Genomic DNA, 104,972 nt, shown 5'->3' with positions numbered 1-104,972 from the left:
AAATCCAAACTGAGAATTGATGTTGACCTTGTGTAAGGGCAAACTGAAGACAAGCAATGCCTATCATCGCTGATGCTGGAGAATAGACCGATGGTGCAGTTTCTCCAGGGGTTGATCCTCCTGCTTTTTGCTGACAGCAGAAACCTGGACAATCTTACTCATTGTTGGGAAGAAATTCCCAAATGTTCCCAAATGTAGTACATATATAATGTATAAGTATGCAAAAAAACTTCATAGTCTGTTGTACATTTGAGTCCCATAACTGAAAACATGTCTAATGAACTTTGGCAGTTAATTTGCTTTTGGGTTTTGGTTTCATTTCATTTGTTATGGTGTTGCCATGACACCACATGCTTATGATAAATGTGGTAATGCACGCTAAAGAAATGGGAAACACTTCTGAAGATTTTAATGCTCTGTGTGCTTTATTATGTCGATGTGATTGTATTTTAAGTGGACTGGGATATAAAATGAAGAAATTGCGCTTGATCTTTAGTCAAATCTCAGCCTGGAGGATTGAGTTCAGATTTCCACACTTTGGAAAGGCTGTACTGAAGAGAAAAACTTCTGCTTTCATGGCCTCAGGTGTCTCAAAATATTTTAAAGTTGAATACATTTTGAAATATGGTTACCATTGTTACAATTCTCACATAAGACAGTTCACCTCTGCCCAATATCACCATGTGAAAATGCCAGGCTGAATAGTAGGTAACCACTGGACAGGAGAGTGGAAATAGCCCTTTGCAGTAATTTGAAGGGATCCATTACATCTAAGGGAAGACAAGTCACTATTTAATGTCTCACCCATCCATTTGCTTAGGACTCCCTCCCTGACCTTTTAAACAAGATTTTATCTCTCTGAGTGGGAGTCAAACTCTCAATCGATTAGAAATTGGAGTCCTTCCAATTAAGTCACAACCGGAAGTCCTAGATGTTGAATATTCTGCACATGTTCACCTGTATGAAACCAGAACTTAATTGGATAAGGGTATGAAAGCAGGTTCCATTGTTAAGTAGCCAGTAATCTGGAGCTTCAGTCTCCCAAAATCTGTGGATGATGAGTGAACTGAAATATTCAAGACTGATATTTACAAGTATGTGTAGCAAAGAATATGGGACAAAGGTAGACAAATAGAGGAAAAGTGTGAGAGAGCCTTGATTATAGAATGGTGGATAAAGCCTGAGAGTTTGTGACCTCGGGACCTAAAGATGTGATCAATTTTAATTTAATTTTTTTTGTCAAATTAATATTGATGCTGCATTCTAAAGACTTAATTAATTATGCCTTATGTATCCATACTGCTGGTTGAATTTACCCAGTCTGCATCAGAATTATTTGAAGTTGTATATAATCTGACTATGCACCAGTTCGGTAGTTATTCTGTGTCAGAGGAAGTTTACTTTAATCATCGATTTCATTGTACTACAAGTAGGAGAGGTCCGATTGTTTTTTTTATAAACATCCATCCCATTGGGACAGCCTCCTATATGTCATAGACATCCTGTCACACTTTGAGATTTCCAGGTTGTCTCCTTCCCATTAGCCATGCCTTTTTCAATTAAATATGTAAAACCCAAACTTTGCCTTCTTCTTTTCCATTATGTTCACAAACAAACTCTTGTAGAACCTCAGAAAATCAGCAGGCAAATCTGGTCCCTCATGAGTGTGTATGGGCCGGGACTGTGGAGTTACTGGCCTTCCAGGTGTATAAGTGCAATCTTTATAGTTAGAATCGGGTTCAATATCACCAGCAGAAGTCAGGAAATTTGTTGTTTTTGTGGCAGCAGTTCAATGCAATGCATAATAATAGAAAAACAAGATGAAGTACAGTAAGTAATTACTTAAAATGTTAAATTAAGTAAGTAGTGAAAAAAATAAAAATAGAAAGTAGTGAGGTAGTGTTCATGGGTTCAATGTTCATTCAGAAATCTGATGGCAGAGGGGAAGAAGCTGTTCTTGAATCATTGAGTGTGTGCCTTCAGACTTCTGTACCTCCTTCCCGATGGTAACAATGAGAACAAGGGATGTCCTGGGTGATGGGGGTTCTTAATGATTGATGCTGCCTTTTTGCGGCAACACTCCTTGAAGGTGTCCTGGATACAAATGTTAAGCTCAGATCTTGTTTTTGTTTTGTTTCACAGTAAGCAAGAAGATCGTGCCTCCTTATTTATTCCGATTTTTACCTAAAACTCACTATCGGTTGTTGTTCTGACTTCCTGCTCTTCAGCACTCTGTAAACCCACTCACTCTTGGAGGATCCAAATTTATTGGGCTATGATTTTCACTGTTTTTACAAACTTTGAATATCATGAATGTGAGATGCCCTTGACATCAATGAAGTATTTTTGAAACCCTGTTAAAATGGCAGCCAGTTATCACAAGACAGCTCCCATAGGCAGTAACTAAATACATTGCAAGGTTCTCCATTAGAGCATTGTGTTGAGGGAAGTATGAACAATAGGACAAACCCCTTGCAATTTTTGAAAAATATCACCATGTTTTTACATCTCCTGAAGCAGAAGCTTTAATACCTCATCACAAACACCGCACACACTGTAGCATGTGTTCACATTGCCGATGCACAGTCGTCTGAGGTGAGCAGTATAGCAATGGAGCCACAGCTATTGGGCATTGTGCAATAAATAACAGCAGAGACAATGAGGGGTAGCTCAGCTGAGTGGCAGTTCTACGGGTGTGAGTACTTTTTTAATGAGAGAGGGCAGCGTGGTAGCATAGTGGTTAGCACAACACTTTACAATACAGGCAACCCAGGTTCAGTTCCCACCGCTGCCTGTAAGGAGTTTGTAAGTTCTCCTCGTGACCGTGTGGGTTTCCTCCGGGTGCTCCGGTTTCCTCCCACAGTCCAATGATGTATCAGTTGGTAAGTTAATTGGGCATTGCAAATTGTCCTGTGATTACGCTAGGATTAAATCAGAGAGTTGCTGGGTGGCACAACTGGAGGGCCTGGAAAGGTCTGTTCCATATTGTATCTCAATCAAATAAAATAATGAGAGGAATCTCAGCTGATTAAGACCCTGTTCTCAGCTACACCCACCTTTATTTCAAGGTTCTGAAGGAGTACTTACAAGAATAAAAAAAAGTGTTCTTAAATCTAGCTTCTAAAATAGTTTAAAAAATAAAAAGTTCCCAGAGTAGGAGAAATATTGGGAGTGATGACCAAGGGCAATTTAGAAGTTGAATTAGAGTTTAATTTAATTGCTGAGAAACAGACACATTGTGGAGGGGTTTAGAGAGGAAGTTCTACAGTGATGGCAAATGAATGGCAAATTATTGACGTTGGGGCAAATGAATCAGTGGAAAATAAATCAGTGCTGAGGGGTTTTAGAGGATGAGGGCTGGGTACAAGGTGTAGGTTTAAGAGGAAACATTTGTAAGTAAGATTGAACATTGGTTGAGTTGGTATTTTGGAAGATTTTGAGACTAGTGATAAATTAAGCAGCCAGCAGTGAGAAGACCTAGCTTCAGTAAGACTGAATCAGTCGATTTTGGCAAGCGTAGTATTATGAACGGGTGAAAAGGCTTTAGAAGGTAACGAATGGCCAGGAGTATGTGATCATGAGGATAAATAGGAAGAGGTACAAGTGATTGCTGAAGTGCAAATAGACACCAAGGTTATGTATAGGACCTTAGTTTAAGTAACAATATGGAATTTCAGTGATACTGGGGAAAATAAAGCAGGATACTTTTAACCTCATAAGTATTGAGATGGAGGAAGTTCTGGCTGAACCATAATATCTGATTGGAGAGAAACATGGTCCTCATAGGTCACCTTTTATTTCCAAATGGAGCAGAGGGCCCATGTAGAGAGGCCATCCAAAACCTTGGCTAATACAATTGAAAGTGCAAATAAAGCTTTCTTTTTTCGCTGATTAAACCAACGAGGAAGATTGAAACATTGGGGTGAATGTGGAAGGCGAGTGAGTGTTCAGCACCAGCTACCCGCCTTGCGAGTCCTCTGCTGCTGGAGGAGCCTGTGTGGCTCGGAGGGTAGGCCTGTGCACTCGAGCTGTGTCTCTCTCTTTTGATGATGTTGGAGGATGTTACCAACGTTCTGTGTTTATGGATCTGGACTATGGACCTTTTCATTCTTATGGTTTTATATTCTGTGTTTTCGCCTGTTCTTTCTCTTTTTTTTGTACAAGGGGAGGGGAGTTTGAGGGTCGATGTTCTTATTGTGTTTTGAGTGGGGTAGGGGAGTTTGGGAGTCAATGTCTTTGTTGCGCTTTTTGTTATTTTTTGTGTGAGGAAAGGGGGATTTGGGGGCCGATATTCTTGTTGCATTTCTTACAGGAGAGGGGAGTTTGGGGGCTAATATTCTTGTTGCAGTTTTATGTGGGGGAGAAGGATTTGGAGGGTTGATGACCATGTTGATCTTTTTTATGCATGGGGTGGTGGGTTTGCTGTTTCTCTTTGACCTGATTTCCATGGTTTTTCTTTGTTTCATGGCTATCTGGAGAAGGAGAATCTCAGAGTTGCTGTCTAACACCTAGCAATGGAACAGGTCACTAGTTGACCTCTTCAGCATGAGGACAATTCAAAATAAGGATCATTCAGTAGAGAGGTAGAATAAGAAACAATTTTTCTAAATAAAAGTCATGAATCTGTGCAACTTACAGCAACAATCTGAGTCATCTGAGCTCAGCCTAGTAATACAATAATGAATTTGAATGTTTGGACGTTTACTATGGACCTGTTAGTACACAGATCATGTTTCCTTTTTTGATTTTGTTCCTCTGGCCTTTAGAAAGTACATTATTTTCCACTAACATCAATTTGAGTAGTTTTAATATTAGAGTAGTCATCCCCTCTGAGGTGAAGGAGGTTTCTGCATAAGGCTTCTAAAACAACATGGAAAGTTACACTCTTCCTGCATTGCTTCTAATATCTGCTACCTTCACAACAAAATATTTGTTCAACAATCCTTTCTATTGAACAATCCTCTCTATTAAACAGTGCAAATTTCATGGTTCAAAAGACCACAACCCAAGTATCGAAGGGCCATACGAAGAAATAGGCCATGTAAATCAATGAGTTCATTCTGATATTCAAGCACTCTTTTACATTAATTCCATGTTATTTTCCCCATATTTGTTCAGCACTTCCAGCTTCTATCAGTCTTTTACACAGGATAATTCATCATGCCCAAATAACCTATCAACCTGCTCGTCTTTGAGATGCGAGGGAAACAAGAGCACCCAGAAGAAATCCATGCTGTCACAGAAAGAACTTGCAGGCTCCACACAAATAGCCCTGGAGGTCAGGATTCACCCAAGTACTGGAACAGGAAGGTGTTCTGAATAAAGTCCATGAGTCATGGAACTCATTGGAATTCCATGTACATCATGGAAACGGGCACTTTGACCCAAAGAAGTACCCATTTGCACTGATCCTAAATTAATTCCTGGGCACATTCTCATCAACTGCCCCCAATCCACATTCTAGGGAAAATTCATCGTGGTTTATTAATCAAAGTCAAGTCAAATTAGAGTTTATTATCATGTGTACTGTACACGTACACATAGTGTACACACAGGTGCAATGTAAACCTTACAGCAGCACCACTGGCACCTAGCATCATATAAACAGCATTCACAAGAGAAACACAAGTTCATATTAAAGTTTTACAAGAAAACACAATTAGAACAAAATAGCTAGTTCACAATAGTGGTCAGAGTGTTGGTAAACTGCAGTGACGAGGTGTCCGCTGGTTGTTTCAGGAACCAAATGGTTGAAGCGTAGTAGCCGGTCGTGAACCTGGTGGTGTGGGACCTCGGGCTTCCGCAGCTCCTGCCCAAATAAAGCTGTGGAGAGATTCATGGCCCGAATGGAGGGGGTGTTTGATGGTACATGTTGCCTTCTTCAGGTGGGATTTGGATGGAATCCGGAGCTCGCAGAGGAATCCCACATGTTCACAAGAGAACGTAGAAGCTCCACGAACAAAACTGGAGGTCAGGCTCCAAGCTGGGCCAGTGGAGCTGTGAGAGAGCAGCTCTCGTAGCTGCTCCATAATCTGTATCCGGTTCCTTTATGCAGATGACCACTGAAATTAGTGTGGCCAGTTTAGCTTATTGATCACCAGTTCAAGGTGGCACAGCTGAAGCACAGTGACTACTTACGGGCGGCAAACAAAATAACAAAATGCAACAAAATACTTTATTAATTAGACTTTTCCTGTAAAAGTTATGGCAAATGATCACCGCAGACAATGGAGAGGCAAGCGAAGGCGAGGCTGAGTTGGAGGTCAAGGCATATTCAAAGCAAAGTCAGAGCAGAGGAGAGACAGCATTGAGGCCCATCCACCTGAACCAAGAGTGAAGTTTGATTGATCCAAGCACCTGGCCGATTTGGAAAGGTCAATTATGGGCCAAAACGTGGCAGCAGAGTCCAGGCCCACAGCTTATCGATGCTACAGGGCCCAGGTCCTTGTATGAAGAACAACCCAATGTTTGGATGACTTAAATGCCTAGCCAGATGGATTAAAAAGGCAGGGTGTCGAGACAAGTGGCAAGGATCAGGCTGCTTCTACTCGCTGCTCCGTTATGTTTACTCAGCTCTGCGCTGAACTGAGCCTGAGGCGGTGGTCTGTTCTGGGCTCTGTCTCTGAGGGCTCTGGAGTGTTTACTCAGCTCTGCGCTGAACTGAGCCTGAGGCGGTGGTCTGTTCTGGGCTCTGTCTCTGAGGGCTCTGGAGTGTTTACTCAGCTCTGTGCTGAACTGAGCCTGAGGCGGCGGTCTGCTCTGGGCTCTGTCTCTGAGGGCTCTGGAGTGTTTACTCAGCTCTGTGCTGAACTGAGCCTGAGGCGGTGGTCTGCTTTGACTGCTCTGGGTTTCATGTCTATGGACTCACCTCTGTTCTGAATGCTATTTGCTTACTTTTATTGTTTGCACAATTTTTTTTTTTCTCAATTTATTTATTTTTTTAATGGGTACTTTGGGTTTCTTTGTTTTGTGGTTTGCCTGTAAGGAGACAAATCCTAAGGTTGCATAATGTATAAGTACTTTAATAATAAGTGTACATTGAACTTTTGAACTTTGAACATGATCATGATGGTAAATTGAAGGAACCTTGGTTACAGGCTTGGGTTCAATATGGTTCACTTTGATGACAGCAGAAGTAGCAGATAACTTGAAAAAGCCATTGCGTTTTATGGTTTGGGTACAGAATGATGTCTACCTAAAGGGGATTAACCAGATCACACTAGGTTTTCTCAACAGAATAGGGATCTCCAAAGAGTACCTTACATAACGTAATCGAGTAGTACAGAGCAAATATACAACAGAAACCTGGGGGTGTGATGATGACACTTTAAATATCTCATCAAGGGAATAATCAGGCTACAAGTGTGATGAGGGGTGGTGACATTAAAATAGAAGGGGGACATACCTACTTAATTCCCACCTGAGCTGGCAGAACCCCTCTACGTTGAATGTGTCACATTAATTCTGCTAAACTTGGAGCACTTAAACCCCCGAATGGAAAGATTGTGGGTGGATCTCGCTCTGCAGACATGAACACAAAATCCCAGCTTGCCCTCTGAAAAACAGCTGTTGGAGATCAATGCTCAAAGTCCGATCTTTCCGATGAAATGTTAAACTGAGCTCTCGCATATGGATGTGAACTATCCCACGGGATTATTGCAAAGCGGAGCAATGGAGTTCTCTCCTGCAGCTCTCATCAATATTTAGACTTTAAATATTTTGTGATGTTGTTTATCACATCTTTGTTTATGAAGAATAACTCCGAGGAAACTGTCTGCTGCGTATCCTTCTGACCTCGAAGTATACCGTACATCATTGTCTAAGAAGTACTTTGGGACATTCTGAAAGGGATGTGAATGGAGCTGCATTTTATAGATAAAATTACAATCACTTATGAGAGCTAAAGATTCAAATCTAATGAAGAAGCTGTGGTTAAATTGTAAACCTCAGGGTCCTGAAATTGAACTATAGGTGAATGGGGCAGTTTGTTGTAAAATATTTTCATCCAAACTGGGCACCGCATAAGCTTCTGCAGTCAAACACAAATCACTGTGAAAACGACTACACGCCCAGTGACCACTTTATTGGATACACGTGTACACCTGCTCATTAATGCAAATATCTAATCAGTCAAACATGTGGCTGCAATTCAATGCATAAAAGCATGCAGACATGGTCAAGAGGTTCAGTTCAAACATCAGAATGGAGAAGAAATGTGATCGAAGTGACTTGGACTGTGAATGATTGTTGGTGCCAGACAGGGTGACTTGAGTAGCTCAGAAGCTACTGATCTCCTGGGCTTTTCATGCACAACAGCCTCTAGTCTAAAGCAGATGCCTTTACTGTCCAGATGCTCCAGGGATGAGAGTAGGGCCAGGGAGATGGTGTCTGCCGGAGACCCGTTTCCGCAGTAGGAGAACTGCAGCGGGTCGAGGTTATCTGTGCAGCCGAGTTAATGTATGCCATAAGCAGCTTCTCAAAGCACTATATGATGACACCACAGCCACTGCTGCTGTATTTGTTGGGGCTTTTGCATTTATATCTTTTCTTAGGTACAGTCATGAGACCAAAGCTGAGCACAATACAACAGTGTTTTCTCACTAAAGCCCTGTATAATTGCAATAATACATCCCTGCTATTGTGCTTACAACTGTAGCACCCTGGGAAAGGTTTCACTGCTAACATCTTTATGTAGAAGCAGTATTCGGGTTATGGTTAGAGATAACGGGTGCTTTGGAATATGGGCTGTCTAATGACAGGAGGGTGTTTTCATGCCGTGTGCCTGACACCAGGGTGAGCTGGGTCTTTTGTTCAGTGGGAGATAAAGAGAGAAGGTGCCGGAGTGGAGCCATGATCCGATGAAGGCTGGGGAGGTCGAAGGAGGATCGGCAAAGGGGAAACCGTGAGCTCCAACTTGTGCACATTAGATTATTTCATAAAAATGGGCCCTTTTGATTTTTTGCTTTTTCTTCACTAAGCCTGTAGTCAAATTAAGAAGTATGAAGCAAAATTGTTTAACTGTATATGGTGTACTGTTGTTATTTCATGGTACTGATTTGTAGCAGGGTAATGAATCACCCAGCATCCACACAAATGGGGGGTGGGGGAGGGTTGGTTTCGGGGTGGACTCACATCTCAATCTCGCCCATTGAGCAGGACCAGGGATTGTCTTCCCTAGACTTACACAGCACACAGAATCCGAGGGTTACACAACTTTCTGCAAAGAGCTCCATTTGCCTACTGAACCACTTGCTGCATTTGTACGCAAACACGAGGAATTCTGCAGATGCTGGAAATTCAAGCAACACACATCAAAGTTGCTGGTGGAATGCAGCAGGCCAGGCAGCATCTCTAGGAAGAGGTACAGTCGACGTTTCAGGCCGAGACCCTTCGTCAGGACTAACTAAAGAAAGAGCTAGTAAGAGATTTGAAAGTTGGAGGGGGAGGGGGAGATCCAAAATGATAGGAGAAGACAGGAGGGGGAGGGATGCAGCCAAGAGCTGGACAGGTGATAGGCAAAAGGGATATGAGAGGATCATGGGACAGGAGGCCTAGGGAGAAAGAAAAGGGGGAGGGGAGGAAAAACCCAGAGGATGGGCAAGGGGTATAGTCAGAGGGACAGAGGGAGAAAAAGGAGAGAAAGAAAAAGAAAAAGAATGTGTATATATAAATAAATAATGGATGGGGTACGAGTGGGAGGTGGGCATTAGCGGAAGTTTGAGAAGTCAATGTTCATGCCATCAGGCTGGAGGCTACCCAGACGGAATATAAGGTGTTGTTCCTCCAACCTGAGTGTGGCTTCATCTTTACAGTAGAGGAGGCCGTGGATAGACATGTCAGAATGGGAATGGGATGTGTGGCCACTGGGAGATCCTGCTTTCTCTGGTGGACAGAGCGTAGGTGTTCAGCAAAGCGGTCTCCCAGATCTGCGTCGGGTCTCGCCAATATATAGAAGGCCACATCGGGAGCACTGGACGCAGTATATCACCCCAGCCGACTCACAGGTGAAGTGTCGCCTCACCTGGAAGGACTGTCTGGGGCCCTGAATGGTGGTAAGGGAGGAAGAGTAAGGGCATGTGTAGCACTTGTTCCGCTTACACGGATAAGTGCCAGGAGGGAGATCAGTGGGAGGGATGGGGGAGACGAATGGACAAGGGAGTTGCGTAGGGAGCGATCCCTGCGGAAAGCAGAGGTGGGGGGAGGGAAAGATGTGCTTAGTGGTGGGATCCCGTTGGAGGTGGTGGAAGTTACGGAGAATAATATGTTGGACCCAGAGGCTGGTGGGGTGGCGGATGAGGACAAGGGGAAAAGGTTAAGTTCCCTGGATCCCACTGCTTTATTTTCACCATGGATGTCCAGTCCCTATATACTTCCATCCCCCATCAGGAAGGTCTCAAAGCTCTCTGCTTCTTTTTGGATTCCAGACCTAACCAGTTCCCCTCTACCACCACTCTGCTCCGTCTAGTGGAATTAGTCCTTACTCTTAATAATTTCTCCTTTGGCTCCTCTCACTTCCTCCAAACTAAAGGTGTAGCTATGGGCACCCGTATGGGTCCTAGCTATGCCTGCCTTTTTGTTGGCTTTGTGGAACAATCTATGTTCCAAGCCTATTCTGGTATCTGTCCCCCACTTTTCCTTTGCTACATCGACGACTGCATTGGTGCTGCTTCCTGCACGCATGTTGAGCTCGTTGACTTCATTAACTTTGCCTCCAACTTTCACCCTGCCCTCAAGTTTACCTGGTCCATTTCCGACACCTCCCTCCCCTTTCTAGATCTTTCTGTCTCTATCTCTGGAGACAGCTTATCTACTGATGTCTACTATAAGCCTACTGACTCTCACAGCTATCTGGACTATTCCTCTTCTCGCCCTGTCTCTTGCAAAAATGCCATCCCCGTCTCGCAATTCCTCCGTCTCCGCCGCATCTGCTCTCAGGATGAGGCTTTTCATTCCAGGACGAGAGAGATGTCCTCCTTTTTTAAAGAAAGAGGCTTCCTTTCCTCCACCATCAACTCTGCTGTCAAATGCATCTCCCCCACTTCACGCACATCTGCTCTCACTCCATCCTCTCGCCACCTTACTAGAAATAGGGTTCCCCTTGTCCTCACCTACCACCCCACCAGCCTCCAGGTCCAACATATTATTCTCCGTAACTCCGGACAGTCCTTCCAGGTGAGGCGATACTTCACCTGTGAGTCGGCTGGGGTGATATACTGCGTCCAGTGCTCCCGATGTGGTCTTCTATATATTGGCGAGACCCGACGCGACTGGAAGATCGTTTCGCTGAGCACCTATGCTCTGTCTGCCAGAGAAAGCAGGATCTCCCAGTAGCCACACATTTTAATTCCACGTCCCATTCCCATTTTGATATGTCTATCCACGGCCTCCTCTACTGTAGAAATGAAGCCACACTCAGGTTGGAGGAACAACACTTTATATTCCCTCTGGGTAGCTTCCAACCTCATGGCATGAACATTGACTTCTCAAACTTCCGTTAATGCCCCTCCTCCCTCTCCTACCCTATCCGTTATTTATTTATTTATATACACACATTCTTTTTCTTTTTCTTTCTCTCCTTTTTCTCCCTCTGTCCCTCTGACTATACCCCTTGCCCATCCTCTGGGTTTCCCCCCTCCCCCTTTTCTTTCTCCCTAGACCTCCTGTCCCATGATCCTCTCATATCCCTTTTGCCAATCACCTGTCCAGCTCTTGGTTCCATCCCTCCCCCTCCAGTCTTCTCCTATCATTTCGGATCCCCCCCCCAACTTTCAAATCTCTTACTAGCTCTTCCTTCAGTTAGTCCTGATGAAGGGTCTCGGTCCGAAACGTCGACTGTACCTCTTCCTAGAGATGCTGCCTGGCCTGCTGCGTTCACCAGCAACTTTGATGTGTGTTGCTGCATTTGTACATTGGCTGTCAGTGCTTAGCGTAAAAGGATACCTAAATCCCTTTCTACGTCAACATTTCCCAATTCCTCACATTTAAATAAAGCGCAAACGGATCCCTGCGCCCTTGCAGGAGTAGGGACCTTCACCTTTCACTTGCACATCGCTTCGTTAGGAGCAATTCTCTTGCTGTTTTTGTTCATTCACTCAACAGCTGTCAGCTGAGCCAGCGTTTATTTGTCCATCACTATTTCCTGTGAGAAGGTGCTGGTGAACTACTGCAATCCCTGAGGTGTGGGTGTCCCAGGGGAGAAGAGTGAGGTCAGCAGAGGCTAGACGTCCGTGTAGTGAGCACTGTCAGCTGGTGTTGCTCCAGGATGAGCAGTGGATACAAAGGTGGAGTGCTTAGAGGTCATCGAGTTATACCATTGCCCATCCAGTCCTCTGAGACGTCCACCCCTCAACTAAGAGCAAAGTCACCGTGGCCTAGTGTGTTGCACACTTACCACTGCTCACGACCAGCAGTCCCCTCTGCTGCTGGTATTTGTTTTGGACTCACTGATAAATAACTAGGGAAAACCTTTCAACATATGGTTTGCAGTCTCACAGGAAAGTCTGCAAAATTATGCCACTGATTGTAAAAGCACAGATAAGACTATCATCTTCACTATCAGCAACAGCACCAAGTTTTGGGTCATATGCATACTTACCAATCATAGTTCCCACGTACATATCAAGATCACTAAGAGCCCTTGCTCTTTCCCATGTTACCCCCTTACTCTTACCACACCTGTGAAGTGCCTCAGTATTTTCCTTTATCCTATCTGCCAGTTTGTATCCCCTCTTTAGCCTCCTAGTTTCTTTCATGAGTACTCCACGCTAGTTTAATCACATCCTTTCCATAGCATGATGACCAGAACTTGCACACTACGCTCCAAGTGCAGGCTCACCAGTAGCTTATACAAGTGTAACTTGAGGGCTTAATTCCTTTACTGGATGCCCCTGTGTTTGCTCTGTGAGTGCCTCATCATAGTCTGATACTTGGAAAGTCTAGAATAAGCATTCATCGTTATGTTTCGAAACAATGGTATCTTAAAATATTCATCTTACAACAGTTTTTTTTTAGAGTGGACAACAATTTCTCCCCGCAACACAATTGAGTTTCTGAGATGACATCCAATCAGCTGATTGCAAAGTATATAAAGACCAAGCATTTGGAGGACACATCACAATCAACAGCGCGCTGGCAACGTCTCCTCACATGGTGACAAAATATTTGCAAATTACCCAGATTGGAGAACAACTTAACCTGACCATCAGCCACCTGAGCTACACATCTTCCGAATTATTCTGAAAACCATCATTCTAATGAAGTGCTTTCAATCTGAAGCATTAGTTCTCTCTTTCACAGATGCAGCCTGACCTGCTGAATATTTCTAGCAATTGTAACTTGTATTTTAGATTTACACAACATTTTCATATGATGTAATTTGACCTTTCCGAATCCCTCTTATTAACTTAAAATACATGAATAGAGGAGCGGAGTTGACGATGTAATTGAACGTATTCGATTTAAGATAATGATCTAGCCTTGTTTTGTTCCGTTTGCTTTTTTTTTTGGGTTTAGTATTCAGTTTTTTTGTTTCTTTTTGGGGTTTTTCTTTGTATTTTTTTTCTTTTTATTTCTTTTTTCTCTATGATTAATTATATCAAGAGTTTGGAAGTCTATTACACTTGTATTATTTGAAATCTTTTTTGTATATGCTTATCAACAATAAGATTATTCCAATCTCTCTGTATCAACATTGTTATTCTGTTTATAATTTTGGAAAGTTAATAAAAAGATTTACAGCATATGCAGTTAATTTTTTTTCATATCAACAATTATTCTATGTTGTGAGAAGATAGTGAGATGTGCCTCTGAAGCTGTGACTTTATATTTTTGTACACCCAGAAACAACATCTACAAGGCTCCTACAAAAATGTCAAACAGTCTATCACCGGAGATATACTCTAGGATGAGAGAATCTATGCAATGTAATCTATTTAGCAGTATTGATCAATCTTAGCAGCCTTTATTGGATAAAGTACTTATTTTGGGAACAAATTTGGGTAATCCACATTGCATTGATTCTAGGGCATAAGGTTAATCAGGACTGCATGCAATAATCCAGATGAGGTCTCATCAAACCCCTTACGATCTCAGTTCAATTTGCTTAATTTGATATTCTAACCCCACCTTGCAACAAAATACAACAGCGCATTCACCATCCCACCTGCTTGCTCTGCCTCTGTGTTTATTCATGAATCACCCAGAAGGTCTCTCTTCGTAGTCTCTCTCAGTGCTTTATTAGATTGTCACCAGTTAAATTGGTAAATAGGTTTCCTATTGTCACATGAGCTGAGCTACAGCCATAAACTCTGTTTTGCATGCCATCCATACAGATGATTTCATTACAATGGTGCATTGAGACAGTATGAGAGAAAACAATAACAGGATGCAGGATAAAATGTTAAGAGTTACAGGTAAAGTGCAATACAGACAGACAATAACATATAAGACCATGAGGTATATAGTCAAGTCTAAACTCCTCCTTAATGCACTAGAGGACCATTCAACGGTCTTATAACAGTGGAGTAGAATCTGTCCTTCAGCCTGGTAGAATGTGCTTTAAAAAAAATAAAATATATGAATTTTAAAATATCCATTGAAAAGTATTCTGTTTATTTCTTGTTATTTATCTTACATTTTCTATACTTATTCCTGTTCTTTCTGTTCCCTATTCCTCCTTCAGATCTCTTTTCTTAACATTTCAATTCTTCTGATCCTCACTGCTCTTTGCTGCTCACACTATTCCGATCTTCGCCCAGACTCTGCTGATAGCTCATCAAATGATCTTGCTCTCATAATCTCTACAAACTCCTAACTGCTCAATCCCTCCCTTTCCACCTCACTTCCTGGCTGCAACCTGCTATCTCCTATTCTTACTCACTGTGGCTTAAAGAGGTAGATAACATTTTAATTAGGCCCTAGTTTTTAGTTTTTAGTTGTTATTTGAGGAGAGGGGCAGTATGAGTGTGAGGGCAGTTTGCTGTTCTCAGTGTCGGATGTGGGAGGCCCTGGAGTCTCCAAGCCTCCCGGACGTCTACATCTGCGCCAAGTGCATCAAGATGCAGCTCCTAAGGGACCGCGTTACGGAACTGGAGCTGCAGCTCGATGACCTTCGTCTGGTCAGGGAAAGTGAGGAGGTGATAGAGAGGAGTTGCAGGCAGGTGGTCACGCCAGGGCCACGGGAGGCAGACAAGTGGGTCACGGTTAGGAGGGGGAAGGGGAAAAGTCAGGTAATAGGGAGTACCCCGGTGGCTGTGCCCCTTAACAACAGGTACTCCTGTTTGAGTACTGTTGGGGGGGACAGCTTACCCGGGGGAAGCGACAGTGGCCGTGCCTCCGGCACAGAGTCCGGCCCTGTAGCTCAGAAGGGTAGGGCAAGGAAGAGGAGGGCAGTTGTGATAGGGGACTCGATAGTAAGGGGGTCAGATAGGCGATTCTGTGGACGCAGTCCAGAGACCCGGATGGTAGTTTGCCTCCCTGGTGCCAGGGTCCAGGATATTTCTGATCGTGTCCAAGATATCCTGAAGTGGGAGGGTGAGGAGCCAGAGGTCGTGGTACATATAGGTACCAATGACATAGGTAGGAAAAGAGATGAGGTCCTGAAAAGAGAATATAGGGAGCTAGGAAGGGAGTTGAGAAGAAGGACCACAAAGGTAGTAATCTCGGAATTACTGCCTGTGCCACGCGACAGTGAGAGTAGGAATGCGATGAGGTGGAGGATAAATGCGTGGCTGAGGGATTGGAGCAGGGGGCAGGGATTCAAGTTTTTGGATTATTGGGACCTCTTTTGGCGCAGGCGTGACCTGTACAAAAAGGATGGGTTACACTTGAATCCTAGGGGGACCAATATTCTGGCAGGGAGATTAGCGAGGGCTACTGAGGTGACTTTAAACTAGAATGGTTGGGGGGTGGGAATCAAATTAAAGAGGCTAGGCGAGAGGAGATTAGTTCACAACAGGGGGATGGGAACCAGTGCAGAGAGACAGAGGGGTGTAAAGTGAGGGTAGAAACAAAAAGTACTATGGAGAAAAGTAAAAGTGGCTGGCCGACAAATCCAGGGCAAGCATTAAAGAGGGCCACTTTTCAGCATAATTGTAAAAGGACTAAGAGAGTTGTAAAAGAGCGCCTGAAGGCTTTGTGTGTCAATGCAAGGAGCATTCGTAATAAGGTGGATGAATTGAAAGTGCAGATTGTTATTAATGATTATGATATAGTTGGGATCACAGAGACATGGCTCCAGGGTGACCAGGGATGGGAGCTCAACGTTCAGGGATATTCAATATTCAGGAGGGATAGACATGAAGGAAGGGGAGGTGGGGTGGCGTTGCTGGTTAAAGAAGAGATTAACGCAATAGAAAGGAAGGACATAAGCCGGGAAGATGTGGAATCGATATGGGTAGAGCTGCGTAACACTAAGGGGCAGAAGACGCTGGTGGGAGTTGTGTACAGGCCACCTAACAGTAGTAGTGAGGTCGGAGATGGTATTAAACAGGAAATTAGAAATGTGTGCAATAAAGGAACAGCAGTTATAATGGGTGACTTCAATCTACATGTAGATTGGGTGAACCAAATTGGTAAAGGTGCTGAGGAAGAGGATTTCTTGGAATGTATGCGGGATGGTTTTTTGAACCAACATGTCGAGGAACCAACTAGAGAGCAGGCTATTCTGGACTGGGTTTTGAGCAATGAGGAAGGGTTAATTAGCAATCTTGTCGTGAGAGGCCTCTTGGGTAAGAGTGACCATAATATGGTGGAATTCTTCATTAAGATGGAGAGTGACATAGTTAATTCAGAAACAAAGGTTCTGAACTTAAAGAGGGGTAACTTTGAAGGTATGAGACGTGAATTAGCTAAGATAGACTGGCAAATGACACTTAAAGGATTGACGGTGGATATGCAATGGCAAGCATTTAAAGGTTGCATGGATCAACTACAACAATTGTTCATCCCAGTTTGGCAAAAGAATAAATCAAGGAAGGTAGTGCACCCATGGCTGACAAGAGAAATTAGGGATAGTATCAATTCCAAAGAAGAAGCATACAAATTAGCCAGAGAAGGTGGATCACCTGAGGACTGGGAGAAATTCAGAGTTCAGCAGAGGAGGACAAAGGGCTTAATTAGGAAGGGGAAAAAAGATTATGAGAGAAAACTGGCAGGAAACATAAAAACGGACTGTAAAAGCTTTTATAGATATGTGAAAAGGAAAAGACTGGTAAAGACAAATGTAGGTCCCCTGCAGACAGAAACAGGTGAATTGATTATGGGGAGCAAGGACATGGCAGACCAATTGAATAATTACTTTTGTTCTGTCTTCACTAAGGAGGACATAAATAATCTTCCAGAAATAGTAGGGGACAGAGGGTCCAGTGAGATGGAGGAACTGAGCGAAATACATGTTAGTAGGGAAGTGGTGTTAGGTAAATTGAAGGGATTGAAGGCAGATAAATCCCCAGGGCCAGATGGTCTGCATCCCAGGGTGCTTAAGGAAGTAGCCCAAGAAATAGTGGATGCATTAGTGATAATTTTTCAAAACTCGTTAGATTCTGGACTAGTTCCTGAGGATTGGAGGGTGGCTAATGTAACTCCACTTTTTAAAAAAGGAGGGAGAGAGAAACCGGGGAATTATAGACCGGTTAGCCTAACGTCGGTGGTGGGGAAACTGCTGGAGTCAGTTATCAAGGATGTGATAACAGCACATTTGGAAAGCGGTGAAATGATCGGACAAAGTCAGCATGGATTTGTGAAAGGAAAATCATGTCTGACGAATCTCATAGAATTTTTTGAGGATGTAACTAGTAGAGTGGATAGGGGAGAACCAGTGGATGTGGTATATTTGGATTTTCAGAAGGCTTTTGACAAGGTCCCACACAGGAGATTAGTGTGCACACTTAAAGCACACGGTATTGGGGGTAAGGTATTGGTGTGGGTGGAGAGTTGTTTAGCAGACAGGAAGCAAAGAGTAGGAATAAACGGGACCTTTTCAGAATGGCAGGCGGTGACTAGTGGGGTACCGCAAGGCTCAGTGCTGGGACCCCAGTTGTTTACAATATATATTAATGACTTGGATGAGGGAATTAAATGCAGCATCTCCAAGTTTGCGGATGACAAGAAGCTGGGTGGCAGTGTTAGCTGTGAGGAGGATGCTAAGAGGATGCAGGGTGACTTGGATAGGTTGGGTGAGTGGGCAAATTCATGGCAGATGCAATTTAATGTGGATAAATGTGAAGTTATCCACTTTGGTGGCAAAAATAGGAAAACAGATTATTATCTGAATGGTGGCCGATTAGGAAAAGGGGAGGTGCAACGAGACCTGGGTGTCATTATACACCAGTCATTGAAAGTGGGCATGCAGGTACAGCAGGCGGTGAAAAAGGCGAATGGTATGCTGGCATTTATAGCGAGAGGATTCGAGTACAGGAGCAGGGAGGTACTACTGCAGTTGTACAAGGCCTTGGTGAGACCACACCTGGAGTATTGTGTGCAGTTTTGGTCCCCTAATCTGAGGAAAGACATCCTTGCCATAGAGGGAGTACAAAGAAGGTTCACGAGATTGATTCCTGGGATGGCAGGACTTTCATATGAAGAAAGACTGGATGAATCGGGCTTGTACTCGTTGGAATTTAGAAGATTCAGGGAGGATCTGATTGAAACGTATAAGATCCTAGAGAGATTGGACAGGCTAGATGCAGGAAGATTGTTCCCGATGTTGGGGAAGTCCAGAACGAGGGGCCACAGTTTGAGGATAGAGGGGAAGCCTTTTAGGACTGAGATTAGGAAAAACTTCTTCACACAGAGAGTGGTGAATCTGTGGAGTTCACTGCCACAGGAAACAGTTGAGGCCAGTTCATTGGCTATATTTAAGAGGGAGTTAGATATGGCCCTTGTGGCTACGGAGGTCAGGGGGTATGGAGGGAAGGCTGGGGCAGGGTTCTGAGTTGGATGATCAGCCATGATCATAATAAATGGCGGTGCAGGCTCGAAGGGCCAAATGGCCTACTCCTGCACCTATTTTCTGTGTATGTTTCTAAACTTAGGAACTCTGACCTAGTGAATTTTCAAGCCAAAAAGCAGCCTCCATTTTAATGTGGAAGCCGGCATCGCTCTGTTCGTTTAAAGTGTAATATGATTTTTAATTTGTTCATCAACATTCAAGGATCGTGATTAGTTTGAAATAACTGTTTGTGCACTTGAAAATTAATAAGTATTTTGCTGTGCTTGAGGGTGTTGGGGAGATTTACAAATGTGAACAATTGTTTTATTATGCTTTGTTGGAGGGAAGTGATTAGTGTATTACAGAGGTTAACAAAGATCACATTAGCTTGTCTATCAATTGAAAGACTTTATACAGCCAAATCTCCTGGTATTGCCAAGAACCTCACCAAACTAGTCTGAACTCTTTTACTCCGTGCTGTTTCACATATTTGCAGTCTGATGGATGTGAGTAATAGATTTACAGTATTGCAAAATAGCTTGTTATGTTATGCCGGTGAAAGATTTACCAGTGAAAATGCATGGAAAGGGCTGCAGCTAATTGCCTTTGATCCCGGGGAGAAGCATCTGTTCCAACTACAAAACCATCCTGCCTTCAATGCACTGCTGGCAGATTTTAGTTGGAATAGAAGGTACACGTACTTGTTCGTTACTCTCAGCAGGATGTCTTGATGGATCAAACTGTCAATGACTGATATAAGAACATCTGCTCATGTATAAATTATCAACCAAGTGTGTTTTAAATTTTATAATGACATACAGGCAAGAGAAATAAAAGAAATATATTATCTAAATGATGAGAGATTACAGAGCTTGGAGATGTAGAGGTAAAAGATATTGCTATGATTAGAGTTGGTGCATGGATTGTCTTTTCCAAATTTATTTATAGTGATACAGCGCTGAATCAGCCCTTCCAGCCCTTCGAGCCATGCTCTCCAGCAATCCCCAATTTAATCCTAGCCTAATCATGGGACAATTTACAACAACCAATTAGCCTCCACCTGCTCTTACCAGGTTCGGATATGGCCCAGGTGCGGAGTGAGAGACACTGAAGCAGGTCGATAGTTCACAGACTTTTATGCGAACAGTGTTAAAGGGAAAAATAAACAATAAACGTTAAGCCAAACAGGGCCGTTAACTAAAACTCTTAAACGGGAAACAAAGCCTACACTGCGCTGAAAAGAACATCTAAACATTAAACGAATACCGCTAGTCTTCAGAGTCAGTTGACTCACCAGTCCAGTTTCTCAGGGAAGGCCAAAGCAAACAGGCAGCGAAGGGTTGCTGTGCTCTGTCCGAGTCTCGACAAGCATTATGACAAGTTAAATATGATCACGATTACATAATAATTAGCTGACATGTGCAAATTCACAAACACAATTGCCGTATCTACTGCACTGCCGAATCCGTGGTTGTGACATTACCTTCATCAACCATGACGTAGAATATAAGAGCTTGGACGTCATGTTACAGATTTGTAAAACATTGGTTACTCCTCAGCTGGAGTAATTGTGTTCAGCTCTAGCTGCCCCAGTATAGGGAAAGATGTGATTTTCTAGAGAGGGCACAGAAGAGACTCGCCGGGACACTACCCGGAGTGAAGCATTACAGCTATTAGGAGAGACTGGAGAGGGTGGGTTGGTTTTCCCTGGAGCTGAGGAAACTGAGCGGTGAATTATGAGAGTTAGATGAAGTACATGGTTAGAAACTTTTCCCTTTATCTAAAGTAAGAGGACATGGGTTTAAAGGGAGAGGTAGGGGTTTAGAGGGGATTTGAGGGAGAATTCTTTCACAGTGGCTGCACTCTGGAATGTGTTGCCTGAGGAAGTGTGAGAGGAAGGTACTCTCTAAACATGTAGACATCTAAACAAGTACTTGAATCTCCAAGATATAGAAAGCAATGGACCAAATGCAAATAAATGAAATTAGTATAGATAACTAAAGTTTAGCCAAAAGTGTCTGTTTCCTATAACCCTAGGCCCTAGGATGGTTCCCTCAAGTTGGAAGTAGCCAATGTAACCCCACCACTTGAGAAAGAGGGTGAGAACAGGGAATTATAGTGCTAGATAAAATGTTAGAATCTATTATTCAGATAGTGGAAGTGAATAGTCAGAATATAATAGAACTTGGCACCGTACATTTTGAAAGGGAAAACTATTAGCATCTTTGAGTTTGTAATCTCAAATGGGTGCGGTATTTATGGACTTTCAGACAGGGTTTGATGAGGGACTACAGAAGTAGGAATGAATCAGTTGTTTGTGTCCTGGGAGTTTGTGAGTGGCGGAGGCCATACAAAAAGACAAAAATGTTCTCCCCAGTCCATCGAGCAGTGTGCTCGTGGCTAATCTATCAGGGCCTCAGAACTCTCTGTGCTGGTTCCACCTAGCTTGTAATTCCTCAATATTCAAAAAAACAGCATCTACCTCCTTAATAGGTTCCTCTGAAGAATCATTCTCAGAATCCTCTGGGATGGAGATTTCCAGAAGTCAACCATCCTCAGTGTGAAGAAATTCCTACGCATTCCATTTAAAATATTCATCCCTTATCTTATATTATCTCCCCTTGTTCAACATTCTCCCAGGTGGAAAAATCTCAACATCCACCCCTAGGTTACCCCTCATCCCTTTAAACTCCAAAGAATGCAGGCCAGACATTTTCAGTTGTCCATAACAGGACAACCCATGCATTCTGTTATGATATACTTGTACATGCACTCGTGAGCAGACAATTAAAGTTGGTGCGCATGCACCATTGCTTTTATCTGAAATATCTGTCACGAAACATGATGGCAGCGGTGGGGCTCGGAAAATTGCTTTTTTTAACCGCAGCACCCGATATTTTCAACTTGCAGTTGGCAGCATAATAATAGCGCATCTCTGAAACATCGGAGGGTGAGGGTAAGAGTAGAAAAATGTCGACCGAGACGAGCAACCAGCCACAAATAGAGACGGGTGCAGTAGCAATGTCTGGAGCTGAGACAGCAGAATCTCAGCGGCACCCAGCACTCACGGGCGACCCCGTGCCGGGGAACCATGGTCGGAGCGGAAGTCCTCCCCCAGTCAGTGTCACCCGCCTGCCACCGGCCATGACGGTCAACCGCGGAGTGATAGACGGATGGAAGACATGGCAGCAGATGTGGACTAACTACAGCGTCGTAGCACAACTGCACAAACAAGTTCCAGCCTACCAGACGGCACTATTTTTACAGACAACTGGACCGTCAGGACTTGAGGTCTACAACAGTTTTGTGTTCGCAGATGAGGCTGAAGGCCAAGACCTCACAAAGATTTTAGCTGCATTTGACAGATATGCTATCTGTGAGAAAAATGAGATATATGAACGGTACATATGAGAGACAAGATCGTACTGGGCATTAATGACTCCCAATCCAGAAAACGTTTGATACAAGAGAGAAAGCTATCGCTCAATGACTGCATTGACATCTGTAAAAGCACAGAAATGGCTGAATCACACCTACAAGCATTCAGTACAGCTGCAGACAGCAGGTCCGCTACTGTCCATGGCATTAAACCTCGCACTAACAGGAAAGGTTCAAAGCATCCTGGACAGAGGGCTGGTGCTAGTGGTGGAGCACCTTGAACGGGCACAGAAGCAAAGTGAACCCTTGCGCGTACTATGGCACGGAACATGCACGAGACAAGCAACAATACCCAGCATACGGAACGGCAATCTTTGTACATGCATTGACCCTTGACCATTGAACAACGCGCTGAGGAGAGAACACTACCCCATTCCGGTGATAAAGGACATTTTGCCAGATCTTGACCAGGTTAAGGTTTTCAGCAAATTTGATATGAGTTCTGCATTCTGGCAAGTGAAATTGGACAGTGATCAAGCGTGCTCACCACTTTTAACACACCTTTCGGGCGGTATAGATGGCTCAGACTCCCATTTGGAACCAAAATCAGAGATTTTCCAGCGCAGACTGCATCAGGCACTGGAAGAACTATTGGGAGTGATCTGCGTCGCAGACAACATTCTGGTGTACGGAAAAGGGGAAACGCAGGAAAAGGCAATCGCCGATCATGATGTGAAACTTGAGCAGCTATTACAGCGTTGTGCAGGGCAGCATATCAGGCTCAACAAGAACAAATCTGTCTTCAGAGCGACAGAGATACCATTTTTGGGCATCTCATTACAAGTGAGGGACTTCCGCCTGATCCTAAAAAGGTCGCAGCCGTTCTCAACATGCCAGCAGCCACGGATGTGCAGTGAGTGCAGCGATTGGTCAGATTTATCAACTACCTGAGCCGTTTTCTACCAAGTCTCTCAGATACCCTTGAGCCAATAAGACAGCTGACAAAGCCAGATGTAGCATGGGAGTGGTCAGCTGAGCAGCAAAACTCTCTCTCCAAGATCAAGCGGATGGTATCCGAAGCACTGGTGTTAGCAAACTACAATTCTAAGGAAGAGCTAACCATCCAATGTGACGCCAGCAACAAAGGCTTAGGGGCAGCACTCCTCCAGAATGGACGTCCGATCACAAATGCAAGCAGAGCGCTAACGGACACAGAAACGCGTTACGCAGCGATCGAAGGGAGATGCTCGCAATCGTTTTCGCACTTGAGCATTTTCATCAATACACCTTTGGCGCTTCACAGGAGTACTCAGCGATCACAGGCCGCTCGAATTGAAAGTTAAGAAGCCGCCAGTGAAGGCACCAAAGCGCCTACAGGGAATGCTTCTTCGCCTGCAGAACGATGCCTTCGACATCACCTACTGTCAAGGAAAGCTCATGCACCTCGCGGACACGCTATCGCGAGCAGTTAGCGGTACTCCAGGTCAGGAGAACAGCTTCAGCGAAGTCAACATGTCATCGCACCTGCCAATCCGCGATGAGCATCTGGAGCAGATTCGCGTAGAAACAGCGAAAGATGACACACTACAGATGTTGAAACGCGTAATCGTCAGTGGATGGCCGAGTGAACGTGACGTGCTACTAGAGCAACTCACACCTTACTATAGCTATAGAGACGAGCTCACAGTCCAAGACGGCTTAATCTTCAAAGGTGAGCGGGTCATCATACCGCAAAGTGAGCGAAAGCAAAAGACGGAAAGAATTCATTCCTCACACTTGGGCATAGAAGGATGCCTCAGACGCGCACGCGAAAGTCTTTTTTGGCCAGACACGTGCAACGACATCAAGCAATATATTGCTACATGTGATGTTTGTCACACATACAAAATGAGTCAGCGGAAAGAATCGCTTATGAGTCATGAGGTACCTGCTCGGCCGTGGGAAAAGATGGGTACCGACCTGTTTACATTCGAAGGAAAGGAGTACCTCGTCACCGTTGATCAGTACAGCAATTTCTTTGAGGTAGATCTTCTTTGCGATACAACCAGTGCAGCCGTTATTCGCAAATTGAAGGCTCAGTTTGTGAGATATAGTAGCCCAACACAAGTGGTTAGTGATAATGGGGCACAATACACGTCAGCGGAGTTTCACAAATTTGCACGAGAATGGGATTTTGAGCACTTGTGTAGTAGCCCCGGAAATAGCAGAGCGAATGGAAAAGCTAAATCAGCAGTTAAAACGGCTAAGCGGATCCTCACAAAGAGCAACAAATCGCGAGCAGATCCCTACCTCGCACTTCTAGACCATCGCAACACACCTTCGCAATGGCTCAGCGTGAGTCCTGCCCAACGCGTCCAGCAGCAGGCCGATAATTACAACAAATCAGCCAAAGATCTTGCCCCACCCGACGAAGGGGATACCGTGCGCATGCAACCCCCGGTGCAAGGTAAAAAGAATTGGGAGAAAGCGATTGTGTGTCGGCGCCTTGAAGAGCGTTCATATGTAGTTCAGACCCCTTCTGGGATCTACCGACATAATCACACACATCTACGAAAGACAGCTGAGGAACCGCCTGAAAAGCTAATCACATACGAACAGGCAAAACCAGGTCAAACAACTGAGATCAATGACCACAGTCTGCCTACCGCATCAAATGCGCACAGCCAAACACTAGCAGAGCCTAATGACAATGACTACAGTCTGCCTACCGCATCAAATGCACACAGCCAAACACTAGCAGAGACTAATGACAATGACCACAGTGTGCCTACCGCATCAAATGCACACAGCCAAACACTAGCAGAGCCTAATGACAATGACTACAGTGTGCCCACTGCATTAAATGCACACAGCCAAACACTAGCAGAGACTAATGACAAAGCACAAACACTAACACAAACGTTGAAACATGCAAATAACAAACACAGGATTCAGACAAAACAGTAAAAACTCGTTCTGGCCTCACAGTGAAAAGGCCACAATATCTAAAGGACTTTGTCCCATATTGAATAATTGCATAAACAATTGAACAATAAGTCTGTGACACTATTTGGCATTTTAATGTCATGTTTATACTCAGAGAAGGACTATGTCCTATTTGAGGTTGTGTAGTTTGTAGATTGAAGTTAAAGTCAAATTTTAGTATGTTTTATATTTTGTATATATAACCACACAAATGGAAATAATGAATGGTATGTATTTGTGACAGGCATAAGAGACATAAGGCATGATTAATGAATGCTTTGGAAGTTAATTCCATGAAAATACACTGGAAAGCAGAGTTCAGAGAAATTGAGTTTAATTGTTAATACAATTGTTCCTTTTCTTTGTTTTGATATAAAAAAAGGGGATGTTATGATATACTTGTACATGCACTTGTGAGTAGACGACTAAAGTTGGTGTGCATGCACCCTTGTTTTTACCTGAAATATCTGTCTCGAAACACATTCCAAGGATTAGCCTCCAAATTTCTTCTACATTATTTGTGTTTCTGTCTGTAAAAAAAAGATACAATTCTGTACACAGTCCACTTAGTGTGGTCTTACCCTTATAAAGTAACCATGCTTCCCTGTTTCATTCCCCATCAGCCTACCAATGGAGGCCAAAATACCATTTGCCTTAAATACTTGTTGAACTTGCATGCTTACATTTTCAGGGATTGGTGCAGGAGCAACAACTGTTCACAAGGTAGAGGCAGTCACTGGGTTACAGAGGGCTTCCACACCTCAGAACAATCCGTAATTGATTCCTTTGCAAGTCAGAAATGCTCATTTTCTAGAGTTATGTTGTCCTGCATACACTTGCTATTGAAAATTGACCCTAAAATTGCGCACAATTAAACTCCACTGTATTCTGTATCCTATCATGAATAAATATTTTATCATTATTATTACTATCTGGAAAAAAATCTTTAAAAATGTATGGGAGAAATTGCGTTAAGTTGGATTTCTGTGAGTCACATTACCCATAACACAGGGAGCATATTATATCAATGATTTGAATGGGGGAAGGTGCAATGGATCCAAATTAGCCATTGAATCAAAGCTAGGTGGCAGTAATGAGCTGTGAGTAGGGTGCAGAAACACTTCATGGGGATAAAGGCAAGAGATTTTGCAGATGGGGGAAATCCAGGCCAACACACACAAAATGTTAGAGAAAGTCAACAAGTTAGGCATCAAAAACAACAGGAATTCTGCAGATGCTGGAAATCCAAGCAACACACATCAAAGTTGCTGGTGAACGCAGCAGGCCAAGCAGCATCTGTACGAAGAGGTACAGTCTACGTTTCAGGCCGAGACCTTTCATCAAAGCTAAAGAGAACGGGGAAAGAAGCCACAATGACATTTTGGCCTGCACTGCTAGGCAGTTGGGGATTAAAATAGGAAGTGCTGTTACTTTGTTTAATATACTGGTAAGATCACGCTAAGAGGATTCTGGCTTCATCCTTTCCAGTCCTGCTGAACGGACTCAGCCCAAAACCTCGGCTGTTTAATCCCTTCCATAGATGCTGCCTGACAGTGGTGGCGCCAGAGATTTTTTCTTGCTGGTGCTACAGTGGGGCTGAATTATTCAGTGATGGTGCTGAGGGATGTACCCTATGGTAATATGTATTCACAAGGCCAGATGCGTGGCGTTCAAAAGTCAGTTTCAAGCATTATGTGCCTACTATAAATGCCTCTTCTGATTCTCAAGCAACAGCAATTGATAGATCTGATATAGAAGTGAAGTCTGACTGTGTCAACAGCATTGGAGACAACCTGGGCTACACAGAGCATAAACAAACAAACCAACAGAGCATCCGACACACGGAGCACAATGTGAATTACGCACCAATCCCACAATCAGCGTCAAATAGAACATAGAACATAGAATAGTATAGCACATTACAGGCCCTTCGGCCCACAATGTTGTGCCGACCCTCAAACCCTGCCTCCCATATAACCCCCCTCCTTAAATTCCTCCATATACCTGTCTACTATTCTCTTAAACTTCACAAGTGTATCTCCCTCCACCACTGACTCAGGCAGTGCATTCCACGCACCACACATCAAAGTTGCTGGTGAACGCAGCAGGCCAGGCAGCATCTCTAGGAAGGGGTACAGTCGACGTTTCAGGCCGAGACCCTTTGTCGGGACTAACTGAAGGAAGAGTTAGTAAGAGATTTGAAAGTGGGAGGGGGAGGGGTAGATCCAAAATGATATGAGAAGACAGGAGGGGGAGGGATGGAGCCAAGAGCTGGACAGGTGATTGGCAAAAGGGATATGAGAGGATCATGGGACAGGAGGTCTAGGGAGAAAGACAAGAGGGGGGGAACCCAGAGGATGGGCAAAGGGTATAGTCAGAGGGACAGAGGGAGAAAAAGGAGAGAGAGAGAAAGAGTGTGTGTATAAAAATAAATAACGGATGGGGTACGATGGGGAGGTGGGGCATTAGCGGATGTTAGAAAAGTTGATATTCATGCCATCAGGCTGGAGGCTACCCAGACGGAATATAAGGTGTTGTTCCTCCAACCTGAGTGTGGCTTCATCTTTACAGTAGAGGAGGCCGTGGATAGACATGTCAGAATGGGAATGGGATGTGGAATTAAAATGTGTGGCCACTGGGAGATCCTGCCTTCTCAGGCGGACAGAGCGTAGGTGTTCAGCAAAGCGGTCTCCCAGTCTGCGTCGGGTCTCGCCAATATATAGAAGGCCACATCGGGAGCACCGGACGCAGTATATCACCCCAGCTGACTCACAGGTGAAGTGTCACCTCACCTGGAAGGACTGTTTGGGGCCCTGAATGGTGGTAAGGGAGGAAGTGTAAGGGCATGTGTAGAACTTGTTCCGCTTACAAGGATAAGTGCCAGGAGGAAGATCTGTGGGGGGGGATGGGGGGGACAAATGGACAAGGGAATCGCGTAGGGAGCGATCCCTGCGGAAAGCAGATGGGGGGGGAAGATGTGCTTAGTGGTGGGATCCCGTTGGAGGTGGCGGAGGTTACGGAGAATAATATGTTGGACCCGGAGGCTGGTGGGGTGGTAGGTGAGGACCAGGGGAACCCTATTCCTAGTGGGGTGGCGGGAGGATGGAGTGAGAGCAGATGTACGTGAAATGGGGGAGATGTGTTTGAGAGCAGAGTTGATAGTGGAGGAAGGGAAGCCCCTTTCTTTAAAAAAGGAGGACATCTCTCTCGTCCTGGAATGAAAAGCCTCATCCTGAGAGCAGATGTGGTGGAGATGGAGGAATTGCGAGAAGGGGATGGCATTTTTGCAAGAGACAGGGTGAGAAGAGGAATAGTCCAGATAGCTGTGAGAGTCAGTAGGCTTATAGTAGACATCAGTGGATAAGCTGTCTCCAGAGACAGAGACAGAAAGATCTAGAAAGGGGAGGGAGGAGTCGGAAATGGACCAGGTAAACTTGAGGGCAGGGTGAAAGTTGGAGGCAAAGTTAATAAAGTCAACAAGCTCAGCATGCGTGCAGGAAGCAGCGCCAATGCAGTCATCGATGTAGCGAAGGAAAAGTGAGGGACAGATACCAGAATAGGCACGGAACATAGATTGTTCCACAAAGCCAACAAAAAGGCAGGCATAGCTAGGACCCATAGCCCATAGCTACACCTTTAGTTTGGAGGAAGTGGGAGGAGCCAAAGGAGAAATTATTAAGAGTAAGGACTATTTCCACTGGACGGAGCAGAGTGGTGGTAGAGGGGAACTGATTACGTCTGGAATCCAAAAAGAAGCGTAGAGCTTTGAGACCTTCCTGATGGGGGATGGAAGTATATAGGGACTGGACATCCATGGTGAAAATAAAGCGGTGGAGGCCAGGGAACTTAAAATCATCGAAAAGTTTAAGAGCGTGAGAAGTGTCACAAACATAGGTCGGAAGGGATTGAACAAGGGGGGATAAAACGTCTAGCATCTCCTATCATTTTGGATCTAACCCTCCCCCTCCCACTTTCAAATCTCTTACTAACTCTTCCTTCAGTTAGTCCTGACGAAGGGTCTCGGCCTGAAACGTCGACTGTACCTCTTCCTAGAGATGCTGCCTGGCCTGCTGCATTCACCAGCAAATTTGATGTGTGTTGCTTGAATTTCCAGCATCTGCAGAATTCCTGTTGTTTGCATTCCACGCACCAACCACTCTCTGAGTAAGAAACTTTCCTCTAATATCCCCCTTGAACTTCCCACCCCTTACCTTAAAGCCATGTCCTCTTGTATTGAGCAGTGGTGCCCTGGGGAAGAGGCGCTGGCTATCCACTCTATCTATTCCTCATATTATCTTGTACACCTCTATCATGTCTCCTCTCATCCTCCTTCTCTCCAAAGAGTAAAGCCCTCGCTCCCTTAATCTCTGATCATAATGCATACTCTCTAAACCAGGCAGCATCCTGGTAAATCTCGTCTGTACCCTTTCCAATGCTTCCATATCCTTCCTATAGTGAGGCGACCAGATCTGGACACAGTACTCCAAGTGTGGCCTAACCAGAGTTTTATAGAGCTGCATCATTACATCGTGACTCCTAAACTCTATCCCTCGACTTATGAAAGCTAACACCCCATAAGCTTTCTTAACTACCCTATCCACCTGTGAGGCAACTTTCAGGGATCTGTGGACATGTACCCCCAGATCCCTCTGCTCCTCCACACTACCAAGTATCCTGCCATTTACTTTGTACTCTGCCTTGGAGTTTGTCCTTCCAAAGTGTACCACCTCACACTTCTCCGGGTTGAACTCCATCTGCCACTTCTCAGCCCACTTCTGCATCCTATCAATGGCTCTCTGCAATCTTCAACAATCCTCTACACTATCTACAACACCATCAACCTTTGTGTCGTCTGCAAACTTGCCAACCCACTCTTCTACCCCCACATCCAGATCGTTAATAAAAATCACGAAAAGTAGAGGTCACAGAACAGATCCTTGTGGGACACCACTAGTCACAATCCTCCAATCTGAATGTACTCCCTCCACCACAACCCTCTGCCTTCGGCAGGCAAGCCAATTCTGAATCCACCTGGCCAAACTTCCCTGGATTCCATGCCTTCTGACTTTCTGAATAAGCCTACCGTGTGGAACCTTGTCAAATGCCTTACTAAAATCCATATAGATCACATCCACTGCACTACCCTCATCTATATGCCTGGTCACCTCCTCAAAGAACTCTATCAGGCTTGATAGACATGATCTGCCCTTCATAAAGCCATGCTGACTGTCCCTGATCAGACCATGATTCTCTCAATGCCCACAGATCCTATCTCTAAGAATCTTTTCCAGCATCTTTCCCACCACAGACTGGTCTATAATTACCCGGACTATCCTTACTATCTTTTTTGAACAAGGGGACAACATTCGCCTCCCTCCAATCCTCCGGTACCATTCCCGTGGACAACGAGGACAAAAAGATCCTAGCCAGAGGCTCAGCAATCTCTTCCCTCACCTCATGGAGCAGCCTAGGGAATATTCCGTCAGGCCCCGGGGGACTTATCTGTCCTAATGTATTTTAACAACTCCAACACCTCTTCTCCCTTAGTATCAACATGCTCCAGAACATCAACCTCACTCATATTGTCCTCACCATCATCAAGTTCCCTCTCATTGGTGAATACAGAAGAGAAGCATTCATTAAGGACCTCGCTCACTTCCACAGCCTCCAGGCGCATCTTCCCACCTTTATCTCTAATCGGTCCTACCTTCACTCCTGTCATCCTTTTTTTCTTCACATAATTGAAAAATGCCTTGGGGTTTTCCTTTACACTACTTGCCAAGGCCTTCTCATGCCACCTTCTTGCTCTTCTCAGCCCCTTCTTAAGCTCCTTTCTTGCTTCCCGATATTCCTCAATAGACCCATCTGATCTTTGCTTCCTTAGCCTCATGTATGCTGCCTTCTTCCACCTGACTAGATTTTCCACCTCACTTGTCACCCATGGTTCCTTCACCCTACTATTCTTTATCTTCCTCATCGGGACAAATTTATCTCTAACCTCCTGCAAGAGATCTCTAAACACCGACCATATATCCATAGTACATTTCCCTGCAAAAACATCATCCCAATTCACACCCGCAAGCTCTAGCCTTATAGCCTCATAATTTGCCCTTCCCCAATTAAAAATTTTCCTGTCCTCTCTGATTCTATCCTTTTCCATGATAATACTAAAGGCCAGGGAGCGGTGGTCACTGTTCCCCAGATGCTCACCCACTGAGAGATCTGTGACCTAACCCGGTTCATTACCTAGTACTAGATCTAGTATGGCATTTCCCATAGTCGGCCTGTCCGCATACTGTGACAGGAATCCGTCCTGGACACACTTAACAAACTCTGCCCTGTCTAAACCATTGGAACTAATCAGGTGCCAATCAATATTAGGGAAGTTAAAGTCACCCATTATAACAACCCTGTTATTTTTGCACCTTTCCAAAATCTGCCTCCCAATCTGCTCCTCTGTATCTCTGCTGCTACCAGGTGGCCTATAGATTACCCCCAATAGAGCAACTGCTCCCTTCCTGTTCCTGACTTCCACCCATACTGACTCAAAAGAGGATCCTGCTACATTACCCGCCTTTTCTGTAGCTGTAATAGAATCCCTGACTAGTAATGCCACCCCTCCTCCCCTTTTCCTCCCTCTCTATCTCTTTTAAAGCACTGAAATCCAGGAATATTGAGAATCCATTCCTGCCCTGGTGCCAGCCAAGTCTCTGTAATGGCCACTACATCATAATTCCATGTATGTATCCAAGCTCTCAGTTCATCACCTTTGTTCCTGATGCTCCTTGCATTGAGGTACACACACTTCAGCCCTTCTACCTTACTGCCTTTACACCATTTGTTCTGCTTCTCTTTCCTCAAAGCCTCTCTATATGTTAGATCTGGCTTTACTCCGTGCACTTCTTTCACTGCTCTATCGCTCCGGGTCCCATCCGCCTTGCAAATTAGTTTAAACCCTCCCAAACCATACTAGCAAACCTACCTGCAAGGATATTGCTCCCCCTTGAGTTCAGATGCAACCCATCCAATCTGTACAGGTCCCACCTTCCCCAGAAGAGATCCCAATGATCCAAAAATCTAAAACCCTGCCCCCTGCACCAACTCCTCAGCCACACATTCAACTGCCATCTCCTCCAATTCTTACCATCACTGTCACGTAGCACTGGCAGCAATCCTGAGAACGCCATCCTTGAGGTCCTGTTCTTCAGCCTTCTGCCCAGTTCCCGAAACTCACACTTCAGGACCTCATCCCTCTTCCTGCCTGTGTCGTTGGAACCAACAAGTATCACGACATCTGGTTGCTTTCCCTCTCGTACCAGGATGTCGTGCACCCGGTCAGAGACGTCCCAGACCCTGGCACCCGGGAGGCAACAAACCATGCAGGTGTCCTTCTCACGTCCACAAAATCTCCTGTCTGCTCCCCTGACTATAGAGTGGCCAATGACGACAACTCTCCTCTTCTCCGTCCCACCCTTCTGCACCACTGGGTCAGACTCAGTGCCAGAGGCTCTGCCACTGTGGCTCACACCTGGTCGGTTGTCCCCGCCAACAGTATCCAGGACGGTAAACTTATTATTCAGGGGAATGGCTACAGGGGTGCTCTGCACTACCTGTCTGCTCAGCTTCGCTTTCCCCCCTCTGACTGTCACCTAACGACCTGCTTCTGACAGTCTAGGTCTGACTATCTACCTGTAGCTCTCATCTATGACTGCCTCATTCTCCCTTATGAGTCGAAGGTCATCCAGCTGCTGCTCCAGATTCCTTACATGATCTTCCAGATCGCCCAGCTGTATGCACTTCTGTCAGATGTGACTCTGCGGGAGAGGGGCGTTCCCCCAAAACTGCCACATCTCACATGAGAGGCACATCACCGTCTCAGGAGGCATTGTAAAGACTAATTGCGAGCAAGCTTGTCCTCCGCCTCTTCTCGTCGAAGCCTCTCGAGTGAAAGCCTCAAAGCTCCACTCCTTCACTGGCCACTCACACACTGGCTGCTTTCCACAGGCTGCTCCTTTTCAATGCGTGCTTTTCAACTGAAAAACACAACACTAACCCACAATGCCCACTGCTATTCACATTACATAGACAGAAAATGCCAAAGGGTACACCGTTATTAACGTCAAATAAGGCAAACAACAGATGCAAAGCTTTACCAGGAGGTTTACAAATCGTACTCTGACCATGCAATACCTCAATTAATTCGGCTACTGAATTTAAAACAAAAATCAACAGAATCACAGCTTGGAAGTCTAAGCAAAAGCAATAGGCTTAATAGCAGTAAATGTAATAGTTTAGGATTTGCAGGAAACATAAGGACTATGGGGTATCCACCACAAAATAATAATAATAATCAGCATTAGTCTTGGCTCAAATTTAAAAAAAAAATCAACTGCACTCACCATTGGTGTTTTCAGAGAAGCACAATCCGTCTGTTGTTGTGATTGGTGGCGAAAGCATCAATGATTTTCTGGATGTCAAATGCTTTGGTCCTCCGGCTGTTTATGGCCAACAGAGCCAAGTTGCTGTTCCGAGCATCGCCGCTGCTATTCCTTAGGTAGTTTTTGAGGCGTCTGAGGCAACAGAAACTCCATTTGCATGAGACAGATGTCACAGGTAGAGTCAGTGATATGCAAATTAGTTTGTATAAATCTATAAATGCATCGCGGTAGGGTCTTATTAGAGCTAGACATTCCACTGTGTCATTCACTGTCTATCCTTGCTGGAGACTCAAACACTGCTCTCATATACTCACGATTTTCTTGGACAATCTTTGCATGTCTTTTGTCAAGCATATTTCCCAATCTTGAACCATCTTGTTTTCTCAATCTGAATTTGGCCCGTGCCTCCATAGCAAACTTATGAGCTGCATTACATGGTGGGTTTTGAAAGCTGTTGTAGCTTTCCGCCAGTTGCGGTAACCGGTGACAGTGAAGGTAGACTCAGAATGGAACCCATGTCCTCCACACAGGAAATGCCTGCATGCGAAGCAGAACGTAGTATCTTTCATGATCAAATATTCCAGTCAGTCAAACCAGCCACGAATAAAACTCCTTTGCTGATTGCCAAACTGTTGCGATCAGCGAAGGGTACTTTTTCAATGCTGGCTGACGGGGTCCTTCCTCAGGCTGCTGGCTAACATCGCTAACAGTATTCCCACTAGCACTAAGAGCAGCTTCATTCACATTCTCTTCCGAATCCCATTCCATTTCTTGTTCCTCTACTTCACCCTCACACTCCTTCAATGAACTGCTGTCGTCCTCATCCCCACTTACTTCTTTCTGCGTGTCACTTTCAATTAAGACAGGCTCAGGCTGAGACACCACAAGCTAAGATTCCTCTGGATGAGTCATTTCCTCACTAAAAATCGATCCATTTTTCACCCCGCCAAAGTAATGCACGTGCTAGGCCCACGCTAGCTTGTAAAAGTACAATGTGTGTGTGTGGCATCCGTTAGTCTCGCAAGACCACGGATCTGCGCCTGGATGTATACTATCAATCTCTCATGTGAGTGACATCACCACCTTAATTGATCTTAGATTAGCTTAACTGATCTGAGGACAGCAACTGCAAGATATTGACACGAACAAAGTGTAGGGTGGATCTGACAGAGTTTATAACTTTATTGCTGTGTGGGTGCTATGGTAATTGGGGGCGCTGTTTCACTAGATCAACTGGAGAAACAAGTATTCAAAACTATACAGAGGAAGCAAAGTAGCTGCAATTTGTATGTGAAATTTCAGTTCATTTCTTGGTGGTGCTACGCTGGTGCTATTGCAATTTCTGCTGGGGCTATAGCACCAACTAGCACCACCTTAGCGCCGCCCCTGCTGCCTGACTTGCTGAGTTCTTCCAGCATTTTGTGTATGTCGCTCAGGATCAAAACAGATTTGTTGAATGGTAGGTGGACTATAGTGCATAAAAATGTGGTTAACCACTTCAGTAGAATAAATTAAAAACTTATGTATTTTTAAATAGTGATAAATTGAAAGGTGTTGATGTTCAAAGGAACCCTGGTGTCCCAAACCAAGAATCAATAAGAGCCAACATGTAAAACAGAACCAGGTTTATTATCACTGACATGTTATGAAAGTTGTTGTTTTGTGGCAGCAGTACAGTGCAATATATAAATTATTACAAATTACAACAAGAATATATAAAATGTAAATGAATAGTGTAAAAAGAGAGCAAATAGTGAAGTAGTGTTCACTGGTTCGTGGACTGTTCAGAAATCTGATGGTGGAGGGGAAGAAGTTGTTCCGAAAACACAGAGTGTGCATCTTCAGACTCCTGTACCTCCTCCCTGGTGGCCACTGATAAAACGATTAGGAAGGGAAAAAGAGACAAAAAAAACTACTGATGCTGGAATCTGGAGCAAAAAATGGAAGGTTTGAATATAAGAGTGAAAGTGCTTTACTGCAATTATGTAAGGCCCTGGCGGTAGGGGTCTGATCCTCCTCAGAAAGATTGAACTTGCGATGGAAAGAATGAAATAAAACACAGAAGCCAGAAGTGTGATATATAACCAGAAAGTGCTGGGAATACTCAGCTTATCTGTGGAAGGAGAAACAAAGTTAATCCTGTGGGTGGATGATCCTCAGTCCTGGGATGAGATTGCCAAAGGGTAGAGGACAGCTATGGAGGCCAAGTTATTGGGTTCATTTAAAGTTGATATTCACAGCTTCTTGATTAGTAAGTGTGTCAAATGTTACGGAGAGAAGGCAGGAGAATGGGGTTGAGAGGGATGATAAATCAGCCGTGATGGAATGGTGGAGCAGACTTGATGGACTGAATGGCCTAATTCTGTTCCTATGTCTTATGGTCTTAATTCTCTTAAATTATTATATAGGCATCCATTAGCCTCATGAGACCATGGATTTGCGCCTTGAAAAGTTTCCAGGGCGCAGGCCTGGACAAGGTTGTATGGCAGACAAGCAGTTGCCCATGCTGCAAGTCTCCCCTGTCCACGCCACCGATGGTGTCCAAGGGAAGAGCACTGGGACCCATACAGCTTAGCACTGGTGTTGTCGCAGAGCAATGTGTGGTTAAGTGCCTTGCTCAAGGGCACACACACTGTGTCAGTCAAGGCTTGAACTAGCGACCTTCAAATCACTAGACAAACACCTTAACCACTTGGCCACACACCAACACCCTTAAATTAGTAGCTGTTGTTGATGTTGTTGTTCGTCCATCGTACGTCGATGAGGACCTCGACACCATTATTGATGGTGTCAAGACTAGCGCGTGACTTAGATTTAAGTGAGGGAGAGTTGCGCAGCGTCAGCCTCACTCTCTCTTCCCAATTTCCATCTGGATCCAGTGGCAAGACAGAGTCGAGACGGCTGGAGATGGGACTAGGCGCAGTGGATGACCAGGACGTCTTCTGTGTCTTGTCCTGCTCTACACGTTCCACGACGCTTGCAGAGACCGCCTTCTTGACCGTTGGACCTTCCATTGGTCTCGTCCGCTCAATCCGCCAGAGTCTGTCTTCACATGCTGGGATAGACAACTCCCTGTCTCACCAAGGGTTTGAGACCCGTCGGCTACCCTCACCTGGTTTAGCCGGCTTGTCGAAGCCGTTGCCTGGGGTGTGGCCGCTGTCGCATGCAAACAGCTACGGGGAGCCACAGGTGAGAGCTGAGTGCCAGGTGGGGACCAAAGGTGGACTAACCGCCTTGAAAAGGACACGACATGTTCCCCCACCAGAGATGCTACCCCTCCCTGACACCCCATACACCCCAAATTAGTAGCTATTCCGTATAAAGTACCCTATATGATTCAGTGTTCAACTTGGTTTGCAACTTCCATTAACTCGATTCAATTTAGGTATAAATAGTTGTGAACTAATCCGGTTCCATAATTTAAACACTTTAACAAGTTTATCTAATTTTCAGACTTAACTTTCTTTAGTTAGTAGCCACTCAAGAATAAAGTATTTGACCTTAATTTTAAATGGATTTGCAACCGTGTCTGTCTGGAAATTGAGGTCTGTGCGAGTACAGAGGTCGAGGCCCAAAGGTCAAACCCAGGTTAGTCCAGAGGGTAAGACTGAAGGTCGAAGTTCAGAGTGCAATTTCTCCTGGCTCAGAGGTCCATGCTAGTCTGGAAGGTGAGCTCCAATGATCAGACCCTTGATCAGCAGGTCCTGGGGTGAAGTCCAAAGTTGGAGCTCGATGTCCGTGAGTCTGAGAATCTGGGGACAAGAACTGGAGGCCTGGAGGTGGCCTGTCCTGGGGTTGGAAGCCTGTTTGTATGGGTGGGAGGAATGGGAAAGGGGATCATTTCATTGTTGTTGCTGTTGTTGCTGCTTGTGTTGTTTGGCTGAACATTGTGGGCATGGTACATTGTCTCTGAAACATGTGGCACTACTGGCAGGCTGCTCCCAGCACATCCTTGGGTGTGTGTGTTGATAACACAAACGACACATTTCACTGTATGCTTCGATGAACGTGTGATAAATAAACCTGAATCTAAATCTAAACTTTCTTTAGTTGTCTATATGGACTTTAGCAAGGCCTTTGATAAGGTTCCTTATGGCAGAATAGACTGGAAGGTTAGATTGTGTGGGATCCTGCGAAGATACGGTATTAGACTGGATTCATAATTTGCTCAATGGTAGGAAGCAAAGGATGATAGTCAAGGGTTGTTTCTTAGACTGGAGGTCTATGTCTAGTGTTGTGTCACAGGGATGAGTTTGCTATGGTGCCCTTCATCAATTAAGGTATTCAGTATAGGAATTGGGAAGTTAGGTTGCAGTTATATAAGGCATTGGTGAAGCCACACAAAGTATTGTATAATTTTGGTCTCCTTGTTGTAGGAACAATGCTACTGAATTGTTAAGAGTACAGAAATTATTTACCAGAATGTTGCCTGGACTTGAAGACCTGAAATGCAAACAGGACCTTATACCCTGGAATGAAAGAGATTGAGAGGCAGTCAGGTGTGTGGCCGCACAGTAGCTGAAATGCTCCTGCACACATAGCCTTTGTTGCTGAGCAGCTGTAATTTTCTTTTATAATGTTAATATAAGTTTGAAATCTATGTTAATAAAATTGTGAAATACCCTGTAATTAATCATGTGTTAATGAATATCATCTATAAATTTTCTAAATAATAAACGTACCACAACCTTTGAAACACTTTAGAGCTTCAACATACTTACATTGTCAATGTTTCAGGTTACAACACTGGTTACAAATTGTAACCATAAACACAGAATGGAAGTCAGCAGCTCATTGTTAATAAACTGCCGGCAGTAGATATCATTGGGACATTTCAAGCTTCTAGTGCTGACTGCGAACATGGATTCAGTCTTATGAATTCAATCAAATATAAATCCAGAAACAGAATAGAAGTGAAACATTTGGATGATCCAGTGAGGATTAAGACATATCTTTCATCTAGACGTGAAATTAATGTGCACAGTGTTTATAGACAAGCAACACACATAAAAGTTGCCGGTGAATGCAGCAGGCCAGGCAACATCTCTAGGAGGAGGTGCACTCAACGTTTCAGGCCGAGACCCTTCATCAAGGCCTGTACCTCTTCCTAGAGATGCTGCCTGGCCTGCTGCATTCACCAGCAACTTTTATGTGTGTTGCTTGAAATTCCAGCATCTGCAGATTTCCTTGTGTCAGTGTTTATAGACAATGGATTTGTAATAAAGACAGATGAAAAAATATTGATGAAATGTGAAAGATTTTTTCTGTTGTATTTCATTATACCCTTCAATTAATAAGTAAAATCAAAAGTAAGTGATTTCTCAATTTTCATTCTAAATATTCATCATATGCAGATTACAAAAACAATTGAAGTCCCACACAGTTTTCAGGCCCAGTAAAAATTTCCTGCTCAGAGCAATGGTCAGCTTGCATGGCTGTAAAAAAAATAGAGGGAACGTTGTTGAGGGGTAACCTGATAGAGATATAGAAGGGGCATAGGCAATGTGAAAATGCATTGCCTTTTTCCCAGGGAAAAATATAAATATAAGAGGGCATAGATTTAAGGTCAGAAGGAAAAGATTTAATAGAGATATCAGGGATAGTTCTAGTGTGTGTATGGAATGAGCTGCCAGGGTGGGCACATTAGCAGCATATAAAAATCATCTGGATAAATACATGGATAGGAGAGGTTTAGAGGACTAAGCGTCAAGTGCAGGAAGATAAGGACTAGTTCACCAGGCAACACAGTTGGCTGGACAAGTTAGACTAAAGGACCTTTTTCAATGACTCTGTGACGTGTGTATACACAGTATACAGAATAAGGTGGATGATCTTGTAGCGCAGTTAGAGATTGGCAGGTATGACATTTGTTGACATCACTGAGACGTGGCTGAAAGCAGATCATAGTCAGAAGCTTATCATCCAAGGATGTACCTTTTATTGAGAGGATAGTAAAACATGAAATCAAATCCATAGAAAGAGGTGACATAGGATCGGAAGATGTAGAATCCTTATGGGTAGAGGTAAGAAACTGAAAGGGTAAGAAGACTCTGATGGGAGTTATATACAGGTCCCTAAACAGTAGCCGGGATGTGGAATATAAATTACAATGGGAAATAGAAAAGGCATGTGAAAAGGACAATGTTACAATAATCATGGGAGATTTCAGTATGCAAGGAGATTGGGGAAAATTGAGTTGGTGCTGAAACCCAAGAGAATGGGATTTGTAGAGTTTCTATGAGCAGCTTTCTGTTGAGTCCACCAGAGGAAAAGCAATTCTGCATTGGGTGTTGTGTAATGAACCAGATTTGATTAGGGAGCTTAAGGTAAAGCCTTAAGCCTTAAGAAACAGAAATCACAATATGATAGAATTTATCCTGCAGTTTGAGAGAGCGAAGACAAAATCTGATATATCAGTATTATGGTGGAGTAAAGGGAATTACAGAGACATGAGAAAGTAGCTTGCCAGAGTTAATTGGAATAGGACACCAGCAGAAATGATGGCAGAACAGCAACAGAAAGAGTTTCTGGGGCAATTCAGAAGGCACAGGATAGATACATTCCAAAGATGAAGAAGTATTCTAAAGGGAGGATGAGGCAACCGTGAGTGACAGGGGAAGTCAAAGACAGCAGAAAAGCCAAAGAGAGGGCATATAATAAAGCAAAAATTGGTGGGAAGTTAGAGGATTGTGAAGCTTATAAAAACCAACAGAAGGCAACTAAAAAAAATAAGGAGGTAAAAGATTAATTATGAAGGTAAGCTAGCCACTAACATCAAAGAGAATACCAAAACTTATTTTCAGATATATAAAGAGGAAAACAGAGAAAGAGTGGATATTTGACTGGAGGAAAATGATGCTGGAGAGGTAGTAATGGGGGACAAGGAAAAGGCAGACAAAGCTATTAATTATTTTACATCAGTCTTCACTGTGGAAGACACTAGTAGTATGCCAGAAATTCAAGAGTATCAGGGAGCAGAAATGAGTGTAGTTGCTATTTCCAAGAAGATGCTTGAGAAGCTGAAAGGGCTGAAGGTAGATAAGTCACCTGGACGAGATGGACTATACCCCAGGGACTGAAAGAGGTAGCTGAGGAGATTGTGGAAGCATCTTTCAAAGATCACTAGATTCTGGAATGGTTCCGGGGGACTGGAAATTTACAAATGTCACTCCACCCTTTGAGAAGCTGGGGGAGGCAGAGGAAAGGAATTGATAGGCCAGTTACCTTGACTTCAGTGGTTGGGAAGATGTTGGAGTCCATTATTAAGGATGAGGTTTCAGGATACCTCGAGGTGCATGATAAAGTAAGCCAATGTCAGCACAGTTTGCTTAAGTGGAAAGTTTGCCTGACAGATCTGGAAATAACAGACAGGATATACAAAGGAGAGTCAATCGATGACTTGGATTTGCAGAAGGCTTTTTAACAATGTACAACACATGAGGTTGCTTAACAAGTTAAGAGCCCATTGTATTACAGGAAAGATACTAGGATGGTTGGAAGACTGGCTGAATGGTAGGAGGCAAAGGGTCGGAATGAAGGGACTTATTCTGGTTGGTTGCCTGTGACAAGTGAAGTTCTTCAGTGGTTGGTATCAGAAGCATTTCTTTTCATACTATATGTTGTTACGTACCCCGTAACTGGGTTGCCAAACCAGCAGAAATGGATCACTCAGTTGGAGTCTGGATTACTAGAACCAAGAAAGTTTTATTAAAGAAACAAGCAACACAGTAATCGAAAGGATAATAAATGCAACAGTTCAGCAATGATAACCACACATGTGCACAGAATTAAGATAACAGCATCAATCAAGCTCTATCGTTGTCTAGGGATAAATGACCAATTTCAAAGTGACACAAAGTTCAGTCCAATTTAGTAGTTCAGTTCGCAGTAATCGTTGCCATGGCGATGGACAATGTGGGGGAGAGAGAGAGAGAGAGAGAGAGAGAACGGGAACGACTGATCATTCAGACACGGCTTCCACTCACAGACCGGCGATAATTGCTCACAAGCAGCTTTTGGGCAGGTCCTTGGTGATGTCACCTGAGGTCACCGACTGTGACCCCTCCTCCAGATGCGGTCGATCCTCTGCAGTGAACTCGGCACCCAAGCAAGGGCGGACACACACCGGGTTCCCGCTGATCGTACCTTTCCACCCTATGCGTTGTCCGGTACTTCCCACCGACTCGTGAGAGGCGCACCGCTTCCAGGGTCTCGTTACCTCGGGTGTCGTGTGTCCTGCCTTAGCGAGCCTGTCCCTTTTTATCCCCCTGCTGGGGTATCGCCTGTCCATCACTTCAAACAGTTCAGGGTTCAAAGGGGGAGCCGCTCCAGACAGCTCTCTCTCCCGTCCCTTCATTACACATCTCCAGATCGCCTGTCCATCACTTCAAACAGTTCAGGGTTCAAAGAGGGAGCCGCTCCAGACAGCTCTCTCTCCCCCGTCCCTTCATTACACACCTCCAGACGCTGCTCTATTGTTCCTTATCTCTCCTTCCCCTGAGGACAGGTGGCAGACCAACTGCTGATGCCACTGATGCTAACCCAGGCCAGCAAACATCTTAATTTTATGTGTATTCTCGTCACAATGTCAAAAATTTGCAAGACGTAATTGATAGCTTTGTGGCCAAATCTGCAGATGTAGAAAGATAGGTGAAGGGGCAGCTAGTGTTGAAGAAGGCATGGAGTCTGAAGAAGGACTTGGACAGATTGGGATAAAGGGCAAAGAAGTGGCAGATGGAATATAGAGTAGGGAAGTGTATGGTTATGCACTTTGGTAGAAGAAATAAAGGAGTAGACTATTTTCTAAAAGGGGAGAAAATTTTGATATCAGAGTGCAAAGGAACTTGTGCAGGATTCCCTAAAGGTTAACTTGCAGGTTGAGATAGTGGTGGGGAAGGCAAATGCAATGTTAGCATTCATTTCGAGAGGACTGGAATATAAGAGCAACGATGTGATGCTGGGGCTTTATAAGACGTTGATCAGGCTGCACTTGGGTGCAGCACTGTGAGCAGTTTTGGGGCCCTTATCTAAAACAAGATGTGCTGGCATTGGAGAGGGTCCAGAGGAGGTTCAAGGGAATGAGATAGGAATGAAAGGGTTAACATGAGGAGCTTTTGATGGCTTTGAATCTGTACTCGCTAGAATTAAGAAGAATGAGGTGGGATCTCATTGAAACTACTGAATGTTGAAAGCCTAGACAGGCAGGTAGTCATCTTACAATATTACTAAACTATTACTGAAATATTAAATACACAACAGTTGTGTCTTCTGAAGATTTATAGATGGTGTTTGAGTTGTGCTTAGCCACACAGTCATGGGTGTAGAGCAGCAGGTTAAGCACACATCCTTGAGGTGCACTAGTGTTTATTGTCGGCGAGGAGGGTATGCTATTTCCCATCCACACAGACTGGAAATTTCTCCCAGGGAGGAAGTCAAGGATCCAGTTGCAAAGGGAGGAACAGAGACCAATGTTTTGGAGCTTTTTAATTAGAACTGAGGGTGTAATCATGTTGACAGCAGCCTGACGTATAGCTATTGTCTTTATTCCAGAGAGCTGAACATTGTGTTAAGTCTTCAAGTGAAGAATGGTTGGACAGTACCTGATAATGTTTATCTTATCAGCATAGCGTATTCTATTTTACATGAATCAGTGCGGACCATTCCAAATCTTATTTCATCAACAGAATTTATTTATTGTATGAGAGACTGTAGTATACGTTCCTTTAAATGAAGAGAAATAGAAGAGTAATTGGCAATGTTTCCCTCACTGTATATCTATTTTAAAGTTAATGGCCTTTCTAATGTTATCCGAAGACATCTAATTGCATTTGTGGTACAGTTACAAAGCTTTAGTGACAATGTAGTAATCAGTTTCCAACAACTGTAAGCATGTGTAGTTTGACAGGTCAAAGTTCAAAGTAAATTTGTTATCAAAGTATGTGTACACTACCATATGCTCCCTGGAGGTTTATTTTCTTGCAGGCATTCACAATAGAACAGAAATACAATAGAATCAACTAAACACAAAGACTGACACACAATCAATGTTCAAAAGACAAAGCATGCATATAAATAAATAAATAACACTGAGAACATACAGTAAGTTGTAGAGTCCTTGAAAATGAGTCCATGGGTTGTAGAGCCAGTTCGGTGTTGAGGTGAGTGAGTGAAGTTAACCACACTGATTCGGGAGGCTGCTGGTTGAGAGGCATTAACTGTTCCTGAACCTGGTGGTGTTGAATCTAAGACCCCTGTACCTCTTTTCCAATGGCAGCAGTGAGAAGAGAGCATGGCCTGGATGATGGGCGGGTGGGGGTCCTTGATGATGGATGCTGCTCTCTTATGGCAGTGCTCCTTGTGGGTGTGCTCAATGGTGGGGTGGGCTTTGCCTGTGATGGTCTGAGCTGTGTCCACCATTTTTTGTAGGCGTTTCCATTCATGGGCATTGGTGCTTCTCTACCAGGACCGGGCCGTGCTGCAACCAGTCAAGGTACTCTCTACTGTGCATGTATAGATGTTTTACAAAATTTTAAACAACATGCCAAATCTGCAACCACCTCTAAAACAAGTGATTATAAACAACTTGGCTTCTCATTGTAAAATATTGGTCTGTTTACTTAAAAGACATTATAGGGTAAAACGTCAGTTTTGTCAAAGACAACTATCATTGTGTATGGCATTATCTGTAATTTTAATTCTCACATCAAGTTATTTTATTTGCTGTTTGACAGTTTGTAATTTACTTCTGTTTCAGTGAAGACAATGCTGGAGTACAGTAATTGGAACTGCTTATTCCATTGTAAGAAATAGCTGTTTCGTTATTAACCACAGGAGGGCAGAGCAAAGTCAAGATGGGACTAAACAGCAACTCCTTTGCTTGCATTTTCAGAAACAGCTCTATTTCTATCTTTGATATCTCTTTTTTCCCTTTTCGAGATTCTTTTGCAGACCCTGACCTGGAGTTACACTCTGACTTCGGTTCTTTGCGGGAACGGGACCCACCCTCAGGGCCTCTCGAATGGCCGCTTTTGATATCCCAAGGACGTGGCCTGGAAGACTAGTGCGCCTTCAGGGTGCCGGATTTTTGTGGCTCTGGAGGTGGGCTAATTCAAGGCTGGTGCCCCTGACTAAGGCATCGTGGAAGAACATCGGGAACAGCGGGCTAGCTGCTGGCTGTATAGAATCATAGAAAACCTACAGCACAATACAGGCCCTTCAGCCCACAAAGCTGTGCCGAACACATCCCTACCTTAGAACTACCTAGGCTTTACCCATAGCCCTCTATTTCTCTAAGCTCCATGTAGTCATCCAGGAGTCTCTTAAAAGACCCTATCGTTTCTGCACTCACCACCCTCTGTGAAAAAAAAACTTACCCCTATCATCTCTTCTGTACCTGCTTTCAAGCACCTTAAAACTGTGCCCTCTCGTGCTAGCCAATTCAGCCCTGGGGAAGAGCCTCTGAATATCCACACGATCAATGCCTCTCATTATCTTGTACACATCAATCAAGTTACCTCTCATCATCCGTTGCTCCAAGGAAAAAAGGCCGAGTTCACTCAACCTATTTTCATAAGGCATGCTCCCCAAACCAGGCAACATCCTTGTACATTTCCTAAGCACCCTTTCTATGGTTTCCACGTCCTTCCTATAGTGAGGCGACCAGAACTGAGCACAGTACTCCAAGTGCAGTCTGAACAGGGTCCTATATAGCTGCAACATTACCTCTTGGCTCTTAAACTCAGTCCCACGATTGATGAAGGCCAATACACCATATGCCTTCTTAACCACAGAGTCAACCTGTGCAGCAGATTTGAGTGTCCTATGGACTCGGACCCCAAGATCCCTCTGATCCTCCACACTGCCAAGAGTATTACCATCAATACTATATTCTGCCATCATAATTAACCTACCAAAATGAACCACCCCACACTTATCTGGGTTGAACTCCATCTGCCACTTCTCAGCCCAGTTTTGCATCCTATCAATATCCCTTTGTAACCTCTGACAGCCCTCCACACTATCCACAACACCCCCGACCTTTGTGTCATCAGCAAATTTACTAACCCATCCCTCCACTTCCTCATCCAGGTCATTTATAAAAATCACAAAGAGTAGGGGTCCCAGAACAGATCCCTGAGGCACGCCACTGGTCATCGGCCTCCATGCAGAATATGACCCGTCTACAACCACTCTTTGCCTTCTGTGGGCAAGCCAGTTCTGGATCCACAAAGTAATGTTCCCTTGGATCCCATGCCTCCCTACTTTGTCAATAAGCCTCGCATGGGGTACCTCATCAAATGCCTTACTGAAATCCATATACACTACATCTACTGCTCTACTTTCATCAATGTATTTAGTCACATCCTTAAAAAATTCGATCAGGCTCGTAAGGTATGACCTGCCTTTGACAAAGCCATGCTGACTATTCCTAATCGTATTATGCCTCTCCAAATATTCATAAATCCTGCCTCTCAGGATCTTCTCCATCAACTTACTAACCACTGAATTAAGACTCACTAGCCTATAATTTGCTGGAATATTCCTACTCTTTTTCCTGAATAAGGGAACAACAACCGCAACCCTCCAATCCTCTGGAACCTCTCCTGTCCTCATTGATGATGCAAAGATCATTGCCAGAGGCTCAGCAATCTCCTCCCTCACCTCCCACAGTAGCCAGGGGTACATCCCATCTGGTCCCGGTGACTTATCCAACTTGATGCTTTCCAAAAGCTCCAGCACATCCTCTTTCTTAATATCTACACTCTCAAGCTTTTCGGTCCACTGCAAATCATCCCTACAATCACCAAGATCCTTTTCCGTAGTGAATACTGAACCAAAGTATTCATTAAGTACCTCGGCTATTTCCTCCGGTTCCGTATACACATTTCCATTGTCACGCTTGAGTGTGTATGTCCAGAGACCTGAGCTCTTTGGGCACAGAGCTCGGAAAAAGTGAAGCAATGGACTTCTAACATCATAAATCAGCAAGCTGTTTGTTATGTCTCCCCTCTCGCTGTGAAACAGGGACACCTCTTTTTCCCTTATTAGGGAGAGAGAGAGAGTCTGTGGTATGTTGAATTACTGGGTGAACGAGTAGTCTTTGGGGTACTGCAAGTCTGTGTCTTTACTGATGCTTTGCTGCACGCTTGAGTGCTCGGTGGGGGGTGCTGATGCTTTTTTGCTGGTGGTGTACGAGGTGTTGCTGCCTTGTTTGTGCATGGGAGGGGGAGCTGGAGGGGGTCTTTGGGGTTCTAATGTTTAATTGTCATTCATTCTTTGGACCACTCCTCTGTTTTTCGTGGATGTTTGTGAAGAAAAAGAATTTCAGGATGTACAAACATATATTGTATACATTTCTCTGACATTGAATGCACCTACTGAACCACTGTAATATCAAATATTCTTAATCAAGCAGGAGTGTTTCACTTAGAGTGCTGTAACATCTTAAAGCACATTTGCAATGTAGGAAATATTTTTCCCAACAATTGAATTTATACAGATTGTAAAGCACTTTCCTTTATTCAAAGTATGTTTATTATCAAATAATGTATAAATTATAAAACCCTGAGATTTGTTTGCTTACAGGCAGCCGCAAAGCAAGAAACTTGAAAGAACCCGATTTACAAAAGTAAAGACTAACCAACCCCAAATACGCACAGAGAAAGAGAAAAAAAACCCGTAAATCATGCTAACAATAGAAGCGAACAAAAACAACGGCATTCTGAAGCAAATTGAGTCGTTAGATCTCAGTTGCTGGAACAGCCCGGAGTAGGCCCAAACCCTCAGCATTCAGTTCATCACATTCGCGGGGTAAATCACCGCAGAGTCTGCAGACACCAAGCACAGCTGCCGGGAGCAGACTCACAGCCTGGTGTATGTGTATGTACAGAGAACAATTCTGGGATATTGGAAATGCTTATCTCATCGTAAGATCTCCAAGTTGTGAACAAGAGTAAGTCTCCACCTGCATACTTAGACCTTGACAGCAGTATCTACAATATTGATTGACGATGAACCCTGAAGGTGTTTGCATGTTTCATGATTTTGAGCATGGGGTCCTCACTCCCAATTAAGTAGGAGATACTTCCAGCTAACAAAGCAGATTAAACATAGTTGTTTCTATTTAAAATAGAACACATTCGGTTTGAGGTTTAATTCTAACAGAGATTCTAATTCCACAAAGAACCTCCAACCATATGTACAATTCTTACAAGCTAGATAAAAATACCAATGAGTTCCAGATGAACAAGTCATCCATTGAGAAAGAAGGCTCTGGGAAGAGATCCTTCACGGGTTGAGGCTGAGGAGTGGATTCTGCATCCTCATCTCTGTAACTCTTCCCCACCCTCGGCCTTCCAATATCTATATCTTATTTTTGCCAGTTATCTCATGGTGACCCCTTTAACATGTGATGTTTTCCCAACTCCACAGATCAGGTCAGATGGCAGGAGTCAAAGACAATATTACTTTCTGATTAGGTTTCAGTCTCAGTTAGGTCAACAAAAGGTTTCCTGAACTTGGATTGTTTTCTGAAAAGGAGGCATAAATAGTACTTGTTAAAGATTAACAAAAAAACATCTTGAATCATCTATCACATGCCCTTGTTGCAAAGTGAAGGTTTCTAGCCAAGCTGGTCCCTGCTGAAACCTGTTTTGAGATCAGTCTCCTGCCAGGACTATTTCTGGGGCAGGTCTCCCACCCCACAAACTGTTCCAGTAGGTCAGCAGTAGTAGAGGACTCTTTCCTGATTGTGTGATCATAAGTTGTTTACGTGTTCACTTCCTTGATCTCAGCTGTTCAAATACTTAGCAGAATTTTAATCACCATTCAAAAGACAATGTTAAACATTCATGTATGTAAAGCTACTTTAGTTAACCTTAAAGGTTTCTTCTTTTACTTTATTACACATCTTGCTTATTCCAACTTTGAAATAGTGGAATCGTTGATCAGCAATTTTATATATCTTTACTTCTTGTTAGCTAGCGAGATTTTAAGGTTAAGCTGGTGAAGGTAGTCCATTTCTTTTCACAGGCGTGTTCATAGTTCCCTGGACATTAAGCAACATTCATTGTTTTAATGTTCTGGAAGTAAGTCCTGTAAGCAAAACCACTGATTCTTTCAACACACACAAAATGCTGGAGGACCTCAGCAGGCCAGGCAGCACCTATGAAAAAAAGTACAGTCAACGTCTCAGCCCAAAACGTTGACTGTGCTTTTTTCCCATAGATGCTTCCTGGCCTGCTGGGTTCCTCCAGCACTTGTGTGTGTTGCTAGGATTTCCAGCATCGGCAGATTTTCTCTTGTTTGTGATTGGACACTGATTCTTTCTTTGTTGTGTGTTGCTGCCTTCTTTTCCTGGTGAGTCTTTCACGATAATAAAAGACAAAGCACATCGGTTTGAATATAAATGTCAAAGGAGTAGACTGTGAGGGTATAATGCCATCATTAGTGGTTAATATGTATTCATATACTACTTTACTAGGTACACCTGTATTCTTGCTCATTAGTGCAAATATCTAATCAACCAATAATGTCAGCAGCTCAATACATAAAAGCATGCAAGCATGGTCAAGAGGCTCAATTGTTGTCCAGACCAAACATCAGAATGGGGGGGAAGAAATGTGATCTAAGTGACTTTGACCACAGAATGATAATTGGTGCCAGATGGGGTGGTTTGAGTATCTCTGAAACTATTGATCTCCTGGGATTTTCACGCACAGCAGTCTCTAGAGTTTACAGGGATAGTGCAAAAAAATCTACAAACATTCAGTAAGCAACACACATAAAAGTTGCTGGTGAACGCAGCAGGCCAGACAGCATATATAGGAAGAGGTACAGTCGACGTTTCTGGCCGAGTCCCTTCATCACATTCAGTGAGCAGCAGTTCTGTGGGATAAAATGCTCTGTTAATGAGGGAGGTCAAAGGAGATTGGCCAAACTGGTTCAAGCTGACAAGAAGGTGACAGTAACTCAAATAACCACACGTTACAACAGTGGTGTGCAGAGGAGCTCCTCTGAATGCACAACACATTGAACAGACAATAGACAATAGGTGCAGGAGTAGGCCATTCGGCCCTTCGAGCCAGCACCGCCATTCACTGTGATCATGGCTGATCATCCACTATCAGTATCCAGTTCCTGCCCTATCCCCATAACCTTTGATTCCGCTATCTTTAAGAGCTCTATCCATCTCTTTTTTGAAAGCATCCAGAGACTTGGCCTCCACAGCCTTCTGGGGCAGAGCATTCCATATATCCACCACTCTCTGGGTGAAAAAGTTTTTCCTCAACTCCATTCTAAATGGCCTACCCCTAATTCTTAAACTGTGGCCTCTCTTCCAGAGTATACAAGCCCAGTCGCTCCAATCTTTCGACATATGACAGTCCCACCATCCCGGGAATTAACCTTGTGAACCTACGCTGCACTCCCTCAATAGCAAGAATCTTGAAGTGGATGGGCTACAGCAGCAGAAGACCATGAACACACACTCAGACACCACTTTATTAGGTACAGAAGGTACAGAATAAACTGACCACTGAGTTCATGTAACTGCACCATAATGGCCTAATCCTAAACACTGTGCTAACTAATGAAGGCCTGCATGCTAAACCTTCTTCACCACTCTGTGTACTTGTATGGTGGCATTCAGTATACTGCGCGCTTGTACTTTCAGCCCCCTTTGCACCACAACACCCGTCAGTGCCCTGCCAATCACTGTATAAGTCCTACCTTGGTTTGAGTGTCCAAAATGCGTCACCTCGTACTTACCTAGGCTGAAATCCATTTGCCATTCCTCAGCCAAACTCCCTCTCTGATCAAGATTCTTTTTGCATAGCGTTACAAACTGCTTCACTATCAACAAGACCCCATAATTTAATATTGTAGGCTATTTGATATTTTAGTAATATTTGAGTAGTATTATAAATATATTGTTTGATTAAGCATTCTACGTTTGTGTATGTAATTTATTATGGATTATATGTAGGAAGTATGTCAATGACACATGGCATTATGTCACCTTGTCGTATGTGAGCGCCTCACTACAAAAAAAAGGAGATAAAAAACTAAGCAGACAAGAATCCCGGCTCCAGTGTTTTTCTTTCAATTAGTTTCTGGAGTTACAAAACGTAACATGTATCATCAGCACATGTCAGGTAGTCAACTAATAACCATATTATAAATAAATAAATAAACAAACAAACGACATTGAGTAGAAGCACAACATAGAATTGTAAAGTTTCAAGATAAGAAAAGTAGCAGCACAGTGGCAAAGTGGTTAGCGCAACGCTTTACAGTACTGGTGACCCGGTGTTCAATTCCTGCCGCTTTCTGTAAGGAGTTTGTATGTTGTCCCCGTGACTGTGTGGGTTTCCTCTGGGCGCTCTGCTTTCTTCCCACAGTCCAAAGACTGTGTTGGTCTTTTAACAAGTTTAGTTGGACATTGTACATTGTCCCATGATCAGGCTAGGATTAAATTGGAAATTGCTAGGCGCCACAGCTCGAGGGACCAGAAGGACTTAATCTGCACTATCTCTCAATAAATAAATAAAAATAAACATCCAAATCATTTATATAAATGATGAATAACAGAGATCCCAAAATATAGAAGTGTATAAACAACATAGATGGTGACAAACTTTTCCCTCCAACGGAGACATCTAACATCAGTAAGCATAGGTTTAAAGTGAACAGGAAGAGGGATTGAGATCTAGTGTCACCCAGAGGGTCATTGTAATCTTGAAAGCAGTGCCTGAGGAAGTGGTGGAGAGAGGGATTCCCACAATGGTTCAAGAGTAACTGGATGAAGACTTTAGTCGTTAAGTATGAAAGGCTACAGAGTTGAGTGTACAAGTGTATACAACATGGATCTGACGGGTTGAAGGGCCTGTTTCTGTGCTCTCTAAATCTTTACAAGTTCCCCAGTGCTGCTCGACAGAAACAAAAAATGTTGTATATCTGTTGTACAACGAATAAATTCCTTATACTGTATATTGCAAAAGAGGTTTGCAGATTAGATTAGATTTAGATTGTCATTGTGCCAAATACAGATACAAAGCCAATGAAATGCAATTACCATCTGACCAGAAGTGCAAAAGAGTGGTATTATTTACAAAATAACTGCGAATAAAAAGTAAGTGCTACAGCATACAGCATAAAAGTACTGAGACAGTACAATACAGATGCAATACTGCTTAGCGCTGTGATGTGAGGTTCAGCAGGGTCACAGCCTCAGGGAAGAAGCTCTTCCTGAGCCTGCTGGTGCGGGAGTGGAGGCTCCTGTAGCGCCTACCAGACGGGAGGAGAGTAAAAAGTCCACAGTTAGGGTGAGATGCATCCTTGATAATGCTTTTCACCCTGCCTAGGCAGCGTTTATGGTAGATGTTCTCAATGGTGGGCAATTGGGTGCCGATAATCCACTGGGCAGTTTTCACCACACACTGGAGTGCTTTGCGGTCCGATATTGGACAATTGCCATACCACACTGAGATGCAGTTGGTGAGTATGCTCTCAATGGTACAGCGGTAAAAGTCCATCAGTATCCTGGGACAGAGGTGAGCTTCCTTGATGCTCCGCAGGAAATAAAGGCGCTGTTGCGCCTTTTTGATCAGGACGAAGGAGTTCAGGGACCAGGTGAGATCATCGGAAATGTGGACACCAAGGAATTTGAAGCTTGATACACGCTGCACACAAAGTTAGAAGTTAGATGTTCTTTCATAATAGAATGTACTTCATTCTTCAATGGCTGTACAATGAACAGAGCTGTGCCTTACAATGAAATTAACTATTACTATTGCTCTTCACATAAAAAGTAGTTTAATATCTGTCATAAAACAAGTAAGTTATTACATCCAATGGGAAAGAGCTTTACAAATAAAACTGTGTAAGACCAGAAGACATAGGAGCAGAATTACACCATTGAGGCTGATTTATTTTCCCTCTCAACCCTATTTTCCTGCCTTCTCCCCATAATCTCTGACTAATCCAGAACTATCAACCTCCACTTTAAATATACCATATGACGTGGCCTCCACAGCCATCTGTGACAATAAATTCTACAGATTCACTACCTTCTAGACAATAAAATCCTCCTCTGCTCTGTTCCAAAGGGACATCCTTCAGTTCCGAGGCTGTGCCTTCTGATCCTAGACTCTCCCACTACCAGAAACACCTTCTCGAAATCCACTCTGTCTCGACCTTTCAATATTCAGTTGGTTTCAATGAGATCACCTTGCCCTCTCCCATTCTTCAAAACGCATACAGGCCCAGAGCCATCAAATCCTCCTTATATGTTAACCTCTTCAATTCCAGAATCATTCTCGTAAATCTCCTCCGGATTCTCTCCAAGCCTGGACATCCTTTCCAAGATATGAGTCCCCAAAATGCTCACAATGCTCCAAATGTAGTTTGACCATTGCCTCATAAAGTCTCAGCATTACATTCTTGCTTTATATTCTAGACCTCTTGAAATGAATGCTAACATTGCAGTTGCCTTCCTCACCACAGACTCAACCTGCAAATTAACCTTCAGGGAATCCTGCACTTGGACTCCGAAGTCCCTTTGCACCTCTGATTTCTGAATTTGTTCCCTGTGTGGAAAATAGCCTACTCCTTTATTCCTTATAGCAAAGTGCATTACAACACACTTCCATCGGTCACTCCTTTGCCCTTTCTTCCATGGTGCTGTTCTCTGCATTAGGTCCCTTTGACTAAGACAGTATTTCATACTATAATGGCTCTTAAGCCTTAAAATAAGATAAACCATTAAAACTTATCAGTGTTTCCATATGCATATACAGGACGGCACGGCAGCACACTGGTTAGCACAATGCTTTACAGTACAGGCGACTCAGGCTCAATTCCTGCCACTGACTTTGAGAAGTTTGTACGTTCTCCCCCATGACTGTGTGGGTTTCCTTCGGGTGCTGCGGTTTCCACCCGCTGTTCAAAGACGCGCTGGTTAGTAGGTTAACTGATCATTGTAAAATGTCCCATGAGCAGGGTACGATTAAATTGGGTGCTTGCTGGGTGGTGCGGCTCAAAGGGTCGGAAGGGCTTATTCTGCGCTGTATTCAATAAATAAATAATAAATATAGAGACGTTGTTTACAATCTGTCATAGCAAAAATTCTTCCAGTTGAATGAGTTTTGCAAGCAATGCTGAACTCTCATGGGATGCCTTTGAATAAGATAACATCGTTCATGCTACAATGATGCTTATGCTTAATTAAAAAGCATTTAGTCTTAGAGCAAAAAAAACCCTTACAACCGCGCTAGTATAACACTGACAATGAACAAAAAGTACATTCAGTTAATGAAAAGTTACTGCATTAAGGATGAGTTTTGCAGATAGTGCTGCACTCTCAGCCAAACAAAACAGTAACCCTCATGCTGTATTGGCTCTTAATTAATTGGAGTTGAGTCTTAGGAGGAGATAAACCATTGCAACTATTCCAATATCTCCCTTCTCATGAACCAAAATAGTGGACAAGCTGCCATACCGCAAACAACTTCAGTGGATGGAAGTTGCTTCTCATTTTGAGAATGAGCTTTACAGATTGTGTTGTACTTGCTGTTAGATGTCTGTGCATAATATGGAGAACTTCATTCTACAATTGCTTTTAAGTTTTAAAAAAAGCAACATTTTGTCACCTGAACACCTTTGGGAGCGTTGGCATGCACTTGCTGTTCGTCTTTTCCACCATTAGGTCCTCACAAGATGCTGACATGAAAAGTCGGGTGAGCTGCTCGAAAACCAGAAAAGCCTCAAACGTTGCAAATCCAAAACGTTAGAAATGTTTCAGAGGACAGACCGCATCTGTGAGATAAGAAAGAGTAAACAGAAAATGCTCTTCCCCTTCCCACAGGTGTGGCCTGTTGTGGTGAATATTCCGAGAATTTTGAGTTATACAGCATGGAAACTGGTCCTTCAGCCCTACTCTTCTAACCATGATGACCATGTACACTAATCTCCATTGCCTAAGCTTGGTCTATAAACCTTCCAAATCTCTCCTATTCATGTACCTGTCTGAATATCTTTGAAGCATTGTACTTGTACCCATCTCTGCCACTTTCTCTGGCTGCTCATTCCATTTACCCACATCCACTGTGTGAAAAACTTACCCCTCAGATCCCAGAATCAGCATCAGGTTTATTATCACCGGCATGTGTCGCGAAATTTGTTAACTTAGCAGCAGCAGTTCAATGCAATACATAATATGGAAGAAGAAAAAATTTTTAAAAACTAAATAAATAAATAAATAATCGATTGCAGGCCGCTGGTGGCGCGGTGACATCAGCGCCGGACTCCGGAGCAAAGGTTCCCGAGTTCGAACCCAGTCGGGCCGCTCCCAGGCATGCTTTCCATCCGTGCCAGGTTGAGTGTCGAGCTTGCAACTTGGCTTTGTAAAAAAAATTGCATTGTGAGAAGGACGTGGGGGACAAATCACAGAATCTTTCCTCCAAGATAACCACTTGATAAAAAGTGGTCGCTGAGGCTCTGGCAGAGCATGGAACACACAAAAAAAATCAATTACAGTATATGTATATCGAATAGATTAAAAATCGTGCAAAAAATAGAAATAAGAGAAATAATAGAAATGAAGTATAGTTGCTGTCTTATCTTCTTTATAACTGCATCGATATGTTGGGACCAGGTTAGGTTCTCAGAGATCTTGACACCCAGGAACTTGAAACTGCACCTTTTAATCTTTCCCAACTCACCTTCAATCCAAGTCCTCTCATTTTTAACTCCAAACCTTGGGAAAAAAATTGTGACTATCTTTCCTGTCTATGTCTCTCATAATTTTTAAACCCCGGTAACATGGTTAGTGGGATAGAGATATTTCTCCACCAAAGGAGGTGTAAGGCACTCCTTCATTTCATTAGCCAGCAGGTCACCCTTGGGCAAGGTGTAACACCTGCTTGGCCCCCTGTTCGGGCTCATGTGAAACCATGGGAGCAGGTGGTGGATGGTCATATGAACAGCTGATGTATATCACAAGTCCTAGTTATGCGAACACTAATGCCAGGCAGGCAATCTGTGAAGAGTATTGATAATAGCTGGCGTCACCTATCTTGTAAGGACACTGCCCAGAAGAGGGCAATGGTAAATCACTTCTATAGAAAAAGTTGCCAAAAATAATCATGGTCGAGACCTTGAATGCCCACATTATACAACACAGTACACAATGACGATGATGTAATATCACCCCTCGGGCAACTGCATTCCAGGAAAAGCAGTCGCTACCTATCCAGTCTTTCCTTATAGCTCAAACCCTTCAGCACTGACAACATTCCTGTGAAGCTTTTCTTAATCTTCTATGGCTTAGTCACATCTTTCCTGTAACATATTAATCAGAACTGAATACAATACTCCAAGTGTGGCTTAACCATCAACTATAAAATAATGTTCCAACTCCTATACTCAATACCTTGGCTGACAAAGGTTAGCATGACATATACCTTATTCACCACTCTGTCTACCACTTCCATGGAAGTATGTGCTTGCACCCTTGGTCCTGCTGTTCAATAATACTCTCCATTCATTGTCTAAGTCCTGGCCTGGTTTATAACTGGCCGGTGGTGTGTTGGCATCCACACCAGACTTCGAGGTGGGTGGGCCTGAGTTCGAATCTGGCTGGCTCCTGCACGCTTTCCATCTGTGCTGGGTTGGGTGTCGAGCTAGCAACTCAGCCTTATAGAAAAACCAAACAAATGCTAAAGAAACAGCAAGGTTGTCAACCGATGCACCACAAGGAACTAGTTTAATTTCCCAAAATACATCACTTCTCTCTTGTCTGTTTGTTTATTTATTTATTGAGTTATAGCATGGGACAGACTCTTCCAGCCGTCCAGCAACCCCTTATTAACCCTGGCTTAATCACAGGACTGTTTCCAATGACTAATTAACCTACCAACCGATATGTCTTTGGACTTTGGGAGGAAATCAGAGCACGCAGAGGAAACCCACGCAGTCACGGGGAGGTTCGTATAAACTCCTTACAGGCAGCGGCGGGAATTGAACCCGGGTGACTGGTATTATAAATCACCACACTACCATGCCTCCATTTCTCATTCCTATGCCACTTTCCCAGCTGATTTATATCCTGTTGTAATCTTCTTCACTGTCCACTATGCCACCAATTTGGCATCATCTGCAAAGTTACTGAACAGTCATCTGCATTCTCCTCCATATCATCAATAAATATGATGAACCATAAAAGCTCTGGCACCAATCCTTATGGCACACCACTGGTTACATGTCTCCAATACAAAAAGCAACCCTCCATAATCTTCCTTTGCCTCCTATCAACAAATCAGTTTTGTGTGCAATTAGCTATTTCTCCTGGATTCCTTGTGATCTTCTGGACGAACCTACCATGTGGGACATTGTCAAACACCTTGCTAAATCCACTGGCCTGCTCTCATCCATCCTCTTGGCCACCTCAAAAAAAAATTTGTGAGAAATAAAACAGGATTTCCCACACAAAAGCTATGCTGATTATCCTTAATCAGTTCTTACATTTTCAGATGCAATTTAATCCACAGAATCCCTTTCAGTAACTTTCCCACCACTGGCCTGTAGCTCCTTGGCTTATCCTTGCAGCACTTCTTAAATAAATGTCCAACATTAGCTTCTCTCCTGTCTTCCACACACATTGCTAGCAAAGGTTTAAAAATCTCTACCAGGGACCCAGAAATCTCCTTTCTTCCTACCCACAGTATCCAAGGATATTGCTGGTCAAGCCCTGGGAAGTATCCTACAGCAATTCAAGATTGCCAACACCTTTGTAATATCGATTCAGAGTCACAGAGTCATGCAGCCATATAGTGAGGAAACAGGCCATTCAACCAACATGTCCATATTGACTGTGTTGCCTGTGTCATAAGGCGGTGGCTGGGAATGGACCCAGTGCAAGACACAGACACTGAAGTACTAGGGACAGGGCTAGGGTACAGGGTGAGGGCAAGGACATGGACACGAAAACCAGGAACCTGGAACAGGACTGGACAAGAGAGCTAGGAGCCCAGGCTTGGACTCCAAGCCAGAGACTGGACAAGGACCCAGTACCTGGGTCTTGCCTCTGGCTCGGACCCCAGAACTAGGCAAGGACAAGGCTTGGCAGGCAGGCAGGACTAGGCTGGAGTCTTCAGGCTTGAGACTAGAGGCGAGGCTTGGCAGGAGGCAGGATGCTGAAGTCTTCAGGCTTGAGGCTAGAGGCAAGGCTTGGCAGGAGGCAGGAGGCTAGAGTCTTCAGGCTTGAGGCTGGAGGTGAGGCTTGGCAGGAGGAAGGAGGCAGGAGGCTGGAGTCTTCAGGCTTGAGGCTAGAAGCGAAGCTTGGCAGGAGGCAGAAGGCTGGAGTCTTCAGGCTTGAGGCCAGAGGCTAGAGGCTAGAGACTTGAGGCGAGGCTTGGCAGGAGGCAGGAGGCTGGAGTCTTCAGGCTTGAGGCTAGAGGCTAGAGGCGAGGCTTGGCAGGAGGCTAGAGATGAGGCTTGGCAGGAGGCAGGAGGCTGGAGTCCTCAGGCTTGAGGCTAGGCAGGAGGCTGGAGTCCTCAGGCTAGAGGCTAGGCAGGAGGCTGGAGTCCTCAGGCTAGAGGCTAGGCAGGAGGCTGGAGTCCTCAGGCTAGAGGCTAGGCAGGAGGCTGGAGTCCTCAGGCTAGAGGCTAGGCAGGAGGCTGGAGTCCTCAGGCTAGAGGCTAGGCAGGAGGCTGGAGTCCTCAGGCTAGAGGCTAGGCAGGAGGCTGGAGTCCTCAGGCTAGAGGCTAGGCAGGAGGCTGGAGTCCTCAGGCTAGAGGCTAGGCAGGAGGCTGGAGTCCTCAGGCTAGAGGCTAGGCAGGAGGCTGGAGTCCTCAGGCTAGAGGCTAGGCAGGAGGCTGGAGTCCTCAGGCTAGAGGCTAGGCAGGAGGCTGGAGTCCTCAGGCTAGAGGCTAGGCAGGAGGCTGGAGTCCTCAGGCTAGAGGCTAGGCAGGAGGCTGGAGTCCTCAGGCTAGAGGCTAGGCAGGAGGCTGGAGTCTTCAGGCTTGAGGCTAGGCAGGAGGCTGGAGTCTTCAGGCTAGAGGCTAGGCAGGAGGCTGGATTCTTCAGGCTAGAGGCTAGGCAGGAGGCTGGATTCTTCAGGCTAGAGGCTAGGCAGGAGGCTAGAGTCTTCAGGCTTGAGGCTAGGCAAGCTCCTCCTGGGCAGGGCGCGGATCACCACCCGACGGAGGCATGGGACAGGAAGGGACAGTACCAACTGCAGGTAACGGCAAGATGGCCTGGCTTACCTGATGGAGGAAAGGAACAGGAAAGGACAGAACCAAACGCAGGTAACGGCAAGGTGGCCTGGCTTTACCCGATGGAGGCAAGGGACAGGAAGGGACAGAATCAACCGCAGGTAACGGCAAGACAGCCTAGCTTACCTGGGCGGAGGCAAGGGACAGGAAGGGAGCTAGGTACAGGGTGGCTCCAGGGCAAGACTGCAGGCGAGACGAGGTGAGAGTTACCAGCAAGACAAGGCAAGGCTTCAGACAATGCAAGACGAGACGAGAACTTCAGATGAGGCGAGAGTTACCGGCAAGACAAGTCAAGGCTTCTGGCAAAGCAAGGCAAGACAGAACTTCAGGCGAGGTGAGAGTTACCGGCAAGACAAGGCAGGGCTTCAGGCGAGGAAACAGAAGGCAGGGGAAGGGATACAAGGAGTAAGGACAAGAACAATCCAGCAGCCACGCCCTGGTCTCTGAAGGTATTTATGCACCCAGCCCCAACGAGCATCAGCTGCCTCAATTAGAGCTCAACAAGAACAGAAACAGGGTAGACAGGAAAACCTGGAGCAAGGGTGGATGGACCGGACCGTGAACCAGAATACGGACTTCATGGACCGGACCATGACAGCCTGGTGAGCACATTTGGCCCTTGGCCCTTGAAACCCCTCCTATCCATATACTAATCTAGCTGGCTCTCAAATTTTACAGAAGTGCCCACCACAACCACTGCTTCTGGCAGTTCACTCCAAATACACACTAGACTTTGTGTGAAGAAGTTGTCCCATCTTTCACCTTGGGTCTTAAACCATAAGATAATAAGACAGATAATTATGTCATTTGGCCCATCAAGGTTTCTCCATTATTCAATCATGGCTGATTTATTATCAATCTCAATCTTATTCTCTTGATTTCTCGTGATGAAATTTGATGCCCTTATTAATCAAGAACCTAGCAACCTCTGCTTTAAATATACCCAATGACTTGGAAACAAATTCACCACTTTCTGGCTATAGAAATTCCTCCCCATCTCTCTTCTAAAGTAACTTCTTTGTACTCTGAGTCTGTGCCCTGATTTATCGTCTCCCACACAATTGGAAATGTCCTCTCAATGTTCACTCTATCTAGCCTTTTAAGTATTCAATAAATTTCAGTGAGATTCCCCTCCCCGCACCTCACCCAAGCCATCAAAGCTCTTCATATGTTAACCCTTTTATTTCCAGCATCACTCTAGTGAACCCTCACTAGACCCTCCCCAACACAAGCACACCCTTTCTTAGACAAGAGGCCCAGAAGTGCTGACAGTACTCCAACTGTGGTCTGGTCGGTGTCTTATAAAGCCTCAGCATTACATCCTTGCTTTTATAACTGAGTCCTCTTGAAATGAATGCTAACATTGCATTTGTCTTTCTTACCACTTATTTAACCTGCAAGTTAACAGTTAGGGATTGCTGCAGTAGGATTCCCAAGTCCCTTTGCACCTATGATTTCTGAATTTGCTTCAGATTAAGATAGTCCATGCTCTCATTCCTTCTAGCAAAGTGCATGACCATACATTTCCCCACACCGCACTCCATCTGCCATTCTTTGCCCATTCTCCTAATCTGTCCAAGTCCTTCTGCAGATTCCCTGCTTCTTCAACAGTGTCGGCCACTCCACCTACCTTTGTATCATCCGCAAACAAAGCCATCATTTCTATCTCCTCGATTATTGAAGTATGGCATGAATAGAACCAGCCTCAACATCAACACATGCAGAATACCACTAATCACTGGCAGCCAACCAGAAAAGGACCCCCTTATTCCCACTCTTTGCTTCCTGTCAGTCAGCCAATTTTCTATCCATGCCAGTATATTTCCAGTAATACGGTGGTCCCCAACCTCCATGCCGCAGACCGATACATTGCCGCGAAGAATGAAGTGGTGCAGCGGTAGCAGGAACACACCCAGCACATCTTTAAGAAAAAAGCCAAAATAAACAAACTAATTAATTAGGTGCTGCCCGGCACGTAAATGTTGGCCCAGATCAGAGGCGACGCAATCAGCAGTTGCCTCTGATCTGGGCCAACATTTACATGCCGGGTGGCACCTAATTAATTAGCTTGTTTATTTTGGCTTTTTTCCTTAAAGATGTGTTGGGTGTGTTCCGGCTACCGCTGCACCCCTGCATTCTTCATGGCCCGGTATTGGTCCGCGGCCCAGAGGTTGGGGACCACTGCAGTAATACCATGGGCTCTTATCATGTTAAGCAACCTCATGTGTGGCAGCTTTTTAATGGCCTTCTGAAAATCTAGTAAGCATCATCCACAGATTCTCCTTTGTCTATCCTGCTTGTTACTTAGTCAAAGAATTCGAACAGATTTGTCAGGCAAGATTTTCCCTTAAGGAAACTATGCTGACTTTGGCCTATTTTATCATGTGCCTTCAAAAATCCCAAAACCTCAACATTCATAATACACTCCAACATTTTCCCAGCGACCCAGGCTAACGCCTGTAATTTTTTGCATTTTACCTCCTTCTCTTCTTAAAGAATTGAGTACTGTTTGCAAATTTTCAGTCTTCCAGAACCATTTTAAAATGTAGTGGTTCTTGAATGATTAATCCTAGTGCTTCCACAATCTCTTCAACTTCCTTTTTCAGAACCCTTGTGTGTAGTCCATCTGGTCTAAGTGACTTATCTACCTTCAGACCTTTCAGTTTCCTAAACAACTTCTCCTTAGTAATAGTGATGACATCCTTGAATTTCTGGCATACTGAAATGTGTTTTCCACAGTGAAGGCTGATGCAAAATACTTATTGAGTTAGTCAGCACTTCATTGTCCCCCATAGCTACCTCTCCAGCTGTCTGATATCCACTCCCATCTCTCTTTTACTCTTTATATATCTGAAAAGATATCAGGCATCTCTTTTATATTATTGTCTAGCTTGCCTTCATATTTCATCTTTTCCATCCTTATGGCTTTTTAGTTGCCTTCTGTTGGCTTTTAAAGGCTTCCCAATCTTCTAGCTTCCCACTATATTTGTTTTGCTATATTGTATGCCCTCTCATTTATTTTTACGCTGTATTTGTCTTGCCTTGTCAGCCACGATTGCCTTATCCTTCTATGATGCTTCTTCTTTGAGTTGAACTGATGATGTGCCTCTCAAATGACTCCCAGAAAATCCAGTCTTTGCTGCTCTGCCCTCACCCCTGCTAAATGTTCCCTTCCAATCAACTTTAGCCAGCTACTCTCTCACGCTTCTGTAGGTTCCTTTACTACATACTGATACATCTGATTTTAGCTATCCCTCTCCCTCTGCAGGGTGAATTCTCTCATATTATGATCACTGCCCCCTTAGGGTTGCTTTACTTTAAGCTCCCTAACCAAATCTGGTCCATTACACAACACCCAGTCCAGAATTGCCTTTTCGCTAGTGGGCTGAACCAGAAGCTGCTCTAAAAAGCCCTCTCATAGACACTCTACAAATTCAGTGATGCCAACAACATCTGCAAATTTCTAACTGTGCTGCAAGATCTTCTACCTTAGTTCATATACTGCATGCATTCAATAAAACACCCTCAGTCCTGTTTTCCTCACCCTTTTCAATTTTGTATCCATATTATTGGAAGTTAAATTCTTATTCATTTCTAAACTTTTTGTCTTTTTTTCTTTATTCTGGAGATTTACATAACCTCTCCTGCACTCTTTCCCTTTTAACTCATCTTTACTTTTCCAAGTTGTTGAATGTACCCCCTAATATTTAGTTTAAAGCCTTATCCATTCCCTTAGTTATGCGATTCACCAGGACCCTGGTCCGAGCATGGCTCAGGTGGAGCCTGTCTCATTGAAACAGCTCCATTCTTCCCCAATTCTGGTGCCAATGTCCTATGAATTCAACCCCCTCCCCCCCCCCACACACACACCAATCTTTCAGACATGCAGATAGCTTTCTGAGCTTATTCTGTCCCTTTATCTTAACCCTTTGCCAATTTGCATGTGGCTCAGAGATTATCACCTTTTTTGTTCTGCATGTTAGTTAAGTCCCTGTCTACTCAAATTTCCACAGCAGAGCTTCTCTCCTTCTTCTTCCTACAGCATTGGTACCCACATGGACCACAACAACTTGATCTTTCCCCTCCCACTCCAAATCCCTTTTCAAATCAGTCAAGATGTCCTGAAGTTGGCCATCAGTTAGACAACACAGCTATCGGACCACTCGATCCTAGCGACAGATAAATGTATCTATTCCCCTGACAACACCATCCCCTATTACAACTACATTCCTCTTCTCTTCACCTCTCTTGAATGGCTCCCTGGAGTGCAGTGTCACTGTCCCTTTCTACAGCCCCCACGCTCATCCTCATGGGGAGCATCAATTTCAGACTTGTTGGGCAAGCGCAAGGACTGAGGCTCCTCTAGCACCACCTCTTTGTTCCTCCTACCTGCCTCACTCGCAGTCATACCCTCTTGTCCCTGGCTATACACAGAGCTTGAAGTAGTTAATCCAATGGGTGCCACTGCTTCCTGAAACAGCGTCCAGGTAACTCCCTCCTTCCCTGATGCAATGGAGTTGAACTCTACTAAGGATCTTTTCATTTCCACACTTCTCGGATCCGCACTTCCTTGTCATTTGCCTAGACTAATTGTTAATCCTCTTATTAGACATACTCTGAGAATATGGGCTCAGTTCAGAAAATTTAACGGTCGTCATGGTTTTTCTTTCTCTAGCCCTATTTTACACAATCATCTTTTTCTACCTTCTATGCGGGATTCAACATTTTATGATTGGTACAGAAAGGGTATTAGGCGCTTTAAAGATCTTTTCATAGATAATCGCTGAAACCGCTGGAGTCCCGAAGACTTTGTTTTTTGCCTTTTTGCTACTGTAAACCAAGAAAGCTGAAGAGCTCACCCCACTTCTTAGTCTTTAACGCTAGATTTCTTATAGCCTTGCCTCTGTGTTTGCTTATACTTGGCTGCATCTGGGTTTGGGATTTATTTGGGAATTGCTGTCAGTGGTTCGCTCAAGTCGTGTGGGCGGAGTCGGGTCGGAGCCGGAGTCTATATTTAAAGACTACATTTCCCGGCATGCGGCTAAACCCGGCGCTGATGCAATGGGTAGGTGCTGATGTTGTTGCTCTTTGTTTAGATTCAGAGTAACAGGCAATGGGAGAAGGACACTCAGTAAAAGTGGCTCCTATTTTGTAATAACAACACATACACCACAACGGTGTCAAAAAAAAAAGAAAATTGTGCTGTGGTACCATCTTGAATTGGAATCAAATCCTCCAGCTCAAGAAATCAACAGACAAGAAGAAGTTAACCAGAAAATTAATCTTCGTTGGGAAGAGTCGTTTCTGAACGAGGTCGTCGTTCTTAAGCAGTAAGAACTTTTTTTTTTAACTTGCAGATTTTAAACGTGGAACGGCTATAAGTGACTGAACATAAACGGGAGATTTTGTACATTGATTAGTTTGAGTCAGTGGAAGTTTTGTGCTTAAACAAAAATTTCGTGTTTCTTTCCAAAACACGAAAATAAATTCTGGTAGCAAACAGACATAAGATTAACTTGTTTGCTGATGGCTAATTAATAATTGTAACCGTGTTTGGATTGATATCGGTGCGATGATATGTGTATGTGTGTGTGGGGGGGAATTATTTATATTCAGTCTTGAAACAGAGCCTCGCAGAAAGCATTGCTTATGCAATTCCGTTTAGAGCTCGATCAGTGTCAGAGCAAGCTATTGGGGAAATAAAAGATGGTGCTGACGCGGACTGTTATTGTTCTTCCATGTGATCAGGAGAGGGCTTTGTTTACATTGACTCCAGGAACAGTCGGAATACAGTAAAATAGGTGCAATCCTCGGGCGGTAAGTCTATGTGGCGAGTAAAAATCCTCCAAAGCACAACTCTATTGTAATCGGATTCCTCTAAAGAAGTGAAATTAAAGTGTTTAACCTAGTAATTATAGCGAGTGTGATTTGCCTTTGACTTTTAAGGAATGATCAGGAGAGGGCGCACGGTGAACTAAACAGCTCCGTGTTTACCATTTCACGCTGCTTTCCGGGCGGATTTAATGTATTTTATCCTCTTTGCTGATTTGAGCTCCACGGAGTCACAGACAGCTGATCCAGTCTGGCGTTGGCCAAAATCGCAGTTTACGACACGTTTCAGGAATCCCGTGGTTTTCTGGCCTGGCAGAGAGGCTGAGAGTTGAGGAGCTCGAAATCTTGAATTTTTTTTTCGGAATATGTTCTTGTTGACAGGTGGAGTTGAAGGATATCATTAGAGGAAATAAAACTTTTGTTAAATTTTACTCTAATAAGGGTGCGAATGTTGAGTCGCACTGCAACTGTAAAACTGACGCATGATTAACGATGAATGTAGATAAAGTTTTTAAAACCTTTCTCCCTTTGCCCTCCCGGTCCTGTTAATCGAGGTAGATGGATGTCTTAAGTCACTTCCTCTGACTGGTGAACAGTGGGGCCAGTTCAACATACAGGACTGCACATCCATTTATGTAAACTTCAGCTGATGCCCACGCAGTGCAGCCTGCGTCTCTATGCCGTTCTGTATTTGCGTTTGTGCGCCGTGTTGCTGCGTTAACACTTGTAGTTCCGTGTATGTTGCGTGCATTTGCCACATGATCCACGACTGTTTTGATCCAGATGCATTTGTGAATTTGGAGGAATGCCAATCGACAAGGAAATCCGTGCACCTTCCTTTCGTTACAGCCAGTTTAACTGAAGCAACGAAAGCGATGGTTACCGATCAATTGCACCCGGAATTGAAAGTCGCATCCGTGTAATCAAGGACGTTAGTTACAAAGGCGAGGAGTTTCGCTTCCAATTTGTTGTTTTTAAGGTTGTGCAATAGTTTCCAGTTTTGTGAGGTGCGTTATTTTCCCCTTTGGTAGCAAATGAACTTTAGTCATGATAAACCCGCGAAAAGTTAACGGCGTATATGTATGCACACATATGAAGCAATATTACCACAAATTAACAGATAATAAAATATATTCCAGAATATTGACCTATCTATCTATATACATTCAATATTTTACAAAAGTCTCAGGCACATTCTGTAAAACGAAATGCTTTCAAAATAATGAAAAGTTTCTAAATATCAAAAAACACTATAAAGAGCAGTAAACAGTTAAAAGAAAAATAAATAAATATTTGGTGTGACCAAATAAAACTGCATCAATTCTCGTAGGTCTGCTGTTATGCAGCTTTATTAGAAAAATTGGCTGGTAGTTTGTTCCAAGCATCCTGGAGAACTTGCCACAGTTCTGCAGACTTCTGCTGTCTCGTTTGTTTCTTTCTCCCTAGGTTATCGCAGACAGCCTCTATGATGTCGAGATCAGGGCTCTGCCCATCAGAAACCATGTGAAAATGTAAGACTTTTGCACAGTGCTGTATATTATGTCCTTCCAGTTACCAAATAACACTTAATACTACTGAGCTAATACAAAGCTAGGTATTCTTATTTCTGTTTCCCATTCACCTTCCTACTTCAACTGAAATATGGTATTGTGCAAAAGTCTGAAGCATTTTATATATATATACTGTACATACACACCTACAATTTTTGCATAGTACTGTACTTTCCCCCATTTCTGACACAATCCAGTCACATCTGTTCATAACTTTTTTTCATTAGGTATCTTAAGTGCTTGCTTGTTGGCCTTTACTAACGTTGTATAGAAGGAGGCTATAAACCCCATTAGATCACGATGGCCCGAGTGTAACCATCCTATCAGTTCCATTGCCCCTGCACTCATTCCCCATGGATGTGCAACTTATTCCCGAACAAAGCCCGTCCGCGTCCTGACTTTATTTCTACTCAGCCACTTAGCTATATTTTGCAAATAAGGGTAATTTAAGTGCCACCCTCCCTCCACTTCAAAGCTGTTTCTCTTTCTTATCAAAATTGTTTATGATCTTGAATATCCCTTTTAACTCTTCTGTTCAAAAGAGAGCAACAATTCTAGGAATTCTGTTCCTGTACAGGCCATCCCTGGGGCACAAACACCATCTATACATCAGTATTATGGACATCTGTACATAATATTCAGCTGTTATAATATTATTTAATATACAATTCTGACATACATACATAAGTTCATTCCTATGAGCGACAGAACTGCTCCCCTTTCCCCCTTTTTTCCCTACCCCACTTCTGTCCTTCTCCCTTCCCCTTCCATTCTCACCCTCCCCATCCACTTCTCCCTCCCCATCCCCCTCCCCCTCCCTCACCCCATCCCCCCTCTCCTTGCCCCTCTGTCTCCCTTCCCCCCCCTTATGCTTTAGTTATTGTTCTTATTGGTATGTGTTTTGATACCATTCAGTGCAATCGTTTGGAGATGTGCTCACTATATCGAGTAACCATTGGCTACATTCTCTGCCATGGATAAAATTGACTTAAGGACATCTATAAAAAGAAACCCATTCATTATTGGGGGATAGCCTGTACACAATTGGAATCAGTCATCACTTGGTGTATGCCAAGCTCTCAGATGAACGGTTGGATCCCTGAAGTTGCCTGGGCATTCAGAAAAATGCCAACCTACTCATTTCTCTCATACTATTCTAGTAAATCTTTTTGCCAAGACCAGGACTATTTGCAAATTGTGGAGTCTGGAACTGAACACAGTACCCCGGCTGAAGCTTGAATACTGGTTTATACATAGAGCTTTCAGATAACAAAGCTGAGAGCCTGATTTGTTTTCCCAATTTGTCCTGCAAATTTCAAACAGTTGTGCATCTCTCACTTCCTGTGCCCATTTAAAAATTATCACCGAGTCTTATAGCACAGAAACAGGCCCTTTCACCCACCACATAAATGCTGACGAACAGGTACCAATCCTACATATCAGCATTGGTCTATAGTCCACTATGCCTCGGCAATTCTAGTGCTTGTCCAGATGTTTTCTAAATGTGATAGTTCTTGCTTCCATCACTTCTCAGGCAGTGTATGCTAAATTATTTATTTCCTATCCTTGTTTATCTTTGATATAATGTGAAGTAAACAACAATGTTGAAATAAGTCTTGGTGACTTACATAGAAGGAAAAAATGGCTGCAGTGTCCAAAAAGTATGGTCATTGGCCAACAATTCTCTACAGAGTCATAGAGCACTACAGCACAGAAACAGGCCCTCAGCCTACTTAGTCCGTGCTGAGCTATTATTCTGCCTAGTCCCGTCGACCTACCCTCCATATCCCTCACATCCACGTACCTGTCCAAATTCCTGTTAAATGTGGAAATCAAACTCAAACCCACCTCTTCTGCTGCAGCTTGTTCCACACTCTCATCACCCTCTGAGTGAAGAAGTTGCCCCCCCATGTCCCCCTTAAACATTTCACCTTTCAACTTTAACGCATGACCTCTAGTTCTAGATTCACCCAACCTCAGTGGAAAAAGCCTGCTTGCATTTACCCTATCCATATCCCTCTTAATTTCTCCCCTCGTTCTCCTACGCTCTAGGGAGTAAAATCCTAACCGATTCAACCCATCCCAATAACTCAGGTCCTCAAGTCCTATAAGCTTAATTACCCCTGTCTATGAGTACACTACTACCTATGGCTGACTAGACTGAATTACAGACACATTAATGTAACAAGTAGACTCCAAGCTTAATAGAGACATTTGATAAGCGAATGGCTTTATCTGGCTCTGTCTAATGAATCTCCCTCCGGAGTAGCATATCACAAGACCATTCTACAAGGTCAGAACTCAATTACTATTAGTCTTTTGCTTCTGATAACATTGCGTCTGTATTCAGTACATGATAGACATGTGAAGAAGAATAATAGGTAGATCATTAATTAAATTTGTAACTGAATTTGCTCTTCTGATCCAGGAACACGTAGGAGCTCCTTGCTACAGAAAGTGGTCGGATAAAGACATGGTGTTGATCTTGGGCCGACGCATTAGCAGGGATGACAACCACTACCATGACTCACCCATCACCAAACGCAAAGTCTTTGAGATTGAACAGAAGCCCTTGGCTGGTCAGGAGGTTTATGACTTCTCCTCAGGCTCATCCCATGCCGAGAGCATCCTGGAGATGTTGAATGAATTTCGGAACAGCAGACTATTCACTGATGTGGTTATCTGTGTGGAGGGCCGAGAGTTCCCCTGCCACCGCGCCATCCTCTCCTCCTGCAGTAGCTACTTCAGAGCCATGTTCTGCAACGATCACCGTGAGAGCAGGGAGATGCTGGTGGAGATTAATGGTATATTTGCCGAAGCCATGGACCAATTCCTGCAATATGTCTACACAGGGAGGGTAAGAATCACCCCAGACAATGTACAGTATCTCTTTGAAACTTCTAACCTCTTCCAGATCAATGCCATTAGAGAAGCATGTGCCAAATTCTTGGAGGAGCAGCTTGATCCCTGCAACTGCCTGGGCATCCAGAAGTTTGCCGACACACACTCCCTGAAGTCTCTGAACTCCAAGTGCAGAGGCTTTTGCCTGCAGATGTTCTCGGAGGTTGCTCAACACGAGGAGTTCCTGGGGCTGGAGAAAGATGAGCTGATTGACTACGTCTCAAGTGATGACCTGGTGGTCAGCAAGGAAGAGACGGTATACGAGTCAGTGATGCGTTGGGTCTATCATGACATGGACCAGAGGAGGCCCATGATGAAGGAGGTGCTGACCCATGTCAGGCTCCCCTTATTACACCCCAATTACTTTGTGCAGACGGTGGAAGGAGATCAGCTGATCCAGAATTCTCCTGAATGCTACCAACTCCTCCACGAGGCCAGGAGATACCATGTACTTGGTAATGAGATGATGTCACCACGGACTAGACCTCGCAGGTGAGGGGGGTAAATGAACCCCAACACTTTTAAAAGTATCCCAAGGTTATCACTACTCTGTAAATAGTCAGTTGGGTTGAGACTTGACCATGGAGAAATAACCTAGGTGGCCTCCCTGTATGGAAAGCAATTCCATTGGCTAAAGGGTTTTTATTATAGGGAGCTAGCTGACAGGTGCCCTGAGGTAGACCCAGTTAGACTTTATACGTCTTGAGATAGTTTAGTCCATAATTTGTCACAACAGGTTGGTGTAAAGCCACTGAGATTCACCCTGAAGAGAACCAGATTTCAACCAGACTCAGAATCCCAGCTTTCATGATTGTCAATTGTGACAAGTGCTGTCTTTTCCAAAAACGTCTCTAGATTACTATTGACACTGGAGTGCATTGAGCACTTTGCAGAGATGGTACAGGTACATGCACCATAAGAACCGTTGGTAATTAGTAGTATTCTTTTGTTGACTCAAATGCTAAAGGATGTCCACTTAAAGCAAGAGGGGAGCTTTAAAGGAGGTATGCAAAGCAGGGTTTTATTTACACTGAAAGTGGTAGATGGCTGGAACAGGCTACCGAGAGATACAACAGTGGTGTTTAGACAGACACGTGAATATGCAGGGAATGGAGGGGTCATGGGCAGGCGAAAGAGAGATACTTTAATTTAGCACTGGGCTCAGCACAAGTATCATGAGCCAAAGGGCCTGTTGTTCTAGTCTGTGTTGTTTGACTGCAACGTGTCAGCCTCTTTGTCTTTTCCTTCCCTCTAGGTCTACAGGTTACTCTGAAGTTATCGTGGTGGTGGGAGGCTGTGAGCGGGTGGGAGGCTTCAATCTGCCTTACACAGAGTGCTATGACCCAGGGACTGGAGAGTGGAGGTCGCTGGCCAAACTTCCAGAGTTTACCAAGTCCGAGTATGCAGTATGCGCCTTGAGGAATGACATCCTGGTAACAGGTAAAGGAACCCAAGACTACAATAATTACAGAGTGTTACACATTGTCCTCTCACACTCTGGGACTGTCTGGTACTTAGTGTCAAGAATGCAGAACTCGAGTAAATGAAAAGAACTACACAATTAAAGGTAGTACAATGTGGAATAATTGACTGCCTCCACAGATTTTAGTAGAATCCATGATCATTTTTTTCATGATTTATCCTCTTAGATATGAAGCAGTTTTTGTGCAAGAACTGATGGCAGTGTCAACTACTTCCTATCATTTCTAACCTTTTTTACCCCTCTATCAATGCCTTCCTCAAAATGTGCTTTGATTTCATACATGGTCTCTTTGTCCTGTGCTGTCTCTGTCTTTCCTTCACTTTCTTTGTACTTTACTGCTGCTATTCCTCTTCACACCTCTGCCATTTTCTCCTTCTCTTTCTCTCTCCCCACTTAGTGCTTCTGCCCCTCACTTCCACAGACTTCTCCATCCTTGCTCTTCCAATTTCTTTCTCCTGTTCCTCCCTCTCCACAGTTGGAACTGTGGGATCTCAAGAGTCTCACAATAGGAGAGTAGTGCCTCTGATTGCTGTACCCGACTATGCAAGCAGAGGAGTGAATCCGTACTTGGTAGATGGAAAATGTTGTGGACCTGAATAATTTCTGCCGTGTCAACTTATAAATAATCATGGCTAAAGGGTTTGGAAATTTAACTGTCACATAGGAGACCTCAGCCAGCACAGGTTCCACTAATGGGTGGATGGAAGTGCAGAGTTGTTGCGGATACATTGGCGGATGGGTATACCCATGATCTAAGCAACAGGCTGCACGTTCAAGATGCCGATTGACTGATTTATATATTAAACTTTCTTCAAGCCCTTAAAATTTGTCCTAATCCCCTTTCTGAGCAGTCTCCACTGAAGCTTTTCAAAGTTCAAAGTGAATTTTGTTATCAAATTGCATATGTGTCACCATATACCACCCTGAGTTTCATTTTCCTGCGGGCATACTCAGCAAATCTGTAGAATAGTAACTATAACAGGATCAATGAAAGATCAACCAGAGTGCAGAAGACAACAAATTGTGCATTTGCAAATATAAATAAGGCATTATAGAAAGTTGAAGAGTGGTGTTTAGGTTTTCCTTTATGAAATAATCTGTACCATTATGTCCAGGGTTCACAATTGGTGTTTAAATCTCCTTCCCATTAAGGAACACTAAAACCATTTTCACTTCATATCCTTTGATGCCATTTATCCTAATCCGGTTGCTGGCATAGGGTTCAAAATTCCCAGTACTCTTTTGTGAGTCAGTGGTTCTAATTCATCCCTAAACATAAGATTGCAGCTCTTTGTTCATGTTTTTCCTCTCTCTTTGAAATAGTATCCCTGTTTCTGCAGTGGACACAGCAGAAGTCTGATGTAGGCCTATTTCAGCTAAAGCTTATAAAAACACTGCACAGCACCCATTTCCAGCCGGGTCTCCAGTTTCTCTTTGTCTCTAACAGGTGGCAGGATCAACAGCCGTGATGTGTGGATGTATAACTCTCAGCTCAACATCTGGATGCGAGTGGCCTGTTTAAACAAAGGCAGGTGGCGCCACAAAATGGCTGTCCTTCTTGGCAAGGTAAAAGCAAGTATTAAACAAACCATAGCTTTTCATTCAAATTTAAGTAGGGAATAAAGAAACTCCTGTTACTTGCCTTTTTTAATTAAATGAAGTTCAAAATGGTTCAAAGAAAATAAGGTTGAAGTGACTAATAATTAATTAAACCTGATTTGCAACAGCTCTCATTTAGTTTCTTTGATGGCTAAGTGGAAATGTGTACATACAAGTGTGCTACAGCTCATCACAGAACATGTTTGATCTTCAGTTTGTTCTCTGTCTCTCTTGATCTTCCAGTGATCTCCTCTCTCTCCCAGTTCTTTGTTCCTCTCTTTTATTCAACCTCCTTCCCCATTTCATGGTGGTGTCCTCACCTGTCTACCTGTGATTCCTTCTCAACTTTTTGGTCAAGTTTTTAGGTCACTTTTTGTAGTTATGTCCTTCTTTGTGTCACAGTCCATTCTATTCTCAATACTCTGCTTCTTAGGAAATTTTTCAATACATAAATGTCAGCTGTATTTCATTTTCAGCACATTGTGGATTCCATTGCCCTCTAGTGACTTGAGGAAAAAAAATCCATGTCAATATTTCAGCTTGTACTGTGTTACCTCCCAGACAAAACTTTAAAGTGAGGGTCACCCACTCATCCAGGTGGATGTTAGAACCCTGTCACCACCTCTATTTCAAAGAGTGGCATAGGAGTTCTTCTAATGTACTGAACGGTTATCCCCCAAACAACATTACCAAAGAACACTCTTTGGCTACTTCTTTTCATGCTCAATTCAAGTGGAAATTGGCTGAAATGTTTTCCTGTAGGATAACAGTTCAAAAAAAGTACTCCTTTGTTTGAATTCTTCAGGATGCTTTGAAACATGTTCCTTCTTATAAAAATGATGGCAATTGCTGTGGCTTTCATTACTTTTGATGAATCGATCCAGTAATATAAAAATAGAGCTACACACATCAAAGTTGCTGGTGAACGCAGCAGGCCAGGCAGCATCTCTAGGAAGAGGTACAGTCGACGTTTCGGGCCGAGACCCTTCGTCAGGACTAACTGAAAGAAGAGCTAGTAAGAGACCAGCAACTTTGATGTGTGTCGCTTGAATTTCCAGCATCTGCAGAATTCCTCGTGTTTGCGGTTTTAAAAATAGAGCTGCTGCCTTTGTCATTCTAGGCAGTAAGGTTCAAAGTCAAAGTGGAGTTTTTTTGCCATACGTGCAAGCATATAAGTGCAATGTAAAACTTACTTGTAGCAACTTTACTGGCACATAGCATCAGATGTGCAACATTCACACAACAGCATAACTTAAAGATAAATTATGTGCAATTAGAACAAAAGTACAAAATCCATCGTAGTGTGATTAGGGTTGGGTAGGTTTGTTCAAAAGCTGAATGGTTGAAGGAAAGTAGGTGCTCTTGAAGCCCGTGATGTGGGACTTCAAGCTTCTGTAACCTCTTGCCTAAATAGTAGTGGCATGACTCAGATGGTAGAGGTCTTTGACAGATGTTTGTGGATCTGGGAGATGCTGTGGTAGAAACCTGAGCTTGGTGAGTGAGGACAATGTGCATCACCCATGCAATGAAACAGCATTAACACATCTCAGCCCAAAACAAACACTGTTAATTCCCCTCCATACATGCTGCCTGAATTGCTGAGTTCCTGCAACATTTTGTGTGTGCTGCATAAGATTTCCAGTATCTGCAAAGTCTCTTGTGTTTATGATTAACAAGTACATGTGTGAATAGACATCTGCTCGAATCCACACAGCTATTTGAAAACGATCAAAAGTACGAAAGGTATACATGTGGATTAAGCCTTTGGTTATGGAAGAGGAATGGGATTTTGACAAACATTTGTCAAGTGGTGAAAGACATTTTAGGAAGAACACCATTACAAAAGGAGTTTCTGATGTCTGAAAACAAGCTCACTATATCTAACTCCAGCTATTGTCCTGCTGTTGTTTCTTCAGAGTCATTTAGTTTAAGAAAACTATTTTCACAAGTGTATCACTGGCAAGTTGGACACAATGTGTATCCCTTAGGAAGACTGCAGTGATGTGAAATCTTGATCCATTGTGGTTCATACAATGCAGGTACTCATTATGCTATTTTCGTAGGAAGTTCCAAGACTTCAATCAAGTGACAAGAAGGGAAAGTATATGTTGCAAAAAGTAAGGATGGTGTGTGGCTCAGAGCTAAACTTATAGGGACTGGGTTTCCCATAGATCTTTTTTCCTTTGACCTTCTAGACAGTAAGGTTTGTGGATTTGAGAGGAGCTGCAGTGAAAGTCTTGGTGAATTGCTGCATTGGATTTTGGAGGAAGATAGAGGAGGAGAACGGAGAGTGATGTTCTTAACTTCAGTTGAAGGGAAGAAGAAATGTTAGTTTTTAACTTTGGCCTTGCTAGAAGATGACAACGTGTCCCTTTATTGCTCTATAGTTTCAAATGCTGTCACACAGATCAATCTACTTAAACTACTTCACCACTGGCCTATGTGCAACACTACTTTCTCCTTCAGGACCGAGGATGACTTTCTTTCACTCTGCATCTATGAAGTTCTGAGGTAGCTACTCAGGCCAACCTGTGAAATGCAAACTCTTCAACAGGTGGAGAAGGATTTGATTAACAGGTCAAGTGGGTGGGTCTTCTCCAGAAAGCGGAATATACCCTCCAGGTTCTTTATAATTAGACATGTCAATGTCAGAGTGTTTGAGTTCCCTAGCAGTGTGTGAAGACTGAAATTAAGGTACATCAGTGTTACAATAGGGATCCTGGCATTTCAGGTCCAGAATTCCAAAGGCTGGAGTGGAAGTTTCTTTAAACATGGGGTAACCATTATACACCAGCCAGCCAGCATACAGGCTTCAAAGAATGAGGCTTTGATCCAATGGTAAGGAGGACCAAAATTAGACAACACCTGTAAAAATTGGCTAAACCTCCAGTAAAGATCAAGCAAAACAGCCATTTTGTAAGAGGAGAAGACTCACCATTATCATAGTTACTCAAGGGTTAATATTGGGAAATTGTTGTGTTGGAGCTATACAACTACAGCAATGGTCCCAAACTGAGCACCCCTACCTTTGCCACTGTTGTGTTATTCTCCTCCCAGGAAAGCCTGCTTCTCTGTGTCGGGAAACACTGTTGTGCTCTTTGGGTGGATGAACAGGCTGAGGCAGGTAAAGCAAATAAGGCTGGGTAACCGAACACCTAGCAACAGAAATGCCAGGGGCTCTCTGATAGGCTAGTACATCAGCCACTCACAAGGTGCTAATCATCTGGAATATTCCAGGTCATCTCAGTGATATTGGATCTGTAAACATGAAGCACCAACTTGTTCAAACTGGTTGCCGTGGCTTTAACATGATGATAGATTTCAAAAAAGTATCCATCAAATATCTTTCATTAGAGCTGGTGATTAGTTACTGACATAGAAGTTAACCTTTTCCTCCACAGATTATGCTGGATCTTCTAAGAATTTCCACATTTTCTGTTTCAGGAATGTAACTACCTATGACATTAGCATGTCAACTTTATCATCATCTGTGTTGTGAAACAAAGGTTTTCTGCCAATTAGTAAACAAGCAGGATTTTCCCTCAATGTACACTCGTTATTGTATCCAGAGAGTTTATTAACACCATTAACATTTTCCAGAACATCAGGGATGTTCTTCTTCAAAGCGCGGTGTTTCCCTTCCTCCACCATTGATGCTGCCCTCACCTGTATCTCCTCCACTTCCTGGACATGCGACCTTACCACATATTCCTGACACTTCAACAGGGATAGAGTTCCTCTTGTCCTTATCTACCACCCCATGAGCCTTGGCATTCATCAAGTTATTCTCCGCATCTTTCACCATCTTCAATGGGATCCAAATACACCTTTACCTCCTCCACCCCACCCTACTCTCTGCTTTCCACCGGGATCGCTCTCTTCATGAATTCCTTGTCTATTCGTCCCTCCCCACTAATCTTCCTGTGCTGGCATTTATCTATGCAAGTGGAAGAGGTACTACACCTGCTCATTCACTCCTGGCTCATCTCCATTCAGGGCCTCAAGTAGTCCTTACAGGTGTATCAGGCGCTCCTGACATGGCCTCCTCTGCATTGATGATTGTAGATTGGATGACCACTTTGTTGGGCATCTTCGCTCGATCAGCACCAAACAGGATTTCCCAGTGGCCAATTCCCATTTCCATTCCAACATATCGGTCTGTGACCTCTAATTCCACTAGGAGGCCATTCTCAGGTTGGAGGAGCAACATCTTATATTTCTATCTTGGTAGCCTCCAACCTGATGGCCTGAACATTGAATTCTCTACCTTCTGGTAATTTTCCCCCTCTTCTATTCCTCACTCTGGCTTCTTTTATCGCCTCCCCCCGGTGCCTCTCTTCCTTTCCTTTCTCCCATGGTCCACTCTACTCTCTTATCAGATTCCTTATGCTTCAGCCTTTTACCTTTTCCACCTATCATCTCCCAGCTTCTCACTTCATCCCCACCTCCTTCACCCTCCTGACTTCACCTATCACCTCCCAGCTTGTATTCCTTCCCCTCCCCTCACCTTCTTATTCTGGATTCTTGCCCCTTCCTTTCTTGTACTGATTAAAGGTCTCAACCCAAATTATCTAATGTTTATTCCTTTCCATAGATGCTGACAGACTTGCTGAGTTTCTCCAGCATTTTGCTTGTGTTACTCTAGATTTCCAGCATCTGCAGAATGTCTTGTGTTTATAATATTCTGCTCACTCCATCTCTGCCTCGCTTTTAACTCTCTCGTGCTTCTTTCGTCCTGACCTACACACGGGAATAAATCAGCATCCTTTTCCCCAACTCATCCATGTTGACCATGGTGCTCACTATTCGAGTCTCATTTGCTGGAACTTGGTCCATATCCCTCTAAACCTGTCCTATCCGTGTACTTACCCAAATGTTTTCTAAATATTATTATTGTACTTGCCTCAACCACTTCCACTGGCGGGCTTTGTGCTTGTGTTCACCAGCCTCTGCATGATGAGCTAGCCCTTTTGAATCTCTCACCTCTCACCTTAAACGTATGCCCTCTCAAGTTCCCTGTTTTATTTGGCAGCGTCTGTGAAAAGAAACAGAATTAACGTTTCAGAACAGTAGAAAGTTCTTCAACCTGAGGTATAAACTTTCTCTGTTTCTATTAATGCTGCCCCCTTTCTGAGTATTTCTGATTTCTAACATCGTTATTTTTAAAGAGAATGAGGTCGTGCAGAAAGAAGTTTTACCCTGTTTTCACCTCTGTACTTAAGAAAGGATGACTTCGCATTAGACACAATGTAGAGAGGTTTAATTAGTTTGATTACTGGGATGTATGAAGGACAGTTGAACCAGTTGGGCCTATTATCATTGTAGGCATGATGTTATAAGATTGGTTGCTTCTCCTAGTGGAGTTATATCTAGAGCTACTCCATGGTTCAGAATAAGGCAGTGCCCACTTCATTAGGAGAAGAGTTGGGAAATTTCTTCTCAGAGAATGGTAAACCTTCTATCCCAGATGTCTGTGGAGCTGATGTCAGTAATTATATCCAGGATGGTAATTGACAGACATCTGAACTAGTAGAGGTATGTGGAGAGTGTGGGGAAATGGTTCTGAAGCTAAAATTGAATCAACCATGATCTTACTGAAAGGTGGATCAAGTTCAAGGGGTCAAGTGCATCTCTTGTTCAAGTGTCTTAGTTATCCTGCTGAAATCTCAAGAATATAATTTTTGAAAATTTGGTCATAGGTAAGGAACATTTCTCTGCATCTAACCCATGTTTTACCTGAGCAGACAACTGAGCGTTTGATGGGGCAGCATGAGGTTAACTTTCCGCTGTCACTGAACTGGGGTGTTTGAAGGCACAGTGTAGAAGGAGGTTTACCTCCTTATCAGATCCCAGTTGAACAGTTATTGTTAAACGCGTGTATGGACTATGCACAGGTGCAATGAAACAGGTAATTGCAGCAGCATCACAGGGATAAAGCATTAGAGACTCAGGTTTGACAAGAAAATCATAAATGGCTTATAAATTACACAAAATTCTATAAGAAAAAACAAAATTGGAATACAAAAAACAAGGTCCATTGTCATACAAAGTGGTGTTGCTAAACTGAGGTGGTTAAGGTTGTGCCAGTTATTTCAAGAACCGATTGGTTGAAAGGAGGTAACTGTTCTTGAACCTGGTGGTATGGGACTTCGGACTTCTGTTACCACCTGCTACAAGAAGATGCAAGGTCCACATGGTGGGGATCATTATTGATAGTTGTGCCTTCTTGATGTATAAGCTTATGGTGGGGAAGGATGCGCCTGTGACATTGGGCTGACTCCACTATTCTCTGCAGCTTTTTACATTCCTACACGTTTGAATTGCTCTACCAGACCATGCTGTAACCAGTGAGGACACTTGCAACAGTGCGTCTGCAGGCGTTTGTTAGTGTTCAGTGACATGCTAAACCTTCTCAGCCTTTCCCCTGAGTGCTCCAGTTTCCTCTTAGATCCCAAAGCTGTGAGGGTTGGTCGGTTAATTATCCACTCTTCATTGCCGCTGTGAACAGTAGAATCTGTGCGACAAGGAATTGATAGGAATGTGGGTCATGGTGCTTGATAATCAGCCCGGACTTGATTGGCTGAAGAGCCTGCTTCCGAACTGTAACTCTGTACGACTGTATGAAAAATGAAAATCGAGAGAAGTACAGCCAAATAAACTAATTAATACAAAAGAAAATAGTTGTCATGGTGGGAGAGCTGCCTTCTCAGTCACAGAACTCCTTTGCAGAAATCTCTCTGGATTATGTTCCTGACTTTTGCATAGTACGGTATGCTGGTTAAAACAGGAAGGTGGTTGGGAAACAGAAATAAGAGTACTTAGCTTTGTACTAACTCAGTAGTATTAAGTGGTATTTGGTAACTGGAAAGACGTAATATACAGTACCCTAGTTTTAGGTACCCTAGCAATGTAGATGTTCCTGAAATTGAAATAGTGAGATGAATGTTTGTTTTCCTAGCACAAGTTCTAGGAGATTTGAAACCTTGTAAATTCCAGTAACATGATGATATGGCACACATTGTTGCTTTGTGTCGGGGTTGGAGAGGGCAGGATGGCAGAAATGCGAGAGTGCCAGGGGACAGAAGTGACTGCAGTTGCTCTTACTAAAGGGAAGGTGTTTGGGAAGCTGAAAAGCCTAAAGGTAGATAAGTCACCTGGACCAGATGGTGTACACTCCAGGGTTCTGAAAGAGGTGGCCAAAGAGATTGTGGAGGTGTTAGGAATGATCTTTCAGGAATCACTAGATACTGGAATGGTTTCGAAGGACTGGAAACTCACCAATATCACTCCACTCTTTAAGAAGTTGGGGGGGGGAGGGGGGAAGAAGAAGAAAGGGAATTAGAGGCCAGTTAGTATGACTTCACCGCTTGGAAAGATGTTGGAGTCTATTATTAAGGATGAGGTTTTGGGGTACTAGGAGGCACATGATAAAAATAGGCAAAAGTCAGCACGGTTTTCTAAAGAGGAAATCTTGCCTGGCAAATCTGTTGGAACACTTTGAGAAAATAACAGGCAGGATAGACAAAGGGGAGTCAGTGGATGTTGTTTATTTCAATTTTCAGAAGGCCTTTGACAAGTTACTGAACGCGAGGCTGCTTAACAAGGTAAGAGCCCATGGTGTTACAGGAAAGGTACTAGCATGGCTAGAGCATTGGCTGATGGGTAGGAAGCAAAGAGTGGGAACAAAAGGTTTTTGTTTTGGTTGGCTGCCTGTGATTAGTGGTTTTCCACAGGGGTCAGTGTTTGGGACGGTTCCTTTCACTTTGGATGAAGGAATTGATCACTTTTTGGCCAAGTTTGCGGACCATACAAAGATAGGTGGAGGGGCAGGCCTTGTTGAGGAAACAAGGTGTCTGCAAAAGGACTTAGATAGAAAGGGAGAATTGGCAGAGAATTAGCAGATGGAATATAATGTAGGGAAGTACACGGTCATACACTTTGGAGAAAGCATAAAGGTATGGACTATTTTCTAAATAGGGAGAAAATTCCCTGTTTAGGAGGTGCAGAGGGACTTGGGAGTCCTCGTGCAGGATTCCCCAAGAACAGAAATGAACTGGAATTTCCTTAGCCGGGGGTGGTCAATCTGTGGAATTCATTGCTGCAAATGGCTGTACCAGCCAAGTTGTTGGGTATATTTAAGGCAGGGGTTGATAAATTCTTCATTAATCAGGACATCAAAGGTTACTGGGAGAAGGCAGGAGAATGAGGGTTGAGTGGGTTAATAAGTCAGCCAAGATGGAATTGAGGAGCAGATGTAATGGGCTGAATGGCCTAATTCTGCTCCTGGTATCTCTTGTGGTTAGCTTGGAGAGGATTTAATATTTAACCGGCTCATATTTCCAGCAGGCAAAGACTTTGATCAGTAATTTAAATTGTGACAGTGTGGTGTGCTTATTTGATATCTATGCCTAGACAGCCCACTGATGCAGACTGCCAAGATACAAGCAATAAATCATTTGTGTTTTTAGAACAAAATCCTCTCCATGACACTGCAAGACCCTTTCCTGAATAACAAATACCTCAGAAAATTCCCCCCCACCCCATCTGTACTAAAATGTGTCCGAGTATACAACAGCATTCCCTTCCTAGCTATTCCAGAACACAAATTCTCTCCTCAATTGTTCTAGAAGATAAATACACTTCACAGCTGCACGAGAACAAACATTGCCAAAAGGATGGGAACAAACGCACCCTCCCCAGCAGGACTAGACACACGTAGCCTCCCCATCTGAACAAGAACAGTCATGCTCTCTCCAGCAGTACTGGAACACATAGGCCCTCCCTACCAGAACAAAAGTATCCTTCCCATCAGTACTAGAACACCAGTCTATCCCAGCAGTTATAACACACATTTCCTTCTATCAGCCCCTCAAAACTAATCAATAAGCTCCAAGATCTAGGCCTCAATACTTCCTTGTGCAACTGGATCCTTGATTTCCACACTTGCAGACCCCAGTCAGTTCGGATTGGTAACAACATCTCCACAATCTCCCATCAGCACAGGTGCACCACAAGGCTGTGTGCTTTACACCTTCTCAACTTACTCTGTACTTATGACTGTGAGGCTAAGTACAGCTCCAATGCCATATTTAAGTTTGCTGATGACACCACTTGTAGGCAAAATCAGAGATGGTGACGAAGCAGCAAATAGGAGGGAGATTGAAAATCTGACTGAGTGGTGCCACAACAACTTCTCATTCAATGTCAGCAAAACCAAAGAGCTGATTATTGACTGCAGGAGAAGGAAATGGCAGTGCCACGATTTTTTTAAATGTTCGGGAAGATGTCATCTAAAACTTTGACAAACTTCTATAGATGAACAGTGGAAAATATCTTGACTGTTTGCCTGGTATGGATACACCAATGCTCTTGAATGGGAAACCCTACAAAAAGTAGTGGATATAGCCCAGTCCATCATGGATAAAGCCCTCCTCACCAATGAGCACATCTACTTGGAGCGCTATCGCGAGAAGTCAGCATCCATCATCAAGTCCCACCCCCACCCCCAGCAATCCAGACCGTGCTCCCTTCTCACTACTGCATCAGAAAGGATGTACAGGAGCTTTAGGTCCTACACCACCAGATTCAGGAACAGTTAATAGTCCTCAACTACCAGGCTCCTGAACCAAAGTGAATAACTTCACTCGCCCCGACACTGAACTGATTCCACAACCTGTGGGCTCACTTCCAAAGACTCTACAGCTCATGTTCTCAATATTTATTATTTATTTATCCATTATTTTTATTTTGTTTTCTTTCTTTTCATATGTGCACAATTTGTTGTCATTTGCACATTGGTTATTTTTTCATATTTGTGGTAGCTTTTCAATGGTTCAGTTGTGTTTTTGTATTTTTTCAATATGCCCACAGGAAAATAAATATCAGGGTAGTATATGTTGACACACACACACACACGCACACACACACACACCTACTTATATATTTTTTTTTGATGATAAATTTCTTTTGGACTCTGAACTTTTCTTGTATGTCCTACAACACCAGCCTGTTTGACTACAGTGCCGGAACACACACCCGGCATTACTGGAACACTTGGTTCCTGCAGCAGTACTACAGCGCTCCAACCTCTCCCTCCGCAGCAGAACTAGAACACTGCCCCTCCCAATGTTACCAGTATAGGTATTCCTTCCCCAGCATTATAACAACAAATACCTGCTCCCCAATAGCATTAGAAGCCAGACTAGAATGTCACTCACTCCCTCTCCAGCAGTATTAATATGCTACTTTCTCCCCAGTAATGCCAGGAAACTTCCCAGCACTAACACACATTGCCCATTACCATGTCCTGTCTAAAACCAACCATATTCTGAGGACTTGCAACATTTTTCTTGCTAAAAGTAGCTGTTCATAATCTGTTATTGAGAATGGAATACCCACTGAACTTTCATGCCCAGACTGAGTACTGGGACTCTTACTTCAAACCTCATTTGGAAGTGCCATTCAGCGATGGGTGAGAGTCACCACTGTAAAATTCTCCATTGACGAGCAGTTTTCCTTTACTCTATCCTGCTGTAGGTCTACGCTGTGGGTGGCTATGATGGCCACAATCGACTGAACAGTGTGGAATGCTACGACTCTTTCTCCAACCGCTGGATTGAGGTTGTGCCACTTAAGGAAGCCGTCAGCTCGCCAGCTGTTGTCAGCTGTGTCAGTAAGCTCTTTGTGATTGGAGGAGGACCTGACGACAACACGTGCTCTGATAAGGTTTGTTTCAAACAAGGAATGACTAATGACAGAGTCATGCTCATGCATGTCAGAGCATATGTTCACTGGGTTTATGATTTTTTAAAATTATATTCCATAAACAATATATAGTAGCAGAATTAGACAATTTGGCCCAACAAATCCTCTCTGCCTTTCAGTCATGGCTGATATCTTTTTCTCAATTCCATTCTCCCGCCTTCTTCCTGTAACCCTTAGTCCCCCATCAATCTCTACCTTAAATATATAGCCATTAACCTGGCCTCCATAGCCCTCTGTGGCAACAAACTCTAGAGTTTTATCACACTCTGGATGAAGAAATTCCTCTTCTCTGTTCTATAGGTACGTGACTTTATTCCAAGGCTGTGCCCTTAAATTGTACACTCTCCAACTAATGGAAATCGCTTCTCCACATCCACTCTATCCCGGTCTTTCAGTGTTCTTTCGGTTTCAACGAGATCCCCCTTCATCCTTCTGAGTTACATTGAGGACAGGCCCTGAGGCACCACATACATTAAAACAGGAGACTAAGCGTTATTTATCGCATGTACATCGAAACATACAATGAAATGTGCTGTTTGTGTCACATCAAATCAGCGAGGATTACGCTGGGCAGCCTGCACGTATCACCATGTTTCCGCCACCAGCATAACATGCCCACAACTCACTAACCCAAACTGTATTTTTCGAATATGCGAAGAAACTGGAGCACCCGGTCACTGGGAGAATGAACAAACCCTTTACAGGCAACAGCAGAATTCAACCGCAGACTGGCGCAGTACAGCAGTGCACATACGGCTACGCCACCACGCCACCGCACGGGTATAGAACATAAAACAGGACAGTGCAGGAACTGGCCCTTTGCCGCACAGTCATCAAATGTCCAACTAATCCTTTCTGTCAACACAATGTCCATTTCCTTCCTTTTCCTGCACCTTCATGTGCCTATCGAGTCTCTTGAAAGCCCCTGTTGTATCTCCCTCCGCATCACCCCAGGCACCCACCACTCTCTGTGGGAAAAATATACTGGTTGTCTGTCTATGCCTCTCATAATCTTATAAACTTCTATCAGATCTCCCCTAAGCCTTCGCCACTCCCGAGAAAACAACCCAAGTTTGTCTAAAATCTCTTTACAGCACAAAGCCACTAATACAGGCAGCATCCTGATAAACCTCCTTTGCACCCTCTCCAAAGCCTTGACATCTTTCCTAAATTGGGGCTGGCAGAACGGTTTACAATTCTCCACACACAGCCCAACTAGAGTTTTATAAAGCTGCAATAGAATGTCATGACTCTTCTTCGACCATAGAAGGCAAGCATGCTGTATGCCTTTTCTACCTCTATTCTGTCTGTTTAGCCCCTTTCAGGGAGATAGACTTAGACTCCTAGATCCCTCTGTATGTCAACATGGTTAAGGTCTTGCCATCTTTCCATTTGATCCCTGAAAGTGCAACACTTCACGCTTGGCACGTTAAACTCTGTCTGTTATTTCTTCAACTGATCTGTGTCTATGGGCAAACCTCAACACAGCACCACGTGCTTTGTATCATCAGCAAACTTACTAACCCACCAATCTTTTATCCAGGTCATTTATGTACAATCAGTGGCCACTTTATTTGGTACCTCCGGAGTGTATGTTCATAGTTTTCTTATGCTATAGCCCATCCATTTCATGGTGCAATGGGTTTAGCGCTCAGAGATGCTCCTTTGTTGTAACAGGTGGTTATTTGAGTTACTTACGCTTTCTTGTCGGCTTGAACCAGTCTGGTCGTTTTTCTCCGACCTCTTATTAACAAGGCATTTTCACCCACAGAAATGATGCCCATTTGATTGTTTTTTTTTCGCACCATTCTCTAAACTTTCAAGACTGCTGTGTGTGAAAATCCCAGGAGATCAGCAGTTTTGGAGATCCTTGAACCAGCCCTTCTGGCACCAACAATCAGTCCACAGTCAAAGTCACTTAAGTCACATTTCTTCCCTATTCTGTTTGGCCTGAAAAACAACTGAACCACTTGACCATGTCTGCATGCTTTTACACGTTGAGTTGCTGCCACATGATTGTAGATATTTACATTAATGAGGAGGTATACGGGTGTACCTAATAAAGTTGTCAATGAGTGTATATCACAAGCAGCAGAGGTTCCATTATGGATCTTTGCTGAACACCAATAATACAGACCTCCAGCCAGAATAAGATCCCATTTACCATTACTCTCTGTCTTCTATGGGCAAGTTAATTCTGAATACAAATTGTTAATTTACTATGGATCCTATGCATCTTAATCTTTTGGATAAGCCTCCCATGAGGGATCTAGTCAAACACCTTACCCCCTTCATCAATCATCTTTGTTACCTCATCGAAAATCTCACTGAAGTTAGTCAGACGCAAATTGAGCTGCGCAGTCATGTTGACTGTCGAAGTCACCCAAAACAACAACCCTGTGGTTTTTGTACCTTTCCTTAAACAGACAGCAACCCTGTTGTTTTAGCACCTTTCCTTAATCTTCCTGCGTATCTGCCTATTACAGGGGGAGGGAAGATGGTTGTGGTGTAGTACATTCCCATCAGCATGATTGCATCTTTCTGATTTTTAACTTCTACCCATATGGACTCAGTGAATCAGCCCTCCATTGTGGCCCCTGCAAATGGAGCTGCAATATTGTCCCTGATTAATTTTGCAACTCCCCCCTCCCCCTTTACCTTCTCTATCTTCACGAAAACATCTAAACCCTGGAATGTTAAGCATCCATTACTGCCCCTCTCTCAACTCAGCCTCTGTTATTGCCACAACATCATAGTTCCACATGCTGATTTATGTTCTAAGTTCATCACCCATACCCATCATACTCCTAGCGTTAAAATACACACACTTCAACCTTTCTGTCCCATTGTATCTGTTACCTTATTCCTACCTGTTCTCACTGATCGTGACATCCACCTTCCTCTCAATCCCTCCACATTCTCCTGTGCTGCTCTGGGTTCCCATTCCCCTGAAAAACTAAAAGCTGTCAAGTAGCCCCTGTGAGTCTCCCAGACAGCATCTCCAGTTAAGGTGCAGTTCATCCCTTTTGTGAAGGTCACCTGCGCCCAAGAAGAGGTTCCAGTCATCCAAGGACTTGGAACCCTGGTGCTGCATCTGTTCCTCAGCCACTCAGTCATTGTTCTGCCTTTCTGTTCCTGCCCTGTAAATCCTGAGATCATCCTAATGAATCTTCTCTGGACCCTAAAGTCAGCACATCTTCCCTTGAGTATGGGGCCCATGTGTTGTGCCAGGTCTAGGTTTAGGAGTAGGTTATTTAAGCAAGTGGAGCATAAATATGCATGTAACTCCACATACACCCACACAGACACTCACACACACGTACACAGATATACACACAGACACTCACGCACACTTACACAGATACACCCACACAGACACACGTGTAACTGTTTGCATGCAATGAGAAACAAGACCCTTCCAGCCCTTGGATCTGTGCGGCCTAGCAACTCCCGATTTAATCCTGGCCTAATCTCGGGACAATTTACAATGACCAATTAACCTACCAACCTACTGTGGGAGGGAACTGAAGCACCCGGAGGAAACTCGCCCAGTCACAGGGAAAACGTACAGACAGTGGGGGGAATTGAACCCAGGTCACTGGAACTGTTAAAGATGATGCTAGCCACTATGCTACCGTGTTGCCCCTGTGCCACAGCTGGTAAACTGCTGTCTCACAGCTCCAGTAACCCGGGTTCAATCTTGGTATCTGTCGTTGACTGTGTGGAGTTTGCATGTTTGTCCATTGATTGCCAGGGTCCACCCCCCTGCCCAACGGTACCTCGGTTTCCTTCCATCTCCCACAGATATGTGAATTCACAGGGTAATCGTCCACTATAAATACTCGTAGGCGAGCGGCAGAGTCCGTCAGGGGTGAATGGGACTGTGGGGAGCGTGGGATTGCTGAAAAACGGGTGTGTGATGGTCGACATGGAGTCAGTGGGCAAAGGCCCTGTTTTCATGCTGCATCTCTCTCTGGCTGTGTTGACATATCCATGCTTACCCACACGTTCTTACACAGAATCACACAAACAACGTTTATCAGGGGGCACAGTGATTATGCTTATCAGTGAAGGCTGATCTAGTCTCCTCCAGACTTGATAATGAAGGGAGTTGTTATGCGTTTCATGCTCTAATCTGCTTCTTTGATCTTTACCAATAAAGACGCTAAAGGAGACAGTTCTTCATGAGGTTCACATTAGCTTCCAATTAATCCCTATTTTTATTTACTGTAAGACCATAAGATATAGCAGAAGAATTAGGCCATTTGGCACATAAAGTCTGCTCTACCATTTCATCGTGGCTGATCCACATTCTCTGTCAGCCCTAATCTCCTGCCTTCTCCCCGTATCCTTTCGTGCCCTGACTGTCAACCTCTGCCTTAAATATGGCCTATGACCGGCCCTCCGCAGTCGCCTGTGGCAGTGAGTTCCACAGATTCCCCACTTTCTGGCTGAAGAAATTCCTCCTCATCTCCATTCTAAAAGGACGCCCCTCTATTCCGAGGCTGTCCCCTCTGGTCTTAGATACCCCTCACAATAGGAAGCATCTTTTACACGTACACGCTATCGAGGCCATTCGACATTTGATAGGTTTCGATGAGGGCATCCCTCATGCTTCTGAATTTCAGTGAGGAAAGGCCCAGAGCCATCAAACCTGGCAGGTCTCCCAGTTATGCGCCCATCTACTCTGTACACAAGGTGGTGACGATTGTGAAGAAATCTGAGCACCCAGGGAAAACCCTTTCGGTCATTGGGAGAAAGTGCAAACTCCACACTGACACAACCAAAGTCAGGATCGAGCATCGACCTGCTAAACAGGAGCCAAAAAGAAATGGAACTAGTGACCTCCCAACATGCTTAGTTCAGTCGCAGGTTCTGTGGCATTTGACTCCAAAGTGGGAAATGATATCAAACTGCGCTGTGCTGCTTCTCTCTCCCAGGTGAGCTCAATGCGTTTCGTGCACGCTTTGAAAGGGAGGCCGGCGTCAGGCCCTAGGCCCTAGGCCCTGATGCTGTATGTGTACAAGACATTTTCAGTCTCTCAGTGTGGCACTCAGAGATTCCACCTATTTCAAAATGGAGACAACAGTGCCCAAGAAGAGCAGAGTGAGCTGCCTCAATGACTGTCGCCTGATTGCACTCCCATCTACTGTGATGAAATCCTTTGAGAGGCAGGTTTGTTACAGCCAGAATCAACCCTCGCTTAATCGAGGATCTAGACCCGCTGCATTTTGTCTATCGCCACAGTAGGTCGACAGTAGATGCAACCTCAGTGGCTCTCCACTCTGCTTTGGATCTCCTGGACAATAGCAGAACCTACATCAGGCTGCTAATTATTGATACGACACAACGTTGAACAAATCATATCCTCAGTACAAATCGATAAGCTTCAAATCCTGGGCCTCTGTACCTCTCGCTGCAACTGGATTCTGAACTTCCTCATCAGGAGATCACAGTCAGTGTGGATCGAAAATAACATCTGCTCCTCGCTGACCAACAAACCCCGGCGCACCTTAAGCATGTGTGCCTGGCCCACTGGTCTACCCTCTCTACATCCACGACTGTGTAGTCAAGCACAGCTCAATCACCATCTATAAATTTGCTCACAATGTGACTATTGTTGGCAGAATTTCAGATGGTAATGAGGAGACACACAGGATTGAGAAGATCAGCTGGTTAAGTGGTGTTGCAACAGCAACTATGTCAGTAAGACTAAGGAATTGACTGTAGACTTAAGGAAGGGGAAATCGAGGGAACACACACCAGTCCTCATCGAGGGATCAGCAGTGAAAAGGATAAGCAGTTTCTCTTTCCTGGGAGTCAACATCTCCGAAGGTCTATCCTGGGACCAACATATTGATACAATTACAAAGAAGGCTCAAGAGTGGCTATAGTATTTATATTTGCTCTCATTTTACTCTACTTATTTAAATATATATGTCTTACTATAATTTATAGCTTTTTATGTATTGTAATGTACAGCTGCTGAAAAACTGCAAATTTTATGACTTACTGTGCCAGTAAAATTAAACCTACTTCAGACTCATTGTAATACAGAACTATAAAGGGCAGGAGCACACCAGGCTCTCTTCCAAGTATATTATTAGCTGGTCGTAAATTGGTCAGTTACAGTGGTTCACCTTAAATGTCTTTGATTTCTCTTAGACGAAGAGTAAACAGTCTGTTCTTGTTCCTGGTCACTCTTGCTAAGTGCATATACAGTACTATGCAAAAGAAGAATTGATTTGATTTAGTTTTTTACTATTTACTGCTCTTTATAGTAAATTTATTGATAGTAGGAAACTTATAATTTCATTACTTTTGAAAGCATCTTTGCTTTACAGAATTTTTTTACATGTGCCTAAGACTTTTGCACAGTACTGTATAATGCAAAATTAAATGCTTCAGTATCTATCTGTATATTTATTACTGTAACAATGTAAATATTACTGTTTTAGGATGCCTATATATATATGTACATCTACATGCATCTACCCATTTGCTGCAATGCCTGTGAGTGTTTTAGTATTTTTACAGTAGTTCTTTCCAGATTTGTGTTATAGTTGATTTTCACAGTTACTGTGATATAATCACACATTTCCTTCAGTAGCCTTACATGTATCTTTAATTATTAACCGTATCTGTTCCATTTGGGCACATCCTGAGGTCATGAAAGATGCCATACAAATGCAGCTATTTATTTCCTCCAACAGGTTCAGTGTTATGACCCTACAACCAGTGTTTGGCTGCTGCGTGCCCCCATTCCCATTGCTAAACGATGTATTACTGCGGTGTCCTTGAATAACCTTATATACGTGGCTGGGGGTCTGACCAAGTCCATCTACTGCTACGATCCAGTTGAGGACTACTGGATACATGCGGTGAATACCTTCAGCAGACAGGTAATCATTATAACATCTGTTCTGAGGGGCATTTTCACAGCACTTCTACTGTGAAAGTGTCCATCATGTGATCTCATTGCATTGTTCCTAATTTTCTCAGAACTCTGAAAGTTCTCAGAATTTTCTCAAATGTTTTCTCTGAAAACAATGAAATAATCTCTAGTCTGTCACCCTGTATCCTGTCTTAACCGAATTCAGCAAATTGGCAACAAGGTTTAATGGAATTGGCTTCAACCAATGGTATTTTCTGCTTTAGTGCTTGTCATCAATTCTGGTAGTATTAATCAAGAATTTCAGTGTTTCCTAAAAGTGATTTTATAATTCATTTTAGTACTAAGGAGAGTTGTGGAGATTCCATTTTCCCAGTATCATCACGTCATACTTGTGTGTGACGAGTATACTGAAACGAAAGATTCCCAGGTGAAACACGTGGAGTAGGAGACTGAAACCAACTACAAGTGCTTTGATTTAGAACCGGGAATGTTCAGTGTGAATGCTGAGGTAAAATCAGCAAGGGAGAGACTGACATGGCAGAGAAACATAGAGGAAAGCAGACAAAGTGCAATGCATGAATATAGAGGGACTGGGTGCTTTTGGTAACAGTTATTGAGTAAGTTAGGCTGTTCTCATTTCTACTAACCTCCTTCCACTCGTTATCTCATCCCAGACAGTACCTTACTTTACTGTAACTCTGCTGATGCTGTTTGAATCAAAAACTGGGTGTTATTTAATGAAACATCCAGCAAGAATACACTCACTACTTTATTATTTCCGTTTTTGCACTGTTTATTTAATTCAACTATTTAATATAGACATAAACGTACTTACTGTAACTCCGTTATTTTCTATACTTAACATGTATTGCATTGTACTGCTGCCGCAAAGTTAGTAAATTTCACGACACGTGCCAGTGATATGAAACAAGGTTCTCATTCTGATCTTTGCAGGCATACTTATCTGTGCAGCATCGTAGAGCTACTGCCTCACAGGTCCAATCAACCCCTGGTACAGTCAGTCCAGGGATCACAGTAGATTACCATTAGGACGCAGGGCTGTTGGGAGAATAAAAATGGGATAACTATAAGACGGGTGTTTTATGGTCACTACTGTTTTGGGCTGTACGGCCCATTTCCATACTCTGAAACTTTTGGACTCTGCTAAAGATGGAATAGAACATAGAACAGTATAAGACAGGAACAGACCCTTCCGACCACGATAGTTGCCAAAACGAAATAAACACCTAACTAAAGTGTTCCATTCTACCTTGACAAGGTCCATATCTCTCCATTCTCTGCTTATTCATGTCTCTATCTTAAATGCCTCTTGCCATATTTGCTTCTACCACCATCCCTGGCTGCTCATTCCAGGCACCCACCACTCTGTGTAGTAATAAAATAAATCTTGCCCCATGCACCTGCTTCGATTTAACCCCTTACCTCAAAGGCTTGCCTTTGAAAAAAGATACTGTCTGTTCTATCCATGCCTCTCATAATCTCATAAACTCAGGTTTCCCTTCATCCTCCACTGCTGAAAAATGCCATTTAAAAGAAGTTCATAGACTATCAGTTGTTGCATTCAATGTTAATCCAATAATAGGTAACTGAGTTACCAGATGTTGTGGTCTTTTATAAGCTGATTTATCGTACATTCTGTTTCCTCTTTGACACACAGGAGAGCTGTGGGATGTCGGTATGCAATGGGAAGATCTACATCCTGGGTGGCAGAAAAGAAACAGGAGAGGCCTCTGATACCATCACATGTTACGACCCAGCAACAGGAATCATCACAGCAATGGCAGCCATGCCCAGGCCCATTTCCTACCATGGCTGCGTGACAATCCACCGATACAATGAGAAGTATAGGCCTTGAAAGAGGATCTCCAGCTCCCACCCAATGCCAATTGGTAGAGAGAGACAACCTAACTAAAACTTCCTCTGGAGGAATGGTGTCTGCCTCTGAGGGTTCTATATAAGACAATTATTTTCCTGTAGCACATTCTTAAAAAAATGTTGAGCCTCATTTCAAGCATTTTATGATACTGATATAGTTATAGATCAGAATCCATTTCCTGAGTTCCCAGTGGTAAGAATACCAAATCTGTGGCACTGCAGGCAGTTATGCCACTTGCCCACGTGCCTGCGTCCCTTAGATAATTATGGACTGTGAATCGTCCATTCAGTTACATTGCCTCATCTCTCTTGATCCAATATATCAAGTGCTAATTTACTTTAAAAAATACAAACATCGATAATACATTACTGCTGCTTCCTCCACCCATGCAGAGCTCTTTGAGTTCATCAACTTTGCCTCCAACTTCCACCCTGCCTTCAAATTTACCTGGTCCAGTTCGAACACCCCCCTTCCCATTCTCGATCTCCCTCTATCTCTGGAGACAACTTAGCTATTGATGTGTATTATAAACTCACTGACATTCACAGCTACATTGACTATACCTCTTCACACCTTGTTACCTGTAAAAATGCCACCCCATTCTCTCAATTCCTCTGTCTCCGCCGCACCTGCCCTTAGGATGAGGCTTTTCATTCCAGAACAAAGGAGATGTCCTCCTTCTTCAAGGAAAGGGCTTCCCTTCCTCCACCAACAATGCTGCCTTCAACCGCATCTCTTCCATTTTGCACGTCTGCCCTCACCCCATCTCCTGCCACCCTACCAGGGATAGGGTTCCTCTTGTCCTCACCTATCACCCCACCAGCCTCCGCATCCAGCAAATAATTCTCCATAACTTTGGCCATCTCCAATGGGATCCTACCATCAAACACATCTTTCCCTCCCTCCACTTTCTGCTTTCCACAGGGATCACTCCCTATGTGACTCCCTTGTCCATTCATCTCTCCCCAGTGATCTCCCTTCTGGCACATCTTTACAAATGGAACAAGAGCTACACCTGCCCCTACACCCCTACACCTCCTCCCTCACTACCATTTAGGAAACCAAACAGGTGTGGCGACACTTCACCTGTGAGTCTGTTGGGGTCATCTGTTGTATCTGGTGCACCCACTGTGGCCTCCTGTATATCAGTGAGACCTGTCGTAGATTGGAAGTCCGCTTCGCTGACCATCTACGCTTGGTCCACCAGAAAAAGTAGGATCTCCCAGTGGTCACCCACTTTAATTCCACTTCCCATTCCCATTCCGATATGTCAATCCATGGCCTCTTCCACTGTTGCGATGAGGCCTCACTGAGGTTGGAGGAGCAACACTTTATATTCTGTTTGGGTAGCCTCCAACCTGATGGCATGAGTAGATACTTCTCTAACTTTCGGTAATGCCTCCCCGCACCTTCACCATTCCCCATTCCCTTTTCCCTCTCACCTTATCTCCTTGCCTGCCCATCACCTCCCTCTGGTGCTTCTTCCCTTTTTTTCCATAGCCTTCTGTCCTCTTCTATCAGATTCCCCCTTCTCCAGCTCTGTATCTCTCTCATCAATCAACTTCCCAGCTATTTACTTCGCTCCTCCCCCTCCCAGTTTCACCTATCACCTTATGTTTCTTCTTCCCCTCCCCCCACCTTCTAACTCTTGACTCCTCATCTTTTTTCTCTTCAGTCCTGATGAAGCGTTTCGGCCCGAAGCATCGACTACACTCCTTTCCATAGATGCTGCCTGGCCTGCTGAGTTTCTCCAGCATTTTGTGTGTGTTGCTAGAAAAAGAAACAGTTTTCTTATATTGAAGAAGCAAGGGATTCAGAAAAAAATTCCAAGGATGTTTAATCCAAGTGGAAATGTCATGTTTGATCTGGTTAGAGAGGTCTTTGCATCAAAGAGTTTGAAGCCTCTCTAAACACATGAAAGCATCTATGTCACCTTGATGTTGATAGTAGCTTCTGTGTGGCTCACTGGTAAAGCTGCAAAGAAGTCATTTCTTTCACCGTTTGCTCTTTATTGAGGCTGATGACAAGAAAGTTTTGGACATGATAAATAAGAGACTCCGGCCCCCCCAACAACATCAGGTTCCTTCTGTTTCGAAGAGCACATAAGAGAAGGCAATGATTAGTGAGGGATGATCCCATATGGTTAGGTTTAAGAAAGTCCACTCACATGTCTCCTCATCATTGAGCACAGTACACGTGTGTTTGAGTGGAGTTTGCACGTTCTCCCTGTGACTGTATGGGTTTCCTCCGGGTGCTCTGGCTTTGTTCCACATCTCAAATTCATGAGGGTTGGTATGTTAATTGACTGCTGTGAATTGCCCACATTGTGTAGTTGAGTGGTAGAATTTGTGACAACATTGATTGGAATATGGGCAAGTAAAATTAGTTGGGTAGGATTTGTGTAAAAATGAGTGTTTGATGTGATCACTGTTATGGGCAATATTTCCAGCATAATGGAAGACACAATATAAAATATAATTTTCAATAATGTTTAAGAGGAAGTTAATAAGATGATTAATATTGCCATAGGATCACCAAATCTAGCAATTTAATGTATGATACCTTCACCAAGCCTAGGTAATATCTATTTTCATAGAACTTGATTCATGAATTGAACTTCCTGACCTCAATTTGGAGATCTTGTTATTTTTAAATTAAAACTCCCAATAACTTATTTGCATCACTGGGAACTTTAGAATGCATGGAATGGATTACAGGAGTTATGTAAAACCAATACATCACATGTTGCAAGGTGAACCAAGAACTTTTAGGTTTGGAAGTTGAATTATGCTGGGTGACTTAAGAGACGGATGAGAAATGGACTTGGCACACCGCCTGCAAAGATCTATATTTTGCATCTTATTGAGTATTCTGTTATAGATATTTGTTTTTCTTTTCTTTTGTTGTCAACTGGAGGTTGGGAAACATTATCTGAACTTGGAATCGATTAACTAATCTTGGACAATTGGCTTACAGTATCCATCTGATCAACCCTAAAAGCTTATGTAGGGTGTGCACATTCACGACTATGGAGGCTAAAATGTCTGCAGTCGGGCAGAAAATTGTATAACACAAAGCTTTATTCATGGCTAAGCACTCAACCGAATAATATCTTTAATTATCTAAGTGGAATACCTGGTGCTTGAAAGCAGCAGGAATTGCAAAACTTGGGTTTCCATCTGTGGACTATCACCCTGCTGCCTTTCCTAGCCCTCCACTTCTGTCAAGGAAATATTCAAAATGCACTATGTTGGGTGACTTCAGTTTATATATGCTTTTTATTTAACTTAATTATTTTATGTTTTTGTATATATTATTTTAATGTTCAGCTCAGTGACAGTTTTTTTGTAAATAATGTCTTGCTACATTATGCTATTTCTAGTGCACAGCTCAGTGAGGAATTGCTATTGATGAGCACATACTGAGATCTGAATTTGGCATAAAAATTCTACAGGAATGAAGTAAGAGTATTAATGACTCAATCACAAAGGTCAAATGGAGCTGTTATTTTTGCCACAACAAGCCATTAATTTTGCCTGTTCTATTTTTGGATTTATCTAAAATCAAACTATCTTGGGAGGAGGCAAACTCTGAATTAGAGAAAAGTGCCTGTTGAATTAGTGGCCATTGATTTGTTCAAGGAGCAGTTTGGGCAGACTGCTCCCAGTGCAACAGCCAATTAGTGGAATGGGTCTGTAGGCCCAGAAGAAAGGGCCAGTCATTGGTATTCTGGTCCCTAGTACTAACTTGTATACCTTGTGAATCAGGTTTACTGATTAATAGCATGCAGGAGGCTGCGATGACATGTACAGCTTCGGAGAATGCAGTGGAGATGGAAATGTTGTTCCCCATTTGCCAGGAGTTAGTCTTCTGACAGGTAGATCATCCTAGGCCAAATAGATTTAATAAGAGATGATTGATAATGCCGGAGTAAACAACTTGCTTAAACATAATGAATTCTCCGCTGAGCTTTTGGTGAAAGAGTGGGAGTCAATAGTCAGGCAGATTCTAAGGAGAGCGAGATAAAGCAATGCAGAAAAAGAGACTTCAACAGAGAAAAATAGGCAAGGAATGTGTGATATTAATGAGACTTAGCCATAACTCCAGCCCCAGCAGCTGATGTTGTTATACTTTTCAATTATATTTTATACTCCTGACATAACCCAATGGCCTCAATGTTCCGTTAGCAAATGAAAATCTTACAGCCTAAAGGCTTGCATAGCTCTTAACTTTGAGCAAAAGTCAACATTTGCTGTCCCCAAACTCTTCATGGAGTGTTATAAAAGAAAAGTATTATTAGGATCTCAGTGCAACTTTGTCAGATGGTAAGATGGCAGGAAAGATTTTGCTTAAGTGCACTGAGAATGTGCAGTCAAAGGTAATAACCAGACCCATTCAGGGCTGCTGAGAGCTTGAAGGCAGATCTCCTATGACCAACTGTGCCTTTTGTGAATGGTCTTTACCGTCCCTAATGCAGGGTTGCAAAGTAGGTACTTTATCACATTTTGTTGTATGTTGTGCTTATCTATGTATAATCTTCGGCACTGAGGTGGTTATATTTTAGTTGTACAAGACAAGAATATTTTTATGTAAACTGCTGGAAAACATAATGTCAATTTGGTGCATGATGTACAAGAAGAACGAGTCTTTGCATTAATGAACTCTGGCAGTGATGCACAGTATGGTTGTGGCTGTTACTGTATATCCACCAACCGCCCTGTAATCTGGATGAAAATGCAAATAGTGTGTATTACAAATCCAGCAAATATTAAGTACTTTTGAATAACTCCAATCACGAAGGCTCAAAGTGATACAGTTTACTTAATGGTTTAATCACAGAATTTGGATTAATGGAAATTGCAGTTCACTTCCAAGTATCCATTCTTCTACATAAAGCAATCTGTACTTTATGGTTAGATTCCACCTGGGTAGCTCTCTTCCCAAGTATTAGTTACTGTATGGAACGCACCGACCTTCAGTGTAAGTATGGACATTTAATCAGATCTGCTCAGTAGCAAGGAAGAGAAGCTGTCATTTTGAGTTTGTATTTCAGAAGTAGTGGGTGTATATTTTTCAGAGGGTAAGGGACATTTTTTAAAGCTGTAAGTAACTGGTAACTTTTTTTTTACAAATAAATGAATTGCAAAATGGTTGTTATTTTTGTAACAGTTGGCTTGTCTTCAAGACAGAATATGCTTTATATTTGTTATGTAAAGTGTATGTTGGATGTAGAGAAACTTGTGTTTTGAGGGTTGTGCAGTATGTTTTAAGCTTGAAAAGAACAATGTGTAGAAAATGTGAAGTCAATAATAATATTCTAGTATGTAGTGTCATCTAGATGTCTGATTGATGATGCATTGGATATTCTATCTCTGGGATTTTGGTAACTTTTTGGCCCTTTAAGCCACCAGTCTCTCCTTAAATCCTTGTATTGCTTTCTTTTTTTTAATGTGTTCCTTTAAAAGCCACTTTTTGAGCAAGGATTGATCATCAAAATCATAATAAAGCTCCTTTTGATGGTATCATTGTTTTGTTCAATTATATTCCTGAGTGATAGCCCAGATGTCTATCAGCTTAATTGCTGAACCAACAATCCAAAAATTGAGTTCAAATTCCACTATGGCAGCTGGGGAGTTGAAGAAGCAAACCAGTTATTGGCATCGATTTAAAAAAAACTAGCTGACTAATGTCCTAACACAAAGGAAATTTGCTGTCCTTGTCCGATCTAGTCTCAGACCCCCCCCCATTATTGTTAACTCATTAATACCCTTTGTAATTTCCCAGCATGCTACTCAGCAGTACAATAACCACTACATTCAATGAAATAGTAAAACTGGTCAGACTGTTTGGCATCAGTTCAGACACCAAATGAGGCAAAGTCCTTCCAAGCCAATCTTACAATGCCTTCTCCACTTGTATCTGGGAATTAGTGTCTTAAGTTGATTGTCTTACAGATTAGTTAACAACCTGACATCATTGTACACACACAACATGCTAGGTCACAGTTTCTGGTAGGTCCTGAAATCGCTGGCTGGACAAACCTACCAGAAGGGGGAGGATAGTATTAAATGTACAATTGTCGTATGTACCAAAATGCACTGAAACCCTTTTGTTTGCATGCCATCCAGACAGGTAATTCCATACACAATTACATGGAGCTAGTAAAAATACAGGATTTAATGTAATGGTTACAGACAAAGTCAAGGGCCATGCAAGGTAGATTGAGCGATCAAGAGTTCATTGTTACCACATAAGAGATTTGTTTGTGGTAATAAATAGGATAGGAAATCTTGTGAGCCCTCTTAACTCCAGAACTTGTGAAATTTTATAACATCAACTCAAACATGGGCAAGAAAATTTCCTGATTATTACTGTAGCTTCACCTTCACTCATCTGATAACCCAGCATAAATCCATATTGAACAATACTTGAAAGAAGTACTGAAAGTAGGCAGGGCACTAAACGTATACTTGATGGGAGACTTCAATATCCATAATCAAAAGTGGCATAGTAATGTCACGACTAACCTTCAGGATTCAGGATAAACTGTGTTGACCTCAACCTCACCAATTTAGCTTCGGCAGATGTGTGTGGGTGGCCACTGCAAAGCGCAGCAGATCCTAGAGTATCACACAGTCTTTCATTAATATCCAGTCAGGGGCTCAACTGGCTGGAGGTGCGAAGTGCTTGCCAAGGTCAACAATGAGCAATCCTGAAAATTAAAGTGCCAAGCTGGTGAAGTCATAATACAGTAAGCCTTGTGTGCTAGATAGTGAAATAACATGCACAGGGAGAACCAAGCCAACAGATTAGATTGAAATTCTGCAGCCCTACCACATCTAATTGGGAATAGTAGTGAACAATTAAACAGCCAAAGAGAGAAGGTTCCAAGAACGTCACCGTCCACAAAGATACTGGGGACCAATGTGAATGCTGAACAAATGACAGAAGTGCTTTCAAAATTGTTCATTCAAAGCAAAGTCAATGATCCAACCCAATTCCCTCCTGGGATCCTGGCATAGAAGGTGGCCTTCAGCCAGTTTAATTTGCTTCATATGATAATCAACAGACAGCTGAGTGCACGGGATACAGGCATGTCTCTGGACTAAACAGCATTCCAGTAAGCGTACTCCAGAACTGACCATGTCTTTAACTAACTATTCCTGTGTAGTTAAAACACTGACATGTCTTCATTGATATGAATAACTGCCCTTGTTGACCCAAAGAATGACAAATCCAATAAGAACTAATCACTGTTCAATCAGATTCCTGTAAATCATCAGCAAAGTGTTGGAGGGAATTGTTGACATTGAAGTTTGTATTCACCAATGACCTATTCGGCTAAGCCCAGTTTAGATTTCACCGGGACTACTTCATCATGGCTTTGGTCCGAAGATAAATCAAAGAGTTGAATTCCAGAGGTGAAGTCAGATGCACTACTTTTGGAATCAAGGAAACATTGACCAAATGTGGCATCAAGGAATCATGGTAAAATTGAATAGGCATCAAAAGGAAAACAATTCCAGGGAGCTGGAGTTGGAGAACTCAGGGTCTTTTGGGAGGCTGACGGTTTGATTGACCAGAGATACAGGGAGATAGTTACAGGACAGGGGTAACTGGGTGACTGTCAGGAGAGGAAAAGAGATAAGCAGTCATTGAAGATTACCCCTGTGGACGTTTCCTTCAATAACAAATATACTGCTTTGGATACTGTTGAGTGGCAACAACCTACCGGGGAAAGCCACAGCAGTCAGGTCTCTGGCACTCAGTCCTGCACTGTGACTGAGAAGGATGGGGGTAGAAGAGGAGAGTTGTGGTGATTGAAAGGGATTCAATAGGTAGGGGAACAGATAGGAAATTTTGTGGTTGTGACAGAGATTACTGAATGGTATGTTGCATCCCGGGTGGCAGGGTAAGGCATGTCTCAGGTCAGGGAGGGTGAACAGCTGTAAGTCATGGTACATATTGCCACCGATGACATAGCTAGGAAGAGGGATGAAGTCCTGAAGAGCGAATATAAGGATCTAGGTAGGAAGCTGAAAAGCATGACTTAAAGGGTGGTCAACTCTGGATTACTGCCTGTGTCACGCACAGGTAAGGGTAAGAATAGGAAGGTTCAGCAGATGAATATAGAAACATAAAAAACCTATAGCACAATACAGGCCCTTCGGCCCTCAAAGTTGTGCCAAACATGTCTCTACTTTAGAAATTACTAGGCTTACCCATAGCCCTCTATTTTACTAAGCTCCATGTATCTATCCAAAAGTCTCTTAAAAGACCCTATTGTATCTGCCTCCACCACCGTTGCCGGCAGCCCATTCCACACATTCACCACTCTCTGAGTAAAAAACTTACCCCGACATCTCCTCTGTACCTACTCCCCAGCACCTTAAACCTGTGTCCTCTTGTGGCAACCATTTCAGCCCTGGGAAAAGCCTCTGACAATCTACACGATCAATGCCTTTCATCATCTTATACACCTCTATCAGTCACCCCTCAACCTCTGTCGCTCCAAGGAGAAAAGGCCGAGTTCACTCAACCTATTCTCATAAGGCATGCTCCCCAATCCAAGCAACATCCTTGTAAATTTCCTCTGCACCCTTTCTATGGCTTCCACATCTTTCTTGTAGTGAGGCGACCAGAACTGAGCACAGTACTCCAATTGGGGTCTGACCAGGGTCCTATATAGCTACAACGTTACCTCTCGGCTCCGAAATTCAATTCCATGATTAATGAAGGCCAATACACTGTATGCCTTCTTAACCACAGAGCCAACCTGCGCAGCTGCTTTGAGCATCCTATGGAGTCGGACCCCAAGATCCTTCTGATCCTCCACACTGCCAAGAGTCTTACCATTAATACCATATTCTGCCATCGTATTTGAGCTTCCAAAATAAACCACTTCACACTTACTTGGGTTGAACTCAATCTGCCACTTCTCAGCCCAGTTTTGCATCCTATCAATGTCCTGCTGTAACCTCTGACAGCCCTCCACACTATCCACAACACCTCCAACCTTTGTGTCATCAACAAACTTTCTAACCCATCCTTCCACTTCCTCATCCAAGTCATTTATAAAAATCACGAAGAGTAAGGGTCCCAGAACAGATCCCTGAAGCACACCACCGGTCACCGACCTCCATGCAGAATATGACCCATCCAAAACCACTCTTTGCCTTCTGTGGGCAAGCCAGTTCTGGATCCACAAAGCAATGTCCCCTTGGATCCCGTGTCTCCTTACTTTCTCAATAAGCCTTGCGTGGGGTACCTTATCAAATGCCTTGCTGAAATTCATGTACACTACAGCTACTGCTCTTCCTTCATCAATGTGTTTAGTCAAGTCTCAAAAAAATTCAATCAGGCTCATGAGGCACGATCTACCCTTGACAAAGCCATACTGATTATTCCCAATCATATTATACGTCTCCAAATTTTCATAAATCCTGCCTCTCAGGATCTTCTCCATCAACTTACCAACCACTGAAGTAAGACTTACTGGTCTATAATTTCCTGGGCTATCTCTACTCCCTTTCTTGAATAAAGGAAAAAACATCCACAACCCTCCAATCCTCCAGAACCTCTCCCATCTCCATTCATGAGTCAAAGATCATCGCCAGAGGCTCAGCAATCTCTTCCCTCGCCTCCCACAGTAGCCTGGGGTACATCTCATCCGGTCCCGGGAACGTATCCAACTTGATGCTTTCCAAAAGCTCCAGCACATCTGCTTTCTTAATATCTACATGCTCAAGCTTTTCCGTCTGCTGCAAGTTAGCACTACAATCACCAAGATCTTTTTCCATAGTGAACACTGAAGTAAAGTATTCATTAAGTACCTCTATTTCCTCTGGTTCCATACACACTTTCCCACTGTCACACTTGATAGGTCCTATTCTTTCACATCTTATCCTCTTGCTCTTCACATACTTGTAGAATGCCTTGGGGTTTTCCTTAATCCTGCCCGCCAAGGCCTTCTCATGGCCCCTTCTGGCTCTCCTAATTTCCTTTTTAAGCTCCTTCCTGTTAGCCTTATAATCTTCTGGATCTCCAACGTTACCTAGCTCTCTGAACCTTTTGTACACTTAAGTAATATGTGCTTGAAGAATTGGTATGTGAGCAGGATTTCAAATTTGTGGGTCATTGGGATCTCTTCTGGGGAAGGTATGACCTGCATAAAAGGGACTGGTTACACCTGAACTCGAGGGTGACATATCCTTGCAGACTTTGCTAGAACTGTTAGGGAGGGCTTAAACTAATTTGGCAGGGGGATAGGTACAAGAGTGATAAATCAGAAGATGGAACAATTGGGTAGACGCAGCCTGTAGCGAGATGGTGAAGAAGGATAGTTAGTAGTTAGGGCAAAATTACAGTCAGTTGGATGGCTTTAAAACTGTATAATTCATTGTAAGAAGTATCAGGAATGAGAGCGATGAACTTAGAGCATAGCGCAGTACATGGAGCTATGACAATGTGGCCATTATGGAGATTTGGAGGTCACTGTGGCAGGAATGGTTGCTGGCTATTCCAGGGTTTAGATGTTTCTAAAGGAACAGAGAGGGAGCTAAAAGAGGTGGGGGAGTGGTATTGCTAATCTGGGATAGTATCATAGCTGTGGAAAGGAAGGATGTCCTGGAGGGTTTGTCTGCTCAGTCAGTGTGGGCAGAAGTAAGAAACAGGATGGGAGCAATCATTCTATTAAGAGTATTCTATAACATTCCACCCCACCCCCCAAATAGCAACAGAGCCACCAAGGAATGAATTGTGAGGCAGATTTTGAAAAGGTTAAGAAATAACCGTGATATTGTCATGGTTGACTTCAAATTCCCTAAAGTTAATGTGCCTCCTCAGTGCAAAAGGTTTAGATAGGGCAGAATTTGTTAGGTGTATCTAGGATGGATTCCTGACACTGTGTGCGGACAGGCCAGCTACAGGGGAAGCCACACTGAATCTGCTATAAAGAAATGAAACTGGTCAGGTGACAGATTTCTTAGTGAGTGAGTATTTCTGAGACAGTGACTATAACTCCATGCCCTTTACAATAGGAGCAGATGGTATGGGAAAATATTTGACTGAGGGAGGTTAGGTCATAAACTGATCTTACAGAGCTTTCCGAGTAGGTACTGAGGAAATTTGATGAAGGAAAGACAGTGTATGTAGTTCACATAGACCTTAACGAGGCCTTTGACAAAGTCCCATGAGGAAGGTTGGTCAGAAAGGTTTACAGTAGTCACTTGGCTTTCAGGATGAGGCAGTAAATTAGAATAGACATTGGCTTTGCAAGAGAAGCCATAGAGTGGTAGTAGATGGTTGCCTCTCTGACTGGAGGCCTGTGTCAAGTGGTGAATCGCAGGGATCAGTACTGGGTCTGTGGTTGTTTGTTATCTACATCAGCAATCTGTATGATAACGTGGTAAATTGAATCAGCAAATCTGCAGGCGACACAAAGATTGAGGCTATCAAAGCTTGCAGTGAGATCTAGACCAGCTGGAAAAATGGGCTGAAAAATGGCGGGTGGAATTTAATGTAGACAAGTGGGAGGTGTTGCAATTTTGGAGGACAAACCAGGGTAGGAATAAAACAGTGAGCGGTAGGCCACTGCAGAGTGTGGTAGAGCAGAGAGATCTGGGAATACAGATTCATAATTCCTTGAAAGTGGTGTCACAGGTAGAGAGGGTTGTAAACACAGCTTTTGGCACATTGGCCTTCATAAATCACAATACTGAGTACAGGATCTGGGATGTTACAATGAAATTGTATAAGATGTTGGTGAAGTCTATTTGGAGTACTGTGGGCAGTTTTGGTCACCTTCCTACAGGAAGGAAATCAATAAGATTGAAAAAGTGCAGAGAAAATTTACAAGGATGTTGCCAGCACTTTAGGACCTGAGTTGTAGGGAATGTTGAATAGGTTTGGACTTTGTTCCCTACAAGGTAGGAAAATGAGAAGGGATTTGATAGTATACAAAATTAGAGATAGGATAAATGCAAGCCGGCATTTTCCGATGAGGTTGGTTGATATTGGAACTGAAGGTCTTGGGTTAAGTGTGAAAGGTGTTTGCATCAGACACTGGGGTCCTCTCTTCGGTTACCTTAACCTTTGGTCAAGGGCAGATATTGTCAGGTGATGCCCAACCTTCATAGAGTGTTTTGACCCTTAACCACTACAGTCTCCTGTTGGCGGGTCAGCAATGGAGGCCAAGTCATCTGAACGGGTTTTAAAAAAAAACTGTGCTCTCCTTCTCCCTTCTTCACTTTTGTAGCTGCTCTACCCAGCTGAATTTGCTGCGGAAGATGTGAGTTTGGGACGTTTTTCCACCGTACTGCTGGGTAATACACACCACAACCATGGAAGACCAAGGCACAGATCAAGAATTAGTAAAGGAACTAGGTGGAGGCTTTAGAATTAGCACTAGCAGAGTGAGCAAAGGATCAGGAATTAGCAATGGGATTTGGAGAAAATGATGGGAGAATTTGCAGGCAAGTATTGTAAGTACTGATAGTAGTCACTACAGATAAAGACTCTAAATAAGAATACATTATCCATCAATTGATCAAGAATATGCAGTGAAATCAAACTAATTTGATGAGACTTCCTACACTTTTTAAACCAAGATGGTAAGCTGTATGTCTTCTGAATACTGAGTTCATGTTATTCTTACTTACGTATTCCCCACCTTCTCTGTATCTGAAAACCCTGTTTCCCAGAAGACTGGCTGAGTGTCAGGATGTGAAAAGTGGGAATAAAGGGACGCTTTTCTGATCTGCTGCTGGTGACTACTGATGTTCCATAGGAGTTGGTGTTGGGACTGCTTCCTTTCATGTTATATGTCAATGATCTGATTAATGGAATTGATGGCTTTGAGGCCAAGTTGTGGACGATAGAAAGTTAAATGAAGGGGCAGGCAGTGTTGAGGAAGCAGAGAGTCTGCAGAAGGTCTTGGACAGATTAGGAGAATGCGCAAAGAGCTGGCAGATGGAATACAATGTGTGCAAGTATATGGTCATGCACTTTGGTAGAAAGAATAAAGGTGTAGACTCATTTCTAAACAGGGAGCAAATTCAAAGATTGGACATG

The 104,972-nt window shown here is 43.5% G+C and overlaps 1 protein-coding gene across 3 annotated transcripts; it reads left to right on the top strand.

Moving 5' to 3' along the window:
• The first annotated feature begins 64,042 nt into the window (after window positions 1–64,042).
• klhl24a (kelch-like family member 24a) lies at window positions 64,043–97,414 on the top strand. 3 transcript variants are annotated; one of them, XM_072255695.1, is made up of 8 exons: window positions 64,043–64,310; window positions 66,259–66,323; window positions 68,791–69,755; window positions 70,519–70,703; window positions 72,194–72,312; window positions 82,882–83,070; window positions 89,823–90,011; window positions 91,683–97,414. In XM_072255695.1, exons 3-8 carry the CDS (start codon window positions 68,836–68,838, stop codon window positions 91,878–91,880), a joined length of 1,800 nt encoding a protein of 599 aa, XP_072111796.1. In that variant the 5' UTR covers window positions 64,043–64,310; window positions 66,259–66,323; window positions 68,791–68,835; the 3' UTR covers window positions 91,881–97,414. The 3 variants fall into 3 exon arrangements, with proteins under 3 accessions (XP_072111796.1, XP_072111797.1, XP_072111795.1); XM_072255696.1 differs by lacking the exon at window positions 66,259–66,323 and adding an exon at window positions 65,596–65,819; XM_072255694.1 differs by lacking the exon at window positions 66,259–66,323.
• The last annotated feature ends 7,558 nt before the right edge of the window (window positions 97,415–104,972 follow it).

Source organism: Mobula birostris, chromosome 4 (genome assembly GCF_030028105.1).
Source record: "Mobula birostris isolate sMobBir1 chromosome 4, sMobBir1.hap1, whole genome shotgun sequence".
Taxonomy (NCBI): Eukaryota; Metazoa; Chordata; class Chondrichthyes; order Myliobatiformes; family Myliobatidae; genus Mobula; species Mobula birostris.
The sequence above is the reverse complement of the archived record's forward strand: the minus strand, read 5'-3'. Positions and strand labels throughout refer to the sequence as shown.

Excerpts from the sequence above, each read along its gene's own strand:
- klhl24a (XM_072255694.1), top strand. The coding sequence starts at position 68,836 with ATGGTGTTGATCTTGGGCCGACGCATTAGCAGGGATGACAACCACTAC. Across the intron at positions 69,756-70,518 it reads CCACGGACTAGACCTCGCAG|GTCTACAGGTTACTCTGAAG; the intron begins GTGAGGGGGGTA and ends CCTTCCCTCTAG. Across the intron at positions 90,012-91,682 it reads TGAATACCTTCAGCAGACAG|GAGAGCTGTGGGATGTCGGT; the intron begins GTAATCATTATA and ends TTTGACACACAG.